This window comes from Tasmannia lanceolata, unplaced genomic scaffold (genome assembly GCF_043159265.1).
Source record: "Tasmannia lanceolata isolate RefF3 unplaced genomic scaffold, GAP_Taslan_0.1 ptg000006l, whole genome shotgun sequence".
Taxonomy (NCBI): domain Eukaryota; kingdom Viridiplantae; phylum Streptophyta; class Magnoliopsida; order Canellales; family Winteraceae; genus Tasmannia; species Tasmannia lanceolata.
The window spans coordinates 35,425,123-35,550,621 of record NW_027518683.1 but is presented as its reverse complement, the minus strand read 5'-3'; the positions used below and the strand labels follow the sequence as shown (position 1 = coordinate 35,550,621).

The 125,499-nt window shown below is 39.2% G+C and overlaps 3 protein-coding genes and 1 pseudogene across 8 annotated transcripts; 3 read left to right on the top strand and 1 right to left on the bottom strand.

Annotated features, from left to right (window-relative positions):
* The first annotated feature begins 28,062 nt into the window (after nucleotides 1-28,062).
* Nucleotides 28,063-28,656, top strand: LOC143878953 (uncharacterized). The gene has a single exon (XM_077381166.1). The coding sequence runs from the start codon at nucleotides 28,063-28,065 to the stop codon at nucleotides 28,654-28,656; it is 594 nt and encodes a 197-aa protein (XP_077237281.1).
* A 3,482-nt stretch (nucleotides 28,657-32,138) lies between these two features.
* Nucleotides 32,139-32,741, top strand: LOC143878952 (uncharacterized). The gene has a single exon (XM_077381165.1). The coding sequence runs from the start codon at nucleotides 32,139-32,141 to the stop codon at nucleotides 32,739-32,741; it is 603 nt and encodes a 200-aa protein (XP_077237280.1).
* A 12,330-nt stretch (nucleotides 32,742-45,071) lies between these two features.
* Nucleotides 45,072-46,386, bottom strand: LOC143878951 (transmembrane 9 superfamily member 1 pseudogene; annotated as a pseudogene).
* Nucleotides 46,387-68,756: 22,370 nt separating this feature from the next.
* Nucleotides 68,757-117,405, top strand: LOC143880260 (TRAM, LAG1 and CLN8 (TLC) lipid-sensing domain containing protein). Of its 6 annotated transcripts, none has more exons than XM_077383101.1 (10): nucleotides 68,757-68,978; nucleotides 72,904-73,053; nucleotides 73,204-73,343; nucleotides 88,483-88,571; nucleotides 88,670-88,808; nucleotides 108,001-108,075; nucleotides 108,701-108,822; nucleotides 108,914-108,989; nucleotides 109,932-110,010; nucleotides 117,016-117,152. In XM_077383101.1, the coding sequence occupies exons 3-9, from the start codon at nucleotides 73,236-73,238 to the stop codon at nucleotides 110,004-110,006; spliced, it is 684 nt and encodes a 227-aa protein (XP_077239216.1). In that variant the 5' UTR covers nucleotides 68,757-68,978; nucleotides 72,904-73,053; nucleotides 73,204-73,235; the 3' UTR covers nucleotides 110,007-110,010; nucleotides 117,016-117,152. The 6 variants fall into 6 exon arrangements, with proteins under 6 accessions (XP_077239216.1, XP_077239211.1, XP_077239213.1 ...); XM_077383096.1 differs by having other exon boundaries at nucleotides 68,778-68,978; nucleotides 109,951-110,010; nucleotides 117,016-117,405; XM_077383097.1 differs by lacking the exon at nucleotides 68,757-68,978 and adding an exon at nucleotides 68,985-69,151 and having other exon boundaries at nucleotides 109,951-110,010; nucleotides 117,016-117,405.
* The last annotated feature ends 8,094 nt before the right edge of the window (nucleotides 117,406-125,499 follow it).

Sequence of the window (125,499 nt, the reverse complement as noted above, 5' to 3'; positions counted from 1 at the left end):
AAGGACTCAGATAAAAGAAAAGGAAAAGATGACAAGAAGAAGAAGAGTTTCAGTGCCAATTGGGATGGCTTAAGCGACGCATCACAAAGCAATTCGAGTGGAGATGAGAAATTAAATTTTGTACGCTATATGGTAAGTGATCCATCTCAACTCAATGTAAGTCAAATTCTAGACTCTCTTCTTCCTAATAGTGATAGTGATAGTAGTAGTGGCAGTGAAAGTGATAATGAAAATGAACAACCTACCATGAATGAACTATTTGACACATGTTAAGAAAGTTAAGAAAGCATTGCTTCTTGAAGTTTCCAAAAATAAAAAATTGAAGAAATCTCTTGAAATGATAACCAAGGATTTTGGAAACTTGAAGAATGAGCTAGACGAAAAATCTTCTTTAAATTGGATGGGTTGAGCGACACATCAGATAACAAATCAAGTGGAGACGAGAAATCCAACTTTGTGTGCTACATGGCAAGTGATTCCTCCAAACTCAATGTAAGTAAATTGTTAGAGTCTTTTGTTCAAAGTAGTGATAGTGATAATAGTAGTGGTAGTGAAAGTGATAATGAAAATGAACAACCTACCATGAATGAATTAATTGATACCTGTCAAAAAGTCAACAAGGCACTACTTCTTGAAGTTTCCAAGAACCAAAAATTAAAGAAGTCACTTGAAAATATAACCAAGGACTTTGGAAACTTGAAAAATGAGCTTCATGAAAAATCTTCTCTAAATGATAAACTATTCATGGAAAACACCTTGCTTAAAGAAAAATATGAAAACTTAAAGTGTGAGTTTGATCATTTGAAAGAAGAAAATGAAAAATTGTATATTGATATTGAAAAAATATGTGATGAGAACAAGAAACTCAAATATGAAAATGATAAACTTGTTCTTAGACATGCATTTGAAAAGGACAAACTTGATGAGATTTTGGCAAGCAATGTTTCTATTGGGAAGCAAAGTCTTGGTTACCAAGATTCCCAAAAGAAGGTTGCTCATAAAAGCAAGTTTGTTAAGTCCAAAATCCCTTACAAGAAGTTTAATTCTTTCTCTCCTACATGTTATTATTGTGAAAAAATAGGACATTATAATTATCAATGTAGGTTGAAAAATCATCTAACTTTGTTTGGGTAAGAAAGGATAAGCCTATTGATACTAACAATGGAGGACCCAACATAGCTTGGGTACCTAAGGGCAAGACTTAAATCCTTTTTGTAGGGGTGCTTGAGCTCAAGAGCCACAACGGATAGATGGTACCTAGACAATGGATGCTCAAGGCACATGACCGGAGACCCACCAAATTCTCAAGCATTGTCATGGGAAATCAAGAACATGTCACCTTTGGAGACAATGGCAAAGGAAAAATCATTGGGGAAGGTACTATTAAATTCAAAGATCTTAGTATAAAAAATATTTTTCTTGTTGAACGCCTACATCAAAATTTGTTAAGTATTAGCCAACTATGCGATGTTAATTGTGAAGTTTTATTTAAAAATAACAAGTGCATAGTTAAGAAAGAAAATGAGAGTAAAATTAAATTTGCAGCGGCTAAAGACAGAAGCCTATATTCATTGGTCCTAGAAGAGCTAAATGACCAAGACGTGAAATGTCTTTCCTCTGCGAAAGACAAGTCATGGATTTGGCACAAAAGGCTAGGACATGCGAATATGGATCTAATGTCGAAGCTTGCCTCAAAAGAAATCGTGAAAGGTTTACCCAAGTTGAAATATGAGAATGATATTGTATATAGAGGTTGTCAACTTGGTAAACAACACAAGGATTCATTTAAACCCAAACATATCATATCTACTTCTAGACAATTACAATTATTGCATATGGATTTGTTTGGTCCATGAAAATATGTAGTCTTAATGGTAGAAGATATATGTTTGTGATTGTTGATGATTTCTCTCAATTTACTTGGGTTTGTTTTCTTGCATCCAAAGATGAAACGTTTGAAAAATTTTATACTTTATGCAATAGATTACAAGTTGAAAAAGGTTACAAGATTTCAAAAATTAGGAGTGATCATGGAACCGAATTTGAAAACATTCACTTTAGTTCATATTGCAAAGAACATGGAATTGATCACAATTTTTCAACACCTAGAACCCCATAACAGAATGGTGTAGTGGAGAGGAAAAATAGGGTTTTTCAGGAAATGGCCAGGTCTATGCTTCATGACAAAAATGTGCTTAGAATTTTTTGGGCGGAAGCCATTAACACTGCTTGCTATGTCATTAATAGAGTCATGATTAGGCCTCACACTCACAAAATACCTTATGAGCTTTGAAATGATAGAAAGCCTAATATTAAATATTTAAGGTGTTTGGATGTAAATGTTATATCTTGAATATAAAAGATACTCTTCATAAATTTGATGTCAAATCTGATGAAGGTATTTTCCTTGGATACTCTAGTATAAGTAAATCATATAGAGTATTCAATAGAAGAACACTATGTGTTGAATAAGTCATTCATGTGAAATTTGATGAACTTAGTGAAGAAATGAAAAGATTACATGATGATGAAGATTATGAGGTTACTCCCCGAAACGCAAACCTTAACGAAATTGAAAATGAAGTGCATGTTGATAATATTAGCGAAACCCTAGAGACACTAGAGCTAGAAAGTCCTCCCAACGAGGTTGATGATCAAGGGAAAGGGAAACAGATTCTATCCGGTCACCCAAGTACTCAAATCATCGGTGATACCTCTCAAGAAGTCAAAACAAGGTCTCAGTATAGAAATGTATGTGAGTTTGCTGCATTCTTGTCACATATAGAGCCTAAGAGTATAGAGAAGGCAGAGAAAGATGATTTTTGGATTATTGACATGCAAGAGGACCTAAATCAATTCGAAAGAAATAAAGTTTGAAAATTAGTTCTTAGCCCTAGAGACCATCCTGTGATCGGCATTAGATGGGTCTATAGCAATAAGTTGGATGAACAAGGGGGGATTCAAAGGAACAAAGCTCGATTGGTAGCCCAAGGTTACAATCAAGAAGAAGGAATCGACTATGATGAAACCTTTGCACCCGTAGCCCGGTTAGAGGCCATTAGGATGCTTCTTGTATTTGCTTGCCATAAAGGATTCAAGCTATATCAAATGGATGTCAAGAGTGCATTCCTAAATGGATACATAATGGAGGAAGTTTATGTTGAACAACCTCCGGGATTTGAAGATTTTAAATTCCCTAACCATGTCTATAAATTGGACAAAGCCTTGTATGGTTTAAAGCAAGCTCCTAGAGCTTGGTATGATAAGCTTAGTTCATTTTTATTAGACAAGGGTTTGATATGGGTAAGGTGGATAAAACCTTTTTCATCAAACGTCAAGAAAGTGACATACTCATTGTACAAGTATATGTTGATGATACCATCTTTGGATCAACAAATGAGAGTATGTGTAAAGAGTTTGCTCAATGCATGCAAGATGAATTTGAAATGAGCATGATGGGAGAACTCAAATATTTCCTAGGTCTACAAATTCATCAATTAAAAAATGGCATATTCATTAATCAAGAAAAATATACATGAGAATTGCTTAAAATTTTTGGGATGGATAGCTCTCCCACAAAGCCTACTCCTATGAGTTCATCCACCAAACTTAGCAAAGATGATCTTGGCCCATCTATTGATCAAAAGAAATATAGGGGTATGATAGGGAGTCTATTATATTTGACTGCTAGCTGACCGGACATTATGTTTAGTGTTTGTCTATGTGCTAGATTTCAGTCAGACCCTAAGGAATCCCATTTGCAAGTTGTTAAGAGAATATTCAAATATCTCAAGGGGACTCCTAGCCTAGGTTTATGGTATAAAAATTACAATGATTTAAACCTACTAAGGTATTCAGATGCTGACTTTTGCCGGATGTAGAGTGGATCAAAAAAGTACAAGCGGCACTTGTCAGTTCCTAGGTAGGTCCCTTGTTTCTTGGTTTAGTAAGAAGCAAAATTCGGTTGCCTTATCCACTACAGAGGCCGAATATATTGCTGCAGGAGCTTGTTGTGCGCAAGTACTTTGGATGAAGAACACCTTGGAAGACTATTGTCTCAACTTTAAGTGTGTTCCAATCCATTGTGATAATACTAGTGCTATCAATCTAACCAAGAACCCTATTCAACACTCTAGGACAAAGCATATAGAAATAAGACATCATTTTCTTAGAGATCATTCACAGAAAGGTGACATATCAATTGAGTACATTCACACTGATCCAAAACTTGCTGACATCTTCACCAAACCCCTAAGTGAAGAGAGATTTTGTGATTTTAGGAGTGGTTGAATATGTGGTCACTTCAACAGGTAAAAGAATTTTGAACTGGCATGCATATACATTTGAATTTTGAACTGGCATGCATATATTAATTGAGTATATTCTATATATTTGAATGATTGTGTGTTATAGAAAGCATGGTCATGATGTCAACTTAAACTTAAAAGCTATTCAATTTGTACTCTTAGTCCTCTTACCCGTAAGATGGAGAGTGTACACTCACATTCTAATTAAGACATTTAATCATTAGCCTTCATGCCCCATCAAGACCATTATCATGTCTATTTGCTCTCTAAGTACTATATGTATCTAGGCATACTACAGAAAATGGGGGAGAAAACGGTTTTTACAAAAAAAGAAGAAGAAGGGAGATTTTCACTTATTTTATCCTTTCCCATTCTTTTTGATGTGACGAAAGGGGGAGGAGAATGGTAAATTGCTTGTGTATGCATGTGTGCTCTCACTTGTTTGCTCTCACACTTTTGTGTTCCATGCATATGATTTCCCTAATCATCATGTTAGCTCTACCTATGCTTCTCGTGGACTCATGGTCATTTATTCTAAATTGTGTCATAAATCTTTTAATCTACATATGTATGATAAGCATATATTGAGGGGGAGGCAAAATGTACATAAATATTTTATTGAGGGGGAGCCTCCAACCCCATAATCAATTTAGGTTTGTTATCATAAAAAAGGGGGAGAATGTAAGTCCAAGGGTACATCCCTCTCTTGTTTTGATGATCAACAAACTCAAATTGATGGTAGTTTGCTAATGGTTGCTCTAGTGTTGTAATTAAGACATGGTTCATTCATGTCAGCACTTGGAGCAAGAAAAACAAGGGCTAGTCTTAGAGAAAGTCAAGTCTTAGCGGTCTCCCTTCAAGCCGTTTGGTATATTGAAGAATCAAGGGAACCACAAGTGCAAGAACATGTTCGAAGATTATCTCAAGACAAGAAGAAGATCATGGAAGCGCCCAACAAGATTGAAGATCAAGAACATCCAAGGTTATGGTTTTTAGAATCCATGGGAGTCCTCTTAGCATTTTGTGTTTGCATGTTTTGTTGTTTTCAAATCTTCTTTAAAACTATTTTTCTAAGTGCATAAATGTATTTGAAAACACATGTTTAAAGCCCAAAGACCATGGCCCAAAAGCCCCTGGATTTTAAAGTTAAAAATAGATTTTCACTCAGGGCCGGTCGACCGGGATAGGCCGGGCGACCGAGAGATGCTTACTGGAATTCCAAGGCATATCAAAATTTATCGGGCCGGTCGACCTGGACTATTCGGTCGACCGCAGAGGCATTTTCTGGAAATTCAGAAAACATCCAGATGGGTATTAGAGGTCGACCGCCCACCCCTCAGTCGACCGCGGAAAGTTTTAAGGCAAAATAATTTTTAGAAACAGTGTGCCCATGGAGGCCGACCGCGAAGGTCCGGTCGCCCCAGTAAGCCTTTTTCAAGCCAAAATTTTTTAAACAGTAAACCCTCTGCGGGCGACCGTGATTATCTCGGTCGAAGGCAACGATAAAGATTTTGAAAATAAAAAGGGTGCCCGATAAGGGCGGGCGACCGTCGTGGCTCGGTCGACCGCGACGGTATCACGAATTAGCCGTTGGGGTCTGCAGTGGGTATACCCAATTTTATTACAGTTTTGCCCTTGTTCTTTCCCAAATGAACTAGGTATATTTAAACCCCATCAAAGACCTTCTTTAATACCTTTTGAATATTTGAATATCAAACTTAGAGCTTTCTCTTAAAAATCAAAAGGATTCTTCTTCAAATCTCTTGAGCATTTTAAACTTGCATTCATTTCTTGCCAAGAGGTTCTCCCTAAGCTTTTAGTTTTAATCATTGGGAGTCTTGTGAGCTTTGAGAGTTGTATACGCCTATAAGAGGCCTGAGTGTTCTTCATTTTCCCTTCTTCTTCCTTTCATGTGTATGTGAGATTGCAAGGAGGAGTTTCTTGCTTCAAGGCCGGAGTGCAACGAGGAAGAACATCTTTGGAGGTGGATTTGTAATACAAGAGTGTGTCCCCTTGTTGAGATGGTGAATGTGTATACGCTTTGTAAGACGGCGTCAAGGAGTCTCACCATAGTGGAGAAAATTCCAAGGGAAGGCAAAGTAGTTGGGTAGTGGAGTAGGTCAAGTTGTTACCGAACCACTATAAATCATTGTGTGGTCTCCTTACTCTTCCTCCTCTCTCTTGTGGTGTTGGTAATCTCTTTTCCTTTTATTTTTAATATAACTTGAACAAGGGTTAGAACTAATTAGGCCAAACTCACTTGCCCTAGCTTTTCAAATAGAAAATTTTGAAAACACCAATTCACCCCCCTCTTGGTTGTTGCCCTTCAGGATTTCACTAACCCTTGTTCAATTAAACAAGATAATAAAAATCGGGTTTAAATATTTTTAATCACCAAAGGCAAGGAGAAAAGAAGATGCACACTACAATGAAGACACCAAGATTTATAGTGGTTCAGTCTATCAATAAGACCTACTCCACTCTTCCAAGTTTGTCTCCTTGGGTACTCCACTAATGGTAAGATTCTACACGCTGAATGTCCAAGCCGTACAAACACCTTTCCGCCTCCGAGGGAACAAACCCTCTTTGCACAACCGCCTCCAAGGAGTCAATCCTAATCGCCCACCTCCTCAAAGGGTACAACTCCTCTTCGCGAATACACCGGATTCACCTTTGTTAACGGGCCGAATCGGAGACCCTCGAGTACAATGAAAAACAAATGAAAAACTCTCAAAGCCTCTTGATAGGCGGATTATGCAATGATATAAGCTCACAATCTCTCCAAAAGATTAAGCAAATAAAAGCCCTATGGAGATCCTCTTGTTGAATGTAGATTCACAAATCAAAGCATTGAAGAGGATAAACTAAAAACCTTGGATTTTAAAGTGTAGGCACAAATAGATGTTAAATGATCTTGCAAAAGGTTGTTTAGTTGGTCATGGATAGGGTATATATAGCCCATTAGGAAATATGACCGTTTGGAGGGATTTTCGTAAAAAACTGGGTTGAAAAAGTCAAGCCGCGCAAGCCCCAAATGATACATTTTCAGACGGGGTCAGTCGACCGAGGTGTCGCGGTCGCCTGCCCTATCGGGCACTCACTTTTTATTTTGAAATTTCTTACCGCCACGGTCGACCGAGACTATCTCAGTCACCAGTTGTGAGCTTTCTGGACGATTTATTTTTGGTTCAGAACCCTATCCGCGGTCGCCCGGCCCTATGGCGGTCGACCGGCCCAACCATGCTAGATTGTTTATGATTTTCAAAAACACCTCCGCAGTCGACCTCCGATGCCTCAGTCGACCTGCCCTCTTTGTTTGGGTAGGTGCTGGATTTCGAGCACACTTCCCGCGGTCACCCGGGATACCCCGGTCGACTGGCCTTGCTTTGAAATCTTGTTTTACACATTGAAACTCGCTTTGGGCCATGGTCTTTAGGCCATGGTCTTTGGGCTTTTGTCCAAGGTTTTCAAATGTGTTTTGGGGTATGTGGATGGTTTTCAAAGATGTCAAGTTTGTTTATGAAAACCATTTTGAAAACCTTTTGAAAGTGCAAATACATTTCAACAGAAGGACTCCAATACAATCTACAAATATCCTTGGGTCTTCTTATATTGTATTGGCTCCTTAGCACTTTGTTGGACATCTCTGACTTGTGAGTGAACTCTTCAACTTTCTCCGGGTCATGTGACTTCCTCCATTCTTTGAGCATGTTGAATGATACATGAGAAGGTCACCAATGCTAGTTCATCTCCAAGCTTTTACTGGCACTTGCAAGGCATGCTTGTGGGATCCTTGACTTGAGCTCTTGACTTGAACATCTTCCAAGGATGATGTCTCCAATGTATGTACAAGCCAACTTAGTTCATGTGCATGTTGATTCTCAAGCCATGTGTTGTGTAATGGCGATATGACATGTAAAGTTCCTGTCTAAGGCACAACACTACAAAGCAACACATTAGACCATAAAGACTAATCAATTTGGGTTTGCTAGCATCAAAACAACAAGATAAATGTGAATGGTTGAACCCATGGGAACCCTTGGGCTTACATTCTCCCCCTTTTTTATGATGGCAAACCAAATTGATTAGGAGGCAGGAGATATCAAACAAATAGATGAATACGCATCAAATTATATAAACAATGAAGCATTGCTCCCCCTCACTATATGCACGAATGTAATATGGCAATGTAAAGCTAGAAATGCATATAGAACATGGACTACCTAATCAATTCCAAATTCCACCCCCCTTTAGCAGCAGCAACAAGGAAGGTTTTTAACAGTTAAGGTGCAAGATATATTGCCATAATTACTCCCCCTATCTACTTATCATGAGTATGAGATATTTAAAGTGAAACATACATGATAAGAACGATCAAACATAGAAATATGGGATGACAGTGTGAAACACTTCTATGTTTGTGGATGGGCATAGGTGAAAGGTATATACTACAAATGACTTATATAGCCCATGAAACTAACGATGATATGACATTTAAGCTCATCTAATGCTTATCATAAAGATTGAAGAAGAAAAATCAAGTATAGTGCATGATAAGCAGTTTTATTTTATTTTATACAACTAATAAGATTTACACTTTAAGCACAACTAATGGGGCAATGGACATTGTGAGCATATCACTATGGTCCATATAAACATGAAAGTAAGACAATTTGGTTCGCCCCCTAAGTATTTGTCATTAGCTCTTGGTAAAATCTATCAGGCAAAGCATGATAATACAAACTGTGTATAGATGTGACAGTGAGAGCATAGCCAATGAAACTTATCATGAAAATTAGGTGCAAATAACTTATAATGCACATGATAAGTATATGAATTCATAGGAAATGAGATGATCAACTGGAGCACCATCCTATGAAGGAGAGTTCTAGAGAGTTTTCAAACTCTACAACAAGATACTTATCATTGGCAGTGATGATAAACAAATGAGCACGACCAAGATAAGTCTAAAGCCTAAGAGGATGTGACATTGAAGCTCAGGCCAAGTGTACTTGCCATAAATGAGAGATGATCTCAGAATGAAGGCATAAGATAAGACCTAACTGCAACACAAATGGAGCAATAAGGCTCCAAATGAGTGCCCTTATCATATGTAATTGTAGACACCCCATTTTGCTCTGCTTTAATCAACAAAGAAGTTAGTGTTCTTGTTATCAGTCTTTTTCAGTGTTTTCCATTCCCGTGTCCGTCCCTTACGCTTTCTCAATCTTTCCGATCATTTCCGCAATGTTCCGCATTTTTCTTTTCGCTAAGTGTTGAATGGTTATTCAGAAGAATCCAAACCAGAGAGAATTGGGAACCGGTTGGTGGGCCCGCATTGAGCATTTGGATTAAATTTGGATCGAGAAAGTTGGTCCATATAAGAAATATTCAAGTTATCTATGGAGTTTATCATGGATGTTAACAATAAAATTTTATAGGAATAAGTGTGCCCAACATGGAGTGGAGTTCACTAAGTTGAAGCGAGCGGACCCGCTTAAAATTTCGATGAATGGATCTCATGGAAAATTCGGCCAAGGAATAGGCGTAGCATTTGGTTGAGGGATTTAAAATGGAGTGACCCACTAAATATGCGTGGGGCCCACCCAAAGTGATTCAATCTTATTCTTCGGGGTCCGTATTGAAATCTAACGGAAAAGATTTGTGGGCCACCAATTAAACAATATGGAGTGATTTAAGAGGTGGTATAACAGATCCACATTGCGGCCTATCAATTGGACGGCCAAGATCAGCTTGTGACAATGAATTAAGAGGAGCACGAATCATTTATGTGGCAGCCCATTAGAATGGATGGTTCGGATCATCCTATGACGCCAATTGTATAGTGTTTCTCTCTCTCATTCTTTTTCCATTTTCCATGTAGGTCCCACTTGGAGGTTAAGAATTATATAAGATCTTTTAGCTTTCTATATTTAGTTGAATTAAGTTGGGAAGGGATTTTTGAGGTAGCTATTTAAAATTCACGTAAAGGGGAATTTTGGGACAACCTCGAATAAGGTTGGTAACTCCTTCTCATTCTAAAATGACAAAGAGGAAAGTTGCTATAGAGGAGTGGAACGATTCTAAAAAAAAAAGAAAAAAAGGGGAGGCTGAAGGAAGAAAAAGAAAAAAAGAAAAAACCGTGGCCAAGAGGAAGAACGGTAGGTTTTCCCTCTCCCCTGGATAACTTGGGTTTTGATCTCCTCCTCTGAGGACTCTCGGCCTCGGATTCTCCCCCACAACCCTCGGTTTCATCCCATTCTCCTCACACAACCACCTCTCTCTCTCTTCTATCCCTCTGTTACAAGAAAGAAAAAAGAAAAAGAGCTTGGTCTGTGGCTATCATCTCTCCCTATCTCTCGATCCCTCTCCATGTTCTGTCTCCCTCTCTCTCCATCCCTCTTCTCTCATATCTCCATCGCCCAACCTATATTTCCTCCCCAACAGCAAGAGATTAGTGGTATAAAAAGAGAAAAAAAAACAAAACAAGAACAACAAGAAAACAGAGCATTGTCTATCCCTCTCTCTGTGTCATCTCTCTCTCCCCCTCACCTCCTTCATCTATCCCCCCTCAAGCAGCCAAACTATCTCTGGTTCTTTACAAAAACAGAATGTTTTTTTTTTTGAAAAAAAAAGAAAAAAAAAACGAACGTAAAAAAACAAAAAAACAGAGTATTCTCATACTCTGTTTTTCTGTTTTTTTCTCGTTCTCTCTCTCTCTCTCTCTCTCCCTCTCTCACTCGTGCATGTGGTGAAAAAAAACAGAGTGTTGTTTTTTTTCGCACATGTCACCCTCCCCATGGTTCCATCCTCTCCCTCAAACCACTCTGTTTTTTTACCCCCCCTCAATCTGTCTCTCTCTTTCTATCTGTCTCTCTTTCTCTCTCTCTCTCTCTCTCTCTCTCTCTCTCTCTCTCTCTGTTTTTTTAACCACACTCCTTTCACACGGTTTTTAAACTCCACTCTCTCTGTGTTTTTTAACTACACTCTTCTCTCATAGTTTTAAACTCTACTCTATCTCTTCTTTTTCTTCTATCACTCCCACCCTCATTCTCTCTCTATCCCTCTCTCTCAAACACTCTACCATTCTCACTATCTCCCTATCAGTCTCTCTCAGCGGCGAGGAAAAACAAAGAAAAAAAAAGAAAAAAAAAGAAAGAAAGCGGCGCGGATCGCAGCGTCGGCGGGAATTTTCGGGTTCTTTGGCTCTTGGATTGGGCGGGGATTTCCATCACAGGTTAGTACACAATTCTTAGATTTTTCCGGAAGATTTGATATTTTTTTTTATATTTTTGCATGGTTTTTAATTCAATAATTGAGTTTAATTCAATATTGAATGTGTGTGCTTAAAATCATGATCTGCATGAGTGTTTCAATTCCGTTTCGTCCCAAAATTTAATACAACGATCTATCTAAATAGAGTAAGATAATCATCTGATTGGATCGGACGTTGGATCAAAGATTTTCGAAAATTTGAGTGAAGAGTGGTATTTTATTTAAAATAATGGCTCAGTAATTACGAAATTCGAAAAAATAGCCATCTCAGGATGATCTATTTTTTAGAATTTTAAATTTTTCTTGTGTTCATCATATCAGAACAAGATTAAAGGACGTTTTCCGGAGTCATAATTTTCTCGAAAATCGTGTTTTAAAAATAGAAAACTCTTCAAAAATATCTTTTCGACGAAGAAAAATAAAATATATACTAAACGGATTCTAAAATTAATGAAATTTCGTGGGAAAATAATATGATACTGATACATTCTACCATGAATTTTTGAGAACTTTTGGAATTTTTTGGTATATTATTTTATGCTTTCTTTGAACATTATCAGATTTTGAGGGAATTTTTACTGAATCAGATCACAGATAAAATTCTCAAAATTTTACAGTAGTCTTATATTTCATATTTCTTATTTCTGTAAAATTTTCAAGTGATTTGGATCTTGTTTCATATGGGATGTAGTGTTACTTCATAATCTGGTCATAAAATTGAAAAATCCGAATTTGATAGTAAATAATTCCTAAAATTCATGAAAATGTCACAGCATGCTATTTTTACTTATATCTTACTACTGTAGAAATTTCATTGAATTTAGATTTCTATTTATAGTAGTTACTGTGTTATTTTTGCAATCTGGTCCTATAATTGTTAAATCAAAATTAAATATGAGCTTAATGTAAAAATCTGTAAAAATATTCTAGTAAGCTACACCTCATCATATCTTGATGCTGTAGAAGTTTCAACTCATTTTGAATTCGTTTGCAACAGTTTCACTTGTAAAATCACTCATATGGTTTAAAATTGATAAAATTCATTGAATAATTGAAATTAATTAAAAATCATCACAAAATTTCCAAAAGAACCTTAAATATCTGTTACATATTAATTCTTTAATTCATTGAAACAGAAATTTTAGGATCTTTAGATTTCCCTGGAAAAATGGCCAGCGCATCCATAATCATATCCCTATTGCACTCGATCTTTGACAATTTGAATATTTAAGCTATAGCACGTTGTTGGCTCCGAGATTACTGTCCACGGAAATCCTGAGATATGCCAGGCAATAAGGTGCTATAACCTAAGTATTAAATTGCACAAGGAAAGAGTGCACGATTCTCTTCCTTGGATGCTATTCTGGGCCGAAATTGGTGAACCCTAGAACCATTGCTAATCCTTGAATGTCCAGAAACTGAAAATCCTTGAAATCTGAAATTCATTAACCTCGAGAATTTAAATCGATTTGTCTTCGTGTCTTTCGGAACCGTTGGATCACGGTTTCCGTCATAAGAACCATTAGAGCCCAATTTAGGAACACTTGTGTCAGGTCGTGTCCTAGGTTTTAGGGAGTCTCAGAGTTAGGAGTCCAGCCTCATCACGTACGTTTGCTATTGATAGCAACCGTGCCATAGGTCTAGTTACACTAGTCACCCAATTTTTTCCCTAGGACGAGCCTAGTGACCTAGGATGTAGGTTAACCTGCATTAGTCTAAGGAACAATTTGCATTTAGATAGGATCATATAGCATCCTAGATGAAATCCTAAGATAATTAAATCCTCAACTTGAATTAAATAACTCCTCTTAAAACTGTTGAAACAGTCAAATCAGTCTAGATCGGTGTCTTAGTTAAGTTAGGCATAAGTAGCTTAGCTTAGGTACACCGAACTACGTCGACTCTGATCCCAGTGAGGCTTGGGTACGTAGGCAGCTTGGATGTCTGATGGCATACCAACCGCGAGTCGGCTCCACAACAAATGTGGGGTTTTGTATATTTATTTTATTATGAATTCTTAATTAAAATATGTAGGATTTCCCTGAAATTAGAATTCTAGGAGAACTTTCACTTAGATTGAACTCAAACAAATAAAGGAATCAAGATACACACTTAGGATCTACATTGAAATTAGATCATAGGATGCATGTCACGTAGTTAGCACACTAACATAGAGTTGAATGAGCCATTTAAAATGAATTTAAAAGAGTTAACTTTTGGAATTGAAGACCGATTATCGGGCAGGAATGGTGCATGTGGTGGATAACTCCCCATACCTTCCATTCTTGTTACCAGGTAGCGAGTCTAGATTTCTGGTTAATTATGGGTCCTAGATCCCACATCTAGGTGGCGACTCTGTCACTCTCTTTTGTGTGGAATTCGGATTGCCTTAGTGATCCCAAGTTCACATAAAAGATGAATCAAAATTAATACTAAAATGCACACGCCAATCGCGTGGGTACGAGAGACCAAGAGAGAAGGCGTGGCGGCTCGCGCCCCACCCCTCTCGCGGGATCGGGTCCCACAGTTTGGCGACTCTGCTGGGGATCACCTAACTTCATTACAATTCCAAAGGATAACTCATTTGAATTTAATTTAACTGGCTCATAAAAACTCTATACTTGTTAGATTAGTTTGTCTTGTTTTATTTTCTCATCACATTTTACTCTAACTTAATCTAACAAAACCTGAAGGCATCATAGATTGCGCAAACATATTGCACACACTTACATCACTTGCATCTCACATGCACACACGTCCTATTTTAGGAACCCGGAGTGTTATCTAGCATGGTTGACTGGGATTTCATCACCTGGTGCCTCTGTGCTAGAGAAGCATTCCACCCTTTAGCCTAGCACCTTATGGTGCGTAAACGGATCTCTTGTTCACGTACTGATACGCCGGACACTGGTACAGTATATCGAACATGGATTCGCGCTAAGGGAACTCTTGGCCTTACCCCTAGATTAACCCACACATGCATATAGTATACGAACACATGTGCATCACATGTGTGAGCCTAGCTTAGGATATCCTACCCATTTGTGTCTAGATTAGGCCTTAGTCCATCTTCCAATGGCTACGATCGGTCCTTAGATACACGAACAAAGTCATGAGTCGAGATTCTCTCTCCACTCCGATAGATTAGGATTAGGGTTGATGCCTTCAGGTAACACTGTTAAAATGTGTGAAGATTAAAACTTTCCCTTTGGGGTTAGGATATAAATCCCATCATTTTCAAAGATCTCATAGGATTAGTCATTCATGATCTATCCGTTGAAAGCAATCTTATTCTATCTCATCTAACCTTTTGATTGTGCGTCTTTCATTCTTCTGTCATACGATTCGATCGTATCTTCATGCCATCCTCTAACTGGCAGGAGTAGAATCTCATAATCTTTCGATTATGCAATCTCATTATCTGATCATACCTGGTCCAGATGATCCAATCTTGCCTGTACCCTTGGTCTCTTCCTCCTCTAGGGGCTACCTTTTTCAAGATTATTTTCCTAAGTCCTTCAGAGTTCACTCTCATAATCCTTGAGCTAGGGGCATTCCCCACGTGCTATCATGTCATCATTGTTGTGTTTATTTGTTTTGAGGAACCATCACTTTACTTCCCATTCCTTATCTAGTCGTATCATAATTATCATGTCAATCATAGAAAGGAAAAATTCCCTGAATGTCAAGCTTACATCTCACGTTTATTGTTTCTATGTCAGGATTGTTCACTGCTAAAAATCCAAGAAAGCTTCTTAGGTTTGAATCTATTCGTGGCCAGTGAAGAAGCTAATTCCCCATTTTCTTTGGAAGTCTCTCTATCCACTTTTTCCTACTTATGGCAGATTCTATGGAAAATTTTCAACTCTTTCATGTCACAGAAACCCTGGCCCAGCTAGTCCAACAGGTGAAGGAATTGAAGGAAGAAAATCAATTCATCAAAGCCCAACTTACTGAGAAATTTGGTCCAACCACTATTGTTTCCAAGGGCAAAAATCCGAGCCTCTCCATGGTCATGGGTTCGGAAGAACTAATTGTGAACCTCTCTAGACAAATGGCGGCGCTAACAGAAGAAGTTCATCAGATGAAGCAACAAATGCAAACCTGGTATTGTCAGTCCCAAGGTTCTGAACTTTTCGCTGGCAAAAATACCAAAGTCCAAGATGATGTTACCGGAAACTCTGTCTCCCATCACCAGCAAGATTCTGTTGGGCCCTTAGTTCTTGAATATGACCAAGAGTCACCATCTGAAACTCCTAAAAAAGAATTCACTGATTTGCCTACCCCACGATCTGGTATCCTGAAAGGGTTTAGGGAAAAGGAAAAGGGAGTTAACTGGTCACAGGAGCCTATGGTAATCGAATATGATCAACCAAGACCTATACCTCAGCAAAAGCCAGGTAGGCAATTCGCCCCCCTCCCGCTTCCACCATCTGTTATATTGCAACAAGGGTTGGCTTCAGGTGATGTCTATTTACCTCGCATTAGGGATCCTCCCAATCCACTCCCCAGGACGTGGAAGGCAGATGAACACTGCGACTTTCACCAAGGATCAGGGCATACCACCGATCGGTGTATAACTTTGAGGTGTGTGATCCAAAAATTGATTGATGAGCGCAAGCTATCATTCCAGCAAACGCCAAATGTTGTGTGGAACCATGCCGCACCATCGCCGGATAAGGCTTAGGCGCATCGAAGTTTGTGAAGCTCAGGTCTAGCTGCAGTAGAACAGGAAGAATCCAAAATTGAAAGTATCAGCCATAATGATGATTCAGAACGAACCAGCCTTCGCCGAGCCTTCAACGCCAAACAGTTGCAGCAGTTAAAGTTTTAGTCACTTACTATTTTATGTTGAGTCAGTCATCATGGTCAGTACAATTGTTGAGTCCGGTCTTACAGTTCAAGGTCAATGCCTAGTCCAGGCAAGTTATCTTCTGTTTCTCTTTTTATTTAGAGTTGTGAATCCTGAGCATGTTCAGGATAGGTTGTCAGATATAATAGCTTTTTCTTTAAATAAAAATTTCAGTTCCAATAGTTCACTTGTGTCTGTTTCTTAAGTATGCTTCTGATCTTAAAGTAAGACTCCCTCTTCAAATGATGACAAAATTGACGAAACTCCACTTGAGTCACAGCAATTACTTGAAAAAGAGTAGGAGCGCCAATCCCAGCCTTTCAAAGATGAAATTGAAGTGGTAAGCACTGGCACTGAAACTTTGATTCAGTGAATGCCGATGAAAAGTACATTACCCTCTGAAGAGTGTGAAGAATTGATAAACTTATTTCAAGAATAAGAAGATTGTCCAGAAAAGCTACAACCGATACCAGGGGCAAGACATAGATCGAAAGCTCAAGAGAATGAAGAAAGTGAGAGACATATGCTGTACAAGAGGCATAGAGTGGAAACAACTTTCATATTTCCAATCAATGACCTTGGTTCTCAAATTCATAACATAAAGCCAACAAATTCAAGATAAGAAGTTCAAGAGCAAGCATGGAAAAGTGATCATCAGATATCAAGAGTTACAAATCCATAGATGGAGGATGTCAAAGAACAAGTTTCGCTCTATGAAAGTCGAAAGCACATAGTAGAATCTTGAAAGAAGAAGATCCATTATCTCTTACCTGGAAATGCCGTCAAACTTCGAAAAAAAAAGAAACAATAATAAAGAGAACTCATCAACCTAGATCAATCCCAAACCTGAACATTGGAAGGCCTCCTTTGGCCGAACAAATCCCAGAATCATAACCCGATGTCAAAACAAATACCGGTTTGCAAACCCTTTGAGCCTGAATGATATTTTCTTGAAAACCCATCAAACTAGGGGCATTCCCCCGAACTACGCGAGACCTGATCCCTATACTGGGGTACGTAGGCAACTCGGTTGAACCGAGTTCGGTCGATTCAAAAAAGAAGAAGAAGAAATTCAATCCTTTCAAAAAAAAAGAGGGACAAGTTCCAAAAGAAGAGAAGTCAATTACTCTAGAAAGAAAAGAAAATAGAAAAATCAATTAACCTTCAAACAAGTTATCTTCAAACTAGGGGCATTCGCCCTGAACTACGCACGACCTGATTCCTACTCTGGGATACGTAGGCAACCTGTTCACAGGTTCGGTCGAAATCTTTGTTAAACCTTAAGCCATTCTTTGAAAAGCCCTATCCTACCTATAAAGTCCTTCTGGTGTTCAGAACTAATGATCTAGGTCCCGAGACACAATAAGTAAAAAAAAATGATGAAAAAAAAGAAAAAAGAACGGAGTTTGAAGATCTGCTAGACTGAAAACCTGAAAGGGCGGTCTAGGCAAAATTTAAGATCATTCCCCTGCTAAGTTGAAAACCCGAAAGGGCGGCTTAGGCAAAAACTAAGGGGATAGCCTGATGGATCAAAAACCTAGAAAGGCGGTTCAGGCAAAAGTTAAGGCTAGCACGGTCCGCCAAGTTAAAAACCCTGAAGAGGTGACTTGGTCACTGTAAGAGAATCATTATAAGAAGGCTACAGCCGGTATCAAGACTGAAGATCAACTGAAGTTCAGGCAAATTCAAGTGGCATCCTTAAAACTGGGGGCATTGAAGTTAAGCAATCTTAGGGATCGTAATTAAATCCTTGAGGCATTACTGTTTTAAGGAAAAAGTCCAGTGTATACCAATTGAAAAAAAATTCCTTGAAAGGATAGACTTACCAATTAAAACGTTAACTAAGTCAGAAGTATTCCTGTGTCTGTCAGTGTAGTTAGTCAATCTTTGTTATTCTATGTTCATTACTTCAGAGCTCCTCAATCCTTTGAGTAGTGCCTTTTATCTAAGTTTTCTCTTTAGAAAGAGTCAATCGTCATCCTTGTGTCCAAATGATGCAACTGCCTTGGTGAAGGAGGCCCGGCCTCGGCAGCTCCCTGCGATCGTATGAAAGAGCTTGGTAATCTAGTCAAGCAGCTTCATTTCAAAGAAGATCAACTCAGAAAAATTCAGAAGTAGAAACATCAGAAAGCCTAGCTTCCGTAAAAAGATCATACCCCAGGAAGGCACCTTAAGCTTGGAAGAGCCTCAGATGCAATGGTGGTTGAGCCAATTTCTCAGAAAGATGAACCATTAAAATTCAGAATCTCCTTCGAGTTAGTTAAATACTATCCTGGTCAAGAAATGTTTATCTAAACACCTGTCAAGAAGCAAATCCCACTTTTCCGTGTTAGTATCCAAGAGAGTCGTTGTTCTAGATTACCAATTTCAAGCATCTTGTTCAAGGTTTCAGTTATCAAAATCCCCTGAAGACGAGACCAGCAGTCTTTTTGAGAAAAATCTTGTTGAAGTTTCATAAAAGTGTTCCTAATCCATTCTTGTTACTAATGGTTCTTTGTTCATAAGGATTGTCGTCTCATCATTCGTCAAAGTCTTGGTTTCCAATATCTTTACTGGGCACGATCTATAATATCCCCGATTTCATTAAGTTCAAAAAATCTAAAATTCATCAAATCAAATCTCCGATTCAAAAAAAGAAAAAGAAAAGAAATCCAATCCTACGTCAAATTCAAGTTCATGAAAAATCTCTAAATTCTTCGTTGTTGAATTCATCAATCAAAGCTATCTTGTCTCCTCGAACCCGTTTGTGAATGGTGTCTCATTCTCTGAGTCCATTTGTGAATGGTCTTGTCCTCCTTGAGCCCGTTTGTGAACGGTGCCTCATTTCTCGAGTCCATTTGTGAATGGTCTCGTCTTCTCCTTGAGCCCGTTTGTGAACGGTGCCTCATTTTATCGAGTCCATTTGTGAATGGTCTCGTCTTCTCCTTGAGCCCGTTTGTGAACGGTGTCTCATTTCTCCAGTCCATTTGTGAATGGTCTTGTCCTCCTTGAGCCCGTTTGTGAACGGTGCCTCATTTCTCGAGTCCATTTGTGAATGGTCTCGTATTCTCCTTGAGCCCGTTTGTGAACGGTGCCTCATTTCTCGAGTCCATTTGTGAATGGTCTCGTCTTCTCCTCGAACCCGTTTGTGAACGGTGCCTCATTTCTCGAGTCCATTTGTGAATGGTCTCGTCTTCTCCTTGAGCCCGTTTGTGAACGGTGCCTCATATCTCGAGTCCATTTGTGAATGGTCTCGTCTTCTCCTCGAACCCGTTTGTGAACGGTGCCTCATTTCTCGAGTCCATTTGTGAATGGTCTCGTATTCTCCTTGAGCCCGTTTGTGAACGGTGCCTCATTTCTCGAGTCCATTTGTGAATGGTCTCGTCTTCTCCTCGAACCCGTTTGTGAACGGTGTCTCATTCTCTGAGTCCATTTGTGAATGGTCTCATGTCCTCTTTGAGCCCTTTTGTGAAAGGTGCCTCATTTCTCGAGTCCATTTGTGAATGGTCTCATCTTCTCCTTGAGCCCGTTTGTGAACGGTGCCTCATTTTCTGAGTCCATTTGTGAATGGTCTCATGTCCTCCTTGAGCCCGTTTGTGAACGGTGCCTCATTTCTCGAGTCCATTTGTGAATGGCCGCGTCTTCTCCTTGAGCCCGTTTGTGAACGGTGCCTCATTTTCTAAGTTCATTTGTGAATGGTCTCATGTCCTCCTTGAGCCCGTTTGTGGAAGGTGCCTCATTTCTCAAAAAATCAAAAATTCATCAAATCCAATCCCCGATTCAAAAAAATCCAATCCTACGTCGAATTCAAGTTCATGAAAAATCTCTAAATTCTTCGTTGTTGAATTCATCAATCAAAGCTATCTTGTGTCTTCGAGCCCGTTTGTGAACGGTGCCTCATTTTCTGAGTTCATTTGTGAATGGTCTCATGTCCTCCTTGAGCCCGTTTGTGGACGGTGCCTTATTTCTCAAAAAATAAAAAATTCATCAAATCCAATCCCCGATTCAAAAAAACCCAATCCTACGTCAAATTCAAGTTCATGAAAAATCTCTAAATTCTTTGTTGTTGAATTCATCAATCAAAGGTATCTTGTGTCTTCGAGCCCGTTTGTGAACGGTGCCTCATTTCTCGAGCCCGTTTGTGAATGGCCTCGTCTTCTCCTTGAGCCCGTTTGTGAACGGTGCCTCATTTCTCGAGTCCATTTGTGAATGGTCTCGTCTTCTCCTTGAGCCCGTTTGTGAACGGTGCCTCATTTCTCGGGTCCATTTGTGAATGGTCTCGTCTTCTCCTTGAACCTGTTTGTGAACGGTGTCTCATTTTCTCGGGTCCATTTGTGAATGGTCTCGTCTTCTCCTTGAACCCGTTTGTGAACGGTGTCTCATTTTCTGAGTCCATTTGTGAATGGTCTCGTGTTCTCTTTGAACCCGTTTGTGAACGGTGTCTCATTTTCTGAGTCCATTTGTGAATGGTCTCATGTCCTCCTTAAGCCCGTTTGTGAACGGTGCCTCATTTCTCGAGTCCATTTGTGAATGGTCTCCTATCCTCCTTGAGGCCGTTTGTGAACGGTGTCTCATTTTCTAAGTACATTTGGGAATATATCTTATCTTCGTTGAACCCGCTTGTGAGCGGCGTCTCATCTTCTTCTAAAAACCGTTTGAGAACGATCTTTGTCCTTTCCCTTCAGAATCCATTCGAAAATGATATCTCATTCTCTAATTGCCCGTTTGTGAACGGCGCCGCATCGAGTTTTTTTTAATTTATTATTCCAATTCTAGGATTTCATCTAGGGTCTTGCATTATATTAGGTTGCATTGTGTTTAGGGAGTCCTTTGTCGATTAAAGCTACGCAAAATGGCACTGTCACTTTGGCTTTGGTATTCGCTGACCACGTCATCTCTACCAAAGAGGGGCATCTGGTAGAGATGTAAAGCTAGAAATGCATATAGAACATGGACTACCTAATCAATTTCAAATTCCACCCCCCTTTAGCAGCAGCAACAAGGAAGGTTTTTAACAGTTAAGGTGCAAGATATATTGCCATAATTACTCCCCATATCTACTTATCATGAGTATGAGATATTTAAAGTGAAACATACATGATAAGAACGATCAAACATAGAAATATGGGATGACAGTGTGAAACACTTCTATGTTTGTTGATGGGCATAGGTGAAGGGTATATACTACAAATGACTTATATAGCCCATGAAACTATCGATGATATGACATTTAAGCTCATCTAATGCTTATCATAAAGATTGAAGAAGAAAAATCAAGTATAGTGCATGATAAGCAGTTTTATTTTATTTTATACAACCAATAAGATTTACACTTTAAGCACAACTAATGGGGCAATGGACATTGTGAGCATATCACTATGGTCCTTATAAACATGAAAGTAAGACAATTTGGTTCTCCCCCTAAGTATTTGTCATTAGCCCTTGGTAAAATCTATCAGGCAAAGCATGATAATACAAACTGGGTATAGATGTGACAGTGAGAGCATAGCCAATGAAACTTATTATGAAAATTAGGTGCAAATAACTTATAATGCACATGATAAGTATATGAATTCATAGGAAATGAGATGATCAACTGGAGCACCATCCTATGAAGGAGAGTTCTAGAGAGTTTTCAAACTCTACAACAAGATACTTATCATTGGCAGTGATGATAAACAAATGAGCACAACCAAGATAAGTCTAAAGCCTAAGAGGATGTGACATTGAAGCTCAGGCCAAGGGTACTTGCCATAAATGAGAGATGATCTCAGAATGAAGGCATAAGATAAGACCTAACTGCAACACAAATGGATCAATAAGGCTCCAAATGAGTGCCCTTATCATATGTAATGTAGTGTACATATCAAACAACATATGATAAGACAGAAAATGACATAAATTACATATATAGCTCCCCCTTTGTTAGTGACTCATACACAGTATGAATCCAAAGGGTTGTCCAATATAGAGTCACCAAGGGTTTGTGAAGTGAATAGTTGAAAAACAACCATTGGGCTACAATTACATGTTTGCTAAGGATACTCAAATGATATCAAATGAGGTGGTGAAACATCCTAGCAACACATGCTCCCCCTAACTATGTGCATATAAAATATACATATATATAACAATTCAAGGCACATATGCTTATCATGGTTAAGATGGTGGCAAGAAGCCAAAGTATTAGATGCCTTAGTTTGAGGTGATGGTACTGTCTCCCCCTTAACTAGTAAGAAGGCTAAGACCACCAATTGAATAGCTTTTAACTTTAAGGTTTAACATCTTTACCATACAACTACTATCATTATAACATCCTAGCAACACATGCTCCCCCTAACTATGTCCATATAAAATATACATATATATATATATATATATATATATATATATATATATATATGTATGTATAACAATTCAAGGCACATATGAGTTATCATGGTTAAGATGGTGGCAGGAAGCCTATTAGATGCCTTAGTTTAAGGTGATGGTACTGTCTCTCCCTTAACTAGTAAGAAGGCTAAGGGTACCAATTGAATAGCTTTTAACTTTAAGGTTTAACATCTTTACCATACAACTACTATCAATGAAGGGGTGATACAATATACATAGAGCGCTATACAAATAGACAATTATACACATACTAAGGATAGCTAATGATGACAAGTATTTAAAAAATCTATCCTAGGATAAGCAACTCCATTCTGTTGTTAATGCAACTAATTCTAGAAGATTTCCTATAAAGGCACACTAGTTTTCAATTATTTAGGGAATGTTCATTTTCATTTTTATTTTCATGTTCCCTATTAGCTTGTTAAATGTGTTTTGATGGATTAAGTCCAATTAAATAATTAAGTGTGATTATCAAAACGCGTTTCAATTTTACTCTTTTAAAGCCAATTATATACATATCAATTTTGAGCATACTTTTGAATTTTTATGCACAATCTCATGATTTGGTGGTGTTCTCAATTTGTAATAAATTCATGAAATACAAGTTTGAGTGATTTTAGATTTCTCATATTATCAAAATACTCACTCTATAGTGATCTATTTTAAGAATATTTGAATGTTAGTATACATAGATCACAAATATAGGCATAATGTGTATATATACATCATTTTAGATCCCGTGGCTCTCATTTAATGGATTTTAATAATCATCTATTTTAATGATTCCACTTTAGTGTGAAGTTTGCATATTTAGAATGTTTCAAGTCTAATCACTTTGTGAACTTATCAATGTCATATGGATGATATAGATAGATGACAAATATCAGACACATTCCATAATGATAATGTATTCCAATGTGCACACATTCCATTTTCAGGGAGTCCAATCTTTTTGTACATTTGGCTTTGTTTAAAGCTCGGTGTCTTCATCCCTAAGTCTAGGATAAATATCTTCATTTATAACTTTACTGTTTGGGCCTACGGTCAGCTCTTCAACACCTAGTCCGAGTGGACTTCATGGTTAGGTACCCGCACCTCCAGAGACATACTATGGAAGATGAGTGGGTACAATACCGCAACTTTGGCAACCTGTAAGTCCAATTACGTCCGAATCCTTGCCTTGGAGAATGCCTCTTTCTACATTCTAAACCGCATCATGCGTCAATATGGAGCTAGGCAGGAGGTCTGCCGCCCTCACTCAGTATTTTACCCCACTAGAGTTCAACCGAGTGTCGGCTGAGAAGATTGCTTCCAAGTGGAAGAAGAGGGATGTTGTTCCCATATTCGGTATTGTGGACCCCGATCCCGAGGGCGGTGAGGGACGAGTCCCCATCGGCCTCTAAGATCTCCACACGTGAAGGAGAGCTCTACCAAGGAACTCTCGAAACAATGCGCCTCACAGCATGAGTGGCAATGTATGTGAGATACCTCTTAATTCGGGGACAAGCCCGGAACCAAGACGTACCAAAGATAACTCAGAGTCGCCATCCGTGGAATACGGCCACGGAACCAAAAATCTGCTATGTGCAATGGATAAAATTCAGAGATATAATTTGGGTTCGTGCCTGGTGACGAATGAGGAAGGTCCGAAGAGCACCACATCCGCCCGATGGCAAGCATCCGATCTCTTATGCCATTTATTATTAACTTTGAAGAATTTTGGATGAAAATCATGTGAAATGGGAATGGATATCCCCGAGAAAACATCTACCTAAGCATGCATGTCCCGGAGATGGGCAAAAGAAAAATAAACATCCAAGTTCTAAGAAGAGTTGATATCAGTGTCATCTGTCATTGGAATGAACACTAGAATTCAACATCTCTTAGAGAGGCGTAAAAGACTAATATTTATCCAATATAAGATAATCATGCTGTGAAGACTAAATAACCCTGGAGAGAGAAACTCTGACGAGAGAGAAAAGTCTTCTTCTTCCTCCCCCTCTCTCCGGTGAGTGCCGGCGGCGGCCGGTGAAGTAGCAAGGGCCCAAGCCCTTCTTGTTCCTCCCTTTCCTTCTGCCAAGTACTGGCCAATGGCTGAAAGAAATCTCTGTTAGAAATCTCGTTTCATGGAACCTCCTGATCCTGGAAAAACAGGCTCCTTCCTTGAGGACGTTAATGGCAGATGTTGTGCTATTAAGACCACTGATCTAAAAAGGTATTATCCCTTGATCTCTCACCAAGTTGAATCTCTTCTTGCTGAAGGAACGTCCTCTGCTGAAGCTATAAATGGTCGGTTCTGGTCTATCCTCTCCAAAGCTCCCGAGGCAGGTATACCTCTTCGTCCACCAGATAAAGATGAGGGTACCTGGCCAGCCCAATATATCCCTGAAAGGAGCTTCGTCCATCACATTGCAGCACTTAATCCTGAAAAAGCCGGCACGGATCCCCTATCCTCTGCCTCAGACACTACTATCTGCAAAAACGAGTTAGCTTGGAACACCATGAAAGAATACTGGCCAAAAGAGGATGTCTCCTTCCTGCTTCGACCCTCTTCCCTACCCCTCCAAAAAAGCCCTGAACTTCTTGCTTCTAACCCTATTACCCATTTCAAAAGGGACACAAGAAACCACAAAATTTTTGATAAACCCCTAAAATCTTCCTCTGCCTCCCCAAAATCAACCAGAGAAACCAGAAAACCTAACACTCCCCATCCCTACAAAAGAGTAGGCCACCAGTTTACCTTGGACCCTGAATCTCGCAACCACCTATCTCCTCCCCCTCCAGCTACCCTCTTTAGTTTCATTTCCCCCACTGCCGCAAACCAGGCGACTTAGCCCCCTGCTTCAGAAACCTCAAACTCAGTATGATCCTGAAACTCAACTAGTGACTCCAGGTTTAACCCACCGAGCCAACTCACTAGCTAACCCAAACTCAGCTTCACCTCCTTCATTGGGCCCACTGCCAAATAAAAAATTAGTCTGTGCGGGCAATTTTGAAATTTTGACAAGTGTGCAAAATGGGCGGCAAAGCATTTTTGAAACACAAATTGGGACCTTTTCAAAATTTAATCCCCAAATACCCCCACTCATTCCCGCCCAAACTACCATTCCCCCACATGCATCCCTGCCAAAGTCCCCTCCCCCACTTCAGGTTGAAAACCAAATATCTAATCCTCACAACCAAACCTTACCCTGGCCACCTCTAACTCCAAATCCAAAACCAGAATCTCCAAAGCTAGATAACACTCAAATCCCCAGTCTAGCGTGGAACTCCCTGTTTAAATCCCCAAAACCCCAGTCGGTTGATACAAAAATTGAATTCTATGCTCCCATAGAAGCTGATATGAACCCAAAGAGGGCCCAATTTGAGCCTGGGGATTTTCAAAAAGCTTTAGCCATGTGGAAGCACTGCCTATTAGGTTACTTCCTGGGGAAAAGACCTTTCTACCTATCTTTGAATGAACACCTAACAAGAAAATGGCAACCAAAAGGGGACTTCTCCCTTGTGGTTTTGCAAAACAGTTTCTTCCTCTTTCTATTTAGAAATTAAGAAGACTGCACTAAAGTGCTGGAAACCCAGGCTACATACGGAGGAAGAGATCTAATCATTCAAAGATGGTCCCCTGACTGTGCCCTGGAAAAACAAAAACTCTCCACAATATCTCTATGGATCAAATTCCCAGGTCTTCATCTCAAATAATGGACTCCAAGAGGCTTAGGTAAACTGGCAAGCCTGATTGGGAGACCCCTATATATGGACACAAAACTGCAGAAGGTTCTAGACTAAATTTTGCAAGAGTCTGTGTGGAAGTCTCTGCTGAGGATGAATTACCTGACATCATTCACATTCAAACCCCATCGGGCATCGAAACTCAGACAGTAGAATATGATTGGAGGCCCAGAGCTTATCAACTGTGCAAGGAATTCAGTCATTCTTCAGAAAGATGCTCTCTAAGCCAACCTCAGATCAACTCAAAGAGCAAGCAAAAGCAAGAGTGGGTTGTAAAAGCCCCAAAGGCAGATGAAGAGCAAGCTGAAAGGTCCGAAAAATGTGCTATGCAGGAGATAACTCCAACTTCAAATGCTTTTGATCTGTTGGACAATCTGGAGGAAGAACCTGGCATTACAGATCTCTTGGAAAAGGAAAATCCGCACTTGCCAACATACCCTGATACGAAACCTCCTAGTTCAGCTCCTCCACAAGAAGAAAATACCCCCTCAAAATCCCCCTCAGCCATCCGCAAAATAGGCAAGAAGAAGAAATCTGTTAAGGAATCTCCCACACTGGTAGAATCCAACCCTCCTCGAGACAGCCCATCTTCCTTATCTCCTACTGCTTCCCCCCAAAGTAAAGTAGTACAAGCCCCCCTGAATGCGCTACTAACTTGCCTACTCAAATGCCTTGTCTGATCCCCGGCACTCGCCTGTGCAATCTGAAGCTTCTCCTAGCACTGTTCAGCTATCAGACCCATCTCAGGGTTCCCCCATCAACCCCAACTTCACTCCTTAATGAAGCTTCTAGGGTCAGGAACATCAGGGGCATCTGCTTCAGCCCAAAGAGAAAAGAAGTTGCTACTTTCATCAAAAGTCACTCCCTGCACATCTGTTGCCTATTAGAAACTAAGGCCAAAGAAAACAAATTGAAAGACTATTCTGTTAGTATCTCCGACGGCTGGAAAGCTTATGGTAATTACTCTACAGTTACAAAAGGAAGAATTTGGCTAATTTGGAATCCTTTGATGGTGGACATCAACATATTAGAGGAATCAAGCCAACTCATTCACTCTGAAGTTCATATTCTCCAATCGAAAGAAAAATTCAACCTCACTGCAATATATGCACACAATTACAATATCTCCAGGAGATCCCTTTGGTCGGATATGGAAGAAATTGCCTCAAGAAATAATGCCCCATGGGTTGTAATTGGTGATTTCAATGTTGTCAGATTTTCTGATGAAAGAATAGGAGGGAACATTGCCTCCCTCAATGATATGGAGGAATTCAACTCCTGTATCATGAACTGCTGTCTAAACGACCTCAAAACTGTTGGGCATAACTTCACTTGGAACAACAGATCCCATACCAACAATAAGAAGGCAGCAAAACTTGACAGGGTCCTTGTCAATGATTCATGGCTTCTTTCCCACCACCAATCCCAAGCTGAATTCCTTTCACCTGGTATCTCTGACCACTGCCAAATCATAGTCAATTTGAATCCCCTCAGGAAATCTAACCCAAGCCTTTAAGATTCATGAACATGTGGTTACAAGATACCTCCCTCTATCCCATCATTGAAAGAGCTTGGACAAAGGAAGTCTGGGGTAATCCGATGTATAGGCTTTCCCAAAAACTTAAGGAAGTTAAATTTCAAATAAAAAACTGGAACCGAGATGTCTTTGGTAGGATTGATATTAAAGTCCCTATCCTGAGAAGATCCCTTCAAAGAGTACAGCAAATCCTATCCTCTGACCCAACAAATTCTGTCCTCATTGCCGAGGAAAACAAACTCCTTTCAGATCTCATCACTGCCTCTTCCCATGAAGAATCCCTTTATCGGCAAAAATCTCGAGTTCAGTGGTTGGACCTGGGTGACTCAAACACCAAATTTTTCCACTCCTTTGTTAAGAATCGGCTCAACTCAAATTCCATTCTTGCCTCCAATAGAAATGATGGCTCCATCTCATCTGATCCTTCAGAGATTGAAACCATGTTTGTAAACCATTTTCACCGAACCCTCAACAATGGCAAAACCCAGTTGTGCGATGCGCCTGATCCTAGGAAAAAACTTACCCCTGCTGATGCTGCTTACCTGTCCAGGCCCATTACTAATGACGAAGGGAAGCCGTATTGAAATTCCAAGGGTAATGGCAACTTATGAGGAGGTAAAATTAGGTTACTAACAAGTTTTAGACTTTTGAAAATTTCTAACCCAATTTTGAAGATTAAGAGATCAAGAATTAAATTCAAGCACACAAGTTAAATCTAAAGTACAAATGCAAATATAGAGCAAAAGATAAGAGAGAATGCACCCGAGATTTAAAGTGGTTCGGTCCTCAGAACGCGAGGCCTACTCCACTCCACCAACCAAACACGTTGATGGCTTCACTATGTGATCTTCTTAACTTTGGCAAAGATCAATGCCGATTACAATTCCGATCGCCTTTAACCTTGGTGGCAATCTTCACCACGGAGAGTGGGCTCCGCTTCTCCGAACACTCGCCCAATACAAAGTTCTTGATAAGAAAGAAAGAACAAAAAATCCCTCACAAGGGTTTACAAGATTTGTAGAAGATGTACAAATTTGAGCCTAATGATCCAAATCCTAATCTTAGAGGATGAGAGGCATAAACAAGCTTTGATTCACTCTTAGGATCTTCAAGTAGAGTTTTTGAGTGTTAGGATTAATACTTGGGAAGTTAGGAATACCCATATATATATATAAAAATCAAATATGACCGTTTGAGGGGCATAGTGGTAAATCTGGCAAAGTTCCAAACGGCTATTTTTCTTCCCGTTATAGTGGTCTCGGAGTTCCGAGAAATTCTCGGAGTTCCGAGAATTTCTCTCGGAGTTCCGAGAATTTCTCTCGGAGTTCCGAGAATTTCTCTCGGAGTTCCGGGAATACAAACAGAATATGGAAAATTTCTACTGGACCATTTCTCGGAGCTCCGAGGATTTTCTCGGAGTTCCGAAAAGCCTATCAGCAGCAAATTTTCAATTCTGTTTCTTGGACTTCTAACTCTACACCAAGTTGGGATTGTTATGAGGGTTCCAAGTTGTTGGAACACCACAAGGACAATCTCTTAAACATTTTAGGGGTGTGTGAGTTTAATTTATTTATGCCTCTTAAAATCTATCCTAGGATTGGATCTTATACATTCTAACATAACTTCGATCTTCAATGCGATTCTTCAAGTCTTCATTCGTCTTGGATCTCCGATGTCTTTGGCCTTCCTAATGTGGTCCAATGAGTGCTTCTTGGCCTCAATCCAAGCAATCTTGTCTTAGCACAATTAAGATCTACAACTTAGACCAACAAACACATTAGTGATATAAAATCACTTGTGTATTGGAATCATCAAAATAAGATGGGAATGCTAAGGTAGGAACCATTGGGCTTACACGTATTCAAGCCCAATGGAGATAAGGCTCCAGGACCTGATGCTTTTAATGCTAAATTCTTCCAATCATTCTGGTATGTTGTTGGAGATGATTTCACTCAAGCAATCCAAAAATTTTTCCACAGCAAAAAGCTGTTGAAGGAGGTAAATTCAACTTTTATTGCTTTGATTCCAAAATCTCCTGATGCTTCTTCCCCAGCCAAATACCGTCCCATCTCCCTTTGTAACTTCACCTATAAAACCATTACAAAAATCCTAGCAGATAGGCTCCATAATGTCATCCCAAGCCTTATAAACACAGCTCAGTCAGCTTTTATAAAGGGAAGACAAATCCATGAGAATATCATGCTCTCCCATGATATCCTTCACAATTTTCATATACCTTCTCCCAAACCCTCAATGTGCCTAAAGATTGATCTTGCCAAAGCCTTTGACAATGTCAACCATCAAGCCCTTCTATCATTTATGGGAAAAATTGGTTTTAACTGCCTCTGGATAGACTGGATCACTGCCTGCATTTCAAACCCTTCCTTCTCTATCCTAATAAATGGCTCTCCAAAGGGATTCTTCACTTCTTCAAATGGCCTCCGGCAAGGAGATCCCCTATACCCCCTTCTCTTTTGTCTCACTACGGAAATTCTCTCCATTATTCTTGAAGATAGCCTATCTCAAGGTCTGATCTCTACCCCCTTTTCATATGGAAATGTCTCCATAACCCATGCTGTGTTTGCTGATGATCTCATGGTTTTCCTATCTGGAGATCTCCATTCCACTAAAGTGTGCTATACTGCCTGCAAAAATTTTCTGAGATAACTGGCCTGGATGCAAATTTGGAAAAGTGCGAAGTTTTCTTCTCTGGTGTTCATTCCAGAACCGAGAGGATGATTCTGTAGAACTTAAACATAAAAGAAGGAGACTTCCCAATCCGTTATCATGGCCTCCCTCTAATTACTTCTCGCCTGTCTGCAAGAGATTGTATTCCCCTCATTTCTAAGGTTTGCAAAAAGATTACATCTTGGTGTTGCAGGAATCTTAGTCAGATGGGCAGAATCGAACTGATAAGATCGGTTCTGAATTCCCTGCACATCTACTGGTCATCAGCATTTTGTCTTCCAAAGGGTGTTATTGCCTCCATTGAAAAGATTTTCAGAGCGTTCTGTTGGGGTGACTCCTTCGAACGGCACAAATATCACTCAGTTAGTTGGGACATCATTTGCCGGCCAAAGATTGAAGGAGGACTAGGCCTCCGTAGGATCTCTGATACTAGTCAAGCCCTGCAATTGAAGCTTTTCTGGAATTCTATCAATATAAAAAATTCAATGTGGAGCAAATGGTTCTACAACAAATATATCAGAAACCGAAATATATGGACCATCCCCATGCCGTCTAAACCATCATGGGGGGTTAGAGGCATTTTCAAAGCCAGCGAACATGCAAAGAACAGTGTTTGTTACCATGTGGGAAATGAAGAAAGCATTGACCTCTGGGATCAGCCTTGGCACCCAAAAGGCCCTCTATCCTCCCTATTATCCAGAAGACATGTTGACTACACTCTTGCCTCAGCCAAATTCCTATCCCAAATTCATAATGACATGGGGTGGCTTCCAACTCTGCTAAAACCATCCCTCAAGAACGAGCTAGCTATTCTGAAAGAAGCCATTTTCGTTGATCAAGATTCAGATTCAATGATTTGGAAACCTCAGGCTTATGGTATTTTCTCAACAAAAAGTGGCTGGGAGATGACCTGTCTCAAACACCCAAAACCACCTTGGAGCAAGTTTATCTGGCACAGTGGCCATACCCCACGATTCTCTCTAACTGCTTGGAAAGCTCTACACAACAAGTTGAGTACCAAGGACATAATTCTTTTATTAACCCAAAATGACCTGACTTGTTCCCTCTGTCATTCTGAACTCGAGACCTCAGATCATCTTTTCTTTAGATGTGGCTTCAGCTCTTCAGCTCCTAGATCTGGCAACTGATTCTTAGGAGGTTTGGTACTCGCAGAAAGCCAAAGAGAAGTTTAAAGGAGGAGGAGAAATGTATCCGAACATCTTTCTTGGGAAATGGTCAGGTTGCTACGGCTATGAGGATCTGTTTCTCTGCATCAATCTATTACATTTGGAAGGAACGAAACAATAGAATTTTCAATCAAGTCTCATCCCACAAAGCTCAGATACTCCATAGTATTCTCTCTACAGTCAAGGCCAAAATGAATCTGCTCAACCTGCAAGATTCTGACCTCCCTCGTAACATCTCCACTGCTTCTTTACTGGGCTACAAGTTCTGTCCTAAGGACAACATTCAGAAGTTCTGCAGTTGGAAGGCCCCCCTTTCTGATGAATTAAAGTTAAACTCGGATGCTTCCCTCGATGAAGATGGAGACGGTACTGGGGGAGTTTTAAGAAACTGGAAAGGTGATACTATTGCAATGTACTCTTATTTAACCTCGAAAGAAGAAATCTTTGAGTTTGAGATCCCGGCTGTGAAACAAGGTATTGAAGTTGCTGTCGCCCACAATTTTCGAAAACTCTGGATTGAATCAGACTCCTCTTTTGCAGTCAAAATTATTCAAGGCATCGCCCATACTCCTTGGAACCAGGCCACCAGAGTGCAGGAAATCAAGAAGCTGCTCTCCCACTTTGACACATGGAAGATCACCCATATATGGAGGGAGGCAAATACTGCTGATGATATCCTATCTAAGCGCAAATTTCCCCTAAAAGGATGCAGGTTCACTACCCGGCAAATCCCTGCAAGCCTCACCACTCAATTAGATCATGACAGAAATGGGATGGTATATCAGAGATTATAATTGTGGTCATTTTTCTGTGATAGTTTTAGCTAATTCTGATTTGCTGTATGTCTTCATGTAGTCGGGGAGCCTGTTCCCTCTTTTTTTGGCTTCCATAGCCCCCTCTCTGTACTGTTTCTACTTTTCTTTTCTTTTTTCTCGTAGGGGTCTTGCCTAACCCCAGCTTATCCATCAAAAAAAAAAAGATAATCCTGCTACCTATCTCCATATATCATGTCTAACATCCATGCCTAAAGAGAGTTAGTACCAGTACCATCTGTCATTAGAATGAATACTAAAATCTGCCATCTCATAAAGAGGAATAGAAAACTAGTATCGATTCGATAACAGATAACCCTGTTACCAGTCTCTATCAATTATATCTAATCCTAACTCATCACATCTAAGAAAGCGGTAAAAATACACATGCACAACTATAGTTAAAGAGATAAGCATGTAGAGTGACCAAACGTCAATAGATGATAGCAAAAGTAATAATCAGCGAAGATAAAGAACTACATCTAAACATGTAAGAGTTACAGCTAGGCATATGAAAGCTACAGCTAACCATGTGAGAGCTACAGCTAAGCATACAAATCATCTAAAAAGTGTCACTCAACATGTCAGAGAGAAGCATAATAGCATGTCCCTATATAATGAGCAACAAGCCACACAACCAAAATCAAACAAAAGATATATCAAAAGGGAGAAAACACTCAAACATACAATCCAATACCAGACTACAAATCCCTATGACTCTAGGACAATAAACCCTAAGACTATAATGTGAAGTTTGACTCGGACCAGGATGGTCATCCAGGCTGCTCTACGTATTCCGGCCTTAGGAAGAACCAGAGTCAACGTAGTTCAGTGACCTATTCTAAACTACGATGCCTAACCATCTAGGACCGCTATCCCAGACTCAATCAACTAGACTCGACTAGTTTTTAAAGCTTCTTGTGCGATTGATTAAGTCCAAGTGAATTATAACTTTTAGCACTCCCTATATGCCTTAACTAATGCAAGTTTAACCCTAAACTAATGCAGTTGGTTCCTATATCCTATGTATAACTAGGCTGTGTGTCCTGAGAAAGTGGGCTAACTAAGTGCATCATAATCTAGCCATCGGCTCGACTAAGTGTCTAACCGACCACGACTTGAGGCCTCCTAACTTTATGGACACTCACACGCCAAGCATCAACATAACCAGGACAGACTCATAACTCTAAGACACCCCAAATATCTAGGACAGACTCCTAACTCTAGGGGAAGATCTTTTCGAAAATGGTTTATAAGGTTTGATTGAGGAATTTTTGTGTTTTGAAAGGATATAAATGATTTATGTTTTATGGTTTGACTGGACCTGGGATAAGGATCCCAAGCTGCCTACGTACCCCGTGGGAGGGGATCAAGCCAACATAGTTCGGAAACAGACTCTCCTAATTACTCTCTTAATGACTCTCGACTTTTCATATGTTATTTGATGTTTTCTGATTTTCGTATTTTTGATATTTCAAGTTTCTGTTATTTTTGAATTTTCATGTTTTCAAGTGTTTTTGAATTTTTAAAGCGTTTTCACCCTTTTAGCCAAACAAAACCTATATGACCACACCCCGTGATCCACAGCATGGCGGAGTGCAGCGCTAAGGACAGAATCCCTAAAGCTAAAGGGGATACTCCTATCTAAAGGACAGACTCCTAAAAGAATAAAGGATAGATTCCTATACATCTATAAGAGCAGGACAGACTCCTAAAATTTGTAAAGATTTGACAGAATCCTATACTTTGCAGGGGTTGGACAGAATCCCATGACTTATGAAAGGTTGGATAGAATCCTAGCTCCTTATGACGATAGGACAGACTCCTGAAACTGAAGGACTGACTCCTAACATTGGAGGACAGACTCCTATCTAATGGACGGACTCTCTGGCTAAGGACAGAATCCTATGCTAGTGGACTGACTCCTAAACTGATAACTCTAAGAGGGGGTGCTAACTAGACTAAAGCAAGTCTCCAAGAAGAAGAGGAGATGGAAGGGGTGCTAGCGAGACTGGGCAAGTCTCCTAGACATAGGGTGGCCTTCAAGTATTCCTATCATTGCCCTTGCAATGATAAATAGGGTATAAGGTGTCTAAAAACTAAGTTAGTCTTTATCTTAGTAGGGAGTTCTATAAATGAGGGCTAAGGTAAACTCCCTAAGGATAGGCTCTATACAACAAAGCTTGTCTCCAAAGGAGAATCGCCTTAATGAGACATAGTGTGTTGAAAATTCAGAAATGTCCCTGAAACACCAAAAACAAACAAATACCTTAATAGTACCGCTCTAAACAATGGAATATGCATGCTTTCTTACCTAAGATTTACACATAAATGTGTTAATCAGATTCCCCCATACTTAAGCTTTGGTTGTCCTCAAGCAAACAAGGACAAAAACTAAAACCAACACAAAAACTAAATAAAAATAAAATCCTAACTCACTTTCGTAGGAATCACGATTGCACTTAGCACGTGCAACAAGCCTTTAAACCCCTAGGTTACCCTAGTGGACGAGTTGTGTCTCGTGAGTGTTTGCAGTGAATATACACACAAAATTCTAAAAATAAACTTTTCTTTCCCAATCTTACTATAAAGTAAATCCAAAAATTTCTAATCATTTTTCTTTGATAAATTACTCAAAATAGAAGAACAAGAATACCCCCATACTTAAACTTTGCATCCTATCCCAAGTTGGAAAAAATTAGAAAAATATTTTAATCAAGGAATCTTTTTTTGAATTTTCCCTACTCTTCTCCCTTAAATTTGCCTCTAATGTAATCGTACCATAAAAGAAATTTGAATTGGAAATTTCATAGAAAACTTTCAATCTTATATGGTCCACCACCCTTTCTACTTTTCCATTACTTTCTAAGAATAGAACTCACTTTTTGTAATCCTCTACTGCTTTTGGCGTGAATGACATGCAGGGCATGCACCAGACACCCAGGCTACTAAGCAGTGTCCGACTAATCTTTGATTTGCATATATCTTAGACATTGATGCATATGAGTTCAAGCTTTACTTTTGATTACGTGCAATGCTTTGATTTATTAAGCTTTCTAATTGACCCATGTATGGAGTTTTCAGTCAGTTGCTCTCAAGCCAGTTGGCTTTAAGGAACTAGGCATGAAAACCCTTCAGACTTAATAGCTCAAGTAAAAAAGGCTACAAATCAAAACTATAATCAATAAGCAAACTTTTAAAAAAAAAAAAAAAAATAGTTCCCTTTTTTTTTTCTTTCTTTTTTTCAACCTTTCTTTCCACTTTCACTGTACCATATAAAAAGTAAGCTTCTATTTCTATTTCTTATTCAAATCCTTTTAAAAGAAAGATTCCAAAAGAAAACAAAACTAAGAAAGGAAAGTATTCTTTCTAATTTTTTGGATTCCAAAATTAAAATATTTACTAACTTTCTTTCTTAAAATAGGAAAAACAACTTTCTTTCTAAAAATACCCAAGTTCTTTCTAATTTGAGAAAAATTACCAAAAATAAAAAGAAAAGAAACTTTCTAACTTTAAATTATAGAAAAGACTAGAAAAGAAAGCTTCCAAAAGCCACCCCTCCCATACTTGAATCATGCAGTGTCCTCAATGCATTAAAAATAGAAACAAAAATATGAGGACCAAAAAATAGAAAGGAGGGTACGTACCATAGTTGTTTAGGCAGGATTCGAATAGGAAGGTTCATGGAGATCCATGACCTCTTCCATATTCGGCTTTTGTAACTCAATAAACGGCTTTAATCTTTGACCATTAACTTTAAAAATCTCACCATTGCTTGGATTTAGAACCTCGACCGCACCATGGGAGAAAACTTTATTAACCACATATGGTCCATCCCAACGGGATCTTAACTTACCTGGAAAGAGATGCAATCTTGAATTGTAGAGAAGCACTTTGTCGCCCTCTTGAAACGATTTTCTCAAAATATGTTTGTCATGAAAAGCTTTTGTCTTCTCTTTATAGATCTTTGCATTCTCGTACGCTTCATTGCGCAACTCCTCCAATTCGGAAAGTTGTAATCTCCTTTGAACACCTGCAGAAGACAAATCAAAGTTTAGTTTCTTTATGGCCCAAAAAGCTTTATGTTCCAATTCAACCGGGAGGTGACAAGCTTTTCCATACACAAGACGATAAGGAGACTGACCAAGATCAGTTTTGAATGCCGTCCTATGAGCCCACAAGGCATCCACTAATCTAATGGACCAATCTTTGCGGTTTGGATGCACTGTCTTCTCTAAAATTTGCTTAATTTGCCTATTTGAAACCTCCACTTGGCCGCTCGTTTGAGGATGATAAGGGGTAGCCAACTTATGAGTAATACCATATTTCTTCATAAGGGCTTCAAAAGGTCTATTACAAAAGTGTTTACCCCTATCACTAATGATCGCACGAGGAGTACCGAAGCGCGATAGGATGTTTTCTTTTAAAAACTTGACCACTACCTTGTGGTCATTGGTTTTGCAAGCAATTGCTTCAATCCACTTTGAAACATAATCTACTGCAAGTAAAATATACAAATTCCCAAATGAATTTGGAAACGGGCCCATAAAATCGATACCCCACACATCGAAGATTTCTACCACTAAGATCGGGTTGAGGGACATCATATTTCGCTTAGTAACTCTTCCTAAGGATTGACATGACCTACAAGCTTTACAAAAATCAAAAGCATCTCTAAAAATACTTGGCCAATAGAAACCACACTGTAAAACTTTGTGCGCGGTTTTCTTTGCACTAAAGTGGCCACCACAGGCTTGATCATGGCAAAAAGATAGAATCGATTGGTGCTCATGATTAGGCACACATCGTCGGACAATCTGATCCGAACAAGTTTTGAACAAATAGGGATCATCCCAAAAGAAATACTTTACCTGTGAGTGAAACCGGTATTTGTCTTGGTTGGACCAATGATCCGGTGTAGCACCTGTAACCAAGTAATTCACAATATCCGCATACCATGGCTCACTAGAAATAGCAAACAATTGCTCATCAGGGAAGTTTTCATTAATTGGACCTTCGTCATTCTTTGCATTAGGAAGTCTAGACAAGTGATCGGCAACCAAGTTTTCCGTACCCTTTTTATCTCTAATCTCCAAATCAAACTCTTGAAGAAGTAAAACCCACCGAATGAGGCGAGCTTTAGCATCCTTCTTTCCAACAAGATACTTGATTGCCGAATGGTCGGTATAAATTATCACATGCGATCCAATCAAGTAGGACCTAAATTTTTCTAATGCAAACACAACCGCTAGAAATTCTTTTTCCGTAGTGGTGTAGTTGAGTTGTGCATCATTGAGAGTCCTACTTGCATAATAGATGACATGCGGTAATTTATTGAATCTTTGGCCCAAAACGGCTCCTATGGCAAAGTCAGAAGCATCACACATAATTTCAAACGGTTCGGCCCAATTTGGTGCTTGAATGATGGGAGCCGTAGTTAACTCCTTTTTTAAACACTCAAAAGAATCGAAGCATTTTTTGGAAAACTCAAATTTTTGATCTTTTGCTAACAAGTTGGTTAGAGGCCTAGCATTTTTAGAAAAATCTTTTATAAAACGCCGGTAAAAGCCCGCATGGCCTAAAAATGATCGAATATCCTTCACACTTTTGGGCGGTGGAAGATGGACAATGAGATCCACCTTGGCTCTATCAACCTTAATTCCCTCTTTAGAAATCACATGCCCTAGAACGATGCCCTCTTTTACCATAAAATGACACTTTTCCCAATTGAGGACAAGGTTCTTTTCTCTACTCCTTTCTAAGACCAATTTTAAGTGATGTAAACATTCGGCATAGGTGGAGCCATGAATAGAAAAATCATCCATAAAAACCTCTAAGAAGGTCTCCACCATGTCAGAAAAGATACTCATCATGCATCTTTGGAAAGTTGCCGGTGCATTGCATAACCCAAAAGGCATGCGTCTATAAGCAAACGTTCCAAAGGGGCATGTGAATGTCGTTTTCTCTTGATCTTCAGGAGCTATGGGAATTTGGTTATAACCGGAATATCCATCAAGAAAGCAATAATACTCACGACCCGCTAACCTTTCTAACATTTGATCAATAAAAGGCAACGGAAAGTGATCCTTCCCAGTAGCGGCATTAAGCTTTCGGTAGTCAATACAAACCCGCCACCCCGTTTGAATACGAGTAGGAATGAGTTCATTGGTGGCGGATTGTATAACTGTGACTCCCGACTTCTTAGGCACTACTTGAACGGGACTCACCCATTGGCTATCCGATATGGGATATATGATCCCGTTATCTAACCATTTTAAAATTTCTTTTTGGATGGCTTCCTTCATCACAGGATTAGCCCTTCTTTAAGGTTCCCTTGAAGGTTTGGAACCCTCAATGAGGTTGATGTGGTGTTGCACAATCGAAGGGCTAATTCCTTTGATGTCGGCCATTGTCCACCCTATGGCTTCCTTGTTATCTTTTAGCAATTTAATGAGTTCCTCCTCTTGAGTGGAGGTTAGATCCGCAGCAATTATTACAGGCAAAGTACAATTATCACCAAGAAAAGCATAACCTAAAGAAGAAGGGAGTGGCTTCAAGTCTAGCTGTGGGGCCTCTTCAATGGAAGGCTTTGGAAGCGATGTGGCTAATGGTCCCACGGGCTCTACGTTTTGAATGGCAAAAGCTTTGGAAAAGAAATCATCTCCTCCATCATCTCCTAGTGCATCCAAGCATTCTTGATAACCTACATCAAAGTTGATTTCAAAATTAGTCATAACATCTTCAGGAAAGGCATGCAACATATTAATATCTTCATGAAAATTGGGTTGCTTACCTAATCTAAAAATATTAAAATCTACTGAAGTATTACCAAAGGAGAGTTTCATTAGGCCATTTCTACAGTTAATGAGAGCATTGCTAGTAGCAAGGAAAGGCCTCCCAAGAATGATAGGGATTTGATCCTTGATATTAGCAACAGGTTCCGTATCTAACACGATAAAATCGACTGGAAAAAGAAAATCTCCTACTTTAATTAACACATCCTCAACCATCCCTTTAGGTGTCTTTATGGATCTATCCGCCAATTGGAGAGTGACGGTGGTTGGTTTGAGGTCTCCTAGTCCTAATTGCATATATACAGAAAATGGCAAGAGGTTCACACTAGCACCCAAATCTAAAAGAGCATGCTCAATTTTAGTGTTACCAATAGTGCAAGAAATAGTGGGACATCCCGGGTCCTTATACTTAGCCACCATCTGTTGAGATAAAATGGAACTTATATTTGCGGCCAAGAAAGCCTTCTTGGGCACATTAGTTGTGCGCTTTTGTGTGCACAAATCCTTCAACACTTTGGCATAAGTAGGGACTTGGGAAATCACATCTAATAAGGGAATGTTAATTTGCACTTGCTTAAACACATTTAATATTTTATCCATGGCATCCACCTTTTCATTATTAGCAAGTCTCCTTGGAAAATGAGCTTTAGGCACATACTCCTTTTCAGGTGGAGAAACTGCCTGCTCTTCACTTACCTGTTTGGGTTCCACAATCGACCCTGTTGGAGGGGAGTCTTTTCTTACCTCTTTGGATGTATCTTGTGGATCTATAGAAGGTTCAGATCTGACCTCCTCATTGTGGTAATCTTTACCACTCCTTAAAGCATATATGACATTACATTCATTGGAGGGCTCTTGCAGCGGCAGAATTGGTTGAATGACATTCAACTGATTCACATTCATATTCACGTTCCTTGGATTAGGAACGGGTTGACTTGGCATCTTCCCCTTTTCCCTTTCATGCAAAGCCATGGCAAGTTGGGAGATTTGCTTCTCCATATTGTGTTGGCTTGTCATGAAAGTGCTAGTGAGAAATTCTATGCTCTTTTCTAAGGAAGCTATGCGTGCCGACTCCCCTTGTTTTTGAAAACCCGGTGGTTACTGATTTGAAACATTATTTAAAATTGGGTTTTGAAAAGGTGGAGGTGTGGTTAGGGGTGGTCGAACATGCATAGAAGGGAAGGTGGGCCTAGGTTGGACAAATTGGCCTTGACCTTGGAAATTTGATGGCCCTCCTTGATAATTCCCTTGATTCCAAGAAAAGTTAGGATGATTCCTCCATCCCGGATTATAAGTGCTACTATATGGATTATTTAAAAACATGGCACTTGCATTTTCATTAGAATTACCAAATTTAGCAAGAGTTGGGCACTCTTCCATGACATGGTCCGTGGCTTGACACCAATTGCACATAGGAACACTATGTGCAATTTGATGGACCTGTGAAGGTCCTTTGACAACTATTGCTTCTAGCCTTTTGATTAGGCTATCAAGATGGGCCTCTTTTGCCACGGCACCCTCTATTAGAAATCCCTTACTTGAAGTGGCTCTCTCACCGTCTTGAGTGGATTCTCACTCTCTTGTTTTTTCTGCCAAATCAAGTAAGAAGTTCCATGCCGCGGCCTCATCCGTAAAAGATGTAAAACCGTTAGGACACATGGATTCAAGAAGTTGCTTTGTTTGGTAATCTATGCCCTCATAAACAATTTGGCATAAGTGCAACAAATCAATTCCATGGTGAGGACACTCTTGGAGTAGGTCTTTCAACCTCTCCATAAACTTAGAAAATGACTCTAATGGCTTTTGTTTGAATTGTAAAATATCGTTCCTAAGCTTATTAGTTTTATGTAATGGAAAAAACTTTTTTAGGAAAGCGACGGCGAACTCCTCCCAAGTGGTGATGGAGTTCGTTGGTAAGCCATAGAGCCACTTTTTGGCTCCATCCTTGAGTGAAAACGTAATAAACCGCAACTTTACCGCATCATCGGTAAGTTGTTGCAACTTAATCAAAGCACATACATCTTCAAACTCACGCAAAAATAAATAAGCATCCTCCGAAGGGAGGCCATGAAAACGAGGAAGCAAAGAAATAAATTGCGATTTTAGCTCAAAATTATTGCCCTGTGCAATCGGCAATCTAATGCAAGAAGGTTGCGCGGTTCGGGCCGGATAGAAGCGATCGCGCAAACTCTTGGGCGTCTCTTGTTCTTCCGCCATGACTACTTGATTTGGATTTGGTGCGATGTCTTCCACCGTCTCTAACCGGTTTGATCTTTCTAGTCGATTGGCCGAGTTCCGCACCCAACCTTCACTCATAAACACAAGAAAACCAAGTAAGAGAGATGGATAGGCAAGAAACAAAAAATATAACTAAACTAAAAATAACTACTAATCTAACATTTCGAATAATTAAGATTCTAATGCAACTCTCTTCCCCGGCAGCGGCGCCAAAAACTTGTTTGAAATATTAAATAACCGCAAGTGCACGGATCGTGTAAATACGGGTCGAACTCAAGGAAGAGAAATCTAGTTGTCAATCCTATTCTTTTACCGATTAGAATACTAGCTATGATATAATGTTGCCTGGAATGGACTCAGGATTTCCGTGGACTTAGACCTCGGAGCCAACACTATATATAAGCGTGTATTCTATTCAATCTAAGAATCAAATTCAACTACGATCTTGATTTGGAAATCTTAATTTAGGCAAAGTGTACAAAAATTCTAATAATCTTTATTAACTACTTATCTAATATAATTAGAAAACTAAAATTCTAAAGGCCTAAGTTAATTGGAAAATTGCAAAAGTAATTTGGAATAATGTAAAAATCTTAATTCAATATAAAATATTACTTAGGGTTAGAATCCACCATGGGTTTGGATTAGATTGATTAATTAAAATAATTCTTGAATTAGGTTGAAAATCCAACTAAACAGTCAATAAATAATAAGATCTAAAAGATGTCATTATTTATGAGTATTTAATCGAATTAACCCTCTAATTTATATTAATTATATAGAATTTAATCTTTGTCAATCAACAATCATCCATACGAAAGGGGAAAGCCAATGGCATGGATGATTGGGATTTGTACAGAAACAAAACCCTACATAATTTGTTAGATAAGCCACTGGTTTTAATTACTTCTCATTCTTGATCCTTCCCCATGGCTTCATCTAAACCCTAAGTATAGTGGGTTTAGCTACTCATGGAGAAGGCGAAAGAAATAAAAATAAAGGGGATAGAGAAGGGAAGAAGTGCCATATAAGAACTTAAAAAGAAAAATAAAAAGAAAATAACTTCTTCATTAATGGGCAAATAAACTAAAAATACATCAAATTGAAGCTTGAAATAAAGAACAAAATAAAAGAAAAACTTATTCTTTTTCTCCTTCAAGCAACGGCCAACTTGTCCTTCTCCGTCTCTTGATGTCACCTTGGAGTGGAGCCTTGGATGGTTGATCTTTGGTTGAAGAGATAAAAAGATGGAAGAAAACAAGAAAGAACAAGAGAGAGTGCTTGAGAGTGGTAAAGAGAATAAGAGCCAAGAGAGAGCAAAAGTGAGAGAGCAAGAGATTACATAGAGTGTAGAAAGAGGAGAGTACTGTTCGGTTCTTTTTTATATGAGGAGAGAGTTAGTTGCACCCCAACCAAAAACAATTATCATCACCTCCTCCGAAATGGCAATTTGCTATTCTCCATTCATCCTCCTTCCTTCATTGCTTAGAATATTTCCTATTATAAAATGATATTAGCAGCAATGAGAATTTCCTAACTTAGACATTTCCCCACGGACAAATTAGAGCTCTCCCAATTAGAATCGGATGATTATGCTTGCCCAAAATTCAGCAGCCACCTCACCTTCCAAGATTGACTATCTCTTTTTACGATGAAAGAGCTGTGCCACTTTCTTTTTTTTCTTTTCTTTTTATTGGAGAGAGGAATTCAACGTTCCACAATTGAGAGAAACCTGTCATCGGCTTTCCATGGATTCTAAAAATAACACTTTCAATTTTGTAAACAAGGCATAGAGAGAAGCAGGTTTGCCTTATAGAATAGTATTTAATTATGCTCAGATACTTCCCACTATAGCCGCTCAATGTTACTAAGGTTAGGATGATTCTCAGCCTCTATACCCGGGTCCAAGATAGCAACGAGCCGTATGCTTGTGGCTCTTTAAAACAGAAATTAACTTGCACCCTAAGCCCAAAGAAGTAAATATTAGATGGAAACTTGTACACTTGGCATGCTCACACACTTGGCACTCTTAACATGGGGCATCATTTATGGACCGAGCTTTCTATTTTCTTAAAGGACTATACAGCACACTATGCACACTATGGTATTAACTCAACCATCTAATTAAGCACATGTCGGTAGGTGGTGCTAAAAATAATTTTCATATGATGATCTTGACCGTCCATTTATTGAGCCACACGGATGTGAATAGGTTGCTCTCGAACCAGCAGATTGGATGATGCTAGCTGTCCACTTGTTGAGCCACAACGTAACATGTTATTCTCCTAAAAGAAACTCCCCACAATGATCCGAACCACTTTGTCCAGCCCATCCATTGAAATCGAAATCCATCAACCCACTCTCAATTGATATGCACAGCCCACTCAAACCAATTCAATCTTAAATGGCAAAACTGCCCCTCTATGCACAAACATATTCTCCCAAGCTGATCCAAACGGTCAAAATTGTTGGACTACAATGTAAATTGGGTATGGCCCTCAAATTATTTTCGTTGGTTGATCCAAACCGTCCAATTTGTTAGCTACTCATGGGCCCCACTATGAAAATAAGAGAAAGAGAGTGTGTGTGAGAGCTGGGCATCATGGAGCTAATCCAAACCGTTCAATTTGTTAGGGCCACAAGATAAATGGGACATGTCCTATAAATCATTCCATAGGAAGCATGAGATGATCTAAACGGTCCGTTTGGTGAGCCATCAAATGGATGATCCGAACCATCCACTTTATAACACCCACAATCGGCCCATTGGTGTGAACATCTAAGAATGGTACATGTGTGAATAGCTATTTTCTTTGAATTTTCATCTTTTTAGCTCCAATTTCTGTGAAAATTCAGAAATGTCCCTGAAACACCAAAAACAAACAAATACCTTAATAGTACCGCTCTAAACAATGGAATATGCATGCTTTCTTACCTAAGATTTACACATAAATGTGTTAATCATGTGTCTCCTAGTGGGGGCTCTAGATGACTCTTTCATTGCCCTTGCAATGAAAAGAATTAAAGGTTTCAAGGTATCTAAAAAAAATCTAAAACATCTCTATCTAAAGAAAGAGAAGGAAGAGGAAAGAGGGCACTACCATAACCTGGTAAGTCCCTCCAATGATGGGCTTGGGCTAAGGCATTCATCGCCACATCCTTAGAATAGCTTTGTGATTCCAACAAAGGACGTCTCGGTCTCTCATTGCAATTGGCTTCCTTTCTTCCATTCTTGTCTCGATGATTGGACTTTAGCAAGCTCTCTCTCTCTCTCTCTCTCTCAGCCACATTTGATGTTTCTGTAAATTTTCCTTACAAATAGAGCAGAGCACAGATAACCAACAGCCCCACAGAGGATACCCAAACCAAAGTAGAACATGAGTGTGTAACCAAAATAGAAACTGGTCTGGAAGAAGCCTAACATCTTAGTCTTTACATAGTAGTAGTATATGGAGTAAAGGAACACATATACAGCAGTCGACGCCACAGACAAGAACAAGATCAATTGCCAATGATAGCTCTCAGCATTCAGCAAGAAACATGTGCCCACAATTGTGACACGGACAGTGACAATTACGAGAATTAGGAAAACCAGCAACAGAAAACCATACACATAGTACACCTTGTAATTCTAGAAGGATGTGAAGACAAAATACATCTCAATGAATACGCTGCCAAAGGGAATAAACCCTCCCATCAGGAACATAATGGATGGAATGAGATACCATTTCTTCTCAGGGATAGGATGAGGAATGGTATTCACACAACAGGGATTATTTGGAGCACCACTCCAGTTTCTGCCGACAATAGAACCGAGAAGTACCAGAGGGAATGAAATGAATACCCAAATTATGAACATGACAACAATTGTCCCAAAGGGAATAGCAGCTAAAGACCCATATAATATAACAATTATGTTTAATATGAACCTAATTCCAAAGCACAGAAATAGGAAAAAGGATGCCGTGAGTATCATTGACTTTATCCAATTTTTTATTGCCATTGTGAGAGTAAAGTCCACCACTAACATAACCTGAAATAAATGACTTAAGAGCATAACATACTATGACAGTAGTGATAATCGCTCCTCGTCCAATGTACAACATCCTAATGATTGCCAATAAGATGACAAGAAGAACAACAATTGCAAGCCATGCACCTATACTAACGACTGCTGAATGTACAACCAAATTGCGAGGAGGGTGAAATACATCTCCATGTATCAGCTTCGAACCAGACTCTTCATTCACATCTCTTTCCAGAGTCTCCAAATCGTCATCTTCTCGAGCATACTTCACATAGTCATTTCTAAGAGTTTGGATTAATATCATCGATACCAGACTAGTAAGGAAAATAACCATCATGAAGGAATTGAAGATGAAGAACCAATGATTTTGGTGCTCAAAGAAAGGGTAGTCTAAGTAAACATCAAAGTGTTGTCCAAAGGTTATATTTGTTGGAACCCATTTGATAGAATATGTAAGGTCTAATGTATTCCCAACCTCCAGGAGTTTAGGAGAATCTTGAGTAAGATTGACAGTTATAATCTGATCTCCATTGAATTTAACAATAAGACTTTTGTGACTGAGTAACATGACTAAAATGCAACCTGATCTTATCCGAGCATAAGCGACAAGAACTCTAAATTGAAAATTGTAGTATAAATGGGTTCATAATACAGACACACAACACCCGAACACACATCGTCATATGCCACTAATCCAAGGCGAACTGGAGAAGGATATAAGAGTCGGACAAAACACTAGGATGTCTATATTTTAGGACCATGATATACAAAATCAGAGGTTAGAAGAGACATGCAAAATATCTAATTTTGTAAGCCGCGAGATACACAAACTGAGATCTAATTGAAGGAAAAACATAGGAGATGAATGTAACAAGTGTATATGCATTACTACGCCACAGAAAGTTCCTTGTCATGCTCTTAGTGAAATTCACAAAATGTAAGGGACTATCAAAATATTACCTGAGACATATCAATTAGAAAACCCCAAATGGTAATAGGTACAAATGATCTCAGTCAGAAATTCTGAGGCACTTGAATTACAATACAGAATAATACATAATGAAAATCATGGATCCGAACTAGGAGAAGACTATAAGATGAAATCAATAAGCTCTTCCTTGCAATTCCATAAAAGAAGCCTTACAAATTGATGAAGCAAAGGAAAAGACAAGAAGATTTTTGCGTACTTATCAAACATAATTGCACTGATATAATTTTCCGAACAAGGTTGCTTCAGTAATTCATGGTTAACAAGGTGATTGAATCAAAAACATAATCCAATTCCTTTGATTTGCAAGATAGAGCACAAATTTAACCATAAAAAAAACTCATAGCAAAACAATCAGCAAAGACTCTAATTATGCTAATCACATTGATTGTACTCTAAACGAAACTTAAACAAAAGGAAAAAAATTACCTGAATCACTTAATGAAATCTGATGAAGATTATTGTGACAGACGGCACCGACGAGAAGATCAGAGAGTGGCCGGAACTCCGGTGATCCGGTTGTGAAAGAAGCTCAAAACCCTTTCTGCTAGGGTTTTCCCTTGAAAATGAAAGACGTCCTCTCTCTGATTTTTCTCTACTCTCTATTTTCTCTTTCTCTTGATCTTTCTACTCTAAATCCCTCTTTGATATCTCTTTACAAATATCTCAAATTCTCACTCCCTCTCACAAAATCTCTGCATAGATCTAGAGTTTGTGAAGAGAAACAGTTTAGATCTTGGCCGGAATCCAGCAAAATCTGCCGGAGAAGATGATGGAAAGGGGGTTTGGGAGGAAAAATGGTTCAAGGTTGAAAGGAAAATGGTAATGATAATGGCTAGTTGCAAAGGCGAGCTAGAGGTGAAGAATTGGCCGGAGACCTGAAAGGATTGCTTGAGAAGATGACCGGATTCCAGTAAGACTACCGGAATCAATGGGGTTTGGATTAGATCTAGGGTTTAGGGATCATCGAAGAAGGGGGGGGGGTTTAAGTTGGGGCTGAAGTGGAATCAATGGAGGAGATGGAGAAGAAGATGGATAACTAGCTCTCGAAGATGGACGAAGATGAGGACAATGATGATGGCCATGGTTCTCTCCTCTCTCTGCTAGTCTCCCCTCTCTCGCCCTCTTTCTTGATTTGCTAAAAACAAGAAGAACCCCCCCTCTGACATCCCTAATTCGGTGGAATTTATCATAGGAAAAATGATATTTTGACCCCTCTTCTTCCTAGGGACAACCCCACTTGGTGTGTTTATAACTACTTTTTACCTCACAGGGGGTGATTCAAGGTGAAAATGGGCCCTTAGAAAACAAAATAATATATTTGCTCTCCCTTTCTTTCCCATGAACAACCCTTTATAAAAATAAAATGATACATTTATTCCCTCCATTTTTCCTTGGGCAACTCCCATGTTCTTACAATTAGATATTTCTTCTTCCCCTCAATCTCAACCATTCATCCTTCTTGGGGCTGAGATAACTTCTCTTTGCATTCACATGAAAGGAACATCATTAATTCTTCTCCAGGTTCACTCCCTTCGATTATATCCATTCATTTTGTTCCTTCTTTTATATGAGATCTTGCCCCCCAAATTTGATCATAGACATCCATTTGAGGCATCTTCTTTCAATGGTCATTATTAAATCACCAATTGCTTTCTATGGAATAGTAGACAAACACCCTATTGGAAAATTTTGAGAACAAAAAGAAAAACTTTAAATATCATGTTTTATATTCGTACAAACCTAGTTTTTCTTCTTGAATTAATTAGCACACCTTCATTTTGATAGGTGCACTCTCTTAACTAGTTTTTTCTTATATTCTGAGTAGGGTACTAATATTAGCATGTTCCTACTTTGATTATGGTATTAGCTCCACTTGGCTTTTCTCTTTTTTATAATTTTTGCACTACCATCCACTTACCTTGTATTTTCTATTTAAATTGGCTTATTTGCTGATTATGGCACTCCTAAGCTAAATATTTCACTTCCCATTTCTATATATATATATATATATATATCTATATATATATATGAAATTGCAAGGGTAGGCCCGAGTACTTACTCTAATGGCAACTAATGAGGAGGTAAAATTAGGTTACTAACAAGTTTTAACCTTTTGAAAACTTCTAACCCAATTTTGAAGATTAAGAGATCAAAGATGAAAATTAACCACACAAGTTAAATCCTAAGTGCAATGCAAATGAAAAGCAAGAGATAAGAGAGAGTGCACCCGAGATTTAAAGTGGTTCGGTCCTCAAAACGAGAGGCCTACTCCACTCCACCAACCAAACCCGTTGATGGCTTCACTATTTGATCTTCTTAACTTCGGTGAAGATCGGTGCCGATTACAATTCTAATCGCCTTTAACCTTGGTGGCAATCCTCACCACGGAGGGTGGGCTCCACTTCTCTGAACACTCGCCCGAATACAATTTTCTTGATAAAGAAAGAACAAAAAATCCCTCACAAGGGCTTACAAACTTTGTAGAAGATTGTGGACCCCGATCCGAGATAGAGGTGAGGGAACGGGTCCCTAACACCCTCCGGATCATCCACGTGTGAAGGAGAGCTCTGCCAAGGAACTCTCGAAACGGATGCCACCCTCATAGCATAGCACGAGTGGCGATATAAAAAGAACGAGATATGTCTTGATCCGGAACCAAGGTTCGAAACCGAGACATACCTAAAATAAACTCAGAGTCGCCATCCATGGATATGCCATGGAACCCTAAAATCAAATCCTCTGTGCAATGGATAACTAGAAATATATATGGGTTCGTGCCTGGTTACGAATGGAGAAGGTCTGAGAGCACCCCCAATTCGTCCGAGTGCAAGCACTTGGTCTCTTATGCCATTTATTATTAACTCCAAAGAAGTTTGGGTAAAAATCATGTGAAATGGAAACAATCCTCAGGAGTCGTCTACCTAAGCATACATTTCCTGAGGATAAAGATAATAAGTACACATAAAATAAAATGAAAGATGTGTCACCTAAGCATAGCTAGGTTATGAGTGACATGCCTAATGGATGTCTAAATTCTGATGTGCAAATACATGCAAGCTATAACTAAAGGTATAGGATCAGTACGATAAAGTAAGAAAACACATCAAAACATATAATAACAATACTACAAATCCTAAAACTCTAAATTATTAGCCCGAGTCTTCAGATGGTCTGGTATTCATCCAAAGAAGCCTACGTATCCCCGCCTCCGCAAGAATCAGAGCCACGTAGTTCTTCGTGCCTATTCTAAACTATGATGCCTAAGACACATAGACCTCTATCCTAGACTCGATCTAAAAGACCGGACTAGTTATTAAAGTTTTTTGCACGATTATTTAAATTCCAGTGAAATGTGGATTTTAGGACATCCTATATGCCCTAACTAAATGCATATTAGCCCTAAGCTAATGCAGGTGGTTCCTACAACCTATGTGTAACTAGGCCGTATATTCTAAAGAAAACCAAGGGTGGACTAGCGTATCCTGCTCTAGTCATCACTCGGCAATGTGGATCACCGACTGACCGGACGGAGGCGTTCTTATAACTCTAGGACAGAGCCCTAACTCTAAAACAAGCACACAACAAACAAACAATCAAACAACCTATCAAAAGAAAAACTCTAACTCTAAAACTCTCTATCGAGGAGAAACTCCTAACTCTAGAGGAAGATTTTTTGAAAACAAGATTTTAATGGTTTTTGAAAAAGGTTTAAAATATTATTTACAAAAAGTTTGGCTGGACATGGGATATGGATCCCAAGCTGCACTACGTACCTCGTGGAAGAGGATCAAGCCAACGTAGTTCGAAACGAACTCTACTAATTATTACCTCTAAAACACTTAACAATTTAGGCTTTTTTAAGATTTTTCAAATGTTTTTTATGTTATAAATTTCTAATGTTTTTGAGTTTTAAACGTATTCAATGTTTTTGGGTTTTAAAGCTTTTTATATGTTTTTGGATTTCGAATTTCTGATGTTTTTAAATTTTTAATTTCTGATTTCACCCTTTTGGTCAAAGACCTAAGGGAAAATGCAAAGCAACACCCTAGGGTCAAACCCTAGGGCTAACAGGGGAAACCCCTAAACCGAATAAGCTAGCTATCAAAAGTAATGAGATGATCTAAGATCACAACTAAATAAAGCTTTAATAAGACTGTGCTAGTCTCTAAAGAATAGAAAAGACACCAAAACTAAAGAGAAACTCCCTCTAAAAACACTACCAAAAGCGAAGGTAAATGAGTCAAAGACTCTCAAATAGCGCTCCTAAAAGGACAGATGAGTCAAGGACTCTCTAATAACACTCTCTAAAGGACGAGCGAGTCAAAGACTCTCTAAAAAAAAAAACACTAACGAAGATAAATTAGCCAGAGGTTCTCTAATACTACAACTTAAAGGATGAATGAGTCAAAGACTCTCTAAAAGGAGCTGCTCTAATATAAGGCTGGGTAAGCCTTCTAAAAATGGAAACCCTCTAAATGAGACAAGGCTTGTCTCCAAATAGGGGCTCTATAAATGAGGCAAAGCATGCCTCCTATGGGTACACTATCTATCAAAATCAAGGCAACTTCCCTGAGGGTAGGCTCTAAATGAGGCTCGTCTCCAAAGGAGCATGGCCTAATGAGACATAGCATGTCTCCTAGTAGGGGTCTAATTTCTATCGGTGTCTAAAAGACTATTAAAGTCTACTATACCAAAGAAGGGAAGCTCTACTAGGACTGAGCAAGTCCCCTAAGAAAAGGCTTGGGCTAACGAAAAGGATAAAATTAACCTTTAATGAGCAGGGGAAATAAGAAAGAGACAGGTTCCCAAAGAAATTCTCAAAAATTAACAAATAATTGCAGCAATGATATTAATCTCATATTTAGATAAAAATCTTAAAGACAAACATAAAAGGGTCCTGAAAGAAAACAAAGTAAATTAGTTGATTCATCAAGTAGTAACTAAGAGAAATTGTCATGAACTATTTAGGAAGGATGAAAAACCAAATACATACATAATAGTATCATTTAAAACAAATGAATAATAAAGAGAAACTTGCCCTACCCTACCTTATATAATACAAGTTGAACTGGTGTAATTGTTATAACATGGTAGTGCCAATACCAGTAACACTATGCTTCAATACTCACATCCAAACCATCTTAGCTCACACCATCCAAACAACCTTTAAAATTATTCCAACCTTCTAATATTTTCACTCACCTTGCTTGCCTCTATTGATTGCATAATACGTAAAAACCCCTGTAACCTATGAGAGAAATCAATCGGTTCATACGATGCCTACTAAAATTTGACAAGAAAATTAATAACAGCTCATCAACCCTTAAATTGGTTTGTTACTACCCCCTGATTTAGTGATCCTTAAAAATGATAGTAATATCTTGATTATTCTATTGACTTTGGGAAAGCAAATTGAAAGAAAGTGATAATAGTAAGAGCTCCAATATCGAAATATGGTAGTATGGGTATCACTTCTCCCAAGAGATCGAAAGACAACAAACTTTTAAATCCATGCATTTAAGTCATGCATATCTCACGGTTTTCAAGGGATGGATGAAGTATAACATCGAAAGCTACACTTTTCTTTTAAAGTCTAAAATATATACTTAACTTTTCAAGGCTCTTGACACAAACCATCATGCCATGGAATTCTTTTTAATCTGTAGCAAATCTCTATATAAAGTAATCAACACACCATATGCCATGAACATTCACACAAAACAAAATACAGCCAATCCTCTTTTGTCTATTACCGACGTTCCAGTTTATTATGGCTGCTACAATTCCACACATGGAATAAAGAATATACCCTTTATATAAATTATGAACCATCAGGAGATTCATGAACCATGTGATATCTGTATAGAATACACAGAATCAGATTTTTGTTTGTTTGCATGAAGTGATCTTACAGCTATTTTACTTGTTCAGGCTTATGAACACCATGAGATTTTCAATAAAAATAGACACTACTAGTAAACCCTGGCATCCGCAACACACAGCACTAACAGACATTACCCTCCAATAAATGATATGCATACAACATATTCTCAATATTTAGCAATCCAGCAAACGAATGTACCTTGGCCATTTTATTCGATATTTTTAAAGTAACAAGGATTTTTTTCCAATCGTGATGATCAGATTCTCATCCAACCAAGACTACTGCCATCTATATAAAATTTAGCAACAAAATTACCATTACATATCATCTTGGACATAAAAATCTTTAGGCAAAAAATTTCACATGAAAAACTGCTACAAATTATCACAACACATTTTCCTACAAATATCTCAAAGAAGAAACAACATAAATCTTGTAGAATTTTTCTTTCATGACAACATAAAAACTAGATTACAATTCATAAGAGATCACAATAAAGTCATTAGACAAGAGTTTAAACCATAATTCAGCAAAAATTTGTTATCAGGTCATGCTTAATAGCATAATGATTTCAAGTCATTACAACACAAGAAATCTTCACAGGTTTAAATTAAATATAATTATAGACAAAACAACTATCATAGGACTTCCACCCCCCCAAAAGGACTATACATAAACCAGATCTCAACATGGGAAGTTTGCACAAAAAATTAGAGCATACAACTAAACGAGTTAGAGTATGACCTCAAAGAACAGGGGAAATAACAATAGTAAAAAAAAATCGAATAAATGTTCAAACATATCTATTAGGCAAAAATGAATTTCACGACAAAATCCTTAGAAATGCTCTTTTGATCTATAAACTAAGAGAGGCTGAAATAGCAGATGATTAATTTTAATAATACAGCTCTTAAATATATATCAAATTCCATGAAAATATTTACCTGAATTGCTAATTATGATCTTTCAGTAGACAAATACTTGAAGCTTAGAGAAACAGAGCAAATACCTTTAGATCTCGTAGTTTCACTGAAGGAAATGACGTCCGACTGCTTCGATGATGAGAACTTCTAATCAGCCTTAGGATTCGCACACTCCAATCAAAATTTTAAACCAAGAAGAATAGCAGATGCAGAGATCTAAGATTTTTGAGATGAAATATTATTCAGATCTCTAGAGGAATGAAGGATCTGTGACTCCAATTGACATTGGGAATAGATCTGAGAAATTTGAAAGAACAAAAGAAGATGAAATGGAGTTAAAGCTCGAATCTGAGCAGAGGAGGAAATGGCCGGAATCCAGCAAGATCTTAGCCGGATCTCTGAAAGAGATGAGAAGATGAAGGAGAAATAACAGCTTTGTAGTAAATTCAAAAAGAAAGGGGAGAAAATATACCGATCGGAGATGAAATTCCGTCCGGTAGATCTGCCGGAGAAGAAGGAGTAACCGGAGAAAATGAAGGAGTTATGATTTAAATCAAACAAATGAGATTATTGATGGCTGAAAAGAGGAGATCAAGAGGCAAAGGCAACTATTAGAAAAGATGAATGAAAAGATAGACTACAAAATGACCGGCCGGAGCTCCGGTCAAGCCACCGGAGAAGAAAAACCTCTCTTCACCTCTCTCACTCTTTCTTTCGGATTTTTGCAAAAATCAGCTCTTCCTCCCTCGCTATTCTCAGATCTGAGATCTCGGATCTGAGACTCCTCTTTTATGGACAGATTTAAGGAGGAAAATCAGATCTAAGCGGTGATAGAGGCGAGGGTTAGAGGTTTAAAACCAGAAAATGAGGTAAACTCACCAGAGTCTATGAGGTTTAAGGTAGGAGATGATCGAAGGTGGCGATGATCGGACTCCGACGAAATTTTCGTCGGAGAAGAAGATCCTTCTCTCTCTCTCTCTCTCTCTCTCTCTCTCTCTCTGATTTTCACGAGAAAATGAATAGTACCCATTTCCTCTTGATTTTCTTTTATATATATAAGAAATGAAAGCTGATATCCGCACCCTCACTTGATGAGGCGCGCGGAAAATGATAGGGCGCACCCGCCATTTTTGTCCTATTCGGCTTGGGCGCATCCATCAAAGGATAACTCACCCCCCTTCTCGCATGGATACTCCCTACTGCGGATAAATCACTCCCCTTATACATTTATATTACGCTTTTTTTTCTTCGGCTCGTCCTATTTGCCATTTCTCGACAGATTCTACTGAAACTTTGCGGGGACTTCGGTGGGACCCTAAGCTACCTCAGGGTTCAATTTGGGATCCTAGCTTGGTGATTAGATGGGGCTTGGCACAAACACAACGAATTGGTCCGGTCAAAATGGGGTGTCTACAAAGATGTACAAATTTGAGCCCATGATCCAAATCCTAATTCTAGAGGATGAGAGGCATAAACAAGCTTGATTCACTCTTAGGATATTCCAATAGGTTTTTAGAGTGTTAGGATTGATAATTTTGAAGTTTAGATTACCCATATATATAGAAAAACCAAATATGACCGTTTGAGGGGCATAGTGGTAAATCTGGCGAAATCCCAAACGGCTATAATTTCTTCCCGTTATAATGGTCTCGGAGTTCAGAGAAATTCTCGGAGTTTCGAGAATTTCTCTCGGAGTTCCGGGAATACAAACAGAAGATATAAAAATGCTACTGGACCATTTCTCGGAGCTTTGAGGAATGTCTCGGAGTTTCGAGAAGCCTATTTTCAGCAGATTATCAATTCTGTTTTCTTATTCATTGGGACTTCCAACTCTACACCAAGTTGAGATTGTTATGAGGGTTCCAAAGTGTTGGAACACCACAAGGACAATCTCTTAAACATTTAGGGTGTGTGAGATTACATTATTTATGCTTCTAAACACCTAAATTAGGATTGGATCTTTACATTCTAAAACGACTTCGATCTTCAATGCGATTCTTCAAGTCATCATTCGTCTTGGATCTCTGATGTCTTTGGCCTCTGAATGCGGTCCAATGAGAGCTTCTTGGCCTCAATCCAAGCAATCTTGTCTTAGCACAATTATGATCTACAACTTAGACATTCAAACACATTAGTGATCTTAAATCACTTGTGTATCAGAATCATCAAAAGAAGATAGATGGGAATGCCAAGGTGGGAACCATTGGGCTTACAATATATATATATATATATTCAACTTAAACCCAAGACATGGGTTACGGTTTCGAGGATTTATTCGATTTTGAGGAAAAGGGTCCGGTCAAAATGAGGTGTCTACAGGTATCACTGCAGCCCGAGGAGACGAGGTGTCATCGGATTACTACCCAGCATTACAAAAGGAGGTTGCGGGTTGAATGTTAACACTGGAACTTTGAATCAGTCCTCATAAGAGACAGAGGACACTGTTTTTTCTTTCTTTCTTTTACCGCTTTTATTGTGTTTTGTTTTCAGCCTACTACAGGCCATGTAAAAGCAAGAAGAAATGTAAATAAATAAAGTACGTGCATAAGTTTGTACTTATCTTTTGTTTTAAAATCTCCTTTTTATCTTCTGTATAAACCAAACCATGACTGCAGAAATGATGTCCGAATGGATCCAAAGTTACAGCGAGCCTGAGAGCTTTCGACTGTTCGATTGTATGTCCTACAATGAGCAGATGTTTCCTTTGTTTGAGTCCATCCAAATAGATTGGAACCTCCTCAAAGCAATGACAAAATACTAGGATCTCTGGTACCATGTCTTTCGCTTTGGTCTGGAGGAACTGTGTCATACCTTCGAAGAATGTTGCACTCTGTTGCGATTCCTAGATGACGGACCTCTCATCCGCCCTGAGCTTAGGTATGGATCAAACAAGTTCCTGTGTCTTCGACTACTTTCTATGCCATCGCAAGACCTTAGAGACTTCATGACACCAGAAGGTATTTATGTAGATAGCCTTATCAAAGCCTACGCTCCTGTTGGAGATCTAGAATATCTGTTATTTCAACAATGTCATTCCAGTATCCTCATCTCCCATTCAGAGCGTGTTCAACCCTTCTCTACATTTGGTTGTGCCTGAAGCTTCACATTGCAACCCCTCGACCTCGAACAATCCCCTCCATTCTAAATTTCGAATCATGGAGCCATGTTGTTCATTTCGATAGCGAAATCGAGTGGTCTAACTGGTTAGGAACCCGGACGAATGATGACATACTTTTGAGACTTCGTGGCTCTGACAGTGACGCCATGACCACTTTCAAAGCCATCTATGTTTGTCCCCTCGGACTCCAAGATACTTCTTTCTACATCCCTCACCGAATCATGCGTCAGTTCGAAAGTAGGCAATGACCATGGGAACCTCACCCGTGATTCCATCCATCCACCGGAGGTAGGCAATGACCATGGCAAAAATGCCGGGTAGTCTCCATCTATAAGATTTTCGTCCCTCGTGAAGATAGGATACATCCAGAGTACTACTCAGCACTCTGTATGATACTTCCTTCTGATGCCAAGCCGTCAGATCTCTCCACTGATTCTGAGACAAGGAGTTGCTCAATGTTCGTCGTCATCCACGCGACTCGAATCTACCAGTCCAGGGACTACTTCAATATAGAAGATATCAAGTTCTTTTCCTTTTTTTTGCAAATTTTGTAAAAGTGATTTTCATGCTAGCATAGGCCTCTTGTAAAAATTGATCAGACATGTAAATAAATAAGAGAGTTCTATTAAAAATCTTGTTTATTTCTCATACATGCTTGTATGTTTCTTTCTCATTTCATGAAAAAGCTCTAAAAAGAGTGTATTAATATTCCCATTTACAGGTAGAAAATTCACACACTCAAAATCATTGCACCTAGGAAAGAGAAATCCTGGTCCCGAACCAATTCTCGATTGGTAAGAACCTTAGAAGTCCCTCGTTCTCCGAGTCCTACTCATTCGACAAGAATTTGAGAACCATTTAGTCCTTCAACTCCTCTCACCATCATGGCAGAACCCACAAATCAGTTCCAAGGTTATCCAAGAGCTACAACAGGCAGTAACGGATCTCTCACAAAGGTTCCATCAAGTATATGAAGAGAACCCCGTATTAAGATCACTTTCTCAGGCTGATGTTAGGCCTAGTGTATCTCAAGAACCCCTTCCTCCTATCCAGGAAACCTTACCTGCTCAGCCTACTAATCAGTCCACAGCACAACCTATGGATCTGTTTTTAGGAGAGCAATACGCAGATGTGAATCATCCTTTTGCCCAGATTTTGAAACAGTGGGAAGATAAGTTCGCTAAGGTTAGTCAAGGCCTCAAAGTCATCAAGGTTCAGGGGTCGTCAGGACTCACTTTGCGTGAAGTTTCTTTGTTCCCACATGTACAACTTCCGGCCAGCTTCAAATGGCCAGACATTGGTAAGTACAATGGAACCGTTGTCCTCGCATGCACCTTGCAGTGTTCGAAAGTACGCTACGATCACAAGGTATGTCCCCGGATCAGCTGGCTTTGGTTTTTCAGATGTCTCTAAAAGGCGTGGCATAGAAATGGCTTTTGAGTTTGCCTGAGTTATCGACTATGGGTTGGGACCGCATAATGAATGAATTTATCAAGCAGTTCTCTTATGAGGACGGTACAGAGACCTCTTTGTCGAGATCTTCAGACCACCAAGCATGAACCCCTGGAAGCTTTCTTAGACTTTGTAAAGCACTGGCGTCAAAAAATAGCTTAGATGCTCAAACGTCCGTCTGAGGAAGAAAGATTGGGATGATGCAGCAAAACGTAACTCTGTCATTCCAGCGCCCTATGGCCATCCAGAGTTCACCAGTCTCAAACATTTCATTGACACTAGGAATAAAATTGAGGATTCCCTAGCTCGTGGTTGGCTCACTAAAACTGCTCAGATTCTAAGAATGAATTGTCCAAAAAGCCACCTGTGCCTAAAGAAGTTAATACAATGAAGTCAGTCATAGAGACCTCTGAAACACGTGTTGTCTGGCAATAGAGCGATGCACCCCAAGGGCTTGCCACCGCAAACAAACCTCGAAGGGAATTTACCCCTTACCTGCTAGTCTTTCAACCATCGTGAAATTCTTCTTCAGAAAAGTAAGTTATTCTTACTTGAACCCCGTCAGCCTCCCAACCCTTTGCCAAAAAGTTGGAACAACAGAGAATACTGTGAATACCACCAAGGTAGGGGACACTTAACCGATAGATGTCTCGCTTTGAAACATGCTATCCAAGATCTTCTTGAAAAGAAACAGTTCATCCTCCTGTCTGGGCCAAATATCAATACCAACCCTCTTCTAAATCACAACCCATCCTTGTCCACTTCAAATGCCATCTTCGTCGAATCTCCGCCTATCGAATTGTCTTCTTTGATTTGTGTTATCGAACCCTATCCTTGGGGAACAGATACCAACAATTACAAACTAGAGGTCGGGGAAGAATGAAGTTTTTCCTTTTCCACTTATGCGGATTTGATGAAGAACCTTATATTCTGGACCTAGAAGAGGCTGGAATAGATGAAACTTCTTTTGTCCTTTCATTCGACGATTGCAAAATCAGTGATCCTGAAACTTCCAAGGTAGGACATCTTACTAGGGGTGGTAGAAATTACAAACCCGCAGAGCTTCAAGCAAATGATCTGATTGAAGCCGTCAAGAGAAAGGTTGTCAGTACAGGGGTTGATCAGGAAGATCTGAACATTATCAAGCAGCTGAGCAATATTCGAGCAGACATTTCGCTATGGGGATTACAATTGGTATCTCTTAAACATCGAGAAGTGATCCTCAAAAGTCTACAAATTTACAAGTCTCGATGGATACAACACCTGAGCAGCTTACAAATCTGGTAGCAGCAGTTAGAGCCTCTACAACCCTCTCATTCTCAATCAAGATTTGATGTTTGAGGGTAAGAACCACTCTAAGCCTCTCTTCATCACTGTACTCTGCAACCAGAAAAAAGTACTAGCCGTTCTGATGGACAACGGTTCAACCTTGAACATCTTTCCTTTAAGCATAGCCACAACCACTGGATTTGGCCCTAATGACTTCTCTCCATCTGATTAAGGCATCATGGCCTATGACAACTCTCATCGGGATGTAGTCGGAACCCTTTTTACTGCTATCTATTTAGGCAGTGAAAGCTTTGACGTCGAGTTCCAAGTGCTTGACATCAAGTCGTCTTTCAATCTGTTCGGTGGGACGACCATGGCTTCACAAGTTTGGAGCCGTACCTTCTTCCTTACATCAAAAGCTCAAGTTCATGAAAGGGAACAAGGTCATCACTGTTCGAGGTGATAATGGATTAGAAGTAGGCGCCATCCTGTCAATCCTAATGGGAAGTCAGTAGGAGACAATGTCTATATAAATAGTTTCCATCTGGATGTCACCACGATCGGTTGGGAGCAGGCTAAGAAGGAAGTAGCTCCTCTCCCTCACGACATTAACTCTATCATGTCTACAATCCTTAAGATCAACAACTATATCCCAGGAATGGGGTTAGGTCAATATCAGAAAGAAGTAGTTCAGTTTGATGATCTGCAATTTCCATCCAATGTTGCTACCACTGGCTTGGGTTATCACAACACGAGCCACGAGATTCAAGAAATATATCATAGTATAACTCGAAGGAGGTTATACAAAGAAGCGGGATAGGTTTTGCCAATGTCGAAAATCAGGCCAACTCTCAACGATTACTTTTGTAGAGAAGGGGGAGACTTTCCCTACTATGGTTTTCCAGAATGGTCCATACATCCGATCACTGGGCAAAGAGTTTCAGGTTTCCATATTTTCTTCGCTTACGAGTTAGCCAAGTGAAGAAGATAAGGTATGGTGGAGGAAACAATACAATCATGCAGAATCACTGAAGTTTGATTGGGCAGACAACTTAGATCCTGGGTTGTTACGATCAATGTTCCTAGAGAATCCTTCAGCCATCTGTATGATCAAGGAAACCGTTCCAATATTTTCCCCACAGGGTATGATTACCGATGCTGGTGAGGCAGAACTCTCCAACTGGTCTGATACCTTCGTCCCATTACTCACTTCAAATATACCTTCAGATATAGACTTCTCGTCCTCTAAATCAGAATACATCTCTGATTCTAATTCTTCTTTTGAAACAATCTCTAATGTAAGCGAGCCCGATAAGGGTGCGTCAGTCAGTTCTTCCTTCGATGTATCGTACGAATCAATGAAAGGACTTTCACTATACTCACCTTTATCTCTCGATTCTTCTAAAATCAATGCTTTAAACAATAATGAACAACCCTCCTCGGAGGAGGATGTAGACGTAACTCCCCTCGAGATTAAAGAATTAATCAAACGAGATGAGCGTCAAGCAGAACCTTTAGAAGATAAAATTGAAACTATGTTAAATTGCTAGTGAATCCCAGCTTCAGGAGATAAAGATTGGCAAACCATTATCCCCTGAAGAGAGTGAGGAATTAATAAAATTGTTAAAATAATTCAAAGAGGTCTTCGTCTGGTCATACGAAGATATGCCAGGATTAAGTGAGAAAATTGTCGAGCATCATATCCCTCTCTTCCCAGAAGTTAAGCCGCAAAAGAGGAAGCTCGGAAGAATGAAATCAGAGTGTGTTCTCAAGATCAAAGATGAAGTAACCAATCAGATAAAAGCAGGATTTCTAGAGGTTGTCAGATATCCAGAGTGGTTAGCAAACATCATTCCAGTGCCCAAGAAAGATGGAAAGATTCGGCGTTGTGTTGATTTTAGAGATATGAAAAAAAGCCAGTCCAAAGGATGACTTTCCTTTGCCTCATATCGATATCCTGGTTGATAATATGACAGGTCATGCCTTGCTCTCTTTCATGGATGGATTTTCTGTGTACAATCAGATAAACATGGCTCCAGAAGATAAGATCAAGACAACATTCACTACGTAGTGGGGAACCTATTGCTACAGGGTGATGCCATTCGGTCTTAAGAACGCCGGTGCTACCTATCAAAGGGCCACAACTACCCTCTTACATGACTTGATACACAAGGAGGTGGAGGTGTACGTCGATGATATGATCGTCAAATCCAAGACTTGAGCAGAACATGATACAGCCTTGAGAAAATTCTTCGAAAGGATCGCAGAGTATAAGCTCCGCCTTAACCCAATCAAGTGCGTTTTCGAGATAACTTCCAAAAGCTACTGGGTTTCCTTGTTAGCCACAAAGGAATCGAGGTAGACCCTCCAAAATCAAAGAAATCCAAGAATGCCATCTCCAAAAACAGAAAAAGAAACCAGAGGTTTCGTAGGAAGAGTTCAGTACTTGAACCGTTTCATAAGCCAGCTTACTAGTACCTGCGAACCAATTTTCAAACTCCTAAAGGAAAACATGTCGAAATAGTGGAACACTGAGTGTCAAGAATCTTTTGAGAAAATTAAGAATTGTTTGTCATCTCCATCGGTATTCGCACCAGCAGTTGCCAGACAATCATTCCTCCTATATTTTCAACAACAAACACAACTCTCTTATGTATATTGGCCAGTATACTATCTCAGCAAGAAGATGTTGGAATACGAGCTGAATTACACATTATTGGAAAAAATCTGTTTAGCATTAGTATGGGCCACTCAAAGGCTCAGGAACTACTTGCTATCACAGAAAATTCTCCTTATATCTCAAATGGATCCATTGAAATGCTTGTTAAAAAAACCAGCTCTTATCGGCAGAACGGCCCTCTTGCTTTTGTTGTTGTCAGAATTTGACATCATGTATGTCACCCAGATGTGTCAACATTTCTATCAGAGGAAATCGAATCCCAGATTTGAAGGTTTCGATATAAAAAGCACATCTCCAGCTCTTGAACATTTGCAGACATACTCTGTTACCGAAGTAATTCGTATGTTTTATTCTGTAGGAATCCGATAGTCTTCTCTGATTTTCTTCAAAGCAGATCCCTTTAGGGTGCATACCGATTCTCGGGCTTCCTTCGGACAATAAAATTTTAGTTTTTTTGGTCCTGCATCCTTTTCGCGTTGAAGAATCTTTGGTAGAGGGGTAGCATCCACCTCTTCACTTGAATCTCTAGTAGTAATAGGTTCTGCATTTACTCGTTGCTGAGATGCAGCACCCGCTACTCTAGAGGTATCGCCATGACTCTTTTCTAGTACTTTTTGGCTAAGGGTGATAGATGGGTGAAGTTTGCTTGACCTAACCCTAATCTCCCTCCTCTTACTAACTATCGGACTCTTGGGGAATTTGGAAGACCCTTCCTCTTCACTATTCCCAAGGAAGGCTCCAGTGATTGATTTTGTGAATCTGTAGCATCAGACATTGTTTTCAAAATAGAGAGTTCAAAGAAAACAAAAAAGATTCTCTGAAGAATAAAACCAAAAGAAATCTGGAAAGAGGAAACGGAGTTGAGGACTCATCGCATATCTAAAGAATAAAATCGAGATATTTGATTTCCCTTTACGAAAGATATGATTACACTAACGCCCTTATCTTGTGAAATGACGCTATCACCCCTCACAGAAATTGTTAACTACATTTATAAAAATACCTTGGAAAATCTTCATACAAATAAACCCAAACATCGGTACCAATCCATTTACTCTCATGAAAATTACTGATAGTAGGGGGGCAAAGAGCTCATATTACAATATAAAATAAAATAAAAATTTCATTGATGAAAGAAATATTACAAGTAAAAGCCATTTGAGGCCGGCTACATAATATCAACTGCTCCGAACTAAAAACCTATGAGTAAAAAAGAAGAGAAGATTCTTTGACTCGGTATGAGGCATGTACACCGGACAGACTCAACCAACAAAAGAAAGGCTCCGCTACAGGTAGCAGGAGGAACTATGGCCAGAAGACATTCAGAGACTTTCATTGAAAGAGCCACAAAAGGCTCGGTCACCAGAAAAGGCCACAAGCAAGCAGTGTCCAGAGGCTTTCAATGAAAGAGCCACAAAAGGCTCAATCATCAGAGGGTGCCCCCTGCCGATTGTCTCTGGAGATAGCTCCGTCGTCCTTGTCCAGACGGAGTCTAAGGTCTTTGATGAAGTTACCCTTGGCCTCCAGTTGGCCGGCTAGGGACTCCTTCTCGCTCTCCAGCACCTCTAGCCTTAAAGCTATGGACTTCGTTTCCGAGCTCCAGGAGGTGAGAAACGACATCTTTGTGATAAAGCTCTCCCTGCAAGGACAAAAACATTGAGAACCAGGGAACTTAATGAAAAAGAAAGGAAAAAGAGGGGGAAGAAAGGGAGAAACACCTCCTTGAGGTAGAGCTGGTAGCCTTCGACAAAATGCCTCAAAACAATCCTCTCCACGTCTATCGGTTGGAGAGGAGAGGGCCTGCTAGAAGCTTCCACTTCAATCCATGAAAACTTTTTTGAGAAATACAGAAAGCTTACAACGAAAAAAAGAGAAGGAAAAGAACCTGAAAAGTTATTTGGAAAAGAGGGCTAAGGTGTCCTTTAAATAGAAGATATAGCAGCAGGTGAAGATCATGTCCCTTGGAAACCCACTACTGCCTGAACACGTGGCACCATAGGGGATGCGACGGGACTAACGCCCCATCATGACAGTGACGTTTCCTTTCCCAACATCTCGAATCCCCATGGCAGGGTAATAATTTCATTCGCCGACTAATGACCTTTAAACTCTTTTTGAGGACGCTTTAACTCCCCTAGTAGAAAGACTCGGACTCTTCACCGATAGTAATAAAGAATCTCTAAGAAAATGATCAGTTCTGAACTTTCCCCACTAAGTCGAAGGTTCCCAACACTCGAACTTCCCTCACGATAGTTACTTCCCCAACCCATGAAAGGGTCGGAGAAGTAGGGGGCAATATGTTAGGGATAAAATCAGTCTTGTCCTTCACGACCTGAACACATGTCGAGAGATGATCCGACGGTCAGCAATAGATCACCTTTCGCTCTCCTTTGGTAACAAATCTCATGATTCCTTTGGCCACGTCAGCCAAAGTCGTTAGAGATCGGATCTCACGATCACATGATAAAGACATCAGGCTTCGACTGGTACATACACTGAATATGGTTCTGTTAACTTCCTAACCAACTGGGAAGCGACACGTAGGCCTTACACCAATGTAATATGTATGATCCCCTTTTAAAAGAGGACTCTCCAGCTCATATGAGGGAAGAGAAAGTAAACACACATAAGAATTCTCTCCGGTGCGTGATCCCCATCTCCATTTTCTCCGGCCAATTTCCAATCGGTGAAAGTTACGTCTTCTATAGCTAGTTTACTTCTCGTCATCTTTTCTTATCTTAATTGTTCAATGTAAACATTGATTTCTGGTTTAAATAGTAGAAATATTTTAGAGTTTGATCTCCAAGATCTTTTGTTTCCTCATATAAGTGTGCAGGATAAGTACGGTAAATCTCTACCAACCGTTCGATCTTAGAACTGGAAATCAGCGTTAACCGCCTCCGTTATGAAGCTGCAGACACAACAGAGTGCCACACCTCATAGGCTAGAGAGTTTTGGCAGTGGGGACATAAAAAATTTCATCGGATTGAATCTGCTGTCATTCAGGGGCGCTTGTGACCCTATAATGGCAGAAAGATGGATGATGCAATTATAGAATAATTTTGAGGGGACTGCCAAAATGAGCAGAAGCTGATGTTTTCTTCTTTTATGCTTGAGGGAGAAGCAGAACATTGATGGAAGCTGGTCAAGCCTATGTTGCTATACAAAGTAGTGCCGACTTGGGAGAGATTCATAATGGTTTTCTATGATAAATATTTTCAAATCAGTGTTCGATTTCCAAAGGAGGTGGAATTTCTTTAGTTGGTGTACAAGTTAACATGACTATAACTCATTATGTGTTCCAAACTAGCTAAACCAGCTAGGCTTGCTCCTCACATGGTCAGTGATGAAACGCGAAGGACCAAAAAGTTTGAGCAAGGCTTGAGACCAACAATCCTAAGCTGGATATCTACATTCAGATCTCAGTCATTAGTTGAGGTGGTGGACCGTACTCAAACAATCAAGAGAGACTGCAAAGAGTTTAATCAATAAAAGCAAGGAAAAAAGGGGTTATGCTACGGAAAACAAAAAAGATGATTATACTGAGCAAAGAGAGAATGTGGTCAAATAGACCACCAAATCAAAGACTACCCGGTTATGACAGCTCAAGGACAGTAAAAGCCGACAATTCTAAGAAGAATCCTTGAACTGGCCCACAAGATGCACAACCATCATAGTCGATGATCCAAGGTACTATTATTATTTTCCAACGTAAAGCTAGAGTTTTAATTAACTATGGTTCTACTCATTCATATGACGCACCACATTTTACCTGCCATTTACTAGTAGAGCCAACGTGTGTGGACTACACCTATGTTGTTTCTACTCTCTGGTAATTGATGTAGTATACCGGTCAAGTGTTGTGAGAGTGGGCCAAGAAATTCTTCTTTGGTAGACTTAGTACTACTAGAGATTTAAGATTTTAATATTATATTTGGTATTGGTTAGCATCCTATCATGCTTCGATTGATTGCTATAGGAAGATAGTCACATTTTTATATGCCTAATCAATATTTAGTTGGGAAGGTGTGAAGAAAGATTTTCCACCCTGCCAGCTGATTTCTGTTATTTGTGATGATATTTGTGTTGATCGCCTTTTAAGGGTTGATTTGGCCAACACATTGAATTTACTGTAGACACGCGTGTCGTTTCGTGTCCGACACAACACCCATGTCTAGGGCTGCAACAGGGTCGGATTGGGTCGGGTTTTTCAAAACCCTAACCCAACCCTGGATCCCATTATCTCGGCCCTGACCCGCCCTGACCCTGAGTCACGGCCGGAAAACCTCAACCCATTACCCGCCCTCCAGGGTATTGTGCTGGCCCTGGCCCACCCTGATTGGCCCTGATTGGGCAGGGCCGGGCCGGGCCAGCCCTAATTGACCTTAGTGCAAATACTTGTTAAGAGTGCCAAAAATAAAGCAACCACTTATCATATGGAATAAAATGATCAATAAACAGAGAAAGGGAACAAAATAAGACAATATGAATTCAACAACATGCGGGCAATAGAGACAATTAATAATAATAATCTAAAGAAACATCAATCCAAGATAATAGAAAACATTAGCAAAAGAAACATGCACCACAGATGGTTCAATTCTATAATAGAAAACTCAGGGTCGAGCTGGGTCAGGGTACCCGAGGCATGAACCCAAAACCCGCCCGACCTGAGTCAGGGTCAGAAAAAATGAACCCTGACCCGCCCTCAGGGTTAGAAAATCCAGCCCTGACCCTGTTCGGGCTTAGGGCGGCTCAGGGCTGACAGGGCCAAACTTGCACCCCTACCCATGTCGACACGTGTCGACACTCTTTTTAGACACTTTGAAGTGCACCACTAGAAGTATCAGTAATTTTATATATATGTACGTGTATGAGTGTGCCATTATTTCTAGATTTTTAGGGGTTTCCATATCAGATACCTCGTATCTGTGTCGAAACTCGGCAAACGAATCTGTATCCACAAATCATTTTAATATTATATTTGGTATTGGTTAGCATCCTATCATGCTTCGATTGATTGCTATAGGAAGATAGTCACACTTTATATGCCTAATCAATATTTAGTTGGGAAGGTGTGAAGAAAGATTTTCCACCCTTCCAGCTGATTTCTATTATTTGTGATGATATTTGTGTTGATCGCCTCTTAAGGGTTGATTTGGCCGACACTTTGAATTTATTGTCGACACGCGTGTCGTTTCGTGTCTGATACAACACCCGTGTCCACACGTTTCGACAATCTCTTAGACACTTTGAAGTGCACTACTAGAAGTGTCAATAATTATATATATATGTATGTGTATGAGTGTGCCACTATTTCTAGATTTTTAGGGGTTTCCATATCAGATACCTCGTATCTGTGTCGAAACTCGGCAAACGAATCTGTATCCACAAATCATTATTATTTGTACTTTCTAAAATGAACTTCTCCGGGCATAGCCCTAAAATGAGGCTTGAAGGATGACATGGCTAGAATCATATCCGATCAAGGCGAGTTCAATGGAAACTTATCTTTTCCACTTGGATCAATGGCTCTGATCACATCTAGGGCCCAAATAATGGCTATCTTTCTGGAATTGTTCTACATATTTGTATCAATTTTTTTTTAAATAATTTTTTTTATTTCAATTAAATTCATTATTTTTCTGTCCAGTCAATCACGCCTGTATCTTTTCCTAGTTCTACCACGGAACCATGACTATGATACATCTATCCATTTGAAGAGATTTTATATGACATTTGGCCATATAAACTGGTATTTTTTCAAAAAAGTACGGTATGACCCACTCCATAGGACTATCCAAACCGTCATTTTGTTTGGCCAAAAATCATTTCCATAGGATGATTCCAATCCGTATGATCTATAGAGGTCCTAACCCTCCGTATGATCTATAGAAGGACTGCGCACTATGGAATTTTCTATAGATCGGAGGGTTAGGATCCTCATATGGAAATGATTTTTGGCTTACGTTGTGGCCCAAAATATGGACGGTTAGGATAGTCCTATGGAGTGGGCCATACCGTACATTTTAAAAAACATGGATTTATATAGCCAAGCATCATATAAATTCTCCATTTATATCCTTTTGGGGCTTTTCTTCTATCACGTTATGGTGTCCATGCATATATACCTTCATTTTCTATTGAGTCAATCACGCCCACATTTTTTTTGGTAGGTAAGTTGGGGGTTGGCGGGGGCCAAAATCAGAATTCTAGATTTTATGGAACTTTGACTAAGACAGTTCGATTTTCCTTTTTTTGGTCCTTAACTATCTATTAAACGAACAGTGTGGATGGTAGAATCATATTGCCACATGAGAACGATATTTGCACATTCAATGTATTATAAGGATAGAGGAATACATAGAGTTGAACATAGTAAAATAAGATATTGAAAGATTTGGTTGAAATTATTCGTTTAGAAATTTTCCGAAAAGCTAATCATAGGTTCTAAGGGCTCTGATTCTCAGTTAGAAGAGGACTCCACTGGATTATTCTTTTATTTTTTATTTTTTGCGTACTAAAGTAGCGACTCATGAATTTTATAGCTCCTTTTAGGGGGAGCCCCCTTGTACCGTATTCATGGTTACTCTCTTACACCGGAGGGGTTGTCGCACGTAAAAATAGAAGGAGAATATATCATTTCAATATAAGTATTATAATTTTGGGTCCAAAATGGACACCCATAAATTTAGGCGTGAGTCGCGTGACATCCATATTCTGTCGCATCGTGCGAATTCCTCTCGATTTTTGGGCCTCAATAATCCTAAAAAGATGGACAAAATATCGTAGTAGTATCTAGAATCCAATATCTCGTTTCCCCTAATTCTCTCCAAGGAGCAGGTAACCGAAACAACTCTAACGTACCATTCATCTTTCTTCGAATCTCTTCGCAAAAACTCCTTTCTACTTTCGCTTTGATTTTCAAAGAAACTGTGATTTTCGTTTCCATCTACTTCCTCGTCGATTCGTGAACAGAAAAAAACAAGTAAAAATTATCCGCTTTCGTTGTTGAGGTTTGTGTTTATTATTTGTTGTATATCTAGAAATCTTCTGGAAGTTCTTGTATGTACCTTAATCTTTTTCTTTTGTGCTTTTATTGATCTTTCTTGATACCTTATTTCTTTGCTTAGGCCCTGTTTTTTTGGGATTTTGAGAACCGATTGTGATTCCAAAACTGATTAGTGGACCCAAATTTAAACGTAAATTTGGGTCCACTAATCAGTTTTGGACTCACAATCGGTTGCCAAAATCCAAAACAAACAGGGCTTTAGTATGTTTGAGAATATTTCCTGTATCGTTAGTTTGTCGAGTTTCTTTTTTTTTTCTTTCCACTTGAAGCGTTTTTCACATCTGTTCTTCCTTAATTAAATCTATTGCGGGGCTAGTAAAAGCTTATTTGGTGGAAAATTCTTCGATTTTAAATTGTTTCTTTTATGAATTTCATCTTAATTTCTTAGACAGATGCTGATATGTGGTATAGGCTCTGTTTGGATGCATGTAGTTACCTTGTAGATTAGTGGTATAAGTAGTCAATAGGGAGGTGACTAGCATTTGATTTACCTAGAATTTACCTTGTAGAATAGTGATAAGTAGTGTTTGGTTGCCAAACTCATAGAGCAGTGGGAGGGGGTGTCATTACCAATGAAGAAAGAAAGAGAGAGAAGAGAGAGAAGAGAGAGAAAGAGAAAAGGCAAAATTCTCCGAGCCAAATCCCTCCTTTTTTGAGATATTTGGCTTGGAAAGTATAAGAAGACATTGATGCCACGTCAACAGACATGCAATTATTAGCTCTGAGACTTGTCCGGCAGTCTTCAGGGATTTTGATGCTAAATTGATGCAGTGCCAACAAGGCAGCCATGTCATGCCTAGGTGTTTTGGTGGAGTTCCAAGGTGTATTCCCGCAATAATGCTGCTGGCCCGTTTTGAACCTGATTTTTGGGCTTCTAAATGACAGAATCATGGACAGTGGTAAACTACAAAGTTGTATGTCTTTTTGAGATCTTTCTAACAAGTGTTTGTGCTCGAAAATTAGACACGTGGTTAGAAAGTTATGGTAGTCATGGAAAGTGGTAGACTACAAAATTGTAGGTCTTTTTGAGATCTTTCTAACAAGTATTTGTGCTTGAAAATTAGACAAATGGTTAGAAAGTTATGGCAATTTTAGTGGACTGTGTCTCTGGGTTCTAAAACCAGTCAAAGTTAGTGAGTTCCAATGCAATTAATGTTATGTTAGTCCCTAAGTTAGCTAGTGGAGGAGGTTGAACATATTTTCTCTTATTTTCTTTTATTTAAAGGGTTAGAAATTATCTTTAGAGGGGATTCTGGATATTGATAAACTTATGTAATTGATGGAATATAAATTGGGTTGAGGAACAAGGGGCGCTTCCGGTTCTGCCCGTGCTTCAAACAATTTTGTCTTCTTCATATTACCATATTTCTAGAGTCAATAATTTTATGAGGAACTACTGATTCTTCTCTTGTTGTGTTCTTGAGTTATAATTTTCTTCTTCTTAAGCATCTGAATTATCTGGTATCAGAGCCAACATTACTCTCTCGGGCTAGCTTCGATTTGATTTTCATGGTAGCACGAAGAGGTAGAGGAAGGCGTGGTAACCAAATGATGGAAGATTTGAGAGACGAAAGAGATGATGAACTTTAAGCGCTTCAATGACAAGTTGAGCAACTTACCATGCGACTTGAACACCAAGAGGCTTGTAGTGAGCATGGCGGATCAAGCTGTGGAGGTTCTAGTGACGAGTCCGATGTGAATCCTTTCGCCAATATTCATGAGGAGGCTAGGATGGGAAGGTTCTATCATGATTGTGACACCTTCAAGATTGATTTGCCGGAGTTTCATGGCCGTCTACAACCCGAAGAGTTTCTTGAATGGCTTAGTGACATTGAGAAGTTCTTTGATTACAAGGAGACGCCCAAAAGCCAACGTGTGAAGCTTGTGGCTACAAGGCTTCGTATCAACATGGTGGGATAAAGTTCAAGAGATGAGAAATCACAAAGGAACGCGTAAGATTTCTTCTTGGGACAAAATGAAGTCAAGTTTAGGGTTTGAGCAAAAGACAGTAGTGCTTCATTGTGACTCTTAGTGTGCATATCTTTTGGTTAGAAATGCATTTTATCATGTATGAACTAAGTATTGTAGCACATATATTAATGAAGTTGATTGTCAGAGAGAAGTTTTTTTGATACAGAACATCTATCTTGTTTTTATCAAGGTTTTAAATGTCTGTTTCGGTATGTATCTTGGCCGACACATAAATAGAAACATGTCAGTTTCAGTCATGGCTTTTGGTGAAAATCCTGTATGATGACAGTAGTTTATGGAAATGATTAAAATTTAAGATGAAACTGTAGGAAATGCTAGAATAAGCACAAATATACAGTTATAAACAGTCACATGAACAAGACAACCATACTTAATGGTTTAATAAGATCACACACCTAATGAAATGCATTTTTGTACATGTCTGGAATATTAAGATCCATTCTAAACTAAACATGTATAGAACCACTTATAGATATGCTTTAAATAACCACCGACATCCCTCTTTTAAATAAACACAAAAATTGGAAGACAACCCACTCAATTCTTTCATTTCATATGGGAAGTATGTATAATGAAGGAGTACATTATGATGATGAAAATTTAAGGGATAGATATATATAATGAAGGACCACATGATAATGATGAAAATTTAAGGGATTTTATAACAAAATAAATAAAATAATTATTTTTGAAGATGAAAAATCTTACAACTTTGTTAATTTGTAGGTCTGTGAAGAATAATTCATATATAAAAACATTAGAAGGTAGCATGCATTTATGATAACTTTTTTTTTTTGGATTTATTATTTTGTTATTTTAAAGGTTTCTGAGAAAATAAAATAAAATAATTAATTTAAAAAATGAAAAATATTTTACTTCCTCAATCAGTACATTTGGCTTGGAGAACTCGCATATAAGAAAATCAGAAGCTAACATGCTTTTATGATTAGTTTTTATTCATAAATAAACTTTTTCCCTATCTTTAAAAATTAAAACAATGAATCCATGAAAAATGAAAGATTGTACACTAATCCTTGTGCGATTGCAACAAATCAGTAATTAGTTGATGCATTCTCACCAAATTGAAGAAATAAGAAAAAAAATACAAAATAACCACTTACCAATAAAAGAAAGTGAAAGCACAATCTTCTCTGTAGACTTGGTCAACATTTTGACATGTGGACCAAATTTATATAATTTATATATTATAGTAGTAGCATTTCGATTAACATGACCCAAAATGCTACCGAAATTTATAGATGTCGACTGAAGGATTTTCATTTTGTGAGGATTGAAATGGAAACATGTCGGCTGTTTTGTGTAGGTTTTTGCTGACATTTAAAACCATGATTTTTACTTGATGCTTTGCAATTTTTAGGCAGTAAATAGGAGTGTTTTGTATGCTAAGGAGAAACTATTCTTGAAGTGGGATAATGACGTATGGTGAATTTTTTTCCTCTTATGCTATTAATATTTGCACTACCATGTTTTGATAATGAGACAAACTCACCTTGTCTTTTCCTTTGTAATTGGCTGCCCTGCTAATGCGATGTGGATGTAGGCAATTTTACCAAACCATGTAAATCGTTGTGTTTTTGTGTTTTGGTTCTTTTATTCATTATCTTCGTACTTTCTATAGATCTTGTGTATACTGTTTATCTAACAACCCTTTTTTATTATCTTCGTACTTTCTATATTATTAAGGCTGCAATCCCAGCTACCTACGCTCCTTGCTGCCAATAATTTCCCAATACAATTTGTTGAACTATGATTATGACTAATGAGGGGACGACAATGATATGTAGCATTTAGCACCATAAACTACCTGGCTGTTACCTTCACATGAAATATAAGGTAAGGCACCTTTGATCTTTTAGTCTTTCATTATGACTGGAGGAAAATTTTACAAAGACAAAGCTAATATCGCATGTTAGTGTATCTTCGATCAGTATTCCCTTTCTGTTTTATTTGGAAGACGAAGATTCATATTGCCTTTTTGTGCAGTTTGTATTCCCTAAATCCTTTCAACAAGCAGCATGTTGGGTTTACCTCTTTCCTCTGGAATTAGTACATTGGCAGGCAACTTCAGAAGAATTGAACAATTTCTCCTGCCCGTTTTCACTGGCATATTAATGTGCAAGTTTGTAAGTATTTGCTTTGAATTACTACCTTGTTGTGAGATATTAACAATTTCTCCTGCCTGTTTTTGCTGGCATATTAATGTGCAAGTTTGTAAGTATTTGTGATGAATTACTACCTTGTTGCCTAATATTGTTCATGTACTTGCAGTGTACTTTTACATAACAAGAATATGGGTTGTCTATACATCCATAATTTCTATTTTGAACAGCAATGCATTGAATTAAATGATAATGCCTTTTTGTGATAAAATGTTCCACATGTTTGTTTTGGCATGGGTAGCAAGAGCACTGTTTTCTATAGGTTTTTGACACTTAGATTGATCTGTAACATTTTTATCCCGTAAGGTATGTCAAGATTTTGTAGTTTTACTCAACAAGAGGTATGCATGAAATCTTTCAAAATGTCTTGAATACAACTGGAATTTTGAGGCAATGGAAGCTTGTTATTACATGATGCCTCTCATCCACCAAAACCCTTTTGTTCATTATGCACATTTTGAGTATTTGCACATCATAGCTATCTCTTTATCTTCCATACAATCAGTTGTCACTATCTAGTACAGCAATATTTGTCTGGGATTATTGAGAGATAATGGGTCATCACCTTGAAATGGATCAAGAAGCAACAAAGTTGGCGTTATTTTGTAACTTTGTTTGAATGTTGTTAGAAGAAGCGGGGTAATTTACATACCCGATTAGGGGTATTATTGACCTTTCACATGTAACCCTGGTGACACACACACACAGATATATCTATATCTATATAATACAGCTTATAAGAGGGAGAGCGATTCCATTCTCTCCTCTCTTTCTCCTCTACTTCTCTTCTCTTTCTCTCCAGTGGAGCTTCGAATACAAAGAACATGGTATCAAAGCTATAGGTTTTGATTTGGCTTCACGTCACCTCAACTCAACTTAACAAAGCCTTTGATTTGGCTTCACCGTTCGAAAAAAAATCTATAGGTTCTGATAAGTGCTGACGGAGTGAAGAAACAAACAAATTTGAAAAATAAGTTGGGTTTTCTGTTGGATCTGCACCCCCGTCCTTGTTGACCTCCCCACCCAATCTCTTCTATAGCCGCCCTCCCCTCCCTTGGGAGCTGCTTCCTACCCACCCTTGCCCTCTCTTGTTTCCGCCCCCCCAACCCATTCCTAAACCCATTTTGGGGTCCCCCCCCGCCATTTTCCTTTTTCTTTTTTGAGTTTATTGTGCTTTGATCCACCCATCACCAACCCACATTGCTATTTGGATTGCGAGCTCCACTGCCTTCCTGTTCTGCTGTTGATTGTTACTTCTCTCCTCCTTCGGGGTTGTGTTTGCCGTGCGCCTCTGCTCTTCGTGATGCTTGGCTGATTTCTCTTTGTGGTACTTCTTCATTTTCTTTGGTGTGTCCCAATGGGACTTGGATTGCTATGTGCTTCGCTTCCTATGGCTCTGTGGTTTGCGTCTGCATCTTCTCAGATTTTTCTCGCCTGATTTGTCGTTTGTCGTGGTTGCCGTTGCTGTGGTTTGGTTTGATTGTTTATTTTGTGATTCATTTGTTACTGATTATTTGAGTAGCTTGTGTTGTGGCACTCCCATCGAGTTCGTCTCCTACGGATATTCCCACTCTTCGGATGACCTCTATTAAGATGGATGGATCGAATTTCCCACCTTGGCGTATGGCAGTTCTTGCCTGTGGAAAGATTTAATTTATTGAGTGTGATCCTGGTCCTCCTGATGATGAGTTCGATGCCAATTGGCTACAGTATGATGCTGTGAGCCTGACTCTTTTGTGGAATGATGTGAGACAAAAGTAGCAAGTGATGTACCTCAACTCCTCTATGGACATTTGGCAGCGGGCTGAGGCTCTTTATTCTGATGTCAACAATGTCCCGCAATTGTGATGTCTATTCCGTGCGGTTTCATCTAAAATTTGGTGACAAGTGTTGAATTTCTATTCTCAGTTCATAGCCTTGTATGAGTAGCTTGACCTGTATATGCCCTTTACTACGGATATTACAGTCATGGCCAAGCCTCATGACTTGCGGGTTGTTCAATTTCTTGATGCCTTGGGGCCTGATTTCCTGTTGTTTCGCTAAATTGTTGGCTTAGGGTCCCTTCCATCCCTTGATGAGGTTTTCTCTTGGTTCCAGCGCTCTATGCGGGTTGAGGGTCCGCTTGACTTTACTCTTGAACATGCTGCTTTCCGTGCTCAGTCTGGGGGCGATTGTACTATTCGTGGTGGACGTTCTGGTTGTGATTCAGAGGGAGTCTGGGGGTCTGGAGGCCGTGGATCTAGTTTTTGCACACATTGTGGTCTGGAGGGTCACTCCGTCGACTTATGTTACGATCTGCATCCCGGGTTGAGGCCATCTCAGTGCCTGCCATGCGTCTGTTCCTGTGGCTGAGAGTTCCTCCTCTGCTCAGATCGAGCCTATCGATTCCTTGGTTGTCTCATGGGCCGCATTTCTTATTCTACTTCTCTATTTTTTTCTACTTTTATATTTCTAATTCATTTTTTCTTTTTCTTTTTTCACTTTTTCTTCAGACAAGGAGGCTGAACAAAATGAAATATTGGTGTTTAGTCATCTAATGGATGCAATTTATATGGGTTTTGATTGATTTTTCTAATGGGTGTTTTCTGTTCTGAAACTAGGGATTAATGTTCCTTGATGAAATTTTGTTTTTTTAATATTTATTGTGTTGTTGTGTTTAATTTTTTGTATGGGTTCTGCACTATAAGATGTCGCTGATAATGATTTGGGTGTAATTTTGGGTCTAAATATCAAACCCATTAATATTATATGAGCAGTCTGACCAATGGACATTAACTATGGTGTTAATAGGCTATTTGGTGAAATTTAGGCCCTGTCCATTTTGGATTTTGAGAATTCATTTTGCGTCTAAAAGTGATTAGTGGACTCACCCTTTTTTAAACCCCTTTCACTTCATCTCTCTCTCTACCGATACCTTTTCCTTACCCCTTTCACCACCTCATCCTTCTCTCAACCAACACCTTTTCCTCACACCTTTTTTTTATTTTTTTTTGAAAAATGACGAATTTTATTGATAGTAAGATACCAAGTGGGACCAAGAGTCCCGTCCTATTACATGATATGATAAGTAGCCAAGCCGAGCAAACCCAAAATCCGAGCTAACACACCAAAATAAACAATTACAGTTACATGTCCTTTCCTTCCCTACTTCCTACCTGTAATGACTTACAAATATAGCTCAAACTGCAACCCTCTACGTCTTGAAGCCTTGCCTTAACCCTTAACCCATACCCTTGGAAATAGACAAACTTAAGAACAACTCAGTAGAATAAAAACCATACTAGAGATGAAGTAGCACATGAATAGTATCCAGATTAAGTCTAGTTTAGGCGAAAGACATAATCTCTCAAGCCAAATCTGTAGTTCCTCTGGAAATAGGTCGAATGCATTCTCTTAACTGTGTAACCATGCCACTCATCCCTCTAAAGTCAAAAACTATAACTCTTCTCCCCAATTTTGAATCACCCCATCCTTCCCTTCATCAACACCTTTACGATTCCTTTTCCCCTTCGCCAGATTGGCTTTCACCTTCCCATTTTTCCCTTTCTACATACACTTTCCACATTCCATTTTCCCCTTTGCATTCCCTTTCACCTTCCTATAAACCACCTAATTGTCTAAGAAGCAAACTTTGTCAACCCCTGTTAGAACCTTTTCAAGAATTCAAGAAGCCCATCACGAGTTCAAGATCCTTTCAATAACCTCATCTGATACTGATGTGGTATCATAGTTGCTTGTATAATGATCTTTCCGCTACCATCCTGCATTAGTTTGGTATCAGAGCCTGAGTGAGAATGTATACTCAGTATAGTGAGATTTTGACGGGCAGATATGATCCTATGGATTGTAATCGTTACAGTATAAGCATTAAAGGCATACCATATTTTATGGAGTTGCTGAATGGGAATGTCTTGATTGGTTAAATGCATTGGAGAAGTATTTGTGGCAACATATCGCATTCGATGACAATGATTTGCATTGCCCGCTAACTTTGGTTGGGTATGCCGGAGAGTGGTGGACGACAATGGAGCAGCAACAACGCCTAATGTGAAACCCAAACCCATTCATGATTCATTGGATCGACATGAGGGAGCTATTTGTGTAAAATTTTGCGCCGAATATTTTTCAAAGATACCAAAATCGACTGTCTAGAAGGATTCAAGAGGAGAAAGCCAACAAATCCAAGACTCGTACAATGAAGCTATCCACTTGTCGTAAGATCTAGAAAATGTATCATACCAAACATTCATAGAAGAGACAAGTGACTTCAGCCATCCAGATACAAGTTTGTGCGTGAGGATTGATGGCGCAGAAAGTGCTCAATTTCAAACGATAGGCAAGAGCTGCACTCATCATCCAACTATAATTCCAACAATATGTGGCTCGCTTATGTTACTTACGAATTCACAAAGCGACGATCATCCTTCAGAATTGGTTCTGTCAATAGATAGTCCGTGAACTTTATATGAGGATCAAGAGAGCAACATCGTCATCCTACACACTTGGAAGGGGAAAATGATTTGACTTAGTCAGCAAGATCTTCAGATCACGACAACAAAGTCATCGATCGTAGTATTTGGACCCCTGCTGAAAATTTACTACTTACTCGAAGAGACACGGGCAGAAGTCTATAGACCTAAGGAAGCTGAGGACCAAAGTTTCCTTCAACCTAAGCTGACAAGTTACGAGTAACAAGTCAAAGGTTAACCTTGTGATCACATTACATCAAAACAAAAGCAGTGTTTGAAGTTACTTGTGCATTTGAAATACTCATTCTGTTGGAAGGGCCATCCGTTTGTAGATTGTACGAGGATCAGAGATGACAAACTCCCATCGTGATGCCAATCATTATATTCGATGGGGTCGAATTTTTTAAGTAAGGGAGAATGATGGGGACTGTCCTCGGCCCATATTTTAATTTTAAGTGTTTATTTATTATAGAAGAGGTGTCATTATCAATTAAGTGGAGTGCAGTAAAGTACTTTTGGGGTCTTTATCAAAACTATTAAAAATAGTAATTTTGCACTTACTAAAAATAGTAGAGTCAAGTTTACTAAAAATAATAAGTCTAAGTTTACTAAAATAGTTAGTTTGGGTTTACTAACGATGGTAAGTTTGAGTTCTAGTTTGTAGAGATTTTTTAGGTAAGTTGGGTTAGGAGTTCTATTTTGTCTCAGATTATTATTTGTCTTATTAGAATTGGTGGAGTACACCTAGCCAAGTTAGATTAGAAGCTCAAGCTCAAGTTATATTAGTTGTTCAAGTCTTATTAGAATTAGGGGATTAGTTCTTGAAGTTCAAGTTTTATTTTGTCAATAAATGTAAGGCCTTTGGCTACTTTTGAGAACACAATAGAGAATATGAGATTGCAATTTGCTTCCATGCTTGAATGAATCCTTACTCTGGAGAAGACGCATTGGCATGTTTGGTTTGCAAGAATGATCTTTCCACCTAGATAGGGCTTTCCTAGGAACACCTTTTCTCTTCAATTTCTTTCTAAGTAGAGGGCTATGTGATTGTTTGGTTCAAAATAATGAGAAGAGGAACTCTTCCATAATAGAGTGTTTCTTTTGTATGGATGCATGTCACGTGAGAAAGAAAAATACACATTTCATTCAAATGATTTAACATGAGAAATGGGCACTTAATTAATATTAATTCAATAATGTGATATATGTACCAAGACGACTTGTGGGTTAAAAAGGCCTAAAATCATTTATATTCACATGTATGCTTCATTATTATTATATTGGCTGAAGAGACTAATTGGAAGAAGAAAATTCCACCTGCATATTATTATAATATGGATTATTAGTTATTACTATATTGGCTTACGAGACGATTTGGCATGCCATGTAAAAGACCATTTGGCATGTCATGTAATATCATATTTGTTGAATAGACCATCTGGCATGGCTGAAAAGACCATTTGACAATTTTTCTATGTATTATTATAATATTTGAACCAAGCTTGGTTAAAGGGTTTTCGATTCCAGGAAGGGATTCAAACAGTCCCCACCCGGACCGGCAAGGTTATGGTCGGCACAGAAGGGCGAGAATGAGGGCCAGGCTACACCGAGTCTCCATGCTTACTCCTTCTGGTGGCCAGAATCTGGCAATAGTCCTGAAGCAAGAAAACCCCCTAAACGCTCCTCCGATGATGGTCAGATTTGATGGGGTTCTTCCTCACCGGGCGTGTCGGGAACTCAGTTGGAGAGTCTCCGGTAACCAAAAATAGGCAGTGCAACAACCATCAGAGAGCCCGAAACAGGTTCGATTTCGCTTTTTTATGCCTTGCAGCCAACCACCGGAATCTATCCTGTCGCCGACAAGTTCCTTGATAGTTTAGGATGGATCGCCCTGGCTGGGCTATTTCTCAAGTTCGGCCGGCTCACAAATGGCAGAAATCAATCATCCACTTTACGGTTTAAAAACCCTTCGTCTTCACATTCTTCATGGTTCAGTTGAGTCGACTAAGAAGTGCGAGAACTTAATTGGGATGCCCCGATAGTTCTTTCCATATGGAAAGGAAATCTACATCCCATGTCTTAAGATGGAAAGCATTTCCACGATTTATGAGTGCTTTCCTATCCTCATGGAAACTGTCTTCCACCTAAAATTGTCTTTCTTGGGAAACCAAACAATGGAAAGTGGCAAAAAAGATGGAAAGAGCTTTCCTTTCCAGGGTTTTCCACCATGTTCTTGCTATCGAAACAGGCCTATTGGGATGATCTCTTTCTCCCTCTTACTCTCTCTTTACTTTCAATCTTTTTTTTTAAAATTTTTGTGTATCTTTTAGCCGCACACCCCTTACCTTTGTAATCTCCTCCCCTCCCAACCCTACCCTTACTTAATCCACTTTCTTAAAACCCTTTCGCTCATCCTTCCCTCGACCAACAACTTTTCCCCACCCCTTTCCGCCACCATATCCTTCCCTCCACCATGCCTACAAAAAGCAATATTTACGGCTCACTGCCACTCGTTCAGGGGCGACATGGTAATTGCGCCATAAAGAAAATTAGAGGTTAATCCTTGCATACTCAACCACTAGAAATAGGGGTAAATCCCAAAAGGTAGGGGATACGATTCCGAAAACATACTATTCCTATTGAATTTTCCTTATCTGTTGCTGTCACCGACTTAAGCATCAGAGGGCCTTCCTGGAGAACCCCCCTCCAGGTCGGCCTTCTAACCGTTTTCTCGTGTGTGTAGGTCCAAAGTAAGGTCGCCTACTTACTCTTCGCCTCCAGCTCAGCCACTCACAGATTTTGACAGCAACACATCCCCTTTCCACATTCTCTTTCCCCATTTCCCCATTACCTTACACCTTCACTTTTCCCGATCTCTTTCCTTACTCAATCTATAAAACACTCAATTGCACAAGAACCAATCTTTATCGGTCTTTTCCTTATCAAAAAAGGGAGGCCCACGATCTTGCCATTGTGGGGTCTGGGGAGGGCTAGATGTACGTAGCCTTACCCCTTCTTTGCAGAGAGACTGTTTCCGTGACTCGAACCTGTGACCACTAGGTCACAATGGAGCAACCTTACCGTTGCACCAAGGCTCGCAATTAATATTTACTAATCTTTACTCATTATTTACATTTTTTACCCATTATTTATCAAATCTTTAACTTTCTTGAACCCTATTTAAAACGGTTTCAAGAATTCAAGAAACCCATCAAGAATTTAAGAACCTTGTCTGGCACCAACTTAGTATTGGTTCTGCAAGTATAATGATCTTTCCGTATTCGTTCAACCAAGAAAAAGGTTTATCTTTAGGCCTTGACTTGAGACTTTGGTTAACTAGGCTATGAGAATAGGTAAGGGTTAAAGAACCAATCATAGGGAAGCTTAGGAATAAGAAACTAGAGACTTTTGTGACAGATATAATAGGGGTGTGGGTTGAGCCTCTAGCTCAGTTTGTTAAGACTTTGGTCTCAAACTTTGAGGTAAGAGGTTTCATCCAGCTTACCTACTGCAAAAAAGATTGGCGCAAACCCGCAGGCTCGCGGCTTTCTAGAGGAACTTAAAGAGCTCAAGGGAACCATCCTTCACAATTCATATGGTCATATATCCACACCCGAAATAAATAAACAAGTTTTAAGTGATTTAATAACAGCACAAAGAACCATTAAAATTAACTGTAAAGACAAACCATCAATAAGGCATTTTATGTACTAAGCATGAAAGCGATTAACAATATAATTAGCATAAGAACATGGGGATATAAGACTCAAATAATCAAATCTACTCACTGTTTTATTGCTGTCCACGATAATAAAATAAGATCTAGGGCCCAAATATTGTTGAGAAAATGATAAAAGGTTGAAAATAGGTTAGGGTAATTAACTAGGGATGTTCCTAAGGGTTTCTAAAAGCTAAAAATATGGCTAAAGGGCTGAAATATGGAAAATAGTACCGTTTAATTGCAGCAGTCCTTCCATTTGTGGAACTCGCTAAGAGGCCAAGAAGATGGTGGAGAAGCCCATGATCATGTCTCCAAACTCTAGACAGCAGCTAGCTCACAGTTGATGTGTGAAAGAGGCGGAGAGAGAGAGAGAGAGAGGGTATGGGTGCAGTAGTAGGGATAGAGAGAGATATGGGGGCAGTAGTAGGGATGGAGGGAGAAAGAGAGAAATATGGGGACAATAGTAGGGATAGAGGGAGAGAGAGAAATATGGGGGTAGTAGTAGGGAGAAGGGAGAAGGGAGAAGGGGCAGATGTGAGAGGTAGAAAGAGTACAGAGAAGGGGCAGATATTGTAGAGAGAAAGAGAGGTGAAAGAGAGGGACATTTACCTCTTTGGGAAGAGAGAGAAGCTGTTCACGCATGCCCCAGCTTGCAAAAGATGGAGGGATTCGTGCGCTCCTTTTTTATTTTCCTTTCACAATATTCTTCAAAACTAGGGCACTTTCTCCTCTCAACTCAACTCAACAAAGCCTTTGTCCCAAACTAGTTGGGGTCGGCTAAATGAATCCTTTAGAAAAATTTCACGAAGGTGAAAGGAATCTTCCTAGCTCTAGTTGGGTTCTTCTACGTGGATCATTTTCTTCCATTCTATCCTATCTAATGTCATTTTCTCTGTTATTTTCCTAGCTATCAAGTCTTTTCTCACTGTTTCTACCCAAGTTGTTTGGGTCTGCCCCGACCTCTTTTTACTCCATCACCTTGGCACGAGTCGCCTCTTCTCACTGGAGCATCCAAAGGCCTACGTTGGAATGTCCAAACCATCTTAAGCGGTGCTCTCTCATCTTCTCCTCAATTGGTGCCACCACCCCCACCTTTTTATGAATGTCTTCATTTTTAATTCTATCTAACCTTGTGTGGTCACACATCCATCTAAGCATTCGCATCTCCGCTACACTCATCTTATGCACATGCTGCCATTACTCATATATATATGCTTGTTTTGGTGGACCTCTTTGCTAGCACTAATTCTCAAGTGAAAAGATTGCCCTGCTCCTGAAATAAAGAAAGGAAAATAAGCTCATAAGGACATAATAGGAAAAATAGCCTAAACAAAATAACTGAGGAATAAATAGTGTGTGCAATGGTTGCCCCTAGATGACGTGGACATCCCCCACATCTAGGCATATTAAACGGCGGCCCAGTGCACGAGGCTCCCACCATTGCAGAGGGCTAGATGTATACAGCCTTACCACTGCTTTGCAGAGAGGCTGTTTCCGTGACTTGAACCCGTGACCACCGGGTCACAATGGAGCAACCTCACATCTAGGCATAACAAATAAACATTAATAAGTCCAATAATCCTCAAAAAAAAGAAGTGCAATGATAGAAAGAGAACGATCCAATGGCCGGATTACATCAGAGATTTAGGTGTGAGACTTAAGGCAGTGTTTAAAAACTCCTTGACTTGACAAGGAACTCGCCTGAGTCTACTCCTTTTTGCCTGGCCGCGTTCCGTGTTGCACCACATCCGCTTTCCGCGTTTTGCCCTACAGAGTTAATAAAATCCTTTGACTCTCCCGAGTTATGACTGCGTCACCCATGTCAACCGCGTTCTTGGCCGCATCCGCGCCGAGTCGACAAGGATTTTTCTTGGCCGTGTTCTGCGTCACAATCGCGTTTTTAAACACTGATTTATGGTAATTATGATAGATTTGAGAGAAACTGGTGTTACGATAGGACTGTAGTGAAAGATTGGTGACTGTGAGTCGATTGTTGGGCTGAGAGTGGGCTGTTTGCCTGAGAAATAAGTTATTGACAGGTGTCTATGGTATGTTCATAGGTGTAAAGGCCTGTGACAGGTGCCAAGGTTGGTCATGCCTATAAATATAATGGCCTTTGGCCTTTCAAAGCACTTTAAATGTGTATTGAATTTGACTCCTCTAGCTTGGTATAATGCCTCTTGCTCATGAAGATTCCAGGTTAGTTCTCTCCACCTTTGTGTTTTCTATCCATCTTCTCCATCTTTGTTTCGTTACTTTTCATAAACCCGTCCATAAATCTTTATGAACGCCACCTGCAACTTACCCCTTCCCTTCAAATTTTCTACCACCATTACCCTATGCTTTTTTCCTTTGTGTAGCTCTTAACCCTCACCCACGAGCTGTTCAAGAACACTTTTCCGCTTCACCCAACCACCCATAAAACCCTGTAAACCTGTAACCTGTAAATCCAGTGTTGATTTACAGACCAGTCCGCCATCTTCCCTTAAACTCAACACTTTCCCATTCCCTTTCATCCCAGTGGCAGCCTTAAATCTAATCCTAAAGTCCTTGAACCCATACCGAGCCCAGATCTGACCTGCGATCACTTCTAACCATTGATCAGACTTCTAAAACCCTTCGTTTTGTAAGCTTTCATCTCTGAACGCTTCGCTTATTAGCCTCTACACTTTAATCCTAAACCACACATCAAATTCCCTACAGTATTGAATCATTACAGATCCAAGATTCATTTAAGAACACTTATCCAATGTAATTACAGACCCAGGATTGTGAGTACAGCCTTCCTTTTTGAATCCTAACCCAATCCTGTACCTTGTTGACAAGCCTGCTGTTTAACTGTGCCTTAACAGCCCACTTTCTTTGACAGTTCGACCACCAAACCCATCGAGCATCATAAAACTTTATCCTGAACCCTGTATTAATTACTTCCAATTAACTGTTTCCATGTTCCAGCATTTAACCTACAAAACAGTCCACTTTAACGTGTAACAGTTCATGTCATAGTCTGAAATACATGTCCTTAGTACCCTATTTACCCCTACGTAGTCCAGAAGTAATAGCCAGTTTTACCCTCATTTATTTCAGTGTCATGATTCTGTCCATATTTATACCCTCATTTATTTCAGTGCTAAGGTTCTGTCCATATTTATCACCCATCATCAACAGTCCTAACAGGCCCTTAACATATCGTAGTTTATCCAAACCTGTCCCCCTAGCCTATTGGACCATATTTGAGTTTAAATCTAGGGAAGTATTCTTATCAGTAGGCTATCCTACGTCAATTGGTATCAGGGCTACATATATAGTTGTCTTCCCTTAACTGTCCTACATCAATTTCATCCTGCAATGTTTTCTCACTCTTTTTTTGTGCCTGCCTGTTTCTAGTTTATTTCCAAGCTTGGACATTAGTTCTAATTTTAATCATTTATGTCTATTTTGTTGTAAATCTTTGTATCCATTACCCCTCTCTACAATTAGTCGCAATGGAATCAAATTGCCAATTGCTAACTCCCCTCTCCACACCATGTTTTGCGAGATCACTCGTCTTGTTTTTTGCCAACCTTTGCATGTGCTTGGATTGTGGTGTGATTTCTTTGAAAAGATCCGACATTTTTAAAATGAAACCTAGACACTATGCAGGCCTCATCCCCCACAATTACCCAGGCACACACAAACAAATAAACAAATAAAAGAACCCAAAAAGAGTGTTTTTTCATGCATGGTATTACATTTTCTGAATCCCCCTTCATCAAAAGATGACTGAATAACTTGGTTTTGTAAATACATATGCCTATGAGTAATGCTAATACCTTCGCCTCATTTTAACCGCTAACACTAATCAATCTAGATATTGTATTGATTACACCATCAGATGGGATTTTAAGAATTCCTCCCATCCATCCAACAGCTTTTCAGTTGCCAAAACGAGACCATCTAGGATTACGTCGCGAGCTCTCATCAAGGTATTGCTTAATTACATTGTAAGGGGGAGGCAACCATCAATAACTTAAACTTGCTATATACCATCTTCTTCTAATTTCTGTGAGTGTCATCTATGGATATAGCCACATGTTACTTTTGTGGACTTCCAATCTAATTATATCTATTTGAATCTATTTTATGATGCTACAAGACTTTTTTAATGAAGAACTACACTTTATTCGTCTCCTCCTATAAATGCCACTTTTTCGTGTATGATGTAGCTTTTCAAGGGCTCTTTCTGCTGTCACTAAATGGTCTGCCATTTCAGTATGTAAAGGTCAGCCCAATCAACTTCAGAAACACCCAATCTATTCCAAAGCCTGCTAAGTTTGCCCTCATACCTTTTGAGAGAACGTTCGTTGAGCTGGCTCCTTTTCTTTCTTACACAATAGACACATACTTGCTAGCCGAAATCTTTCCAAGCATATATTTAGTTTTCTTGCTGCCACTGTCTAATGAAAGGTCACTACCATAGGACTCACTAACCCGAGATCCTCTGAAAATCTAATGCCTCTTTATCCACTTTAAAGTTCATCTTAGGCTAAAACAAAACTCGGGTGAGCAAATGGATCCCCAAATCCTTGGAAAACTTTACCTGGCTTAGTGTTCAGGTTGCATATTTTCTGCTGAATGCTGATCCACTTATGGTGTTATTCAGTGATCTTCCAGGACTTGTTAAGGGATTGATTTTATTTCACTTTACGAGAATTGTTTCCATATAATTTCAGAGTAAATGTGAGTTCATTTGTTCTTTTGAGCGAGAGGGGTAGTGGGGACCATAGTTGTCAACCCTTGACTCGATTTCTTAATTTTATGACTCGTGACTCGACTCGACTCGTGACTTGTAAGAGTTTTTGACAGGAACATAAATTTAGTTGAAAAAAATATAATTATATATCAAAAGATGAAGCATGTAAAAAATATAACCCAATAACACATAGATCAAATATAAATAACTATATGCTTGTAACTTGCATGTACAAATATAATTAAGTTCTGGTTGGAACTTAATTATGGGGTGAAAACCCTTGTTTTAGATTTTATTTGTATCCACCCATGATTTATGATATGGTTGGAAGGAGATTTGTGGTGGTTCAGGCCAAGAACCCAAGATTGTCCAAGACTGGGAGCCTCCCGCATGTTACGGTCAAAATTCGTAACATATGAGGTAGTGACAGAAGGGCTAATCTAAAGTATTTTGATGGCTGAACCAGCAAAGGATTGAGTCCTGCATAGAGGAACACACGGTCAGACTACCAACCCGGAGTGATAGCTCCGGATAGGCCCTCCGATGCTTAAGTCAGTAATGATCCCAAATAAAGAAACCAGAGCTATGAATAGTAAATTTTTGGGATTCGGACCCTTACCTTTGCCTTTATGAAGGCTATTTATAGTGTGGGCTTAGGTATTGGATTACCCTTTTACCCTTAGACAGGTGTTAGCCTATGATTAGGCAGGACCTGCTTTAGGGTTTTCTCCTGGGGATGCAATTACTTGTTTACCCCCATAACCCGTTTTTGCCTTGGTGCCAACTGACGATTGGGGTCACCTTTTTATACCCCATTACCGCACATGGTTTTTTGAAGCTAAACTTTGATGGGTGTAGCATGGGGAATCCTGGTCCTGCCAGAATTTTGGGAGTTTTGAGGGATAAATTTGGAGCTATGAAATGGGATTTTGCGGGTCCCATTGGTGCAGACGCTATTGAAGCTAAAGTGCGAGCTATGTACCAAGGAATATGGTATCTTGAGAATGAAGATTTGAACAAGGTAGTGGTAGAAGGAGACTCGCTTAATGTGATAAGATGGCTTAATGGCTCTCATTCCTTCCTTGAGATTTGCCTTTCTTCGATGAGATCTAAGACAACGTGGAGGATGTATCGATTTCTTTCCATCATGTTAGGCGGTCAGCTAATGGTGTGGCGAGCAGTTTAGCTAGAGATGGTGTCTCTAGGGAGAGAGTTGAGCTATTTGTCTTCGTTCCTCTTTGACCCTTGCAGCGGGGCTTGTTCTTGTCTTTCTTTTCTTTTTCTGTCTCTTTATTTGTATACACCTTCTCAATCTTTTTTTCACATTTAATGCAATTGCCTACCATTCAAAAAATAATAATTAAGTTCTAAATTCAAACCTCCATGTTTTCAACCATCAAAACAACAAGCCCCACGCCCAGCGACTCGACTTGACTCGTAAGAGTCATAGTTTTTCGACTCGACTCGCAGCGACTCGTAAGAGTCACCAGACGACTCGTAAGAGTCTTCAACAGGGGCGAGTCACCCAACAACTCGACTTGAAAGCCCTGCGACTCAACTCGACTCGAGAGTTGACTCGTATGACTCGTAAGAGTTTGACAACTATGGTGGGGAGGGCCAAGGTGGAGGGGAGGAGGTGTGGGCTTATAGACAATGACGAAGCTTTTAGTGCTACCAACTTGCAGCTGCAATCATTCTAGGTAAGATGCTTGTGTGCCAATCATGTTGTTGAGCACTCAGAAAGGTATGATCTTGTATTCAATTGGTTGTCCAATTTTTGCTCACGAGGTTTAACTAACCTTTGTTCTTTTAATAAATTGAACATATCTTCTCATAAGTTGGCTGAAGGAGTTTCACCAACCTAGATTCCTATTTTGTTACAATATTTTACACTAATAAATGCCTGAGCAAAACGAACCTGAATAAAAGTGAAATAACGCTTAGACCATACCGGATGCCCAATTATTCTTTCTGTAAGTCAAGTTGCTTTGGTTTTGTTTTATAAGTTGTAGGTTATAAAAGTTACTTTGTTGTTTGCTGTTGGATTATAAGTTGATATTGGAGTTGCTTCGGCAGGGTAATATAAGAAATGTTTTATCAAATATAAACTTTTTTTTTATCAATTATAAACTTTTTTTATCAAATATAAACATTACTAAATTTCTGCATTTGTTTTTGAAGGTCTATGAAGTTACAGGTCTGATTAGCTCATCATATTTTAAATGCTATTCAAAACTAACCAAAGCACAAAAGGTGGAGTGGAACAATCGGTAATTTTCTTTTACGTTGTTTCTGGTGTTTCCCCTTTCTGCAGATTATATTTACTTGCTTTCCATCAAAAGAATTTGATAAGTTTCTCGCTGCACAGGGGCTTCTCTACATTCCATGCACTCCTCGTTGTGAGTGTTGCTTTCTACCTTGTCCTGTTATCGGATCTTTTTCAGAATGGTTCACGTGATGAATTGATTATAAATAGGAAGTCCGCCGTATCTGACACCATATTAGCAGTAAGTTGTTGCTGTGAGTCTACAATTATGAGGTTTCTGCTATATGAATTCAGTAGTATATTTATTTGAGTCATTTATGCTTTCTTATGGAGCTTGTGATTCTGTGTATGAACTACTTACGTATGTGGACAATGTCATACTCATAATTGCTTCTTTAATGCATTTGCGTGCTATAACTTGCATTATTATACCCATGGTTTGAAATTTCGGCCAAAGACCAACCCCGAAAGTACCTTGATTCGGTGTCGGTCCTGAATTTTGGCCATAATTTCGGAATTTCGGCCAAATTTTCTTTTCTTCTTTTTTTAAAAAATTTTTTTTCCTGAAATTTGAGGCTGAAAACGAAAAAGAAACTGAAATTTCAATCCTTGATTATACCAATGCTACTCATATGCTATTTGTGCTATCAAGTGAAGATTGACGTAGAGTAACCAATAGAGAACATGATGGCTCTTTGTCTACTTGCGTGCAATTTTGTTCATAATGGTCCAACAGGAACAATGTCTAAATGTGTTTTCGAAGGCCTGCCAGTTCAGGACTTTTGATCTAGGTCCTGGATTGCAAGGGAGGCCTGTATATACATCCACTAATTTGTATGAGAAGCCTTTATGTCAAAACATATGGAAATATTACCTTCTAACATTTGCGTGCAAATCCTTCAAAATTACTCTTAAACCTTAACAAAATCATTCCTGTAGTTACTGTATTCCCATTACCTACCAACCTTACATTTGAAAACATATTTTTAATACTGAACACTGCTATGGTCTATAGAGTTACATACGTTTACTATGTTTCTATAGCCTCAAGTTTTTCTTCAGTCCATAATTAATTACACTTGGAATCAATCGATTTTATGGATGACAAAATATGGATTTCTACAGATGAGACATCTTTCAAATCATTTCCATACTAATTGGAGTTGAACCTTACTCCATAAAGAAAATTTAAAGCAAAAGACAGGATCTTGCAGAAAATGGGTATTTTCGAATCTCGAATACCCAAACCAATTCTTCATTCATTCATTTTTGTGGGGGAATGACATATGGCTTGTTTCCTCTTTTTCTTCTCCATGATCAAAGATTGAGTGATACACTTTTTCTTTGGTTTGGTAAAAAAGGGGCAGTTCTAGTAAGATTTGTAATATGAATACCTTTACTCTTTCAGAGATGTAAGGTGCCATTCTAGGATTCGATACCACGACCGCTGAATAGAAACACTAAACTAAAAGCCCAGACAAAATGAGCACTTAGGAAAAAAAGGCCATAGGCAGATAATGAAGAACCATAAGACTGAATTACCTGAGATGCCTGTGAGGTCCTCTGTATACACCGGAGCTCCTTCCCTCCTTACCTGGGAGGGCATTTTTGATCTTTTTGCACCCAAAAGCAACCACACACTATATATAGCCCTCTAACCATTGTTTTTCCACCATCTTCTCCTTCACCCTTCTCTTACAACTTTCACCAACACTTTCCCACCTTCTTTTCTAGCCTCTTAAAGCTTTCATAAGAGATCAACTCAAAGGCTCTTATCTCCTACAACTACAAATCTTTTATTTCCTACAACTACAAGTCTCCACTTCTCCTACAACTACAAGTCTACACTAAAGATCAAAGGCTTTTATTCTCCACTGGATTTTGGATCAAGATCATGATCAAAGGCTTTTATCTCCTACAACTACAAGTCTACACTAAAGACAAGGGATTATCTTCTACAGCCTAAGGCTTCTTCAACTTCAAAGTCAACTTCAAAGGCTTTTATCTCCGATCTCCACCTCCATTTATAAAGGATTCAACTTGGAAGGCTTCTACTATCTCTCCTCCGAAAGGCTTAAGGAAAGTTAAAGCTTCATGTAATTTCATTTCCTTATTCTCTTTTACTTCATTTCAACTTAAAATATGGGCACGTTCTGCGCCTAGGCGTAAGGGGAAAGAAGCTGTTGTAGAACCGAGTGGGGGAAAAAGGAAAAAGAAGGGTCTTATAGAGGGGTTGAGAGATTTTTTTGCACCACGAACAACCCCTGGATCCCAGCCAGGCATTAAGAGTGCTTTGGCATCAAAAGAAACCGTAGATCGGGCAAATATGGCAGTTGGCATGCTTTACTATAATGCCACCCTGCCTTTCAATGTTTCCAATTCACCATATTGGCAGCCGATGTTTGATGCCATAAATCGTAGGCTCAGGTTATAAGTCGTTTACTTTGCACGATTTAAGGGGGGCATATTGAAGAAAACTGTAGAAGAAGAAAACAAGTACTTGGGGGAAGTTAAGAATTTCTGGAGAACTAGTGGTTGTAGCATTGTGACCAATGAATGGATAGACACTAAACAACGTGCCTTAATTAAATTTTTGGTGTACTGTCTTAAAGGAGTAGTTTTCCTAAAATCCATTAATGCATCTGGCGTAGTGAAGAATGCTGATGCATTGTTCGCAATTTTTGATGAGATTGTTTAGGTAGTAGGTCGGAAAGTGTAGTGCAGTTTATAACTAATAGTGAGCCAAGTTATAAATTTGCTGGGAAGAAATTAGAAATTAAATATGACACCTTCTTTTGGACCCCGTGTGTAGCCCATTGTTTAGACCTAATCTTAGAGCACCTGAGCAAACCGGATGTGTTTCCTCTAATAGAAAACACAATTGACATGGCTCGAAAGGTTACAAGGTTTATCTACAACCACGCAGGCCTACTGAACTTGATGAGACAGAGATTAATAGGTGGGAGGGACTTGTGTTCTGCGTGGACCAGATTTTCTACAAATTTCATTAGCATACAAAGTCTGGTGCTTCATAGGAATGCCCTACAACAGACGTTCGTGTTTGATCAGTATGCTGCTAGTAGGCATGTTCGACACGAATTGGGTGAAGAGATAATGAGTACAGTGTTGGACAAACAATTTTGGGACAACTGCAAGCATATTTTAAACATTAGCGAGCCACTGGTGAGAGTGCTACGTTTGGTAGACTGGCAAGACAAACCGGCGATGGGTTACCTATATGAGGCCATGGATGGGGCCAAGAAAACATCAAGGCCAGGCTAAGGAACAAAAAGTCATATTATGCTCCCATCTGGAGGATTATTGACCAAAGATGGGACAAACAACTTCATAGTCCCCTCCATGCTGCGGGACACTTTCTTAACCCTGCTCTCTTTTTCAGTTCTACTTTCTCCAAGCATCATGAAGTCACCAGAGGTTTGATGGAATGTGTTAAATCGATTAATACCTGATGAAGGTACGCAGGACACCATCACCAATCAGATTGAGATTGAGAGCTATCGGGAGTTTACCAGTATGTTTGCAATGAAGATGGCAATCCGCAACCGAGACAGATGGGGACCAGGAATATTGGTTTATTCATTTAATTAAGTATATTTCATTTAAAATTTTCACAAGTAAATGCTTAACTATTGTTTACTTTACAGTTGCATGGTGGAACCATTTTGGAAATGATGTCCCGGACTGAAGAGTTTCGCCATCGGAATTCTCAGCCAAACCTGTAGTACTACTGGATGTGAAAGGAACTGGAGCACTTCGGAGCACATCCACTCGGCAAGGAGAAAAAGGTTGGAGCACCAGAGGTTGAATGACTTGGTGTTTGTCCATTACAACCTCAAGTTTCCAGAAATGTATGCTACGTAATTGAATTGAAATTAATCTTCTCATATTTCACTTCTTAAGTTTAAAGTTAAATTTTAAGTAGTACTTACTCATTTGTGTTGGACATTTTTTTCAGGGGCTTAAACAGAATATCTTCTACCTCTAGCGACCCACTGAGTATAGATCACCTAGATATTATGATGGATTGGGTTGTGGAAGATGAAGATGTTATTTTAATTCTAGACGACATTGGCTGGAAAAATATTGAAGCGCCTTTTAGAGTTGCTAGGGCCGACGACGACGACGCAAACCTTGAAGACACTCCTCCTAGAGATGGTGGTGACGGCAGTGATGAGGGCTACCACACGGTTGAGTATGATGATCCTCATCCATATGATTCACCACCATGACCATGCTGATTTAGATTTAGAGATGATCTCAGATGTGGCTGGCAGTGATTTAGAGATATATTTGGCTTTTTTTCTTGTATATTCTACTTTTTTATGTTTTAGTTGAAGTAAACTTTGTTTTTTAAGTAATAAAGATGTCTTTTAGTTCATTTAATTGTTTATAATATTTTTCTAACTTTCTAATTTTTTGGATTTTTTCAAATTTTTAACTATTGTTTTAAAAAAATAATTCCCTCGCCGGAGCGGAACAAAAAGTTTCAAATTAAGCGGACGAAACACTGAAACGCTCCGTTCCGGTAAGCAAAACGAAACGGCGAACGAAATGGAATTTATAACTTAGAGGGAAAGTGCTAGAAATGATAAAACGATCGTAGAATAAAGAGTTAAATCCCTAAATCTTTCAACAAAAGAAAAGTATCAATAGAATACATAAACTCCCCTAAAAGAACTTTGTATAACTTGGAACTCAAATTAATCAGTCCTTGACTATATATTAATAAAAGTTTTCCTGAAACCTATTAAAACTCATTGATTATATATTATTCAAAGTTTTTTCTGAAACTTATTAATGCTAACTCTGGAAGTTGACAAAAAATCATCGTAGTTCTTTTTAGATTTTACTATATATTGGGCTACGTTTTGAGGCTCAGAATGACAAAGTATTGAAAATTCCGTAGAAATATGCATCGTAGTTCTTGAAATGACCTTCAAAACGAGATTGAGATTTTCAAAATGGAACTTAGTTGAAGAGTTCCACCACCTGAAAGTTTCTGCTTCAATTTGAAAAGCACTCCTTTGCTGGTTACATCAATTCTGCCCGTTTGTAGAGAAATCGACTTCAATTTATGTTACCCTCGTGATTCATCATTTTCTTTAAAAGATATGGTGTTTCCTCTTCCAATTTTCCAATATATTATTAAGAAGGAATATGAGTATATGACCCAAAATTGATGGGATTCGTAGTCACCATCTTAGAATTATTTTTTCAAAAATTCTATTTGAAAAGTTTTTCTTTGGGAATAGAAGCTTGTCAGAAAATCAAAGAGCATGCTTTCAAAAATAAAAAAATAAAAAATTTTCTTTTCCAACATGGATAACATTTTTTATTTGTGACGTGAAGCTCTAAACCTTCAATATTTTCGTCTTCATCGCAATTGATTCTAAATCCTGTTCAACACCATTAGTTTTTAAAAAAATCATCTTTTCAACATGCATAACATATTTTTATTTGTGACGTGAAGCTCTAGACCTTCAATATTTTCTTCTTCATCAGAATTGATTCTAAATCCTGTTCAACACCGATAGTTATTATTATTATTTTTTTAACAAGTAAATATAATATAATAACATAGGTACAGAGGCTTGCTGTAGCTAGAGAAAGACACAAAAATGAAAAACCAAAAATATTACCAAATTGACATCTTTTGCCAGACAACCAAATTTGGACATGAGATACAAAATTTGGCTGAGGAATTAGCCTGATCATTTTATTTGCACTGTCTAGACTCTAGGGAGGAGCCTCAAACTGCAACCAAATTTCAACTTGCTAAAATAATGTCTAAAAACTCTATGATGGGATGTACTCCTATTTTATCCACCTGATGGTGTTAAGGGAGATGTCTTCAAAACAAATTGTGGTTGGACCTAACCAAGGAGCACGCTTAACGCTGCTCAACACTTCTCTAACATCCGCTTCAACCTAATCACTATCATCATTGGTATCTTCATATGTCAAAATTATTCTACCATTAGAGTCAGAGACCCCTCCATCACCTCGGAAAAAAAAAAAGAAACAAAAGAGAAAAAAACCCAACCATTGCACAAATGACAAATAGCAGTGTTGTCCTTGTGGGGGACTTTATTGCTTCCCTCCAAGTTGCTTTTTATGGGGGAGGGGCTGACCATACCTTGGGTAGTCTTACTAGGGGGATAACACTTCACTAATTGAGATCATGTTGTTAGTAATGTCTTGAACAATACTACCAAAAAAATATGTGATTTTGATGTGCAATCGGATACTTCAATAATAATGTAGTCTATTAATTGATCAAGATTTTTGCATTTTCCTTAAAATATTTGATCATTTCTACCCTTCCATATTATACATGATTTTGAGGGAAAGATAATTCTCCATAAGCATTCAGTCTCTTATTTCCCTCCGGTTTACGCCCCCAAGACTAGGAAAACTGACAGGATATAAAACATTTATATCAAGACACAATCGGAATAATCCAAAGAAATAACTCCTTGTATGCGCCATCCACAAATATTAACTAATGAGTAGGTAGGAAACTCCCACAAGGAGCCACATAAGATGCAGCCATGATAATCACAAATCATCTTTTTGAGTAGTTGGTCACCAATGATGATCTTCTTGTGAGGAAGACACCGCATAAATGCTTGGCCCTAGAAGGGGCCATGGAGTTCCATATGTTGAGGAACCTAGAACCATTTAGGAAATTTGCAGATTGAGCTTAATAAGATTTGATTGAAAAGATCCCATTTCGAGGTTACCAGATTAGCTCATCTGCATAAACATAGTTGATAAATAATGTTTCTTTAACTTTTTAGGCAAAAAAGAAACTCATTTGAGTCTTTGGTTGGCATACTCTCTCAAAATTGGCGTGACAACATTTTAGGGACTCTTCTATCCAAGTAGTTAGCAATTAAAGCCCTAGTGTTGACACATCAAATAACTTTATAAATACCAAATCAAGAAGGATATGGGAGAAGTCGAGGTCTCAAATTCCGATTTCCAAGAGTTCTAGATTGGGGAGTTGTGGGACCTAGACATAGACGACTCCCCTTCCTTCGGTGTTTAGGGAAGATAAACCTTATGGTACCATAACTCTTCCTCATTATTTAATAGGCTCCACCTGCATCTGTCTTAAGAGTCATATTTTACAGCCTAATGTTCTTTATGCTAAGACCACAACTCAGTTTTACTTTATAGACTTGCTTCTAGTTAATAAGGTGGATTCCATTCAAAAAATGTGGAAAAAAAGCTGGATTCACCCAAATATAATGCCATCATTCAGAAGGAAACTTCATTGGATTCTCTATTTTCTACGCAACGGGAGGGGGGATCCTATACATAGGAATTAGGATTTGTTGATCCATCCAACAAAATAGTTTCTTTAGGAGACTTAATTTTTTTGGCCTGTTGTCTCAGATAATGGAAAGTATGATATAGGTATGTACAGTACCAATGATGCTTCAACAAAGAGAATGGTGTCATCCATGTACTGTAGTTGTGAGATACATGGGCTGCCATCTCAAGACTTAAGGCCCATAAGGAAGCCATTTTCCGCGGGTTTTGAGAGAATATAATCAATTTTTTCATTACAATATAGAAAGGAAAGGAGACAAAGGATCCCTTTGATTGAAACCTCTAGATGCAAAACAATGGACAAATTGACCCCTCACAAATAATGACGAATAAGTGAACACACTAAATTCATTTTCCCCCTTTTAAGGTCTAAACCGACTCATTTTTTCCGAAGTCAGGAGCAATGACCATTTCAATCATAGGCTTTTTCTAGGGCAAGATTAAAAAGCATTCCAAAGGAACCCAATTTTTTGGTGGAGTAAATGACTTCATTTGCCCCGACAATTCCATCTAGGATCTGCCTACCAGCTCAAAACTACTTTTAATTAGATGCATTCAGGAAAGGCATGATTCTTTAAATTCTAATTGAGTAGACTTTGTATATATTTTGTAAACACATCCGATAAGAATAATCATCCTAGACCTCTTTATATCTTCAATGTTCTTAACTTTAGGGATAAGAGGACAAATGAGGCGTTAAAGGCTTCATTGGTACCATGGCAGTAGAATAAATTCCTTCATAACTTTAAGTCAGATTTGAATAAATTCTTTCATAACTTGCTTTAAGTCAGGTTTGAATAAATTCTTTCATAACTTGCTCTAAGTCAGGTTTGATAACATCCCAAAACTCTTGGAAGAAACAGCAAGAAAAACCATCAGGGCCAGGGGGCCTTGTCCTTGTTTTAAGGACTGCTTTTAGTTAGATTTTTTTATTTTTTGGATGTAATGACTTGGATTTGGGGCAAAAATTTTGATATGATTTTTTTTTCAAAATGCCAAAATCCGAATCGCTACCTCAAAAAGGGAAACCACAACAAAACAATTCTATTCCATTAACTGAATGTCTATTGCATGATTTATCTCAACTGTTAATATCAAACTATGTCCAGGGAATATACTGATGGTGGCAAATCATTGAATCATATAAGAGAGCCTCAATCAGAGTACATATAGAGACAGGTAAACTACGAGAAGTATCATGTCATCTCGATGAGGTATATGGGTCATATCTATCTCCTCATAAGTATATACACATTGGAAATCATCATAAACCCGTCGGGAAGTGGCCACTCGTAGCTCTATGGCCTTCCCTTACTATAGTACGAGACGTAAAAAAAACATCGTGTATATAGATTATGGCCTAAACATAAAAAGTCCTACTACAGGAAATTCTACAAGGATAATCAGTTAATTCAATGACATAGGTGCAAAAAGAATGCGAATAATCATAGGAAATAGCAATATAATCACAGAAATCATAATTGTAACTAATATTATAAAAGTCAACCATCACTTGCCTGCCTAGGTGATCGATGAAGTCTTGACACTGATCTGAATATGAGGATCCTGAGGTCGAAATTTAATAATTAGCTTGGTGTAAGTTTCTTCTTTCGGTCTTATGTTAAAGTTATTTAACATATGCCTATTATTGTCCTATGATATGCATTTTTATTTATTTGTTCAACTAATCTCTATGTGGTCCCAAAAATCATATTTTTCTATACCCTAAAATATATATATTTTCATCAAATACTCTGAAAATATGCAACTAAACCAGCCCTAATAACTATAAAAAAATCTGCGACAAATCATGAAATAAAACGACTAAAATCAGCATTTAATCATGCATTAAAAACCATGGAAATCTCCACTTATTATGCCCTAAAGACTCTTGCAAAATCAGCACTATTTTTGTGCTTAGATACATAAAATCAGCACTTATTTAGGGATATAAAACTACCAAAATCAGCAACTAATTAGGGCATAAAACTGCCAAAATCAGCAACTAATTAGGGGTATAAAACAATCAAAATCTGCAGTTTTCATGGTACGAAAACTCTGCAAAATCAGCAGTTTTTGTTAGTTGATCAACATTAGATGGTCATGGAGAGAATGGAAAGGAAGAGGATGGAGAATATTGTAAAGACTTGGCCCCACACAGGCCTAGAAAGTCAATAACCTTAATTAAATCTGGACCGTAGATCCCCAGACCAAAAATCACAACAGTGTATTTCGTTTTTTTGGTATAACCAATTTTTGGGGCATCAAATCTTGTCCGTTCGACATGATTTTGGTCCCTGTAGATGGGTATTTCGAATAGCTATCCAACGGATCCAAGATTTAGCGATTTGAACGTGATTTGAGCAAGTTATTACATTTTTTCTGTTAGGGTTAGGCATAGTTACGAGTTTTGTCTTATTAGACAACTTTTGGGTTTTTATTTTTATTTAAAACTTTAGTTTAATTGTTAAATTTGATAAGTACACCCTTAGAGAGTTTTAATAAAGATGGACTCTTGCTAATTATGAAATACTTAAATTAGAAAACTAACTTTTAACATTAAATCTAATTGGGAAACCCACTTTAAGCACAAAACTTATTAGCTATTAAAAATCCAAAACATGGGCTTTTGCAACCCTACTTGTGCACACCAAGAGAGAGAGAGAGAGAGAGAAGGAAAAAAAAAAAAAAAGGAAAAGAGAAGAAAAGGAGAAGAAGAATTGGTGTTTTTCGTCGTTTTGGGTTTTCGTCTTCGAGTTCCTTTCCGATTGGTACATAGAGCTTCACGTCTGATTCTACACTCAAATTATAAGGCAAGTGATGACTGACTCTTGTAATAATGATTACATTAATGATTTTGATATTATAGTTTTGTTTCATATGACTATTCTCATATCCTAGAACATGTATCCTTGATCTGTTAATAAAATCTACGGTTAGAAGTGCCTACTTAAGATTTTTATTTTTAAGCCATATGCTATATACGCGGGAACCTTTGTTGCCTCATATTAAGGTATGAGATGTCTGTATATGTATATGGTTTTAGATAACCACAGACTACGGTTTGTGATGATGTTCACCGAGTATATACATATGATGCATTAGATGGGACTTTCATATTTTTATAAAAGATGATTTATTGATAGTATCTTTATCCTTGTGTCTCTTTTACTTGTTACGTGTTGTCATCATATTTAGTTATCAGTTGATCCTGATCATTTATCTTGAGATTTTTGTTGTTTCCTTCTTATCATGTGAATACCATAAGAACTACTACTATAATGCAATTTACATTTTTGTCACTCTTATTGCTTGAGCCAGTCACATGACGTTGCTATTAATTTAGATTATTTTCCAGACCTTGTAGGTGAGGTATTCGTCAATGAGCAAATCTAGGTGGCACATGGGACGGGAGAGAGCACTCATAGGATTTCTTTTGGGGTTGAGATAAATCATGAAATAGACATTCTGTTAATGGAATAGAATTTTTTTGTTGTTGTTTCCCTTTTTGGGGTAGCGATTCGGATGTTGGTATTTTAAAAAAAAATCATGTTTAAAAAATTCCCCCCAAATCCGGGTTGTTACAAATACGATGGAGAAGAGAATTAGTTCTCTCTTTCTCCACACATAAATAATATATATGTGTGTTGAGTAGGGTACATAGAAAGACCAAAATACCCCTCTTAAGAGGAGTAAATACAAATGTCCACTCTCAACACTCCCCCTCAAACTGAAGTGTATATATCATACATCCCCAGCATGTTACATAAGTCATTAAGCCTTGCCCTATTGAGTGGTTTTGTGAACATGTCTGCTATCTGATCAACTGACCTTGTCAACACAGTGGTAATCTCTCCTTTTTGGATTCTGTGACGAATAAAGTGACAATTCACCTCTATATGCTTAGTTCTCTCGTGAAACACAGGATTCATTACTATATAAATGGCAAACTTGTTGTCGCAATGGAGCAACGCAGTTGATGATTAGGATAACCCGATCTTTGACGTAAAAGATCTCAACCAAATCAACTCTTATCCTTTATAGGCCATGACTCTATATTCTGCCTCTGCACTTGATTTCGACACAACCTCTTACTTCTTTATTTTCCACGATACCAAATTGCCTCCAACAAAGGTACAATATCCACTCCTAGACCTTCTATCTGCAGGTGACCCTGCGCAATCTGCATCTGAATATCCTTCAACCCTCATATGGCCATGTTTCTTGAAGAAGAGTCCTTTACCAGGACCTTCTTCAAATACTTCACTATCTAAGTGACTGTCGACCAGTGAAATGTTCGTGGTGCACTCATGTACTGACTGATTGCACTAACTGCATAAGAAATATCTGGACATGTGACAGTCAAGTAGATCAATTTCCCAACCAATCGTCTATATCTACCTGGATCCTCTAGTAGCTCCCCCTGATCAGGAGAAAGCTTGACAGTCGGGTCCATAGGAGTTTCAGCTGGCTTTGCTCCCAAAAGGCCAGTCTCCTCCAATATATCTAATGTGTACTTCCTTTGCGATAGAGATAGCCCTCCCTACCTCTATCCCTAGAAAGTACCGCAAACGGCCAAGGTCTTTGGTACTGAACTCTTTCTGAAGGAAAACCTTTAATCTTTGTATGCCTGCACTGTCGCTTCCTGTAATGATGCTATCATCTACATACACAATTAGGAATATCCTGCCATCTTTACCCTGAGAGCTAAATACCGAATGGTCTACAACGCACTGTTTCAATCCAAATCGTATTACTGCCTCACTGAACCTCCCAAACCAAGCTCGGGGAGACTGCTTAAGGCCATATAGTGCCTTGTGTAACCTACAAACAACATTCTTCATCTCCCCCTGAGCAACATACCCAGGAGGTTACTCCATGTACACTTCTTCCTGTAGATCACCATGTAAGAAAGCATTCTTGACATCCAGCTAGTAGAGAGGCCAGGACATGTTGACTGCAAGGGAAATCAAAAGGCGTATGGAGGGAATTTTAGCAACAGGAGAAAACGTATCCATGTAATCAATGCCATAAGTCTGTGTGTATCCCTTTGCAACCAATCTACCTTTCAGTCGCTCAATTGTCCCATCAAGCAGATATTTAACTGTGAACACCCACCGACAACCAACAACATGTGCCCCTGGAGGTAGAGGAACCAACTGCCATGTATTATTCGATCGCATAGCACCCATCTCTGCATCTATCGCCGCTCGCCAACCTGGATGAGCCAAATCCTCTACAACCGAACGAGGAATGGAAATAGAAGATACTGAGGATAATGGGATGATGAGTAGAATGTGAACATGTACGAGAAGAAATAGGGGCATTATCAGAATCAACGATTACCTCAGGAGCAAGGGGCGACCTAGCAGACTTTGGACCTAGCGGGCATGAGGTGTCATCTGCACATGCATGAGGTAACGACTCCTTATCATGACGAGTATAAATTTGCAATGGCTTAGGTGGGACCACATGCGAGGGAGGTGGGACCACAGGTGAGGGAGCTGGGGTAGGAGATAGTGACGGCAACGAAATTTGAGACTCAGGCACAGGTGTAGAACCAGACTGGGTAAAATATGGGATATCCTCAAAGAATGAAACATCAGCAAACACATAGGTACGACGAAGTTGAGGACTATAGCAACGATATCCCTTTTGAGTGCGAGAGTACCCCAAGAAGACACACTTGATAGCACGAGGAGCAAACTTATCGAGCCCCGTGGTAAGATCAAGGACGAAACAACTACAACCGAAGACTTAAGGAAGTAAGGGAAATGGGTTAGCAAAAGGGTGTAAAACAAAGAATGGCGAACGATTATGTAAAACTGACGACAGAAGACAGTTCGCTAAGAAGCACGAGGTGAGAATCACATAAGCCCAATACAACTTTGGAATGTGCATCTGATGAAGAAGAGTTTGAGCCATATCAACGAGGTATCTAAGTTTCCTCTCTGCTACACCGTTTTGCTGAGAGGTATGAGCACATGAGGACTGATGAATAATGCCATGACTAGATAAAAATTCATGAAATCCATTAGAAACAGAAAAGTATTCACGAGCATTGTTGGTGCGCAAGCATTTTAAAGAACACGAGTACTGGTTAGTTATCTCAGCATAAAAAGAACGAAAGACAGTATATACTTTTGAACGGTCTTTTATTACATATACTCAAGACATCCTTGAAAAATCATCCACAAACATAATGAAATAGCGATAGCCAAATAAGGACGGAGTTCGACATGGACCCCAAACGTCATAATGAACTAACTCGAACGGACGCGAGACACGACTAACAGAACGCGACTGAAAGGAAACACGATGGTGTTTTCCATCCTGACAGGACTCACAATGAAAGGGACTAACTGGACTAGACACAATGGACGAATGCTGCAGTCGATCTACTGGTGGGTGACTAAACGGCAATGCCACATAAAGGAGTCAGCCGAAGTACGTAGTGCAGTAGGCAGAATGTCACCATCAACGGCAAAGTAGTAGAGTCCATTCACCTCATGGCCCGAGCCAATCCTCCTCCCAGTTGCAAGGTCCTGAAAAACACAATAAGAGGGAAAGAAGGTCATAGAGCAGTTAAGGTGACGAGTTAACTGACTAACAGAAAATAAGTTACAGGGAAAACTAGGAACACATAACACAGAGGAAAGAAAGAGTAGGACCAAGGTGAGTGTCCCCTGTACCCGAAACAGGGCACATCGCCCCATAGCTAGCGTAACAGATGTAGAAGTAGATGAAGCCTGAAAAGGACTAAGGAGACTATTGTTACCAGTCATATGATGGGAGGCCCCTGAATCAATGAGCTATGAATTTGAGCGACTCAAAGAGCAAGATGGATTGCTACCTTCGGATGCAAGAGTGGCAGTGGCCTGCTTCCCCTTTTCCTGTAAATGTAAGAGTGACTCGTACTCAACACGGGAAACCACCAGTGTATCAAAGGAAGTAGTCGTGGAGGAGACAACATTAGAGCTCTCAGTGGGAGCCCTATAAACATGATGTGCAGCGCGGTGGGGTCGTAACTCCGGATACAAATCATAACAGAAATAAGTAGTATGACCATCCATACCACAGTGTACAATAACGAGATCCACATCCACCGCCACCGTGGCCTCCAATACCACGACCTTCTCCTGAATCACGACCAAATCCTCGACCAGAACCACAGCGACCACGGCCACGACCCCCACGTATACCGCAACTATAAACAGACTGAACAACAAGAGCATATCGCTCACTCGCAGGATCAGCAGGAACATCAACTCGAAGTGCATGCTGAACACGAGAGAAAACCACATCCAGGGACAGTAAACTGCCCTCACCCACTATCAACTGGCGAATGGGAAGAAACTCTCTTCCTAGAACTGAACAACACGTAAATCTTCCTTCTGTTTGGCCAACACAATGAGTTCTGTAGAGGGCGGAAAATAGGAGTCTAGCTGCTCACACAATCCAACATACTCGGAATAATACTTAGGTGCAGATCGCTCTCCTGGCTTTGACTGGAGGAGGTCGGAATAAACATCACAAATCTTCGTAAGATTGTTAGTTCCTGAGTACAGTGTCTCTGCATGCAACCAGACAGCTCGCGATGATCCTAAGAACAACATATGATTGGAAATCCGAGGTTCCATACTCTGACACAGCAACGACTGAAGAAGTGCATCTTTTTGGCTCCACTTATCATAAGTGGAGTCCTTATGTGATGGTGGATCCGAGGTAATAAAGCTCAACTTTGCCCGGCCACAGAGATAAAGCTTAACCGACTGACTCCATGTAGGGTAATTGGATCCATCAAGTTTGATGGAAGTCATGGACGTAACAGGGAAAGGACCCGAAACAGAAACAGTGGATGAAGTAGAGGGTGTAGTCATGGTGAATATCCACACAAATCCGTAGCATGATGATCCAATCAAATGAGCCAACAATCCACCCACTATGTACCCAATCAACTAGATAACATAAACAGTCTTAGGCAAATCCACGCACAGAACCACCAATCACCACCACCATAAATATTACTAATCTCCAACAATAACAGCCACTGTTGGTCTCCAACAGTAACAATGACCCCACTACAATCAAGATGAATAATAACCACCATCAAACAACAACCATACCAATAACAAAGACAGCCAAAGAGGCTATTGCACACATGAACATACGATTCCGTGGCAGAAATAAGGGACAAACCACACACAAACACCATTAGAAGAATCACCAAATAAGTGCCCGGAATCAACCAAGGAATCAACCAAGAAATGATAAAGTTCGAAGAGGACTGATTTAAATCATGAATATAAATTGGAGTATGGAGATGAAAGGGATATTATGGGCTGTTTTTGGTGAAAAGAGATAAACTAGGGCAATAGAGTGTGTATAGAAGGGGTTTGGCTAGGGTTAAAAACCAGGGTTTGTATGTGAGTGGAAAACGAGGGTAAAGGGCTTGGGCCGTTGGGTAGAGGGGTGGAAAAAATGGAAGAAAAATGAAGAAAGGTGGGTATATGGTTCAGTTAGGTTAGGTTTTGGAAAAACCCAAATCAAGGGTTTCGTAGGTGTAAAAGCTATCCGGATAGATAGGATGAATCTAGGGTTCGAAGAGGTCAAAGAAAAGTGAAAGAGAAATGGATCAAGGGTGCGGCTATGGAACTCTTTGCCGTGTGGCTAGGGTTAGGGTTAGGGTTGCGATTTTGAGTATGGTCTGATGAGGTCGTGGGATCTTTGTCTTCATAAAGGGAACTCTTGATCATCCTCCCCACTGATCATTTAACTTGGTGCTCTGATACCATGTTGGTTGATCAACATTAGATGGCCATGGAGAGAAGAAAGGAAGAGAATGGAGAATACAATGGAGAAAAGAATTAGTTCTCTCTCTCCACACGTAAATAATATATATGTGTGTGTGTTGAGTAGGGTACTTAGAAAGACCAAAATACCCCTCTTAAGAGTAAATATGAACGTCCACTCTCAACAGTTTTCATACCCTAAAAATGAGAAAATCAACAAGCAAAGAGGGGGGAAATCTATAAAAATCAGCATATAATTAGGTTTTAAAAATTGAGAAAATTTAGTAATTAAATATGGGAAAACATGCGTATATGAAAACCCTAATTGATTTAACAAGAACAAAGAAGTATATTATATTTTTCATGAAGTGTACAAAAGAAATAAAGTTTTGGGCACGCACTTGTAATCATTCCAATGAAAACCCTAATTGTCTCCTCCTCTTCTTTTCTCTCTTTTTTTCTATCCTTTCACTCTTTCTCTCGGTTTTCTCACGTTTTGGGTTTTCGCCTTATGGGGAAACTGTAAGGGGAAAACATGAGTCCTATATATAACATTTTTATAAAAGGTATCCTATTCTAAGTCTAAAAGGATTGGTAAGTGTCTATTACATTTAGGGCTATTTAATTCTTATCTTTTATTTAAGTTAGACAAAAGGAGAAATTAAATTTTGTGGCACATGTGGCCCACCTACTATTTATAGTAAAAACACATTTACAATTTATTGTAAAAACGGGATTTACTATTTATAGTAAAAACGGACTTACAATTTATAGTAAGTTCGGACTTTATTTATCGTAAATGCAAATCCGACGGTCCGAAAGGCTGTAATCGAAGATCTAAACTGTTGATCTTCGATCGGGGATCTACGACCAAGATTTATATTAAAATTATTAAATTTTCCGACCCTTGGTGGGGCCGGGTGTTACATTCTACCCCCCTTAAAGGAATTTCATCCCCGAAATTCAACTCCCCAAAATTCCCTTAAGTTAACAGTCTTTTTTTTTCCAGGTAATAGAGTTACAGGACTAAGGTGATATGCAAATAACACAACCAAAGGAGAGTGTATATCTCCAACAAATTTGAAAATTTCTAAGTTAGATACTGTTTATGAATTTGAAAGGAAAATTTAACAATTAACCGACAACGTATTCATTTGTGTGTGTCTTAACCAAACAATGTATCATGAAATGTAGTTATGAACAATCAGTGTTTTATGGTATGACTTTGGTCCTTTTTATGTGATGTGAGATGTGATTGAGTAATGTATGTTTGTGTTGAATTTTCCTGTTAAGAGTATTTTGAAAAACATGAGGGGGTGCATAGCTTTTAATTAAGTTCTGTTTAACTACCCTTTCCGATGACGTACCCAAGACTTGCAACGTATCAAATTTCTAAGAACCTAATACAACTCACTTTATTATGTGGGATCTTACATTGGATCTACCTGAATCCTACATAACAAATGACAGTGTCTGTGCTAGATTCACCCAACGACACCATCCTCTCCTTTTGAACCTCGATCTAAGAGATCTGAGGGTCTCCGCATAAGAGTTTTGCAGTGACAACATCATTTTCAAGGTGCAATGCCCCTATACTTATCCTTACAATGACTTCCTTGGTAAGGGGCATAAGGATGGATTGGGTGCCCGTAGCTCAATGGTTGAGACTTTGTTTCTCAACCTTGAGGTCGCACGTTCCATCCCAGCTTATCTACCAAAATTAAACGGGGGCCTAAGGCTGGGGTTGGGACTGTGACTGAGCTTGAAAGCAAATTATTCTAGTTATAGGCCCATCTCTAGCTTGTAGTTCCTGCTGCAATGCTCCGTCGTGAACAAAAGGCTTGTGGCTCGTCCCATTACTAGGTTGAGGGGAATATTTCTTCAACTAGAGATAGGTTGACAAGGAAGTCATGTCCCTTGTAGGATGCTGATGTCTCCAATGGACTTAAGCTAGGGGAGGAGATCTCTACCCACATCCATGCTCCATCCAATTTACATAGGGAGGAAGTATCTTGAAGGACCCTAACCAAGCGCCCCACTTTACTTGCCCATGATGGGAATAGCAAGTGTCCAGCAAGGCAGTGAAAGTGCACTCACCTTCATCTATTTCATTTCCAAACTATTTCTCCTTTATCTTTCATCCCAAGGCCACAACGAAGGAATCATCTTCCCTACTCTCCATGGACCATTCTCCAGCACCAGAAGCATCCTCCTATTTTATAGTCAAACAGGACAATGCCAACTTCAATGGTGGACCACAGTTGAAATTTCCCTCCCCCTGATCTAAACCTATAATGAACATAAACTCCGACCATGACATGGAGAATTTTCCTACATACATCGACACAACCAATCTAACATGGAGGATATTGTCGCGATAGGGACAACCAAACATTTGGAGGGATCGGGATCAGGATGGGGATTTCCCCCCTCCTCAGGATTTTGCTCCACAGGCAGGATATTCAAATGAATCGATTGCAATTTCAAATCTATTTCACTGGGCAAATAGAAAGATTTTAACCAGTTTGGGACTCTTGTCCCTTCTAGGGGTATTTACAAACTTAGACTGTTTTCTTAATGTTAGCCCTTGGTTGTAATCTGTTAAAAATTTCCTCAACTCAACTCAACTAAGCCTTTGTCCCAAACTAGTTGGGGTCGGCTAAATCTGTTAAAAATTTCCTAAACCTATTAAATAAAGCTGACTCTAAAAACTTCCATTTAATTTCCATCAAAAATTTGGGCTATGTTTTGAAGTCCAAAATGACAAAATATTGAAAATTCTGTAGAAATAGGCATCATAGATATTAAAAGATCTTTGAAACAAGATATGTCAAAGTGGATACTTCAATTAGAACTCCATTTTTCTAATTCCAATTGAGATGTAAATCTGTCAAAGTGGATACTTCAATTAGAACTCCCATTTTCTGATTCCATCACTCTAATTGACAGTGAGCAGTTGGAAGATAAAGCTGCACTGCCACATTGCTATTGTTTTACTATACAGTGATTCTATTTCATTCATGCATGTAAATTGATTATCTCTGCATCGCATCAGTGATTTTCATGCTCCCATGCCCCTCGTTGTTCAGTCCCATAACATATCAAGTACTTGCCAGCACATTGGTGGAATAGCAGTATGTTTTTCTTATCATTTTCTTCTTCTGTTACTATTGTAAAGGAAGTTGTTTTGAATAGATGCAACATGGAATTACTGTACTTTGTTTTTTTCCCCTCCGCTATGGTTCATATTTATTCCCTTGTACACTACCTTACTTCATGCAGGTTTCAATTGGTTATTTTCTCTCAGACTTGGCAATGATCCTTTGGCAGTTTCCAGCTTTAGGTGGAAAAGAATATGTAAGTATTTGGATACACATTATGTATCAGATCTGATTAAACTTGCTTGCGATAGGTCTACCCAATGGCAAAATAATCCTGTGCCATTCAAACAAAATATTTTAGCCATTCAAAAAAAAAAAAAACAGCTAAAAAATTCCTGAATTACTCCGAACCCTCCCGAGCCAAGCTGAGCTTTTTTTCATTGGTCTTCTAGTACCAAATCCAAAACTTTGGTTTTAAAAATTTAACTGGGTTGATCATCGCATGCTCTATACGTTATATAGTTAGATCAGTCGTCTAGTGTCATCTCTTTGTTAATGCAACATAGTTCAGGACCATGGTGTTTGGGACATTCTCTGCTTCTCTAATTTTCCTTTTTGTTTACTAAATTACTTAATTTTAAAAAAAATAACTTACCGTTCAAAAAAAATTCAAAAATAACTTCTCTGAGTTGGGTCCATTTGGCAAGACTCCCGGTGTTTATAAAGAAACATCTAAATTGATCTAATTGTCTTGTTCCTTGTTCCACTGTGGCTGACCCAGTATTCAACAAAGACAATTTTAATTTCAAATCTGAGTTTTCTTAGTTTTTGCAATTTGTTATTACCATTTGTAATTTAATCTGACCCTCTTCTCTTTTTAGCTCCTCCATCACGCACTCTCCATGTATTCAATCATCCTCTCGCTTTTAAGTGGCCAAGGACAGATCTATATACTAATGGTTTTATTTTCTGAGTGCACAACTCCGTTTGTAAATCTAAGATGGTAAACTTCTTAGCATCATGAAAATTCTTTTCATTTGTAACTTAATTTCAGCTTCCATTAGCTTATCAACTGATAACATATCCAAATGCAGGTATTTGGATGTTGCTGGGCAAAAAAGTTCTAAGCTTTATGTTTACAATGGCATTGGATTGTTCCTTGGGTGGCTGGTATGATTGAACCATATGATTGTACCCATTTCAAAATTGTTTTTTTCTTGCAAATTTGGATATGCTAGTCTTAAATGTTCACGTTACATACACATGCGCACATTTTTTTTTTATACATGCGCACATACACTGTGAAATCATGCATCCACGCACATGTGTGCATAAATAAGCAGGTATAAGTGCTCACCAATCCCCACATACTAATTGTCTTCTTGCATCATTTTATTCATTGATTATGCCATTTATTGGTATTTGCGCTTTATATATATCGGAAAACAGTTTCTGTGCTTGAGAGAAATAGCTTATCTGTGCTTGAGAGATTTGTGGACAAACAGTATCTGAGTATCTGTCCATTTTTCCCTCCACAAATGGAAGGGTTAAGATGATCCAATGGAGCTGATTTTTGGTACACACCCTATCTATGATAGGGCCCATCAAATGAATGCTTTGGATCCCCCAAAAAAATGTGGGCCCACCCTGTTTATGCACTTATATATTACCTCACAGAGTAATTAAAAATTGTAGGGATTTCAAGATTTTCATCAGTTAATTCATTTAGCTTAGCTGATGTGGTAATTATCTATGTTTTCTTTCAATGAATCATCCTTGGAGGCAAAAATTCTACTTGGAAATCAGTTCTTAAAGTGTCTGATTTCACTTGATTAAATCATTGACAAGCTTGTTGATGTCATAAAAATTTGGAAGCCTATGACTGACTTGGTGAACAAGAGCTTCGCTTCAGCACATAAAACCTAGTCGAACTTAATCGATTTGATTATGCCCCAAGTTGAATATGAGTTTTTAGACATTGCTCAAAGGTTGTCATTATTCTAAACCTTTTATGACTTTGACTGATCAATGATTTTATTCAGGCCATTGTCAGTAATTGCAATGTTTCTTCTGTTTGACATTTGTAAACATTTTCTGACCTAAACTATATAGGTATTGTCTATGCATTTAGGTTGCGAGGATCCTTCTGTTCATCTTCTTCTTTGTGCACATGTACAATCATTTTGATCAGGTACGCAACTACTACTCTTTCATACTCATCAATTATTTTTTGAGTTTTTGATGATCTTTCCTATGTTGCTTTATATTTATAACAATGATCAGAAACCAAGATATGACTTGGAAATATGTCTTCTTATTTTTTGATTTGGACACCCATCATTTTAAAGCTTAGCAAGTTTGTAGAAAATGGCTTGAATCACAGTCAACTTGGTAAAACTCCGCCTATTCTGAAGCAATGATTCAAACATTGGTTTTGATTCATACTTCGGACCTCACGGAATTGGAAGTACTTAATGGGAGTTTATTGATGTCCATGCAAATCTTGTAAAAATCATGGAAGTTTATGAGAGTCAATGGAAATGATAGAAATTTAGGATAAAACTTCATGAAATGCTAGAATAAGCACAAATACATCATGTAACCAAGGAAACCATCCATAATGCCTTAAGAAGATCACCCACCTAGTGATATCTGGGTGTAGTAGGAATCCGACTGCTGTCCATACTTCAGACTTTGGTCCCCATCACCGTCGACACATGTTCCCTGATATTAATGTCGATTGCTTGGATAATAATGATGATAATGGAAAGAAACAAAGAAGAGAATACACGACACAGAGAAGCGATCGAGGAGAAGATTAAAGAAATATGCATGAAATGCTATATGGAGACAAAAGACCTCCTTCGCCTTATATTAACATAGACAACATATTACAATGATAGAAATACATTGAATGAGGGTAAAATAAATAAAGTACATATATCACATTATCATACATCATTAATCTCCATTAATCTCTGTATACACCTATCAATTTTCTCCTCAAGCTGGACCACATAGATCAGACTTGCCCATCTTGACACAAGTATCCTAAAGAAGAGTAGGCCCTACAATCATAGAAATTATATCGGCAACCTGTTATGACAAGGGAACATAAGAAATTACTAGAGATCCTTCACCAAGCTTCTCCCTAAGGAAGTGCACTTCCACTTCAATATGTTTGGTTCACTCATGAACGACAGTCAGGCAATTTCAATATTTACTTAATTGTTGCAATGAAGAGGCATACGCTTACCAATAGAAAATCCTACCTCAAAGATAAAAAAATTAAGCCTTAGGAAAGCTCATGCACCATGAGTCGTACCCATACATCCTGCTTCAGCACTAGAGCGGGCATCAGCAACGTTGTCACAAAAAACTTTGAGAAATTGAAAATCTTGCGAAAATATCATGATACTTTGATTAAACGATAAAATTATGACTTTGTCATGAGATTTTCAATTTTGCGCTTTATGATTTTCTTGCAAATTTATCGTGATTTTTTTCGCGGATTATCGTGATAAATTCACGAATTGACTTTAAAAACAAAAAACAAACTCCACATCTTCTCTTTCACTCTAAAACTGTGATTTTAAGAAACAAATCCCAAACATCCCTAGATTTTCTCGTGAGAAATTGAAAACATCACGTTAGAAATAGGTGAATCTTTGAAGACGAGAGCAGGTCCTTTAATCGGGTGGCTTCGGTTATGGCATTGCGGTTTCCGATCTACATTCTGCGGATATGAGAAGTTGAGGAAAAAAGTAGTGAATCAGCTGCCATCATGTCCAATGGCCATTTCTCTTAACTCAACCGTTAGTTAAGGTCTCATGTGAGGTGTGACATTAAGGGGCTGCTACGGCTGCTATACAGCCGTTATGTAGAAGCCATTATGATAACGAGATGTGAACTCCCTTGTAGCTTTGGAACACTAGGTAGCTTGCCTGCCCCCATTAGTCAGGCATTTTTTTGAAGCTAGGAAGGGATTCATTCATTCATTCATCAGATACGTCTTCTTCCGTGATCCGTTTCATGTCAACTCTAATTAGTTATCAAAAGGCGGACCCTTTCTTCAATGCTATGGGCCTAAAAGGCAGGCTTCTCAGGGCACGAAAGCAATCTATCTGTCTCGCAGGTATTCTCCCCCGATAGGGAGCAGCTTGGTCCAATAACCACCAATCTCATACATAGATGTGGGGCCGTCTTATGTGGCATTCTTCTCAAAGCAATCAAAAGTGATTCAGCAGCGGTCCAGCTGGCCAAAAAAGAAGGATGGTCAGAACTCCCGGTTGAAAGTGAGTTCGCTCCGCCACAGGACAACAGACAGAGCGGAAGGGAAGGCTGACAGGCCTGGTCACCCGTAGCAGATTCGTTAAGGGTCGGCACTGACTTTTAACTGCAAATAAAAGTCAGCTATAATAAAAGAGCTATTTCAGGGTTAAGGATGTGAGGATAGGGGAGAAAGATATGACGCTTTGGCAGTTTGAGAGCCTCATCCATAAGTACTTAGACTCTATTCCAACGAGGACGTTGGATACTTCTGGTGGGGGAGGTTTATCAGACCCTTAGCTCGAAGGCTCCATTGGCTAGAGGTGGAGGTCTTCAAATTCTCTTTCGATGGAAAAACACTTCATCAAAAAATTCATTGGGATGACAGAGTTATGGTTTCTTTACCCTAAAACAACATTAAACCGTAATTTTGGTATAAAAAATGGATGTATTTAGTAAAACATCCGTAACTCTCATTTTAAGTCCAAATCAAGTGAAATTTGTCTCTATGTTCTCATCTCGAAGTTTTCTTTCAAACCCAGCAAACGTCACCGAAAAAGTCAAAGAGATCGGAGAGTTCTTGTCTGTTTTGTAAAAACTGTGCGAAACGTCACCCAAAATTAAAACCCATAACTCTCTCATTTTAAGTCCAAAAGTGATGGAGGTCTTCAAATCCTCTTTGCGAAGGAGGGATTATACCACAGCGGGTGTTTACTATTAGAGACGAGACTGAGACTGGAAAGGATAGGAGATTCTACTCTTGCCTACTGCAAGAACTGATACGGGCTAACACTCAAGCCTACTCCTAGCAGTAGAAGACTACGAATGACTGACTGAGCGCAGTGAGAACGAAGGACCCTGCTCCACTACCAAAAGGGATACTAGCAATTCCTGTTACTACTCCCGAATAATGTATATGATCAAAAGTTTTACACACCCAATCGCTATTGTCGCCCCTCTTTTAATGATGAGTGGGATCACATCACAACAGGGAACAAGCTCTTTGCGCCCCAAGTATGGCTTCCACTATGATGTTTGGTGAATAGTATGCCGAGAGCTTCGATTTCACTCGTTGAATAATGCATTTCTTTTGCGGCCGGCCTCGTCACCTTTCGGAATGGGGGATCCCCGTTGGAAACAACCACGGTAGTAGCTGCAGAACTACTGGGCTGGGAGAGGACAACCTGTTGTTCTTGCCGTTGCGCCCCTATTAATCAGGTGCGCGTTCTCAACTTTTTTCATTCATGAAATCCAAAAAAAAGTCATTCAAACCGGTCAATTCTCGAGTAGAATTGTCCAGTCTTGCCCCGGAGTCACGGTAGACCCCAACTCTTTCAGAAAAGGATCTAATCTATGCCTCAGGGACTAACCCTTCAAAGATGGACCTTCAAGCCTTGGTGCCTTCATGCCCGAAGAATGGAGAAATGCAATGAATGCATAAATTGCTTAAAGGAAAAACATCGCACATGGGAGTTGGTTGATCCTCCGGCAGAAAAGGAGATAGTTGAGCTGAAGTGGATCTTCAAAACAAAGTGGAATGTGGATGGATCTGCGCAAAAGCGTAAGGCGGCTAAAGGTTTCTCACAGCAACCAGGTATAGATTTTCAAGAAACTTTTGCTCCGCTTGCTAGACAAAATACTATGAGAATTGTTTTAGCTATCGCAGCTCAACATAAATGGCCAGTTTTTCAGTTAGATGTGAAAGCTGCTTTTTTCTTTAAATGGTGAACTAGAAGAAAAAGTTTATATTGAGCAACCCAAATATGAATTAGCTTGCTGGCTAATTCATGAATTAAGGTTGTTTACTTACAGCTTTGAGTTCCCTCTCTCTACAGCTCATATGTTTACCCGGCTAGAACTCAACAGCCAACTCACTTCCCTAGCGCGCTTACTGTAACCAACTCAACAGCAAGCTGCCCTCATTAACTTACAGTTCGAGAGGGTAGCTAAGCTGTGAGATGAGAGGAAAAATTACATAAAAGCTACCTTAGCTACATTGGCCTTTCTACACTTTCTTGAGTTCACTCATTCGCCGCATCTTGTCCAACTCACTGATTTACTCAACTCTCTACAGCCAACAACTGTAACTTCGCCGGAAGATAGATTCTTATGAGCCATACTTAGAATTCAGGTATCCATTGCAAAGGAAACTTGTCTAAAATCACCTATAGGCGGAAGGGGTCAAGTTATTGATGTGAGATGGATCCAGAAAAGGGGGGTTCCGGTAATAATCCAGAAACGATTTGTGTATCTACTTCACAGAAATGCGAAATCAAAGCTCGGTAAAGCAAGAAAGCAGGTAGGTGATTCGTGGGTGAATTGGGTGATGCAATATTGGACTACGCGGGAATTCACTTACTGAAGGTAAAGCAGGCCCAATGGGGAAAACTGGTCAAACAAGGGGTCAACCTATATCCAGTTCAATCCCTGGCCAGAGTCCATCCTACGCTATCCTATCGTCTTGGTTTTTCCTCTCGAAATGGGAAATAAATAGATCTACTTCCCGCCCAAATTGATCTCAGAATCAGAATCTGGATCTTCTTTCATCGGCCTGAGCTCAACTGGTCGAGCTAATGAACCAGTCTCTTCATGCTCTCTATTGGCTCGGCTCTAGCCCGTTCTTGGCTCTGGTTCTGATTCTAGTTCCGCTTCAATCTCATCTCTGGTTCCAGAGGTGCCAAATTAAGATCGAGAATCATTGCTTGAACTGATTGATACGTTTGATTCCTCTTGTCATGCCCGCCCTATCCGACTCCTCTTCCGCCCCATAAAAATCATATATGACTTACTTTTCCTTGCTCTGAGCCTGACTGGAGCTCTAATCCGTCTCTTGGTACCAGATCTGCCCTTACGGATCCGTTTCTGCGAGTAGGGAGGATTTCAAATCAGACAAGGCATATTTCTTAGTTGGTGGTAGGGAGGGGTCTACGGAAGGAGGAGATGGCCTCTCAGAAGTGGTAGGAAGATCCAAGTTAGGAGTTTGCACTGGGTGGTTTCATTGCCTCAGAAATATGCAATACGGATTGCCTGCTAATGCTTTATCTAACAATTTGGTACTCTCATTTGGCAAACTCTATATGTCCCTTTTCTTGCTCATATAGTCAGGAAGAGCGGTATGGCTTAGCTTCCTTCCTAGCCGGCATCTATCAGGTAAAAGCTCTTCTTCCTAGCTGACAAGGTGAGAAAGTCACAAACAAGAGCGGAGAGAGCCACAAAATCTGTGATTAGGAGAGGCGCTGGTAATGAACAAATGAGAGCAGTATGATCGGGAGCCCTAACATTAGGGTTTATCCTCACAAAAAGCATCATACATGGTGGTAAAAAAGCGGTGCGATTGTGGATCATGACACCTAAGATAGCTGATGAAGACACTCCTAATAGTTCTATCACCCAGTTCTTGTCTAATCAGACGAAGGTCTTGAACAAAACATAGAAAACTAAAAACACGTGGATCTATCAGAAAGCAAGGATCCTTAGGTCTCAGAATCTTAAAACGAGTATGACCATATGAGAAGGAGTGTGATTAATCAAATAGCATAATGTATAGTCATTGGCATTCAAGAATTAGGAACATGCATGCTGCACAACAAAGATTGCTTGAGTAGCTCCAATAAGGTGTTTGTTCTTGTGCTCAGCAACCTCAGTCTATTGTGGGGGTTTTCGGCAAGAAAATTGATAAATTATCCCATGGTCTTGAAAGAACTGAACAAATCAACGATGTGTATACTGATCTTTGTTGTCAAATCGAATTATCCCATACTGAGTGCAAATTATGGCACCAAATACTTTAAATATAGAGAAAACCTCTTATTCAGACTTTATAAGATAGATCCATGTGGCACGAGAGTAATCAATTAAGAAGGTAACAATATACCTGAAACCATCAATATATATGACCAGACCCCATACATCATAATGAACCAAATCAAAAGAAGGCTGCCATCGATGCAAGCGACAGGGGTGAACAATTCTAGCATGTTTAGAAAGTTTGCAAGTGTCACATTAAAACTATATAGTTTTACAAGATGCTTTAAAAGTAGGAATCATGGTCCATAGGGACAGAAATCCAAAATGCCCCAGTCTAACATGTCATAGAAATAAAGTCTTACAATAGGAAAAGAAAAACTAGAAATAGAAATAAGAAGATCTGCAGTAAAGTCAGCAACGGAAGATATAGGAAAAAGAAAAACTAGAAATAGAAATAAGATCTGCAGTAAAGTCAGCAACGGAAGATATCATGCAGTCCAAATAGACATCAAAATAGTACAACCTACCTTCTCAACTCTCTCGCCAACAATCTTTCAGACGGTATCACACAACAATTCAATTGTTTTACAAGACAATTGATAAAAGATTTGAGAGATGATAGACATGTAAAACGCTAGAAAGCGAGAAGAGGGCGATTCCTTGATGGTTCTTACTACCATGATATGGTAAATTGAGTGCAAAGACTTTAAACTTTCTCATTGACTGTTGACAAGTTATTGGGACCGCATCGAATTAGAGAAGTTTAAAATGGAGAGGGCTTCCTATGTCAAAACAGGAGAGTGTCCTTTTTAAAGGCCCGGCCTTTCTAACTCGCAAAAAAGTGGGGTGCTAATATGAGTTAAAAATACCATATAGTGTCACTTCTTTTTATTTGGTGTAATTTGCATATGCTTTGCAGACTTGTGCATCTTTCTTAGAAATTGCAGGAACTATAAAGAGATTTGTAACTTCAGTTCAACTTTGTTATAAATGGCACTAGAAAACGTCTTCTTTTTGTTTATTCTTTCTGTCAATTTGAAGGAGCATTAATCCGATTAGTAACCTAAGTAGCTGGTGAAGTGACATCTCACAGGTGGCATTTAATGCTTACTTCCATGAAGGGCTTGCGTATGATAAAAGGGTTGTTTCTATTTATTTATTTGTACTTCTATTTATACAGGTGAAAGAGATTTTCCCCCTGGGCTTCTACAGCCTGCTTACTGTGCCTGCAATGCTGGCATTAATGAACTTGTTTTGGTTTTGGAAAATACTCAAGGGTTTGAAAAAGACACTTTCCAAAGCAAGGCACGGGCACTGATGTTGCACCTCATGCGTCTCTCACCCTCTGTATTTATTCATTTAGTGCCCCACCATGTAATCATCTCAGTAGCTTGTAGCGTTTCCAAGTTACATGGAGACAAGGATGATTTTCGTCTCATTTTTACACCATTAGTGAAATCTCTTGTAATTTACATTAAGGTTTACAGTTAAAGTTTGGTACTATATGTTTGCCTCCATTTTTGGCAGATTGATATGGACAAAGAAGAAATTTACAGCAGTGCTTGTGGTCGATGTCGTTGTGTTCCATTTCTTTGAAGAATTGGATCGCAATTCATCATTCTTGTGGCATAGCAAGTCTTTGTGATCAATACGTGAAAGTGTGATATGGACGATAGTTAGCAAAAAACTTTACGGCAAAAAACTTTTTATATGGACCATTACACTGATGCTTCGTGTGTTAGACATGGCAAATTCCCAAAATTTAGAAACAGATACACGGCTAAAATAGAAAGTACATATAATCATGATTTGTGGATACAGATTCGCTTGTCGAGTTTCGACACAGATACGAGGTATCTGATATGGAAACCCTTAAAAATCTAGGAATAGTGGCACACTCATACACATACGTACATATGAAATTACTGACACTGACACTTCTAGCAGTGCACTTCAAAGTGTCTAAAAGAGTGTCGACACGTGTGGACACGGGTGGGGGTGTCGTGTCGGACACGAAACGACACGTTTGTCTACAATAAATTCAAAGTGTCGGCCAAATCATAGCATGGAACACTTAAGAAGCGATCAACACAAATATCATCACAAATAACAGAAATCAGCTGGCAGGGTGGAAAATCTTTCTTCACACCTTCCCAACTAAATATTGATTAGGCATATAAAATGTGACTATCTTCCTATAGCAATCAATCGAAGCATGATAGGATGCTAACATACCAAATATAATGTTATAATCTTAAATCTCTAGTAGTACTAAGTCTACCGAAGAAGAATTTCTTGGCCCACTCTCACAACACTTGACCGGTATACTACATCAATAACCAGAGAGAAACAACATATGTGTAGTCCACACGCGTTGGCTGTACTAGTAAATGGCAGGTAAAATGAGGTGCATCATATGAATGAGTAGAACCATAGTTAATTAAAACTCTAGCTTTACGTTGGAAAATAATAATAGTACCTTGGATCATCGACTATGATGGCTGTACATCTTGTGGGTCAGTTCAAAGATTCTTCTTAGAATTGTCGGCTTTTACCATCCTTGAACTCTCATAACCGGGGTAGTCTTTTATTTGGTGGTCTACTTGACGAGAACTTATATGGTGCCCGACCGTCAAAACATAAAGGGCGGAGAAAGAGAACCCCTCCACTCTTGATTTGTGCAAAAGCCTCCTTTTTTTACTTTTTGCTGGATCGCAAATCAAGGGCGGGAGGTTTGTCTCTCTCCGCCCTTTATTTTGACGGTCGGGCATCATATAATTTCTTCTTTTTGACCACATTCTCTCTTTGCTCAGTATTATCATCTTTTCTGTTTTTCGTAGCATAACCCCGTTTTTCCTTGCTTTTATTGATTAAACTCATTGCAGTTTCTTGATTGTTTGAGTACGGTCCACCACCTCTACCAATGACTGAGATCTGAAGGTAGATATCCAGCTTAGGATTGTTGGTCTCAAGCCTTGCTCAAACCTTTTGGTCATTCGAGTTTCATCATGGTCAGTTTCATCACTGACCATGTGAGGAGCAAGCCTAGCTAGTTTAGCCAATTTGGAGCACATAATGAGTTATAGTCATGTTAACCTGTACACCAGCTAAAGAAATTCCACCTCCTTTTGAAATCGAACACTGATTTGAAAATATTTATCATAGAAAGCCACTATGAATCTCTCCCAAGTCCGCACTACTTTGTATAGCAACATAGGCTCGACCAGTTTCCATCAATGTTCTGCTTCTCCCTCAAGCATAAAAGAAGAAAACATCAGCTTCTGCTCATTTTGGCAGTCCCCTCAAAATTATTCTATAATTGCATCATCCATCTTTCTGCCAATTTAGGGTCACAAGCACCCCTGAATTATAGCAGATTCAATCGGATGAAATTTTTTATGTCCCCACTGCCAAAAATCTCTAGCTTCATAATGGAGGCGGTTAACGCTGATTTCCAGTTCTAAGATCGAACGGTTGGTAGAGATTTACCGTACAAATCCTGCACACTTATATGAGGAAACGAAAGATCTTGGAGATCAAACTCTAAAATATTTCTACTATTTAAACCAGAAATCAATGTTTACATTGAACAATTAAGATAAGAAAAGATGACAAGAAGTAAACTAGGTAGAAGACGTAACTTTCACTGATTGGAAATTGGCGGAGAAAATTGAGATGGGGATCACGCACCGGAGAGAATTCTTATGTGTGTTTACTTTCTCTTCTCCCCATATGAGCTGGAGAGTCCTCTTTTAAAAGGGGATCATACATATTACATTGGTGTAAGGCCTACATGTTGCTTCCCAGTTGGTTAGGAGGAAGTTAACATAACCATATTCAATGTATGTACCAGTTGAAGCCTGATGTCTTTATCCTGTGATCGTGAGATCCAATCTCTAATGACTTTGGCTGATGTAGCCAAAGGAATCATGAGATTTGTTACCAAAGGAGAGCGAAAGGTGATCTATTGTTGACCGTTGGATCATCTCTCGACACGTGTTTAGATCATGAAAAACAAGACCGATTTTATCCCTAACATATTGCCCCCCCCCCCCCCCCCCCCCCCTCTCTTACTTCTCCAACCCTTTCATGGGTCGGGGGAAGTAACTCTCATGAGGGAAGTTAGAGTGTTGGGAACCTTCGACTTAGTGGGGAAAGTTCAGAACTGATCATTTTCTTTTAGATTCTTTATTACTATCGGTGAAGAGTCCGAGTCTTTCTACTAGGGAAGTTAAAGCGTCCTCAAAAGGAGTTTAAAGGTCATTAGTCGGCTAATGAAGTTATTACCCTGCCATGGGGATTCGAGACGTCTGCTGTAGGTACTTGATAGCGGGAAAGGAAACATCACTGTCATGATGGGGCGTTAGTCCCGTCGCATCCCCTATGGTGCCACGTGTTCAGGCTATAGTGGGTTTCCAAGGGACATGATCTTCACCTGCTACTATATGTTCTATTTAAAGGACACGTCATCCCTCTTTTCCAATTAACTTTTCAGGTTCTTTTCCTTCTCTTTTTCCGTATAAGCTTTCTATATTTTTCAAAAAAGTTTTCATGGATTCTCATTCTTCAGTTAGGGGAGAAGGGGCTTGGGTTCCCATCATCGAACTAAGTCCGAGGAGAGGGAGTGAGGAGATGCAACAAGGGCCCAGTCTAGAGCCGGTGGCGAGGAGGACAAGAAGAAGAAGGGCAGGAAAAGAAGAAGTGGAAGCTTCTAGCAGGCCCTCTCCTCTCCAACTGATAGGTGTGGAGAGGATTGTTTTGAGGCATTTTGTCGAAGGCTACCAGCTCTACCATAAGGAGATGTTTCTCCCTTTCTTCTTCCTCTTTTTCCTTTCCTTTTCATTAAGTTCCCTGGTTCTCAATGTTTTCTTCCTTGCAGGGAGAGCTTCGTCACAAAGATGTCGTTTCTCACCTCATGAAGCTTGGAAACGAAGTCCATAGCTTCAAGGCTAGGATTGATGAGCTAGAGAAGGAGGTGGAGGGGCTAGAGAGAGAGAAGGAGTCCCTAGCCGGCCAACTGGAGGCCAAGGATGACTTCATCGAAGATCTTAGACTCCGTCTGGACAAGGACGACGTAGCTACCTCCAGGGACGATTGGCAGGGGGCAGCATCTGATGATTGAGTCTTTTCTGGCTCTTTCATTGAAAGTCTCTGGATGCCGCCTGCTTGTGGCCTTTTCTTGCGACCGACCCTTTTGTGGCTCTTTCAATGAAAGTTTCTGAATGTCATCTGGCCATAGTTCCTCCTGCTACCTGTAGTGGAGCCTTTCTTTTGTTGGTCGAGTCTTTCCGATGTACATGCCTCATACTGAGTCAAAGAATCTTCTCTTCTTTTTTACTCATAGATTTTTAGTTCGGAGCAGTTGATATTATGTAATCGGCCTCAAATGGCTTTTACTTGTAATCTTTTTTTCATCAATGAAAAGTAAATTTTTTTAATATTGCAATATGAGCTCTTTGCCCCCCTACTATCAGTAATTTTCATGAGTGTAAATGGATTGGTACAGATGTTTTGGTTTATTTATATGAAGATTTTCCAAGGTATTCTTATAAGTGTAGTTAACAATTTCTGTGAGGGGTGATAGCGTCATTTCGCAAGATAACGACGTTAGTGTAATCATATATTTCATAAAGGGATCTCGATTTCTAGAGTTATCCCAGGAGCGCCACATGTTGGTTATTCTGCTTTTTGAGGCGACAAAACGTTTCCCGCGTGCGAATGCGATGAGGTTATTAATGTAAACCCTAAACCTTTCTTTTTCAATTTTCTCATTCGTTTTGGAGAGAGGTTAAGAACTTCTGTAACTTCCTTTGGAAAGGATTTCTGGCGAGTTCTTCTTGAAATTTTCCGGCGGGCTTTTGGAGAGATTTCCAGTGAGTCCTCAACTCTGTTTCCTCTTTCTGGATTTCTTTTCGTTTTATTCTTTAGAGAATCTTTTTTTGTTTTCTTTGAACTCTCTATTTTGAAAACAATGTCTGATGCTACGGATTCATAAAATCAACCATTGGAGCCTTCCTTGGGAAAGGAGTCAGATTCATCTTCCATTAGAAGAATGGGGGAGGATAGTGAAGAGGAAGGGTCTTCCAAATCCCCCAAGAGTCAGATAGTTAGTAAGAGGAGGGAGATTAGGGCTAGGTCAAGCAAACTTCACCCATCTATCACCCTTAGCCAAAAAGTACTAGAAAAGAGTCCTGGCGATACCTCTAGAGTAGCGGGTGCTGCATCTCAGCAACGAGTAAATGCATAACATATTACTATCAGAGATTCAAGTGAAGAGGGGGGGATGCTACCCCTCTACCAAAGGTTCTTCAACGCAAAACCAAAATTCTATTGTCCGAAGGATGCCCGAGAATCGGTATGCACCATAAAGGGATCTGCTCTGAAGAAAATCCAAGAAGACTATCGGATTCCTACGAAATAAAACATACGAATTACTTTGGTAACAGAGTATGTCTGCAAAAGCTCAAGAGCTGGAGAGGTGCTTTTTATATCGAAACCTTCAAATCTGGGATTCGATTTCCTCTGATAGAAATGTTGACACATTTAGGGGTGGTCCCAACTCAACTTTATCCCAATAGTTAGCGAAACATGCTTGCCTTTGTAGCTAAAACAAGGATGAAAAACGTTCGGCCCAATTTGACAGTATTTAGAGCATGTTTCCTATTGGGTCACCATAAGAAAGACAATACTTGGTTGAATTTAAACTAACAGAAGAAAGCCAAGATCGGGATTGGAGCTCCTACTTCCATAAAGAAGTGGAAGAATGAATTTGCTTTCATTAGGCTTCCAAAGGATGAAGGATGGACTTTTCCTTTTTCTTGGGAACCAGACCTAGAGGACCTCATGGGACCCGAACCTGATCTTACCATTGATGAAGATTATGACTTCTGTCAGATTGCAAGGGGTACCCCGATCGATGTCAATGAATTCAAATTAGAGGGAAATTTAGTGAAGTATAGATTGTTTTCAATCGCGAGTAAGTCGGATGAAAAGAAATCTGGAAAAGGAACAAAACAGATTGAAGAAGAGGCTTCCAGTCAAAGTGGTAATCTTTCACAAACTAAGTTAACCACTCTGTTAATGAATCTTTAACTTGCAGATCATTGCTAATACGGTTATTGTCATATGTAGAGATGGCTTAAAGAAGGAAAATTGGTGTAATTCCAATGAATGATGATCTGATGGATCGAGCAGTACAGCTTGCTGCAAAAGGAGAATCTGGACAATCTTCCGTCCCTTCCCAGTCAATTTCTAGCAAAAGGAAACCTCCACCTCAAATTAAGGAACCCGCAAGCAAAAAGGTATTGGCTTCAAGCAAAGGTGGAAGTTTGAAGATTCCTGAAAGCTCACCAGTTAAGAACAAAAACAAATTCAATGGGTGTGAGATGACAAAGAAAGTGACGAGTCACTCTCATTTGGAAGGGGTAAAGGAGAAATGATGGGGGCTACATATCAACCAAATTGGAAGGTCGGAGACAAAGATAGGGTTCAAAATCCTAGGGTCGGGGTTGAGATGGGCTTGCTGTTGCACTTCCTAGAGAGAATGCAGAGCTAGAGGCGCTTTCACCCCCTGCCACAACTGCTCTATCACCATCTTAATTGTGTAAGTATCTTTATTCCCTGATTATTTCCCTTCATGCACTTAAGAAGCTTCGCTGAATTTTAAAGGTTTTGGATTGACAGGTTCAAAGTCTTTTGGGGAGAGTTGTTGGTCAAATGTTTGAATATGGAGGGGAAGTCAATGTTCGGTGGCAGAACTTGAGGATGCAGCAGTCCTGCACAAAGGTGCCATTGATTCTTTTGAATCGTTATTAAAGGCTGAACAGGACAGGCAAGAAGATGCAGAAAGAGAGTTATCTATTCCTCGAGCCTCCACAGAGGGGAGAATCGAAGAAGCTTGTGAGAAGGTGGTGGATCAATTTATTGATTCTGAAGATTTTAGTCTTGCAGTTGTTGTGAACTGTGTGCCCTTTGAGTTTCAAGGGTTTTCTGAATGTAGAAGGCAATTGTTAAACATTGATCCAAACTTTGACATTACTAGGCTTCTTCATAAGTTGGAGAAGATAATGGCTGAAGTAGGAGATAAGACAACTGTCGAGCAAACTAGAGAAGAAGACGATGTAGATGGGATGGGAAAACAAGATAAGGCTGGGGATAACGAGGAGGATGAAGTTAAGGATGAAGTTAGGGATAATGATGGAAAGGACGGTACCGAAGCTTACCAAGCCGATGACTAATAGGTGGTACTCTATAACTCCTCTCTCTTTAATTTGAATTTAAACAATGGGTTGTAATTGTGTTTAAATCCCTTCAGAGGGGTAACTCTGATTTGATGGCTTTTGATATGGTGTGATTGGGGCATGTGAATCGAAAGACCTTTTCCTTTTGGGATAGATAAAAAATTAATCTTCATGGATTTTGATATTTACCTTTCAGTTTCATTCTCCTTTTGAATGGAGGAATTAAATACTATAATCATGTCTCTGGCGTCCTAAAGATTGTGAATTTTCAAGAGAGTAGTAAACAAGTTTCCGAACCTTATGCATCAGGAATTCGTTCCGATGTTTACTGGAAGGATCAGGTTCCATCCTTTTACTATCGTCGCTTTTTTGGAGAAGGAATACCTCTACCGTGCCTTAAGAGGAACATTGTCTGGGTATTCCTTTTGTATTTTCTAACACGTCGGCAGCTCTTCCTCTCGAGTGACCAGCTCGGAGTTGTCTTGTCCACCTATCCTGAAGAGCGTAGGGCTTTAAGTTGGAGAGCGAGCTGCACTCCCTCTTGCCATCTCCAATTAGCTGAAAAGCTTAATTGGTTGGTTGTGCCATATCTAATTGGCGAGGCACGTTACGGCGATAGTCGGAAAAATCATTGGAGAGAATCGAACTATATTATTTCATTATGAAACTGGTGATTTCCTGCCAAAAATAAAACAACAGACAAAACACACAAACACACAACATTTTATTCCTAAAAGGAAAGGAAAAAAAAACAACCGCTTACAGGTAGTATTTTTTCAAGTTCTCGATGTTCCAGCTCCTGGGAATAGGAGATCCGTCCAAATGTTCCAATCGATAAGCACTGGGCCTCAATATTTTGGCTACTCGATATGGTCCTTCCCAACTTGGGGTGAGCTTCCCGGCGTTTTGAGGATCAGAGACTTCTACACGTCGAAGAACTAGATCTCCTATTCGGAGGGATCTTTTTTTCATTCGGGGATTCTATCTCGCGACCCGCTGCTGATAGGAGCATTTCTGATTCTAGCCTTTTCTCTCTTCTCCTTCACAAGGTTGAGGCTATTCCTCAAAAGCTCAGGGTTTGCTGACTCATTAAAGCTTCTATCTGGGGTGAGGGAATTCCAATTTCTATTAGGATCACAGCTTCGACTCCAAACATAAGGCTAAACGGAGACTCTGCCGTGGCTGTCCGGGGAGTGGTTCAGTATGCCCACAATACGTTTGGGATTTCTTTGGCCCAGGAGGATCCTGCATCGTCAAGACATTTTTTGAAGCTTTGTAGAAGTGTCTTGTTGGTTACCTCTACTTGGTCGTTTGCCTGGGGATGGCCTATCGAAGAGAATCTTTGCTCGATACTGAGCCTTTTGTAGAAGTCATTAAAATACTCACTGGAAAATTGCGTCAGATTACCTGTAACCAAGATCCGT

Excerpts from the sequence above, each read along its gene's own strand:
- LOC143878952 (XM_077381165.1), top strand. The coding sequence starts at position 32,139 with ATGAATCTGCTCAACCTGCAAGATTCTGACCTCCCTCGTAACATCTCC.
- LOC143878953 (XM_077381166.1), top strand. The coding sequence starts at position 28,063 with ATGTGGTTACAAGATACCTCCCTCTATCCCATCATTGAAAGAGCTTGG.
- LOC143880260 (XM_077383098.1), top strand. The coding sequence starts at position 73,236 with ATGTTGGGTTTACCTCTTTCCTCTGGAATTAGTACATTGGCAGGCAAC. Across the intron at positions 88,572-88,669 it reads AAGGTGGAGTGGAACAATCG|GGGCTTCTCTACATTCCATG; the intron begins GTAATTTTCTTT and ends CTCGCTGCACAG. Across the intron at positions 88,809-108,000 it reads TATCTGACACCATATTAGCA|GTTTCAATTGGTTATTTTCT; the intron begins GTAAGTTGTTGC and ends TACTTCATGCAG.